Consider the following 126,379-nt stretch of genomic DNA (forward strand, 5'->3'; position numbering starts at 1 on the left):
GGTGCCAAGGAGTCTGTGCCCAGCCCTGCTGGGTCTTTCGGCACCCACCTTATCACCATTCAGGGTCATGCAGCTGCTTCCCAGCCTCTCCCAAGTCAGAAGGGCTGGCCAGACAAAAAAACTTGGCACGTGGAAAGCAAACCATGAGGGCAGAGGATGGAACCACCACTATCCCTTTGCATCATCTCCCTTTTCCACTGTCACTGTAATCTTACAGGAGGAAGATTTGCGTCTCATGGTGTTGTTTTGAACCCTGCCAGAACAAGGAAAGGAAAAAAACCTCCCAACACCCCCAGCTGTCACTTGCCACTGCTGATCTGTCACCCCGTGGCAACCCCTGGCCTCCCCCAGTGCCTGGCTGGGCTGTGGTTGGGGACAAACCCACTTCCTGCCACCTCACGTGCTCTGGGGATCTGGAGTGGGTGGCATCCCAGCACCCGGGGGTGAAGGTGCCAAATCCAGAGCCCCGGGGTGCAAAGCCACTGCACCAGGTGCATCAGGGACACTCAAAATCTAAATGTGGGGAGGTTTTGTCACTTTTTTCAGGTGTTTTTCTTTCCTACTGCAGGCTCTCAAGATGGAGGAGTGGGATGGGACAGGCAAGCTGGAGAGCAAACTCCTTATCAAAGCCAGACCAAAACAGCACCAGGGCATCTCCATCCTTCTCCGGTGCTCCCCAGATCCAAGCAGCAAAGGGATCCCATTGAGTTTGGGATGATGGGGAAGAAGCCAGAGCCAGGGATGCTGAGAGGCACATCCAAGCCTAGGAAAAGAGGTGGGCTGCTGCCTTTGCTCAGCTTTTGTCCCAGCTCTTTACCACTGGCAAGCCATGCTGAGAGAAACAGTTTCAAGCAGAATAAATGAAATTGCAACGCAGCACGATTCATGGGGGTGCTGCCTCGGTCATCTGAGAGTTTCACGGGAAAGTGAAACAAAAAATCAGCGTGTGGCTCAGAAAGTGGAGCAGAAGGAAAAGAAAACGCTCATGGGAAGTCCCTCAGACCTGCCCCGTGAACCTGGGTCACACACAGAGCAGCGAGGGGTGGAGGTGGAAGCTTGAATGCCCTGAGGGATCCATCCCTCAACACCTCTTGGTGATCTCACCGGCTTAAGGAGAGCCTGGCAATGCCTATTCCCCAAGCTGGAACAGAGCCCTGGTTTGGAATCAGGTCCTTCATCACCACCCCAAACCTCATCCTAGAAATACACTGTCCCAAAGTCACCTCCTCAAGCAGACAGGGATTCCCCCAGTTCTATTCCTGCTCCTTTTCCAGAGAGCAGCTCCTGCCCATGGGCTGCCACACCTCCCAGGCCAGGGGTGGGGACCTGTACTTCTGCCAGGAAGCTGCTCCTGCTTCCCAGAAGGAACTTAACAGTTTTTTCTATTTACCCTGAAGGAAAGGTGGTTTGGGCATGGGTTTATCCCAGCCTGGAACATTATCACAACCTGCTTCCAATGAAAAAAATCACAGCAATTGCACAGAGGATCACTTGTCAAGATTTCTGAAGCAGCTGAAGGAAGCAAAGCAGGCTTGGAAGAGAGGAAGGCTTTTATCAGGGATGTGGTATTTTGTCCTGGGGTAGAGGAATCTCTGTTGGAGTTTCTGTGCTGCCAAGTCAGGGAACGGGAGGAGGAATAAACAAGTCCAGGCACAGGAGATAGCCACAACAGACCCCAAAGACAAGTGCCAGTTGTGGCAGCCAAAACACACTTTTCCCTGCGAGCAGCAGAAACACCATTCACCATCAGAACTCATGGTAGCCAGAAACATCTCTGCTATTGTCAGTGAGCTTAAGGGAAGCTCCTCTGAGAGGCTGAGAACACAAGCAAATGATGCAGGTCACTCCATAAATCCTGGTAAAATGCAGAAGGCACAGCCACACCACCACTGCAGCCTTCTGTGTGAGCCACAAGCTCTGCTCACACCAGGATCCGTCTCAGAAACCATGACTCCCTGGATCTCTGTCAGTGGAAGAGCCAAAATAGGGAAAGTTCAGAAGTTTTATTTGTGTGGGATGGATGTGTCACCTAACCTACTGACCTCTTCCCTCGTGCACAGCAGGCTGGAGGTTTCCCCAACAGCCAGGAGGCACATGCTGTACCCAAGGCCTCAAATTTGTTTGGGTTTAGTGAAAAATGAACTCTGCAGGTCAGCAGTGCTCTGCTAGAGCAGCATGGTCCACAGCTCCCATTCCCCTGAGGAACAAGATTGTTTCCAAGGAAAGGCTGGACTGGGGGAGCCCTGCCTGGTCTGGCCAACAAGGGCACAGGATTGACAAATTTATTCATGCCAGGCAGTTAATTTTCAAGCAGAAAAGGCCATCAAAGGTGAAGTTTGACTTCATTCCCATGGGAAACCCCCACCCTTGGCTTTCCATGAGGGCCTGGCCTGCTTTGTTCCCTGACTGGGGGCCACCCAGATGGGCAGGAGGCACTTTGGAATGAGGCTGATACCTGCATCCCTCTCCAGACAACAGCTACCAAAGGGCAAAAGGACTGGAGTGCTCCTTTCAGACAATTTTTCTCCCTATCTGACAAAAAAAAACGTAAGCAGGCACAACAGCTTAGCAAAGATATTGGTTGGGAACACCTCCCAAAGCACTTACAAGAGGCAACTCAGTAGGGGCACGATTAAAAATTTTTTATTATGTTCCCAGAGGGAAAATGCTTTTTGGAAAGTGACTCCTGCTGAGAGGGAAAGTGCAGCCAGCACAGCTATGGACCAGGCTTTGGAGAGCAGGATGGGTCCAAGAGACACTTGCTAGAAGGGGCTGGAATTACCCTGCAACAGAATTTGCAGGGCCTTTTCCTCTCTAGAACCACTGGAGCTCAAACACATTCTGCAGCCTGCCCAGAACAGAGCAGGTGTGAAGCACTGGGGGCTGAGCAGCCTTGGGAATGTTACTCCCAAGATACCACAGGGTTTTCCACACTAAAGCAGCACCTTCTTGGCTCTGGTTTTTGAAAGTCTGCGGTGAGGTACCACATTTCAGTTCGTCACCAGCTGGAAGACAACCGTTGGCTCCTTCTGTTGAAGAGCAGCTAAAGGTATGCATGCCATGGGTACCAGGGCAGGGGAGCCCAGCTTCCTGCTGCCTTTATCTCCAAACCATCAGGAAGGCACAAAACCACCATTTACATGCCAAAACATCAGCTTTGCCTTGGCACATCCCGTTCTTCAATGATCCTTTTAACTCTTTCCACGATGGTCCACACTTCTGCCATGGCACCTCGGCCTGCAGGACAAGAGCAAAACCACATTGTGAAAACCAGGGTGGGGGCTATCTAAAAAAAATGTGTGGGGAGCAAAATTCCTTATCTCACCTCCTTTCTCCAGGTTATATTTCAATTCAAAATTGTGCGTTTTCAGTATCTTTCTGAAATGGTCTTTGCCTACACAAAAGACTTGACAAATCCATAGCATTCCCATGATTCTGCCTGAGAGGAAGGACTTCCATTAGAGAAAGCTGCTGTGGATCCCCACCAGCCTGAATCTCGGGAACGGCTCTTGGAGAAGGCTGAGTGCTGGACATAACAAAATGGAAAGGCTTTTCCTCTGGGCCTGGTTATCTGCCAGATGAACATCTAATCTATGCTGTGCTGCTGCTTCTCTTTGAAACAGTTTTTAACTCAGGTTCAGAATTTTAAAGCCTGAGATTATTAAATTATCTTGTCTAACCTTGTGTGCTGAATTCAGCATTGGGAACTGAGGCCCTTCACTCTTCTAATTTGCTAGGAGCTGAGGAAAGAAGCTTCTCCCACAGGTATTTGTCTCCTTCGGAAGACTGAAAAGGAATCTCTCTTGATATTTTATCTTGCTGGCTAATTGATCTCATAATTCACTGCTCAGCAGAAATTAGTTCTGGGAGGTTCATTTTCTTCCTTTTCAGACCTGTAAATCCCAGGAGGTCTGGAGCATCCTGTAGACAAGCTGCAGGCAGATTTGGACCCTTCTGCTCTCCTAAGATCAGGGAGAAGAGCTGCAACTGGCAAGAGACACTCCCTCTGCATGGTTTGACAGAGCTACACCCTTCCAGAACACTTCCAAGGAAGTGTTCTGCCTTCTTCCTCCACCACCCACTACTCCAACACCTCTGGCAATTCAGTGCTGGATTTTTAGGTTTAGCAAAGCAAACTCTTACAGTACTGCTCATGCCTACAGGTGGAAATCTGCCAGTGTGCCAGGCTCTAGAAATCCAGCCAAGGATGATGAAGATAATGGCAGTATGGACACTACCCAGTCAAGAAACTCAGTTGGGTATTTAACTGTTTTCTGTGTAAACCCACTCTTCACCAAGGGAGAAAAGCTCATCAGGTAAAACTTGGGGGCAATGAGGATCTGGTGCATTTCAGGTGAGACCAAACCACATGGGGTGAGGAAGAGAAACCTCCTAGAACAAAACAAACCACAACATCAACAGACAAAACTGGTGCAAACCTGCAGCACATGTGTGATCTTTGCTACCTGCTGCTTGTGTGGAAACCAGGGAAACCCCTGCGTGGATGGAAGCCACAAAACCAAAATGAGTGTGGAAGAGGCTGTGGGGTGAAAGGCCTGAGAAAAGGGGAAGGGCTGAAAAAAAGTCGTTTGTGGAGACTAGTTTGGGTCTTTAGAGAGATGGAATCCATTAGTGCCCTGTAGAGGAGATGAATCCCTCTGCAAACAGCCCTTCCAGGCCCCCTGGAACCTCCTTTGAGATAAGAAAAACTACTTGCTTAGAATGACTCATGTTAGAAAAATGTAAGCTCTTCTTCTTATCTTTTTAGAATATTATTGGTTAGGTTTGGTTCTTTATAACTGGCTGTCACAAACAAAGAAAGATAATGTAGTTGGCCAAAATGTGTTAACCCTGTTTTCCATTGGTTTACTTGTGATCCCCCCAGACCCTATAAAATTATGTGTGTGATCCCCCATCTTTGGATTTGTAGCCTGACCCCTTCAAGGACGATCATAAAGCCTGTGGAAAAAGTCTGAGCTGCTCTCCCAGTCTTTTTTATACCGGTTGGAAACTACAGGTTTCTGTGAGAAACCATGAAGCTAAGTGCCTGAAAGGCCAGCACTCACAAACCTTGGAACTTTCCCCTGCCCAACATCAACTGGGCAGGGGATACAACAAAAAGTTACAGTGCCCTGCCATAATCTCCCTACAAGCTGCCAGGAAAAGTCCTGGTGTTTGCCAACAGGAAGATCTTTATGGGAATTGACTCACAAGCACAAGTGGAGTCCAGTCAGATGTGGCTGCTCCTGGCATCCCTGCATCCCTCTCCTCCCAGCTCCTTCAGGAGTTTGCTCTCACAGCTGAGTTGGATATGAAGAAATTTGATGTAATCGTGTCTAAAATCCCTAAGTGGAAGGCTAATCATCCAGGATATTTCAACTGATGTCTCAGTTACTTGCCTACACTCACCTAACTGTAAATATTTCTTAGTTTTCAGTTCTGAAAGTACAACTCTCTAGAGGCACTGCACCTACCTAAGGATTCCAAAACTAAGCCAGACCTAGATTCTAACCACAAGGAACATTTTAACATCCTGTCTTTGTCACGGACTGTTTATTGGACTGACAGGGTGTTAAACTCCTGCTGGAGTTGGGGCTGTTTCACAGAAGTAGGTGCATAGTATAGGTAATAGCTGCTGTAGCTGGAACTGGGGGACGTTTTACAGAGACTTGCCCAATAAAATTGTTATTAAAAAAACCAGATCCATTCATCCAAATGGTTTATATCAAAGCCCTTGCCAAAAGTGAAAATACCTCAATTTAAAGCAGCTACTAAAACTCAAATGAGACCATTATTTCTTAGCACGGCAAGCTGAATATATTGAGTCTGAACTTCCTCCACACCCCTTGTTCACTTCACAGGACTCTGGTGTCAAAAGCCCAGATCAAAACTTGTTTGGGAAGCTAAAAAGTAACCCAGGCAACTACAATAATAAATGTTAAATGTGTGTCCAGCTACATCCCCAGCCACATCTGCAAACGGCTTTTCTCACTGTCTGCTCTCAGGGACAAGATTTAATCCCAGTGATGGAGATGAGGAACTGAGGTACACTGAAAACAGCCCCCAGTCCCAGCAGAGGGCAAAGTCAGGACACCCAAATCCCAGGCTGATAACACTCACCACAGAACCTTCCTTCTCTTTGATCTCCTCTCTTCCTAAATGAGCATTTCTGTTCAGTATCAGGCTCAGCTGGAAGCTCTTAAGACTACTTAAAAATTAATGACAGGGGATAACACAGGGCAAAGCTCTAGCTTTTTTGTACAAACTGTGGCAGCTCACCATCTCAGTGGCCACACAGCAGAAGGCAGCACATCCCTCCAGAACGTGGGAGGGAAAGGGGCAGGAGCCTGGAAAAGGACTGACCTTCATCTCCACACACGAGTTTCTTCTCCACACAGGGGATCTCTGTGTAGCCAAATCCCTTCAGCTGCTCCACCTGCCGAGCTGTGATGGGATGCTCCCACATGGCCGTGTTCATGGCTGGGCAGAAGAGCAGGGGTTTGCTCAGGTCCCACGCACGGATCACGCAGGTCTGCAGGAGAAGCCAAGGGAGGCCTTGGATTTCCTCGCTCCTTCCCATCCCTTTGCTGCACCTTTCCAGCCTGGCTGTCTGGACTAACCCATGGACTGAGACTAATTTGTAGCACATTGCAGCCAAGCTCCTCTCAGACAGGCAGGAAAGATGAGGGAGGGTAAATCCCTCCCTGCTCCAGCCAGCAGCACAAGCTGGAACAAGACATGTACAGACTGTGGGGGAGACAAGACAAGCAGAGAGGTGGCCACAGATCTTCTTGGCTACGGAGAAACCCCTGGGGCAACACTTCAGATAACAAAGCTGAGCACTGCAAGTTGGCAATGAGTCTTTCTGATATGATATGCCAGCTGGATCCATAAATCCCTGCAAGGGAAGCAGTGCTGCTTCCAGGATATAACAGAGGAGAACACGAGCACATCTGGGCTGCTGCAGGAGATGCTGGCAGGTTACAAAGCATTTGGCAGCTCCTGTGTGCTACAGGCAATCAAATCTGACTCCTCTGCACTTCCAGATAACCCAGGATCACCTCATCCCCTTTGAAAGATAAATTATGGTTGTTCTTAGTGCAGTGTCCATGGGATTCCCCAGGCCTTGCTGAATTTCAAACAAAGGAGCTTCCAAGGGAGCAGCTCAGATCACAGAGTCCTTGCAGGAACCCTGCCCATCCTTTTTTATACCCCATGACTTGAACCCTTCTCAGCACAAGGAAATCTGATGGAACCTGTTCTGAACTGCCAATCAGCACCTCCAGCACCCTCTTTCCTTTCCTGGAGCTGCCTCTTCCCTTCACAAGACCCTCAGAGATCGGCAGGAGCACGTGAAGCCACGCATCCCTGACATCCTTCCTGAGCTCTCCCCTCTGCTAAACCAGCACACCCACAAAGGACTCAAAAGGACAAGACACTGCTTGTCCCTCCCACAGCTCTTTCTGGCTTCTCTCAGATCCCCAGCAATCTGCTTTGGGTGGATTTTGTTCAATGAACAAAATATATGCACTTCTTAGCCAAAAGGCTTAGGTCACTTAGATCTGCAGCTTCCTGAGATCTTTGGTGTGGTTCATGCCTGGCCACAAAATATTCAGCTCCGGTGAAGGTCCCCAGCACCCAACAAAGAAGCACACTCCCTTTTAATACACTTTCTGATTAGCCTGAAGAGTCTCAAGAGCACTTGGAATACCAAAAAAACAAGCATGAACAAGCAAAATCCTCTGTAGCTGAGGCTGGGAAGTTAAGTGGGCATGAGCATATTTGAAAGTCTGTGGTATGTTAGGTGAGGGAGGTGGTGAAGTAGCAGGAAGTAAACAGTTTTATCTGAGCTCACAGGTGTCTTTCCAGATTGCATTGAAAAAACACAGAGGGACTCAAAAGTGAGCGAGCATGTGTTTGTGTGTACGAGTTAACAGAGAGAGAATGCAGGCAGAAGGAAATACCACCTCCAGAAAAAGCGGGGAAGACACAAAGCAAGCACTGGGAAATGAAATGAGAGACTGACAAAGGCAAGGCAAGGCAAGGCAAGGCATGGCAAGGCAAGGCATGGCAAGGCAAGGCAAGGCAAGGCAAGGCAAGGCAAGGCATGGCATGGCAAGGCAAGGCATGGCAAGGCAAGGCATGGCAAGGCAAGGCATGGCAAGGCATGCTGGGGAAGAGAGAGAGAGAGAGAAGCAGATGAAGGTGGAGCAGAACATGCAAATCTGCTGCAGAAGCCCCAAGATTCCATGGAGGCAAGGTCAGGCAGTGCTGAGGGGTGGCAGCAGTGGCAGGCAGAGCCCTGGTACTCACCAGCAGGTTGTCACAGATGCCACTGGCCACCTTTGCCAGCGTGTTGGCATCCAGAGGTGCCACCACCATGAGGTCAGCCCAGCGCCGGAGCTCAATGTGCAGGACGGGGTCCGAGCGGCCCTTCCAGAGCTGTGAGGGAGACACAAGGTGGGGAGCACCAAACCCTCACACATCTCATCACTCCCACCCCAGGAAACACAATTCCTTATGGAATTACGCTTATGGAATTTAAGGGATGGCAGCAGATCAGCAGATAGGGGGATCCTTTCTCCGCAAGGCAATTCACACATCTGACAACCACAGGTTTCAACTCACAGCAAAGAGCTGCTCCCATCCACAGCAACCCTTAGCTTTGGAATTATTCCTAGAGAGCTCCATCCTTCAGGCAGCCAAGCCAGGCAGGCCCAAACCAGGATACATTTCCTGGGGAGCCCATGTGATTTATAAGCTTCACGTTGAAGTGAAGCTGCCCACTGGCTTCTCACGAAGTACAGACCCCTAACTGAGTAAGTCACTTTTAATTAGGATGCACAACCCTACTCACAGTCACAGCAGCAAAAGGAACCCTCCTAAGTACCGCAGGGAACAGTGTCTTGTTGGCTTTCTCCATGATGGATGATGTTTATCCAGTTTGACACTTCCCTCCTCTCTCAGCTCTTCGAATCTCAGAATGGTTTGGGTTGGGAGGGACCTTAAAGCTCACCTTGTCCCGTGGGCAGGGACACCTTCCACTTGACCAGGTTGCTCCAAGGCCCATTCAACCCCTGAACACTTCCAGGGATGGGGCAGCCACAGCTTCTCTTTGACCCACTCACTCTTGAGTGAATATTTCACTAAAGCCCTGAACTGTTCAAGAGAACCATGGCCTTAAGAGCTGAGTGAAGTGGGAAGGAGTCCCGAGAAGGAGCAAACACCATCAGGTGCTTATCCCCCAGAGGACACCCAACCACAGGCCAGCACGGGCTGCGTTAGGGCCACAAACTGCTCCTTCTCTGAGTCATGGGAAGCCACAACAGAAAGGCAGCATCCGAAAAGCCGGGGCTTCCTGAACACCTTTCCCACCTCCTCCACTCACTTCTATACTTTGTTGTTTTATTGTCAGAGTGAAGCATCTCCCAAAGAGATACTGAGCAGGCTGTCACAGTCAGCCCAGAGGAGGCCATCAAGCAGATCAGAGGGATGGAGCACCTCTCCCATGAGGAAAGGCTGAGAGAAGTGGCAGTGCTCAGGCTGGAGAAGAGAAGGCTTTGGGATGACCTAATTGTGTCCTTCCAGTGCCTGAAGGAGCCAGCAAGATGGAGGGAAGCTATTTACAAGAGCCTGGAGCAGCAGGACAAGGGGGAATGGATTCCAGCTGCCAGAGGGCATGGTTAGATGGGATACTGGAAGAAATTGCTCCCATGAGGGTGGTGAAGGCCTGGCACAGGTTGCCCAGAGAAAGTGTGGCTGCCCCATACCTGGAAATGTCCCAGGCCAGGCTGGATTTGGCTTGGAGCAACCTGGGGCAGTGGAAGGCGTCCCTGCCCATGGCACAGGGTGGAACTGGATGAGCTTTGAGGTCCCTTCCAACCCAAACCATTCTGTGATTATTTCCCACCACAAGGACTCAGTGTCTGCTCTCCAGTGTGCCAGCAGACCTCAAAGCCTGACCTGCACTTCTATCACCCCACTGAGGGTTCCTCAGAAATAACTGCCTGAGGCTGTAGCACCCTGGGATTCAGTAATCCCTGAGACCAGCCAGGAAGTTTCCTGGTCATTGCCATTAGTGTTTTTCTGTCCACTTAAAAGTGATGCTCATGTGTGAGCCGGAATAGGGGTAAGGAGAGATCACCTTGTACTCAGATCAGCACTGCAAAGCAGAGATGAAATACATGGAAAAAAAATCCTGATGCTTGTACAGTGAACCTCATCATACTCAAGGGCTCTGAAAGTGTGTCAGTAAAACTGCAGTCATGAGAAAAAGATGTTTCACATGGAGCAGAGATGTTCACAGCCCTGACAGCTGAGCTAAGGAGAATGAAGCCACTGCCTGCATGACAAGTATGACTCATGACAAGCACCAAACACGCTCACCATGGCTCTGCAGTGGCTGTCTTAACATTTCCTGACACTCCTCTCAGAGCAGCTGGGCCCAGGGTGGAGAGAGACCACTGCTGCCCTCCCTGCCTGCTGCAGGACAAAGGCAGCCTCTTGCTTCCTCCTCATTTACAACACGTTCCTCAAAAGCCACATTCTGAATATATATTATTAGACTAAGGAGTGAGTCTTGGCCCAGGTTTAAAAAAGAACTAAGTGTGGTTTCTTGCAAGAAAACTTAGAGGAATGCTTCTATTTGCAAAAACAACTCACCTGCCACTCCTCTTCATCACCATAGAGAGTCACAGGAATCTCCTGGGCATTGTAGAAATGTTTTGCTCTCTCAGTAGTGACCACCTTCACCTCGAGCTAAGCAGAAAGAAAAAGACCACTGGTTAGAATTGAGGACAATTTCAAAGGTTTTGTGGTTTCTCAGAGAACCTCCCCAGTTCACAGCTGAAAGGCCAGGTCACCACAGGAATCCACAGGAGCCAGAAACTCGTTTCACATCAACCTAAAACATTAAATGGTAGTGAGGAAGATGAACTGGTAGTGAGGAAGATGAACCTCAGGCTGAACCACAGTGAAAAATACTCTTTTTCCATGGGATTGGCCACTGCCTGCTCTTTCCAGCAGTTCCCAGAACCAACTGCATGGTTCTGTTGATTAGACAGTGAGATGGGGAGAAATCAACCCCACCAGCAGCATCTCCCTGCTGGAAAACTGCCTTGAGGTAGAAAACTGATGAGGCACTCAGAATGTGCACACCTTGCTACGATCAACTGCTGGAAACCTCCAAGCTCCAAGAAGTTCTCTGCAACAGCAGCAGTGATGCGACAGAGCACATTAATACAGCTGCCAACACCATTTATTCCACTGGGAACGAGGCAGTGTTGGTTCCTTGCGTCCTGTGAGACTAGAGTAACAGCTGAGAGGAATGGAAAATCCCAGTCTTGGCATATTGTGGCTGCTGGTAATTTTTCCTATTTTCTGATCAGAAAAAGCTGCAGGACACAGTTTTGGTACTGTACGTTTGCTTTTTTTTTGCCTCTTCTAAATGTCTGTTTTTCTCGAAGCACCCGTGGCTGGAAATCACAGGTGTTTGTAATGTTTTTGAGCATGAAGATCACACTCCCAGGCATTAGCTATGTGTATTATTTCCATGCTAACCTTACCCCACAGGAAGCTGCTCGAGCCAAGCAGCGACACCCACAAAGGCGCGATCACCGCCCGGCTGCACGGCGGGCCTTGGGCGAGGTGTTAACCTCAGGCTGCAAGAAAATTTATTTATATGGGGAGTCTAAAGGCCACTGTGCAGTTTGAGGGAGGATGGCTGCTCTCTGAAGTGCTACCATTGAAAAAAAATAAAATAATTTCTTCCAAGCATAAGCCCGGGACTAGGGAAGAGTTCGGGGTGTCGAGCAGCGCATCCAACCGTTCCAGGCCAGAACATTCCAGAGGGATGTTAAAGGAGTCTGAAAATCCAAACCCCCCCCCGCCCCCCGCCCCAAGAAAGCTGTTCTGTGAGTTAAATATTCTCCCTAATGAAGATTTCCTGCTGGAATGGGCGCCTGGTTCCCTCCATCTCAGCAAATCCAAGTCCCTCCAGCTACACTGGGAAGAAGTCAGTGTTCTCCAGATCACTTCAGCCTCCATAGTTTATTCTTTCTATTTACCTGGCACACCCTCTGTTTGCCTGTGGATATCTTCAACAGCAAAGGCAGTCTGGCCACACTCAAACTCCCTCACTGGAGACAGTTTAGATTAGTTAGAGCTCTCGGGCTTAAGTCAAATCTCCAAAACAAACTTTATCACAAAGTTTGCTCTCCTGTGTTCAGGCAACACTGCAGGTCTCTGATAGAGGACTCTCCTGGCACAGCCCCTTCTGTTCAGGGCAAGGATGTGCACATGATCATTTTTTTAATGGCTTTCTCAGTTCTGACAGCAAAATCTGTCCAGACAGCCTGAGCACATGAGAATGGGCAGATCCTCTGTTAAATGGCACCTGCAAGCTGAGGCAGAGGCTGCCTGGCAGGTGCACACTGACGTGACTGGGTGTGATTTAAACCTGAAGTACAGGTGACATCCTGGAGATTCAAGAGCAAAGCATTCTGCCCACCAAAAAGTCTGTCCTTGCCTTTCTTTATCCCAGGATCACAGACTGGTTTGGATTGGAAATGAAAGGTGCTTCAGCTGCACACCCTGCCATGGGCAGGGACACCTTCCATTATCCCAGGGTGCTCCCAGCCCTGTCCAACCTGGCCTGGGACATTTCGAGGACAAGCCGTGGACAAGTCAAGCAAAAGGCAGTGAGCTGTCACATCCACTGGCACCCTCGAGGAGGTGTTAAAGTTTAATGAGCAGCAAAAGCACTCTGCCAAGTTGTTCACCACAGAGCATTTCAGGCAAAACAAACATTTAAACTAACCACTCTGACTGCAAGCCTGTGGCCACATCTCTGGTATCAAAGCCTTTCCTCTGCTCCTGCCCTGCCTGCTTTGTAAAGTTCTGCTCCAGCAGTAAAGAAATTGAGGCAACAGCCTGGTGCAGGATCAACAAACTCTATGGGAAAGTTACACCGATTCAGCAGGCCTTGAAATCACAGCAGAAATGAGTAAATAACTTTGGTTAATAAGCTCTTACAAACTCCTGGATGCCTCACTTTTGCTTTTTCTGCCCTAAAACCAGTGACCACAAAGTCTGCACTGGATGTCACAGACCTCTGGGGCTGCACAGAGTTTGAATACAGCTGTCTGCAGCTGTGAATTAGGAAACAAACACCGAAGAGAGAAGCCAAGTATTTGAGCAGCATTCTTACCACGGGTCATTTGCATTCTGCCTGTCACCTGCACAGAAGGATGTCCCAGGCTCCAGGAGCAAAGGAAAATGGACAATAGCCAAGCTAATCCAAGAGGGAGAGGATTAGAAGATCTCTATCTCTGGTGTGGGCTGGTCACCTCATTCCTTGATGTCATTTTTCTTTGTCTTTCTTAATTCAGGCTGGGACCTTTGACCTCATTAATCACATCAGGTCAAGTCATAAATTAACTGAGGCCTTACATTGCCACACATGCCCCACCTCCAGTACCCTTATCATCTTGGATATCAACATCAACCAGATAAATCAGCAACTCCTCTGCTTCTACTCAACTGTACTCACAAGGTACAGCCTCCCAAGTCATCCCAAAGGATACTCATGCAGCAATCTCATCAATAAATCCGCAGATTTCAGTGCATCCTCTTGCTCCTGCCACTTCTATCTTTCACTGCAACAAAATATTTGCTGTTTCTAAAAACCTAAAAGTTTTCTATGCTTAATTTTATCCTACAGAGGGAAAGAACACATTTCCATCCCTGATCAGTCAGTCACCAGTGGCCTCTGCTGGGCACCTCTGTTACTCCGGACAACAAATGGTAATTAAAAAAAAAAAAAAGATACTACAGAAACAAATCTAGCAGCTCGTGTTTTCCATTTCTGGTTTTACAAGGTCTGTTTTCCCTTTCTGAATCACATTTAGAGAATCCACACCCCACCCATGGAAAACTGCAATACCCTGAAGATTTCAAGTTTCAGAAGCACCACCTCTGTCTGCAACCACATCTGATAACTTGACTTCCAGCTAAAAACCCACCCAAAGCAAAGACCTTTTCAAGTATGAAATGGTAAGGGGGAAAAGAAAAAAACAGGTGGAATCCTCGTCAGAGAAATTTCTGAACTAAAAGGGTCCCCAAGGAGGAACTTGTCATTTCAGCAGAAGCCACGTGATCTCTCCTCAAAACTCCAGGGTAATTCCAAGTTTACAAAGCTCCACCAACAGCTTCACTCACCGCAGGGATTTTCAGCAATTCTGCGACGAGCAGGGGCAGCTTGAGGGCAGCCACACTTCCAGTCACTCCCAGCAGCACATGGAATTTTTCCTGTGCCACAGATGAGCTGTTTCCTGCAGGAATGCCTGGTTCTGGAAGGGAGATGGGCTCCATGCTCCAACCCAACTGTGCAGGCACAGGGAAACAAAGACACTGGACTAACAGAGCCTCCAAGCACAGCTCCAACCCCAACACATTCCTGAGGGCACAGATCTGACTTGGACTCTTCAGAAAGATGAGATGACTCTGGGTCATCCCACAAGGATTCCAGGCACCAGCAGAACTTTAAGGGCAGCTCAATGTTGAATTACGTTTTTCTCTCAGATACTGGGAGACAGACTCCTAAAACTTGAGCAGAGAGGCCACAGAAGCACCCTGGTAAAGTTCATGCCCCCCCCACCCCCCCCGCAAAATTAAGACTCACGCATGCTGAACACTGTCCAGAATTTAGGACAGATAAATCAATCAATTTGGGATAAAATATTATATCAAGTTCTCTGAAGGCAAACCCCATGCCGAGTTGCTTTCCCTTTGCACTCTCTGGTGATTAATAAATGCACAGGTATGTCTTAATAATTAAAAATGTGGGGCCTTACTGCATGCACAACCATCTCATGTTTTACTGTGTTCCTAAATAATTACAGCAGCATTACTAGAAAGTATTCTCTAGCAGCTCTAATTCAGGTCTGCTGCTTCTTCCTGGCCTCCCTATGCTGCTGCCACACTGATAAAAATCAGAAATTGGTGTTTCGGTGGAGAAATTAACATAAGCATCTCAATGATAATCAATTAATGATTAAGTAGCAAAGAGTAAATTCAGTTCTTGAAAAATCACTGCATCCATTTGCAAACTCTGTTCCATTTCAGTGACGTCCTTGTCGTTCAAAGTAAGCTGCTTGGAATTACTTTGGGTGGAAAGAAGATGGACACAGGCTGGCCTGATTTTGGGGAGGCTGGAGGGGAATTTCACAGGACCACAGCCTGGTTCGGTTTGAAAGGGAAATTAAAGTGACTGAGTCACACCCCCTGCCATGGGCAGGGACAGCCCCCACTCAAAGCCCAAGTTCAGCTTTGCTGATTAGCAAAGGTAATTAAGAGGTGAGGAAATGTAGCAGGACATTGAGAGATTTTAATGCTTCCACCACGCTTAACGTATTTATCTATATATGATTACAATAACATTATTATTTAAAAATAATTAAAGTTACTTTCTACTTAGAGCATCCCTAGGATGCTTCCAAAACATCCACAATCCATTCTGCCAGACCATCCACAAATTAAGGCCTGCGCATTAAAACGTAAATTTTTAAGTACGAAACTTTCAAAATGCTTGCAAATTACAAAGCAACGATAGAAAGGATAAAAATTATAAAGTTAGAAAACAAAATTTAAAATGGTAAAATAAGGGTAAATAGGGTAAAATAATGGAAAAAACCCGCGTATTTTAATATGGTACATATTTAAAATAACGGCAAAAATAACACCACAGTGGAAAAAATATAAAATAATGGCAAAGGATTATAATAAAAGCTGTATATATAGCAATACACGTAATAAAACGATTTTAAAAAGTGCTGGGCCGCGCTTTCCTCTTACCCGAACACAGCTGCGGGGAAAGCAACCACTAAAAAAACAAGCACTTTGCAGGCCCTTACGGGTTAATGAAATCGACTTTTAGTGGCAGAGATACCAGAAAAGGCTCCAAAAGGCCGCACAACAGCACCGAGAAGCCCCGGGAGCTGCCGAAGGTGACAAAAAGCGCTCCGGGAACGCTCGAGGAACGGCCTTGAGAACCGTGAGGGGAGCGGGCTCCGGACGGGAGCGGCGCCGCGGAGGCTGCCGGGAGCTGGAGCGCTCACCGCTGATTGGTGCGTGCTGAGCCACCCGCAGCTGATTGGTGCGTGTTTCTCCCGCCCACTTCGCTGATTGGTGAGTTCCGAGCCGCCCGCAGCCCTGATTGGTGCAGGCTGCTCCCGCCCGCAACGCTGATTGGTACGGGCAGCGCGCGCAGTCGGCGGGAAGGAAAGGGTGTCATGGCGGCTCCTCAGGGTTGTGGCGGCTGTGCTCCCACCCAGGAGGGCTTTGTGCCGCTCTGTGCCCCAGTCGTTCCCACGCGAGGGTTCTCGCCAAAGCAGCCTTGAGGTTGCTCAGGAAGTAGTCTTAGCGGGGATTCTGGCTCGTGGCAAGGTTTTAGAATGTAACAAAGGCCAAAGGAACTCGGCATGTGGGGAATGGGGTCAAGGAGAAAGTCTGAGGGCACCTCAAGTGACAGAGTGACATCTGAGCCTAGGAAAGTGTTAGAGACCAGGAGTGAAACCTTTTCTCCAGGATTCCGGGCAGCCACAGGCAGGACATGGGGAAATGGCTTCCCACGCCAGAGGGCAGAGTTAGGTGGGCTATTGGGAAGGAATTGTGTCCTGGCACAGGGTGCCCAGAGAAGCTGTGGCTGCCCCTGGATCCCTGGAAGTGTCCAAAGCCAGGCTGGACAGGGCTGGGAGTGTCCTGGGATAGTGGAAGGTGTCCCTGCTGGATGAGCTGTAAGGTCCCTTCCCACCCAAACCATGCTATGATTATGCAGGCAGCAGGTGGGTGCCCAGCCCTTAGCAGACCCAGCTCAAAAACAGCAGTTCCTTGGCCACCCCTCTGATATTGGCTACAAAGAAGCAGCAAGGAAGGCAAGTGGCAGAGAGCTCTGCTTTGCTGACTGCAGGACAAGGAAGGCAACAGGGACACCCCCGGTGTGTTCCATCCCGAGAGGCCTCCTTCTTGCCCAGCAGCAGGAACACCCCATCTCTCCCACCCCTGTGGGCTTCAGGAGCACCAGGCTTTGATCACACCGACATGATCCCAGCCTGGAACAGGGACAGCTCACAAATACCCGAGGTGAAAACAAGGAGTTGAGTTTCCCACCTGGCTGGAGCCACCGGGGCAACATTTCAGCGTTCGCACACTCAGGAGACACGTCAGAGAGGAGGGTTAGGTGCTGAAGCAATGTCTGTTAGTTACAGCTCGTTACAGTTATTATTGATGCATCTTATTGTCAATGCAAGAGGTGAAGTCACTTAATCCATCATTTCTCAGACACGGATGACAGAGCATGTGGTTTGGCAGAGTAAGTTTTAGGCGAGCTAGAAATGGATTGCACAATATTTAAACCTGATTAAGTACATAATAGGCTTAGCAAAGGATTACTTTTCTCCTGACATTTTATACATAAATATATACACACACACACACAGAGACAGGCATTTTATCAGTAGCTGCATTTTAGTCTGGTCAAGAGATGACTGCCTATTGCAGAATGACTGGTGTGACACCCTTAAAAAGGAAACTAGTCTTGGTGTGCTTTGCTGGAGAAGGTCCTTTTTGGGGTGATTCTCAGGGGTAGGGGGTCACATCCAAGCATCACTAGAGGGGACAGATAGGGGGCTGGGGACTCACACAGTCCTGGCTGGTGGCACACTGAGCTTCTTCTCTGTACCAGGCAGGAGATACTGGAGCCAAGGGACTGGATTGGATTCTGTTTGGGCTGCTTTTCGAGGACTTGGAGAAAAGTTTGGCTTATTTAAAGTGCATTTAGAGTTGAAAAGCATCTCAGAGAAGTAGCTTTCCCTACTCCTGCCCTGCAGCATCCATCCCATTTATGCTCCCACTCGTATTTTTTTCCAGGGCGTGCCAGTCACCTTCCCCAGGAAGTGTTGGTCTGAGCTCAGCTGCCTCCTGCTAGGATGCAGGACCATTATTTAATGTCCAACATCCCCAAATTGGGCAGGGATTTGGGCCTACAGGGATTTCTGCACCAGGAAAACACACGGCCACATCTCACCACGCTCTTTAGGAGCGCAAGTGAGCGGAAATCCTTCCCTCCAGCCTGGAGGTTTCCTTAAGAGACTTAAATTAGTACAAGCCTCGAAAGCTAACGGGGACAAATCTTGGCCTGGCTATTTCCATGAGCAGGGAGACTGCTTGGATGTGCTGGGATACGGGGTGGCAAGATTTGACCCGCAGCCTTGCCCAAGCATAGGTCCTCTGAGGAACGCTCTGTTGCTTTTACAGCTGCTTTTCAAAACAGAAGCCTTTAGAAAAAAACAGACTCAGGATGCAGAATCTGGAATGGGATGGTTGTATCCCACAGGGAAAACCTGTCCTTGCTCCCCAACACACACGCACACACACACTGGTCCTCCAGGTCAAAGTGTAAACTACTCACTTACAACACCACACACTGAGAGAAGTTGTAGATCCTGAGCCAGGGTGTAGATTAGGAATCTCTTGGCTTCCAGCATATCAACAGCAGGATTGAGAGTTTTTTATATTTTTTCCCTTTTTCTTTCTTTCTTTTTTTTTTTTTTTAATGCTAAATCAGCCAGCCACCTGCTAGTTAAAAAGCAAAATAAAAAGGGAGAATTCCCAGGATTGCTTGCCCTTGCTGAGACAGTGGCAAGTGGCTGGACACTACCAACTGAAAGAGAAAACTCACACATGTCAAAAACCCGTGGTTCAGGGCTTATTCCAAGAGGGAAGATGGGTGCTGGTTGCTGTTTTTCCCTTTCTGGGGGCATGGGGGGGCTTTTGGCTGATGAGGTTCTAACGTACACCTATCACCACAGTAATTAAAAAACCATCACCGTACACTATTCCACAGGGAAAAAGAAGACACATGAATGGACACTGACTACCACGCACAACAAGAGCCCTGTAGGTCAACTCACGGCCTCTTCAGAATGAAAAAGAAAGGAGAAAAAAAGATCTCAACACAAGAAAAACAGAACAAAAAAAAAAAAGAAAGAAAAAAATCCCAAAGGATCTCGTTACAAAGACAGGAAAAGAACCACCATTATGGTACACTCTGATTTTCTGAGACAGCTGCAGAAACTCGGCTCAGGCTTCCTCCTCCCTTTTCCCCCCTCAGCTCTTCCTCCTGAGGACAGAGTCCCGCTGCTGCTCACATCTCGTTGGAGTAGGTGTAGTTGGGGGTGGCCGAATACTGCGTCTCGTGCTGCATCATGGCGCCCTGCGCCGCCCCCATGGCCGCGTTCTGGGCCGCCTGCTGCACGTGGGGATTCTTCCAGGCCCCCGTGGTCCACTCCTCCTGCGCTTTGCTGAAGCTCCCGCCGCTTCCCCGGTAAAACTTGTGCACCTGCAGGGAAAATCCAGAGGGGCTGAGCGCCTGAGGCCGGCGAGGGCCACCCAAAGCAATGTGGAAGCCCTGCTTTCCCTGCCATACCATGGTGAGAGCGATGAAGGAGAAGACTGACATGGCCGTGAAGAGCACGGTGGGGATCAGCATCACCACAGCCGAGCCCACGTTGGTCCCAAAGAAGGAAATTGCTGCAATCCAGCCACTGCAAGAAGATGGAAACAACCGGTACAGTCACCAGCTGTCCCAAACTGCCAGCAGCCCTCCCAGCTCCTCAAACCATCTTCCCCAATGAGAGAACCAGTAAGGACTCTAAAACACCATGGTGACCACCCTTGTACCCAGCACAGCACTATTTTCCTTACCAGACCCCCCATCCAGGGATCCCCACTGCCTGGATAATGCTGATCACCAGCTGGGCCATGAAGGTGAAGAAGAAGGCCATGAAGCTGAAGGAACTGTCTGTCCTGCAAGAGAAGGCTCAGTCACTCCTGCACCTCCATCCCTGCTGCACTCCAAGGGAAGGGAGATGCTCCTACGTATCACACCTGGTCGTGGTTTAGCAGGAGGGTGATGAAAAGCAAAATTAAAGGCAAAGGAGAAACTGCAAGAGGCTGGAGGTGCCTGGGAAAGCCACGGGGCACCAGACCCTCCCTATGGCTCAGCCAGCTGGGCTTGAGGACATCTGTGTTGAGACATGGCTCTCAACTCACACCACCCCACATGGGGAATAAATACACTCCTAGTTCTCTAGATTTGGGGGTTGACCTCAGCACTGTGAGTAATCCACACAAATACCTCAGAGTTTCGTGGAAAAATATAAAAGATGCCTCATGGATGAGAGGGGAAGTGGCACCCCAGCTGCATCCTCACCACTGTCCCCACCGCTGCACAGAGGCACAAGGGAAGTGTCCTTACATCATCTGATAGGGGGTCTGGTCTCCAGGAAATCCCAAACACTGGGTTTGAAGGTTAGAAAGTAAAGCTAAAAGGCTGCACAGAAAGGAATTCCCCCAATTAGTCAGGCAATGCCCCAAGCTAAACACTGACCGTTTAGGAAGGAAAACAAGGCAAAAAAGAAGCCAGGCTCAGGTGCAACCACTTACTTGAAAGCTTTGTAAATAGGTCTAAACCAGCAGACATAGGAGCAGGGCGTAAAGAGAATGAGCCAGAGAATTGCCAGTCCAAAATTTACAGCTCCGCCGCCTCCAATGAGCCACGCGAGGCAGCCCACGAGATTCACTGCCAAGGTGATGCTGTTCACTGCAAACACACACACACACAGAGCAGAGTAGCACGGACGCGAGGGTGGCACTGAGACACCAAGGACCCCAGCCCCAGGGATACGGCCTCAGAGTCCTGCTCTAGCTCCACTTCTCTTAAATTAAACCTGGAGCACGTATCCAGGCTGGCTGGGCTAAAGGGAGTCAGGTCTCTGCTGAGTGTAACAGGAGGAAAATCAATGTATCGCTCAGAGTTGTAATTCCCTAAACAGTTCCAGGGCTCTGAAGATTGGCAGGAGTCACATCCTCCCTCTCCTATCAAGCCAGGACACCTTTCCACTAACAGAAGGAAGCCGGAGGAATCGTGGTGAAGTTTTTTGCTTGCTCCAGATACATCTTTGCTGAAGGAGCTTGTGCAGGAGCTCCCCGAGCACCACTGAGAGCCAAAATCCTGAACTCCTGACCCCTCGTCACCGGTTCAGGGGGTGACACATTTCCCTCGCCCACCCCTGCTTGGGATCAGGCCACACAAGGGCTCCGACTGTGAATCCCAGCTCAGCAGACACAGGACAAAGCAGAGAAGGCTCAGCTGCGTTCTGACGCCTCCGAGTTGGGAGAATGATTCATTATTTCGACGAGAACGAAAGCCCTCCCACCGCCGCCTGCCTGAGAGCTGCAGCTGGCAAGGGAAGGAGCTCAGCTGCCCAGGCTGCCCTAAAGGACACTAAGGGACCTTCCAGCCACTCTGTGCTGGGTGTCTGGGGGGCTGGTGGGGAGAAAATGACCCAGAGAGGAGCTCCAGAGGCAAAACCCAAGGGACAGCAACTGGCCAAGGACCAAGCTGTGTTACATGAAGAGGAAGAATATCCTGGTTGGGATGGGGAGGGAATTGAACACCCCCAAGAGAGCTTCCCTGGGGAAGCACAGCTTTTTTCCTCCCATGCCTTAAACAAGCCAACTCTCCTGACTGATGAAGCTACCCCAGGGTCACCTTCCTGATGGGACACAGCCCCAGGGATGCCAGCCTGGTGCTGTGCCAAAAACAGGAACACACAACCTCTGTAGTGTTAGCTCAGCTCTTCCCAACCTGCCCCTAAAGCACAAGACACTCCCCAGGCACTGATGCTTCCAAAGTTCAGGGGAAATGCCTGATAAGGGAACTAAGTTCTTCTATAAAGAAATGAAATGCTGGTGCCAGCTTGCCCTGAGCTGTGTACGTTTCCACCTATGTTGGGGTGTGACCTGTTCCTCTGGCTCTGTTCCCTGCCCAGGGTTGGTGAAGAAGAGAGATCCAGGATAGTTGGAAGAGCTGGAAGCTGGTGACAGCTCTGTTAGCACAGCACGGCACACAGAGGCATGCAAGAGGAACAGGCAAGCTCTGGGAAGCCTCAAGCTCCACATTTTGGGGAGCAGCCACACCAGCCCTCCAGTGTGAGCCATCTCCTCCTTACAGCAGGACATCAACATCACCACCAATGGCCCTGGGACACTGAGCCAGCTGCACAGCTCCATCCTGGAGGCTGGAATCCATTGGATGTTGCAGCCCACCTCTCATTCCTGAGTTTTAACAGGAGACACCAAGGCCTGGAGGGGGAGAAGGGCTTCCCCTGACCCTGCCCTGCCCTTTTAGCTGGCAGCTCCCAGAGGAGCAGCCTTTGGAGAGGCAAACAAATCCCACTGGAGCCATTGCCACGCAGCCACTCACGCATCCAGAGGTAGTAAAGCCGCTTGGCCATGGTCCGGTGCTGCGGCGGGATCTCCGCATCGAAGTCCTGGTAGAAACATGGCTTCAGAGGGATGAATTTGGGCAGGGGAGGGAAGTTGTTCACCTTTTCTGCAATTAAAAGTTTCACTGGTGTCAGGCACTGCCCAGAGCTGAACAAAAACCAAGAGGCTTCCTGAATAACCCCAAGAACACACAAGTTTTATACAGGAGTTAAGGATTTCCCACCACCATCCCACCCAACAGGATCAAATTCAGCTCTCACTGGCAACATGGTTCCTGCAGCCATGGACACCCACCACCCCACTGGTGATTAATGAGGTGACATTATGGCCAGTAAAGCCCACGATGATCCCCAGAGCCCCCCATACCTGCCATGCCGGCACACGCTCAACCTCTCTGCTCCTCAGGAAAAATACTTGGGAAGAATGAGGAAGCTTTAGCAAAGCTGGAGAAGGAGACAAGAGGTTGATTGAAGTGATCAGGGACGTCTGCAAAAGCCTTTACCTTCCCCCCATTCCAAAACAACTCAAGGACAGCAGTTTGCTTCACTTCTGTGACACGCTGGACTATCACACAACCAGGCTGGCAGTGAGATAAATCCTGGCTCCTCTGGCTCAGGCTTATGTACCAGTTAAGGCAGAAGATTACGAGAGGATCCAGTGATGTGGGGCCTCCCACTCCCAACTGACCTACATCCAGGAGAGGGCCAGGTAGGGCAGCAGGGAAAGGAGGTGGCTGTGGGCAGTTTGAAACCCTCAAGTTCATGACCTGCCCCCAGAATCATTCTTAAAAAAAAAAATGAATTACTGTTATTTTTCACTGAATTCCAGCACAGGGGACTACCTGGCTGCCATCTCTGAAAGATCAAGCCAAAAACAAGGCCAAAAAGGGAGCAGGGAAATCAGAGCAGAGAAACCAGCTGGAAAAAAAGCATAAATCAGTGGCGATTGTCACTAATGAGTCACTTGAGTGCCCGGCTTAACAATTACTCATGTCATTTGGCACCTCATTCCAGAGCATGCAGGTGGGAAAGGGGGGAGGTCGGCATCCCAGGACCATTCCATGCTCAGCTCCGTGCGAGAAGTGAAAATTACGGCAAATAAAGCAAAAAAAATTAAGACCTGAGGTTTTAAATAGAAGTTTGAAGATGGCGTATCCCCACCTGCCTGCAGATTTTGCCCTTTCCCAGCCATCCAGGCAGAGCTGGCAGCGGCCAACACATTTCCCAGGACGCGGGGTGCTGGCACATGGTGCCTGGGGCTAGGATTTGGGGGGGGGCTCTTTCTAGGGGATCTTCCCCCAGGACTCGCTATCTCCCGACATCCGCCGGCAGCCCCGGATGCTTCCATCCCGCCGGTGCTATAAATACGAGCTCCTCGGGCGAGGTGACGTCCGCCCGGCCGCCCCTACCCACGTGTGTCGGGAGCGGGGACACGGGGACACACGGCCGGGTGCCCCCCGACCTCACACCTGCGCCACCATGGGGCGAAAGCACCGGGACAGCGATACATTCGGGTGGGGTTTTGTTGCAAAATTAGGAATATGGTGGAAAAAGGAGGGGGGATCATATGGGTGATGGCAGTAAGAAGAAACCCCTGTGGTGCGTGGGGTGGGTTTGGGGAGGGCAGGCAGGGCTCGGCCTCGCCGCGGATCGCTCCCCGTACGTTTCCACGCGTGAAGGGCTGCGTGCCCCACGCATCCCCACCTCAGAGTGGCTTGGATCGGGGAGAAGGACGGCCCGAGCCCCGCTCGGTCCCCGCTGCACCCACGCGTGTGCAGGGTCACCGCGGCTCTCCCCACGCCGCGCATCGCCCCCCCCCGCAAGCGGGGTGCAGAGCGGGAGATCGCTGCAAAGGGCGGACAGACCCGTCGAGGGGAGCATCCAGCGCTGTCACCCCGCGGCGTCTTCCCTCTCCACACTCCCGGGACTCACCACGTGGCGTGACCCGTCCCGTCCCCTCCGGTCCCCGGCGGGTGGCGGCGGCCGCCCGCCCGCCCGGTGCTGCTCCTGCCGCAGCGACCGCGCTCTCGCGAGACTGCGGCGCCGCCGCCGCCCGAGCTACGGGCAGCGCCGGGATCTCGCGAGAGTGCCCGGCGCTGTCCAGGGTCCTGATGCCGCCGGATGGAGGGGAGGTGCCATGCGAAAGGGGCGGGGTCAAGTGAAAGGGGCGGGGCCTTGGATGTGGGGCTCTATGGGGCTGGGGGCTCTATGGGCTGAGAGTGCTCTATGGGGCCGGGGGGTGCTCTATGCAGCTGGAGTCTCCATGGGGCTTGGGGGCTCTATAGGGCTGGAGGTTCTGTGAGGCAGGGCTGCAGTGACCCCCTACCCAGGGCATGGCAAGCATTGTGTGAGTAGAAGACCAGCCTCGGTAGGGCAGAAGCTCTTGGGGACAACCCCTAGCAGGGTACTCAGGCTCCCTGTATCCAGGAGGCATTGGGAAACCAGCAAGTCCCACCAGCAGGGACAAATTTGGGGTACTCCATATCCACACCCTGATGTGCTTCATTCTGGGAGCAGTAATTTATTAATGGCTTGCATGAAGGGCAGAGGTTATGTTGATTGCTTTTGCCAACAATGCCAAAGTTGGGATGTAGAGGGCAGGGGAAGGGGCTGGACTGATTCACTGACGGGACAGGGTTCAAAAGCTCCTAAAAGGGATATAAATTCCAAATTAACCTAAGAGCTCCATAGTCTGTGTCCATTGTTCTCAGTGTCATCACATAGAGTTCCGTGCACGTCATTTGGGCCTTCTGCTGTAGTGCTTGTGAGAATATCAGTGAGGTGTTGTGAAAATTACTTCATTTGACAACTAAATCATCTTCCCTTCCTGGTGTCCAGCCTCGAGGGTCATGGAAGAGCAGCAAGGACAGCATCCCACCACGGGAAGATGAGAACAGCTGGGCAAGGAAGCAGCAAAATCTCTTTACACCAGTGAGCCCTGGTGGCCAAACCCCTTCAGCAGGGGAACTTCATTGCTGTGGCAACAAAAAGAAGGAAACCTGGCAGAAACAGGGAAAATGCCTGCTTCACAGATGGTAAAATAGAGGGAAGCAGGAAAACCAGCATGCCACAGATGACCCCATAGCAGGGGGCCCAGCTGTCCACTCTGACCCCTCTCTGGATCTTGGACCCTGAGCTGTTCCCCACAGAGAGCAGGGACCCCTGCACATCCAGCTCCATGCTCTGCCCAGCAGCAGGGAAGGAAAGGGAGGGGGGAATGGGGTCATGGATTTCCACTCCTGCCAGGCACTGGGGATGCTCAGTGCCTTGGAGAGCTGCTCTGGCTCTGCCTGTGGGCACTGAGCACACTGGGGATTTAGGGGTGATTTCTTGTCCCTTATTTCTCATCTCTCCAGCTTTCTCTCACCTAAATTTCCTCCCCACCTGCATCTCTGCTGTCTCAGCATCTTCCCATCCCACTGAGGCTTTGGGAATGGTCATCTACAGAGCCAATCCTTGCCCTCAGCACTACCACATTCCTGTCTGCCTGCGGGTTTTCCAGTCAGGGATATTCAGGGATCAAATGGATGTGTGCTCCCCTCCTTCACAGGGAATGCCCGGAGAGACAAGGGATAACAGAGGGAAGAGCCTCCCTGCCCATCCCACACTTCCTAAACAGGGCAGGGAGGACAGGCAGCTCCAAAGGCTGGATCAAGCAGCAAATTCCCAGCAAGAAAACAGGTTTAAAGACAAGGAAATAAATCCACAGGTCCAGTTTAGGGACAGTCTGTAGGTTGGAGTCCAGACCAGCTGCAGCTGACCCAGAGATGAGTCCTGACATAGATGAGACTAGGACTGAGACCCCTGGGTTGAGCTTAAAAAGAGTTCCTGGGCCATGGGCAGGGAGTGGGTTGGGGACCCAGATGGGATTTGTGAGGAACATTCAGGTTTATTAATGCCCTCAGGGTCCTTCCAACATCCCTCTGCTCATCGTGCTGGAGCTCTGCATAGGGATTTGTCTTACAAAAGGGATTTTTCTCTTTTCTTTTACTGTTGGGCTATTCAAAATGAGGATTATCTTGAGCTCTGTAATTTTCTGCTTACGGTAGGGATAAGAACTCAGCAGAGAGCTGGTGCCACCCTAGGATGCTCCGAGGGTTCCTCTGGCATCTTGACACAGCGCCTGCACCCTGCTGGGTCCTTGGGGGGCTGCTCCTGGGAAGCAGCAGCTCCAGGACCCTGGCTGGGATGAGGGCAGGGGATCCCTGCAGCTGTGGCATTCTGGGGGTCCCTTTGTACCCCTTTTGCCAGGGTTACAATCAGCCCTGGCATCAGCCCACTGTCGAGTGCAACGTGATGAGAGGCTGAGACCTGAGCTGGGCCGATGTGACGCAGAGATGGACGATGGCACCAACGCTTTCCTTGTATCGGATGCTCCCACTTTCCGTCCCCTTCCCGAGCAGGGCCACCTTGGGTGAAAGAAAATATGGAGAGGGCAGGTGGAGGACAGGGGCTCAGGTTACTGCTCCTCTCCAGCTGCCCTGATCTCTGTTAGGAATATGTTTCTGGGTTTTTTCCCCCACTTTTCCAGGTTTAGCTGGGCTCTGTGCTGTGTCCAGTAGCCTTCTCCATTCTTGCCACCACCAGCTCTCTTCTTGGCTGCTCTCCTAAATAGGTCTTCCAAGGTCACACTCCTGTGGGGTTGGGACCAGGCAAGATTTGGGATTTGGAGCTCCTCTGCCATGGGGTCAGGATGGCACTGGAATGCTCAGAGACAAACTGTAATGGGAAAAGGGAAGAAGAAACCACTCCCTGGATCCCACTGTAACTAGAGTGGTTGCTCAAGAGGGACAGACGGACAACACTCACTGTGTAATTCCTTTACTCTTATTTTTTCATCACTCCTGCCTTTTCCATTTGTTTCTTCTCCACTTCAATGGACTCCCCATCTTCTTTTCCAGCTTTTGTTTCCCTGATCCCCCCGTGGCTGGAGCTGTCTGTGCCTTTGTCCCCCCATCCCTGCTCTTCCTCTTCCACCCTGCTGAGCTCATTTCAGCTATTCCTTGGCTTGGAGTAACCCATCCACTCTGTTGTCCTCCAACAAATAAGCTGACAGGCTAATGAATAGCTTCAGATGGTAATTAGCAACGGAGTTGCTAATAATGAATTTCATTTACATTTTAAGCACTGCAGAGGGAAAATAAGCCCCTGTCATTAATGCCCCCACTGCTCCCAGCAGCACAGCCTTGGCCGTGGGGGGAACGCACCCTCTGGAAGCCTTTCTGTGATTGCACCTCTCCCGCCTCCATTTCGGAGGCTGCGATAAGCAGAGTTCATTAAGCAGCAATTAGAGATGGAGGGGAGAAACTGCTGCTGCTGCTTCCATCATCCAATGGTGGGGAAGCACCACAATGCCATGGAAAATGGGCCACGGGAGGCAGGAGCTGGTTTTGGGCCAGGAAAGAAAGGCTGGATGGTTCAGCCAGCATCAGGGATTCATGTGGCTTGCCCAGAGCCCTGGAGCTGTCAGCCCTCCGTATTCATGTAACCCACCAGGCTACCTGGATAAGGACCCCGAGGGATTTCACAGTCATTAAAATCCTTCCCGATTATTTCCCCACGGGTTCAGCACATTTTGAAGGCAGGAATTTCCCTGAAAGGTTTAATCCATCCCTGCCTGCCCAAGGAAGGAGCCAAATGCCTTCTGCAAGGATTCTATGAAGTGTTGTTGAATGGAAGGATGGAGAAATGTCATTGTTTTGTCTTGCAGCTGTGAGGAATCCATGGTGGGAGCACAGGGAATAGGTTTGCTCGCTACTGCAGAGCACCAGAACGGACTTGGGAATGCTCAAAGCCTAGATCTGGTGCTGGGGGTGAGCCTGGGAGCATTGCCTGCTCTGCCTCAGTTTCCCTCTCTGTGCCCAAGGAGCCTCAGAGAGGGTTATATGGATTGGGAAACAATGCTGTGAATCTCCAGGGGTTTTCCAGCACACTGCTTGTGGATGGAGAATCCCATCCCACTGCCCACAGACCCACCAATCCAGTGGTAGGATCAGGGGGTGTCCCATATCCACACCCCATTTAGGCAGTGGTACCCACAGAAAGCTGCTTTGGGGACCACAGGGATGTGGTGTAGGAGGTGACAGCCACATCCTGCCTTCACCTCCATGGACATGGGATCGATCAATTTATTTATTTATTTATTCATGTATTTTTTTCAAGCCCTGCTAGGAGTGAAACCAATCCAGGGGCCTCCAGAGGCCAATAAGATTTGACTGCAAGTCAATACTCACATATCTTTCCACTGTGCAGTGATCCCCCGGCCAGCGGGGCCACAGGGGACAGGCAGGTGACAGGGGTGGGCAGAGGGCCAGCCTGGGGCAGGGACATCGCCTCTGCTCTGGGAAGGGATTGGGGGCACAAGGGGACATCTCCTGGACTGCAACAGGGATTTGCTAGGATCTGTTGACAGTACATGTGATGGTGAGCCCACAGTGGGCAGCTCCACATAGGGCATGTGGAGATGAATGAGGGACAGGGACTGGGGGAGCAGTGGGGAGAGGGAGGGATGGGGAAGGAAGAGGAGCAGTGGGGGAAATTGCCCGTGAAAACCAGCTCTGCCATTGCATCTGCTCCTCAGAGCTTTGGGAATAGAGAGGTTTTCCTGCTGGCAGAGCCGGGGCTGAGGATACAGGGTGCTGGGGGAGCAGAGCCCTGGCACACTCGATGCACGCTCGCCTGCCGTGCCATCTGCCAGGCTTTGTCCTGGCTGCGGGTTCCAGCAGCTTCTCTCATGGCTAATAAGGGTCGAGCTCAGACTCCACAGTACTTCCCGAAGTACCTGCTGCCTCTTTGTGCCATCCCTGGACACAGTGTGGCTGGGATTCCGCATCCTGCTGGGAATGCTGCAGGGCAGGCAGGGTGACATTTGCAGTTAGCAGTGGGTGTCCTTGAGAGGAGAGAACGCCGAGAGAAGGGACCAGGTTCTCTTTAAGGGGGCAGGACTTTGGGAACATTATGAAGGCAAGAGTGAGCTTCTCCCTCGGTCTTCCACCCTCCCCTCCTTCCCTTCTCTGTTCCGGGACAGACCTGGGTTCCCTGCTCTTCCCTTTGCTTGGCACGGATGAAGGCAGGAGCTGGGTGCTGGGATGGGCGGCTGAGCAGGGGAGGAGGAGGGGAGGAAGGGGAGGGAGAGGGGGAGGATCTGCTAATTACACAGAACAGCTCTGGGGGCTGCTGAAGTCCAGAATGAAGCAAAGAGCAGCAGAAGCGAGTGCTGCAGTGGGAGCGGAGGAGCCCAAGCATCACCGAGAGCTGGAGCCAGCTGTTATCCCTGCTGGGAGCAACTGGGAGCACCCAGGGGATCCTGCAGCCCTGTCTCCCACAGGAGACAGCCTCTGGCACTGCCAGCCCCCGGAGAGCCGAGGGGAAGAGGTTGCAGGACGCAGGGCTGGGCTGGACAGCAGCGAGGTCAGCCCTGCTATGGTCGTGGGCTGGGCTAGGAGCCTGTGTGGATCCACCGGGGAGAGGTGAAGGATGGCTGCCGAAGGAGGGAGAGCCAAGCCCGTTGCCCGGTCCAGGATGGAGAACTTCCGAAAGGTGAGGACCTCGGAGGAGGAGATGCCATTGCCCTTCCCAGACCTGCCCCCGGACGTGGTGGAGATGAAAGTGAAGGAGGGCAGCAAGATCAGGAACCTGATGAACTTTGCCATGGCCCAGATGGAGCTGAAGGGCAGGCGGCAGATCGTGTTCAGCGGCTGCGGCAGGGCGGTCACCAAGACCATCACCTGCGTGGAGATCATGAAGCGCAAGCTGGGAGGGCTCCACCAGGTCACCAAGGTACGCTACAAAACCGTGCTGGAGGTCTGGGAGAACCAGGACCCGCCGCCCGACAGCCCCGCGCAGAACCTGACTGTCCACAAGAACGTCCCCTCCATCTGCATCCTGCTCTCCCGGGACCCCCTGGATCCCAACCAGACGGGATATCAGCCCCCGGAGTACCGGCACGAGGCGGGAGAAGACACCTCGGGATCTTCCACCAAGGGGCTGAAGCGACTGCTGCCGCCTCCCTGTGAGGAGCTGCTGCCCAAGAAGCTGCAGGTACAGGTGTCTGACAGCCCCAGGGGCTCGGGGACCACCGCTGGTCAGCTGGACCACTGACCCCAATGCCTCCCACCCCACCAGCCAGGTATCTAGGCACGAATATCCACTCATTCCAGGATCACTGGTGGGCTGCAGGCTCCCCCCTGACTTGTCCCCACTTGCTGCTCCTTGACCCCTGTGGATGGGGGTCCCCAGATATGCCGTGAGGGTTAAATGGTTAAATCCACCATCTCTCGGTTATGGATTGAAGCAGGTGAGGATGGGGGCGGGGGGGGAGCTGGTGACCTCTAATTCAGCCACCCATGAACACGGTGGCCACCAGCCACATCCTGCAGCGACTCCCACGGAGCCAGAGCAGCTGAGGGGTGCCCGGACCACCACCACCACTCCCCACCGCAACGCCTCATCCATCAGGAGAGATGAGTTTGCCCCAAGCTTGTTGGAATAAAACCTTCACTATCAAACCCGCTGCCGAGGAGCTGTCAGAGTTATTAATGCTGGGCTCAGCATCCTGTGGGGCTGTGATTCATCCCAAAAAAACACCCAAACAAGCATGGGGGGTTGCTCCCTTCCCTGCACCTACAGAACTAAGCACTGCACTGTGCTGCCTGCCTGTGGGACAGCACAAGGAAATAAAACAACCCACCTCAGATACTCTGATCTGGAGTCGGGAGAAACCGTGGGAGCTGGAGGCAATGGAAGTGTTGGGCAGGGGGTTATTGTGACTGGACGCAGTGCCCAGCACAGGACGAGGAGGTTTTGAGGTCGTGCTTTGACCCCAGAGTGCTACAGAGCAAAATCCCTGCTACTTCCAGGGGGTAAAGGGAAATGAATGGAAAATAAAAGTTCTTTAGAAACAGTTGAGATATACCTATGGGAAAATGAGGGGGATCATCTTGGCTGCTGGCCGTGGCACACATCAGCACAGCGAAGGCTGCTACCAGCTCAGGACAAGGAGGTCCCAGCCAAACTCTGTCCCTTGGAAGAAACAGGACTGGGGTCTCTTGTGCCGGCACAGAAGCACCTGGCAAAGCCCCAGTTCCAATGGGGACACGGGAGATTTGGGGGATGTGATGCCAAGCCTTGATCCCCCTGGCTCCCTCCGCCCAGTGGCACCTCAGGATGAATTAATCGGTATTAAGGAGCAAACCCTTCCCAAAATCCACGTGTGAGGGATTCTCTGGCTGCAGCTGCCTTATCTCCCTGCCTCACTCCCGCTCTACAGGGACAGTCAGCGCTCCCTCTTTGTCAAGGGCTTGCTTGGCTGGGAGACGGATGAAAGGAGAGGAGGAGGCAGGGTCTGTTTTGTGAAGCAGTGACCTTATTATCTTCCTCAGCAGGCAGCTGCTCCTTGGGCCAGAGGCTCATGCTTATCTGCCCTGCTGCAGATTGATTCCTTTCACTTGAACATTAACTTCCAACTGTTTTTTTATGTTAATGATACTTTTTTTTCCCTGTGGGTTTGGGGCTGGGAAAGCTTTGGGGCTGGGAAAGCTTTGGGCTCTGTTCCATCCAGCTCTTCCCAGTTCCTTTCTCCAGTGCAGACCCCATTCAGGATCAACCCTCCACCCCACACAGGAGCACCAGGTACAGGCACTTACACTACATACATTAAAAATCACGAATAACATTATTTAATACACCTGCAATTAATAAATCCCTCTGTAAACATCTGATCAGACCCTGACGACTGTGGGAGCCACCCAATTGAACACTAATAGCCCTTTACTTCCACTGCCACCAACTCACATTTCTCTGAGCAAGGAATAAAAAAGAATAAAAATCACTTATTTCTCTTATTTTTGTTGATCTGCAAGATCTTTTAAACTGATTTCATAGGCAGGCAGCTTCCAATCACAGAAGCAGCACCGGGGATTTTTCCCTGCTTGCTTTGCTGGCTGTGGACTGAAGGCTTCCTGTATCACAAAATAATAAAAAATGACTGTAACAAAAATATTTAAACCATGATGATGATACCCGGGACATGGCGAGTGGAATAATCACGATGTTTTTGTGCGGCACTGCTGAGGCACAGCCCCAGGGACGAGTTCTGGCGCGATTTCGTGCCCGGCTCGGTGCGATTGTGGCTGAGGGAAGGAGCCCACGGTGTGGGGATAGGGACACTTACAGAGAACTAGGCAGCTGGCGGGCGCGACAGCTGAGCCGGTCTGAACCCATTCCCCTCACAGGGACCGAGTGGGGCGGCTGTCCATTGACGGGGAGGCCGCGCGGGCTAGGCCAAATGGGGACAGCAGCAGCTCGAACTCCTCCAAAGCGAGTCCAAACCCCTCCAAACCGACCCCAAACCCCTCAAAAACCAGCCCGAACGCTCCCGACAAGCTGCTCGGTGAGCCAAGACAGCCGGCAGCCTCCCCCCTCACCCACAAAATGGCGGCCGGCCCCGCCCCAAGATGGCGGCGGTCCCGCCCCGCCGCGCCCCCGTCCCGTCCCGCCGCGCCCCCGTCCCGTCCCCGTGGTTTCCCGCCCTCCCGCTCCGTCCCCGCCGGACCAGCCTCTGCGGGCCGCCCCCCCCCCCGGCCCTCACCTCCGTCCCTCATCTCCCGGTGCGGTGCGGGAGTCAGCGGCGCGCCCCCGGTGCTGTCTCCTCCTTCACAGCCCGCCGCCATGCTGGCCGCCAGCGCCTCTCTCCTCCGCCGCTGCGCCGTCTCCGGCCTCCACGCCGCCGTCCGCCGGCCCGCCGGCCCAGCAGGTGAGAGCGGCCGTACTCATCCCCATTCTTCCCGCCGCGGTTCGCGCCCGGGCTCCCGGCCCGGCGGGGCGTGAGGCGGCGGCCAGGCCCGGCGTGTCCTTGCGGTGACCCCGCGGCCTAGCGCGGGCCGCTCCGGCCGCCGCCACCGGCAGTCCCCCTCCGGCACCGCCTCAGGGGGCACCGGGAGCCTCCCGGGGGCTGCCGCGGGGAGCGGCGGCGCTTTCCCTGTCCCCCCCGCCAAGGTGACATTGATGGAGGGCGCGGGTCACCTCCGCAGCACCGGGGTGCTGGCCACCCCCGGGGCCGCTCCAGCTCCGCGCCACCCCGTACTCTCCTAATAAACACCCCGATTAGTTTTATTTATTGTATTACCGCCTTATTAACGCCCCAGTTAATAGGAAGAGGAGGAAGACCAGCCCCAGGCAGCGTGGTATGATGGTGGCCAGGTTAGCAGGGCTGGAAGAAGGAGACTGCAGAGAATACACAGCCTGCGCATCGCAATGAATAGCTAATTAACTTCTGCATCGCAATTAATACCTAATTAACAGACACTAACAACAGTAATGCTCGGAGACTTGTGTGTGCCTCTGCTGCGGTACGTGTGAGTTAAACGGCTGCCTTAGGGAGCCTGGCGCTGTTGTCCTTTTAAACAATAAACACAGGATTTCTTAGATGCTGCTCAACACCCTTGGTCTTTTTTTATTTTAAATCCACTAAAAGTCTTTGCTCGCTGTTCCCTTGAGCTGCTGAATGCCGGCTGCTTGTGGGCCTTGTTTCCAGCAGGATCTGTGTTCTTTTATCCAAGGTCTTGTGTTAGGAGCGCCCCACTTAAAGCTCCTGCCACCCCTTTGTAGGGGGGTTCTGTTGCTGCAAAACCTTCCCTGCCTAATCCCTGGGCTCCTCGTTCTCAGATTTCCAGTAAATTAATGTTTTTCTTCTGTGCTCATTACCGGACAAAAGTGACCAGTTCCAGCCCTCATGGAGTAGCTTTAACACGTGTTTGTGTCATGTTAGGTGATTTTAGGCTTCCCAGGCTCTTAATGCCTGTTGAGTTCACTTTAAAGTAGAGGTACTTGCCCTTAGGTTCTTCCTTGAGTTGGGAATCTCTGCCTGGATAGGTTGGCGTGGTTTGGCTGTCGCACACACGTCATGTGCGTGACAGTGACCTTGATGGACCCCGCTGAAACTCGGGGCCGAGGGACGCTCAGAGTCCAATCTTCAGGTACACATATCAGTGTTAATGTGGAAAAGAAACATAGCAGCAATTGAGAAACACGCCCTGGAAATCCAGAGTTTAAATTCTTATGGTTTGTATTTGCCTCCTGGATCCAGGGAATGGTTTTGGTGAGGAAAGACTTTAGATTTTGACTTAAAGATGGAATTTAAGCTCTTCAATTTAGGCTTTTCTCCAACTGAGATTTGCTGTTTCTCAGTAGGATTTTTTTGTTGTTGTTGATGCTTAGGAAAAATAAGGATTCTCCTTCAACCAGCTGAAACGTGAAGGGTTTTCAGCAGTATCCTGGAAGCATTAAGAACCCTGCTCTTGCTCTGAGCTCAGCTGTGCAGGTGATCTGTTGCAGAAAGCAGGGTCAAGAAGGTTTTCTTTGGAGCTGGGGAAAGGAGGGGGAATTTCCCTACAGAAGCCAAAAGAGCATTTTAATTCTGTCTTGGCCTGTTGTTTACTTTTTCCATAGCTAAAATAAAAGATATTTTCATGCTTGCATTGCATAAACCCAGTATTGCAGCTGAAATGTTGGACCAGGTTAAATTTGATTTAAAAAAGAAAATTGCCTGCTAACTGGGCTGTCATTAATGAGAAGTATATCAACAAAAATACAGCCTGGTTCTGGTTTTGTTTTTGTTTTTTTCTTTTAAATAAAACCCTGAAGTTGATAATTGTGAGTGGTTCATGCTGGGTTAAGAAAGAAAAACTCAGGAGCTAAATTTGACTTCTGTGAAGCAGAGCTTTGAGCTCCAAGGTCGTATCTGGTGTGTGACCTCTTTGCAAATATTAGTGGATTGAGATTAGCAGTGGGGAAAGGAAGCACCAGATTTGTGGTCCTTTAGTTTAGTTCCTTTGGAAAACTGTTCCAACCTTTGTGGAGTAAAAAAAGACAAGCTCATCCAAAAGAACAGCAATTCGTGATAGCGCTGAGTGAAGAAACAAATTAATGATCATATCAGATTAATTTGTGCATTAGCATACAGTCTACTTTTGTGATTAGTTACCAGATGTTAATGCAATTGCAGCCTTTACATCCAGGAGTTTTCTCTTGGATAGACACAGAGTGATCTTTTTTTTTCCTCCTCCAGCCCTTCTGTTGGATGGAATATCTCCCATCCCTTTGTTTTTGAGAGCCTCTGTAGGAACTGCATGGAATTTTGTTGGTGAAGGACGTGCATGTCAAAGCTTCTCACTCTCACTGTGGGAAGAGGGAGAATTCCTGTATTTTACAGAAAAAGGAATGCCAGAAAACCTTTTAAGAGCTGTTATCCTCGTGTGTCTTTCCCCTGCTCTGACCAATGCTGTGGAAACACTTATATGGAAAGAAGTAGACACTTTGCCACAGCATAAACCATGATAGTTAATAAGTTACTTCCACCCAGGGCTCATCCAGAACTGATGCAGAGTGACTGTAACAAGGGAGTTCCATATTTTATGGCTTCTGGTCCCTTGGTCAGGACTAAAATAATACCATCTCCCTTTTGCTCCAAGTTTGTTCTTTTTTCTGGGTTCAGCTGTGCTTCCTGCCCGCTGCTACTCTCACGGGTCACAAGAATCAGATGAAGAATTCGATGCTCGCTGGGTGACATATTTCAACAAGCCAGATATCGATGCCTGGGAGCTCAGGAAAGGTATGTTGAAGAACAGGGAAGAATAACCTGGAGTAAATAGAAGTTTTGTGATCAGAAATAACAACTTTAGTTGGCGTTTTGTGGACTCCCCATCCCTGGAAGTGTCCAAGGCCAGTTGGAGTAACCTGGTCTAGTGGAAGGTGTCCCTGCCCATGACAGAATGGTGGACTAGATGATCTTTGAGGTCCCTTCCAACCCAAACCATTCCATGATTTTAACATCTGGGTGGGTGGGAGAGTCATGTTTGCTCTGAAGATGTGTTTGAGCTCTACTGTGCTCATTTTCCTTTGGACTTTGGCTAATGGCTTGGCCGTAACTCCCTGCAGACTTTTTATCTGGCTGTCTCCAGTTCTATTAAACCACGTTTTATTAAATTTCCCCAACTAGGCCTTAAAAATGTGATTGCATAAGCACATAATTGCAGCCAGAGGGATCATTCCAGCAGCACCTGGCTGACGAAGTGCTGGTTTTTTTTTCTGTTGGAGAGGAAGGGAGCAGACAGCAAGGGGTTCCTTTTGAGAGCATGACAAGCTGGTTCCAAGCTGCCCTTGGTGTTTCTTTGTCTCCACAGGCATAAACACACTGGTGGGTTACGACCTGGTCCCGGAGCCCAAAATCATCGACGCGGCTCTGAGGGCCTGCAGACGGTTAAATGACTTTGCCAGCGCTGTCCGTATCCTAGAAGTTGTAAAGGTGAGTGGAAATTGCTCTGTTCCCATTGCTAGAGCCTGGCAGCAGTGGGGGGTTTTCCTCTGACTTTTTTCTGCTGTGAAGGGAAGCCACGCTTTCTTGCTGCCAGAATCAGTGATGAGCACGAAACTTCCTGGCTTCTTGAGGGACTGAGAGAAGTAACTCAGAGAGCTCTCTTGGAAAACACTTAAAAACAGCTCCTTGAAATCTGAATCCAGCCTCACCAGGGAGTTCTGAGAAGCCAGGACTTTTATTTCAGCCCTAGAGGCTGGGAACTCTGCTTTGCCACAAGCGAGGGGTGAGGTGGGAGGCCTTGGAAATGTGTGTGTTGGAGTAACTCCATTCTTTGTTTTTTGGGATTTTTTTTTTTTTTTCAGGACAAGGCAGGACCCCACAAGGAAATCTATCCTTACGTTATCCAGGAGCTTAGACCAACTTTGAGCGAACTTGGAATCTCCACTCCAGAGGAACTGGGCCTGGACAAAGCATAAACCTTGTTGGTGAGGTTTGATTTTGCTTCCCAGACTCCTGGCATGGGACTTCTGTACCCCAAATCCCCTGGCAAAGACAGCATAGGCCACACCTATGTAATCACAGACTAAAATAAAACCCTGAATAAGAATCCTCATGGAAATGAAACCTCTTAATTCCGTTTCCCAGGAGATGACCAGTGGCATATTCTTTTTAAAAATATTCTTAGAATAGAGATACAGTGTGTCATACTGCTGCAAATAGTCCTTGATTCTGGATGTTTTAAGTCCTTTTCCTCCTCCTTGCCCTGGGATACAGTGTCTTGGTGCCAGGAGTGCTGAATCAGCTGTGCTGGGAATGCAGTTACCTGCATTTTTGAGCTGAGGGTGTTTAAACAAGGCTTTGAAGGTGTAAAAGGGATGGAAATAATTTGTTTGGGATCTCATGGAAACTTTGTTGAGATTCTACGCTGCTTCTTTAATGTTTTTTTTTGGGGTTTTTTTTGTGGTTTTGTTTTTATTTTACCCCTGTACTTTTCTATTCCAGGTGCATTACTCAAGCGTTTTACTGATGCTACCTGATTGTACGCAGTCGCCTGGAGAGACAAACTTTAAATCTGACCTGAATTAACTTCTTCCTTTATTGAGTCACAATGGAAGTGGTGTGGAGCTGGGCCTAATAAAGGAAAAACTGGTTTGACTGATGTGGTTCCAGTGCCTCATGTGGTTATTTCCTGTTGCTTTTGTCAGGAAAACGAAGGAACAAACCATAAATGTGCTCTTAGGAGCTTGTGAATTGTTACTTACTTTGAAAAGCCTGTGTCCAGAGCCTTCCCAAGTACCTGGCTCTGGGAGGGGGAAGAGAAGGAGCTGTTTGGAGAACATGGTTCCTGTATTCACAGCTTTGGGAGGAGGAGAAGGCAGCCTGGGAGGAGGCATTTCCCTGGAATGATGTCCAAAGCCTCAGATATGGGTGGGAGGCTACTCTTTTTCCAAGGGTCATATCCTCCCTGGGAAGGGGATCTGTTCTGGGACAGATATTGTCCCTTATTTCCACTCAGGCAACGGTTTGGGAAAGAAAAAAACCCAACAAAAGTGGGTGGGATGAGAAGGTAAATATCTTAATCCTGTTATTTTCCTCCTGGAAGAGGGGAATTTTCTGGGAAAGCAGGGATTTGTTTCTGAGCAGCGGGCACAGGGTAAGAGCTGAGCGGGGCAGGATCCCCAGGACATCCCTTAGTCCCATCCTGTCCCATCCTGTCCCATCCCGTCCTGCTGTTTGGTCCAATTGTCCGGTCCCACCCTGTCCCGCTGGCACTTTCAGTGGTCGTGCCGTGCCGTGCCGTGCCAATGCCACGGTCCGGTCCCACCCCGCATGCGCACGAGAGGGGCGCGCCCTTCCCCCGCCTCCCATTGGCTGAGTCCCGGCAGCCCTGCGCTGCCATTGGCGGGCGGGTCAGGGGGCGGGGCCAGGGAGGCCATGGCGACGGGCGGCGGCGGAGCCGGTCCTGGTCCCGGTCCTGGCCCTGGACCTGGCCCTGGCCCTGGCCCTGGACCTGGACCTGCTGCGAGCGGAGCCGGCGGCCGGCGAGGCCCGGGGGTACGTGCGATGTACGGGGGTGAGGGGTGTGTGGGGCTGTGTGGGGTATGGGGCCGTATGGGATATCTGCATGGGGGGTATGGGGTGTGTGCACGGGGGTTGTGGGGCTGGGGTGTATCCATGGGGCAGTATGGGATGTGTGCAGGGGGCTTATGGGGCTGGGGTATGGGGCGTGTGCATGGGGGTTGAGGGGCTGGGGTGTGCTTATGGGGCAGTATGGGGTGTGTGCCCAGGGGTTATGGGGCTGGGATGTATCCATGGGGCAGTATGGGGTGTGTGCATGGGGGTTGAGGGGCTGGGGTGTGCTTATGGGGCAGTATGGGGTGTGTGCCCAGGGGTTGTGGGGCTGGGCTGTGCTTATGGGGCAGTATGGGGTGTGTGCATGGGGGTTGAGGGGCTGGGGTGTGCTTATGGGACAGTATGGGGTGTGTGCATGGGGGTTGTGGGGCTGGGCTGTGCTTATGGGGCAGTATGGGGTGTGTGCCCAGGGGTTATGGGGCTGGGATGTATCCATGGGGCAGTATGGGGTGTGTGCCTGGGGGTTGAGGGGCTGGGGTGTGCTTATGGGGCAGTATGGGGTGTGTGCATGGGGGTTGAGGGGCTGGGGTGTGCTTATGGGGCAGTATGGGGTGTGTGCCCAGGGGTTATGGGGCTGGGATGTATCCATGGGGCAGTATGGGGCGTGTGCCCGGGGGTTGTGGGGCTGGTTATGGGGCAGTATAGGAGCAATACAGTGTGAGAGTTCATCTTTCCGAGTTGCAGACATGGTGGCACAGTACTGTATACAGTGTATAAGTAAATATAAATAATATATAAATATGCACACACACAGGTGTATCAGCTGGCTAGCAAGGGGTATGGCACATCCAGAGGGATCTGGGGGGCCACTGCCTGCCTGGTTATTCTCGTGATTAAACTCTGTCCTGCTAATTCCAGTTTAAGACACTCAGGCTAATCCTGCCTGTGCTCTCCAATCACCACCCCAAGTCCTCTGCCTTGTTCCTTTAATTCCACGTCCCTCCTGTGCCAACTGTCTCTGATTTTCCCTCTGTTTTCTTCATTATTTCTTGTGTTTGTGGAGGTTTTTTCCTCCCCCTTTCCCTTCTTTAGGAGTGTTGGTTCTCCTTGACAATAATTGGATAAAAGGAGAAACTTGAAAGGCTCAAACCCCAAAGTTAAAATATTCAATCCTTACTTTTGTGTTTGGTTAACCTCTCAGTAAATCTCCTCCACCACCTTTTCCCAAGTATTGCTGCAGTCAGGCTTGCACAAGAATGGAGGGTGACTACCTGTGCTTTTAGTTAGCATCACCATTCCCAAATAATCCTTTTGTCTGCTAACACATCTGCTTATTCCTTTTCCTCTCCCTCCTCCTGGGTTGGGGAGGAGGAGCTGTTCAGACAGATTTCCCTGCTGACCTAGAGCTCCCAGGAACTCCAGATGCTCAGAGGTGACTCTGCTTTACTTCATCCCCATTGAGAGATGCTAAATGCTTCTTCCACCCCTTTTTTAGCTGATTTGGGCTGAAAAGAAGAGGCTGAACAAAGGGACAGATGCAGTGGAGAAAAGGGGTCCCTACATCATGAGCAAACCTCCCTCCATTCAGGCCAAGCTGAGTAAGTGATGCTTGGTGGACTCTGCTGGGATTTCAGGCACCGTTTCCACCTCTCTCCTAGAGCTGGAGTTATCAAAATCCCTTTTATTCCTCGGTGGGATAAAAGTCCGTTAAAAACCCCACAGAGATGCCTTTGGAAAGTACTGTAACACCCTCCTGACCCATTCCCCAAAAGAAGAAACCCTTTGGGAGCACTTAGGAATTTTCCTCTCCATCCCTGTGCTTGGCTTTCAGAGAGGCAGCGGGAGCTGGCAAAGGCAGCGCTGCGAAGGCAGGGGCTGCTGGGGGCACCCACTGCCCCGAAACCAACTCCTAAAAGGTCTGATCCCCTCTTCCTCTTTTCAAAATGTAGTTTTCGCTGGTTTTGGGGAGACTGGGAAACTCAGAGGATTAAAAATAAGTTTGGGACCTTATTCTGCTGGCTCTGTTCGGCCAGGAGCATCCAGTATAATAAAATAGACCACTTTTCTCTTTATTTTGGGAATGATTTGGTGGTATGGGTTTATTTGGATATCCTGGGGTTTAGCTGGTGGTGGCCCTGGACAGTGCCTGGGTGGGAAGGAGAGGGATTCCTGCCCTGGCTCCTCAGCCTGTAAGCTCCATGGATGTGTTTCTACGTAAAACATCTGTGCTGGTCTCACTGCTCTATTTTCTGGCAGGTCTGTGAAGTTCAACAAGGGCTACACTGCACTCAGCCAGACAGCTGATGAAAACCTGGTCTCCCTTGACTCAGACAGGTGAATATCCCAGGATTTGGGATAAATATCCCACAGTTTTGAGGGCAGGGGTGCTCCCAGATGGCTTTTTGGGGGGTGGTTGATTTTCCTTGTCACTTGCAGAACATCCCTGATGGCACTATGCACCTCAGAGCAGCGAAACACTCCTGTTGTGCCAGATTTCAGATATCCCTTGGGATTGCACTGCCATCTTATTTTCCCCCCAAAATTCCCCTCATCTGCATCCTAAAGACCCCGTTTCCTGGCCAGCTTTGTTTCTTTTTCCCCTTAGTGACGGGGAACCAGGATCCAGGTGTTCCTCAGGATACTCCTCCGCTGAGGCAAGTGCAGGGTTTTGACTCTGGCACTGTGGGGTCCCCACGGGCTCCCTCATTGCTCTGACCCCTCGAGGCTCTGGATGGGGGCTGGAAGCATCACCCCACAGAGCGTGGATGTGTGTCCATCCTGCAGAGCCCTGCTTTGTCCCCTGCAGCAGGTGACCCAGGACCTGAGCCGGCAGCTGCTGCAGGATGGGTACCACCTCGACGAGGTCCCCGATGATGAAGACCTGGATCTCATCCCCCCGAAACCTGCTGCCTCCTCTTCTTGCCCCTGTTGTTTTGGAGAAAATCTCTCCTGCGTGATCCAGTAGCTGCACAAGAACAGGTCAAAATCCAGCACTTTTTTTTATCCCCTGGGATGCTGGTGCGTGTCCGGGTCCCACACCAGGATGGTGACACAAGGACTGAACGATGCTGCTCATCGTCAGCAGAGACCAACCGACCCCAAAAGACTTCTCCTAACACTAAGCAATATCGGGGGGAGGTGGCACAGTGACATTTTGGTGGCCTGGATGGGACCTAGCACTTGGCTGGGGTAGGAATGGAGGACAGGCAGAGCCTGGCACCTTCACAGGGGTATAAAGGGAAGGATTTGGGAGTTTCTGGGGTTAGAGCTAATGGCTTATTCCCATTCTCCTCAACGCTGCTTTGATGCAGGTGAGGTACAGCCCAGGGCCCCCATCCCAGCTCCACACACAGGGCTTGGCTTTGGGGGGCTGGAGAACCTCCCTGCTGCAAACCATAAATGCTGCCTTAAACCATGGTCCTGCTCTATGACATAGAGGACAATCAGCTTCTTATACAGAAACCTTATTTAAATATTTCATGTCAAGAGACACAAACTGTTTGGGTGGGAGGTGTGTTTGTTTGGTTTTGTAGTTTACTTGTAAAAGGGAGCACTCAATAAACTGGATCTCATTACACAGAAGGGGTGCTGCTGCTGTGAGAGGGACTCCTGTTTCCTCTCATCGCATTCTACTCCTTTCCTGTGCCTGAGGAGCAATGGGAGGGAGGTGTCACAGCCAGTGTTGGGGGCATGCTGGAGCTGCTCCCAGCCTCTCTGGACCCCTCCCTCCTCCTGCTCCTTCCACCAGGGACAAAATCACCTCTTTATTCACAGCAGCTACTCCATCACCCCCCCCCCCCCCCCCCCCCACGCAGCCCTCTTTTACAGCCAGGGAAAGGTGACATTAGCTGCCATCAGCTAGGCTTGGGAAGAGCCCACCCAGAAGCAGCAGAAAGCCTCAGCCTGCTCTGCACAACATTCAAGGAGTCAATCCACGGAATTGCTCTTTCTATACATCAGGGCTGGTTTGGGGATTTAATAGCTGGAGGGAAAACTTTCAAGCGAGAAGACTTTGCCCACACCAGTTTCTATCTACTCAAAACACGGAGTGTTGTGGAGGAAGTGTCCCAAATGGTGCTCAGAGGAGGCAGCAGGCTCGGAAGAGCAGCATCCCGTCGGGTGAGGAGAGGTGGAGGGAGATGCTCTCGTTGGCCGAGATGAAGAGCACGGAGCCACGCTGCAGGGACATCTCGGAGGCTGCGGCTGTGGAGGTGCCCACGGCTGTCCCTTGGATCACCAGCAAGATGCTGGCAGAGTCCATGGCAGAAATGAGGTACAGCTTGATGGAGGCAGGGATCTGCCAAGGGAAATGGCACTCTGGCTGGAGTCTCCCTCAGCTTTCCTCCTCTCTGGAGAGCTGGAAGGGAGCTGTCCCCATTCCCACCCCTTTGCTGTGCCTGCAGCAGCCCAATCCCAGGGACCTCGGCTTGGCTGAAGACACCCAAGACCTCTTCCAGGTTCTCCCTCTGCCCAGAGCTGCTGGAGAAGGTGAACAAGCTCCAGGCAGAGTGAACTGGGGAGGGATAAAGAGACCAGCACCCCATTATGCCCAAGCATCCCTCCCTCCTTGCCAAAACACTGATTACAAAGGTGAGTGAGCCCCAGCCAGCACTGGGGTGTCCCACCTGGTGTCCCCAGCACGGATCTGTCATCGCTCACCTCTATCCTCATGATGGTGAAGTCTGGCACAGGTGGGTCATAGAGGTAGACGTGGGGATCGAGCTGGCTCTGTGCTGCTGGGAAGATCTTGGAGCTGCTGGGTGCTGGTGTGTAGTTGAGCATCTCACACAAGGTGAGCACATCGATGAACTTGGGAGTGAGCCCGGCACGCACCGTGTTATCCGAGCACGCCATGATCTCCACGCAGTCTGCAGGGACGAGGCAGCGCTGTCAGCCCACCCCAGCCCTTCCTCCTGTCTTCACGGCGGGTCCTTGCAGGATGCTGGGGTAGGGGACAGCCCCCCTGATGCTCACCTCCGTGCAGGTAGGCATGGGGCTCGTTGGCTCCCAGGAACATGGCCTCCCCTGGCTCCAGTCTTACCAGGTTCAGGAAATAAATGGTGAAGCAGCCAATGTCCCCGGGGTACTGGGAGTGCAGGCGCAGCAGCAGGTCCCCGTTGCTCCCCAACGTGTCCTTCCCCTCCGCCGCTGCTCAGGAGGAGACCAGACCCAGCATGGGGACAGGGGCTGGGGGTGCCCCAGCTTTTCCCCTAAACGCAGCCCCCCCCAAAACTGATTTGGGGTATCACAGCCAGGACCCACCTTCCTGGGAAATCCTCTTCACCAGCATGTTCAGCTGGTCCACAAAGAACTTCTTCTCGCTCTTCATGAGGCGGGTGAAGCACACGCGGAGGGCGGCCGAGACCCCGCGGGGGTCGTCGCTCCCACTGCGCTCCAGCTGCTCCGCTGCCACCTCCCCGATCAGTGCCCGAAGCTCAGGGACATCTGTGGAGCCAGCCCCAGTCAGAGCCAGTCCCTCAGGCCAGGGGAGAACAGCTCCAGTCAAAACCAGCACCCCCAGCCCAGGGGAGAACAGCCCTGGGCAGAACCAGCATCCCCAGCCCAGGGGAAAACAAGTCACCATCCCCACACCAAATCCCATCCCTGGGGAGCACTGGCCTCACCCTAAATTCCATCCCAAGAGAGCACAGCCCCCATCTACACCCCAAACCCTAACCTAAGGGAGCACAGCCACATCTCCACCCTGAACTCCATCCCAACAGAGCACCATCCCCACCCCAAAGCCCATCCCAAGGGAGCAGAGCCCTCATCCCCACCCCAGGGTGTGACCATGCACCCTCCATCCTTACTCTGGAGGAAGGAGACAATCTCCTCCACGGGCCGGAAGCCACACATGCCCTCGAAGGGGGTGAGGGCAATGGCCATCTCGGGCTTGTGGTTGGCATCGGGATAGTGCTCAGGGAACTGGGCATGGAGCTTCGCTGCCAGCTCCTGGAGACAGGGGAGAGGAGCTGGGTGACCTCTGCAGGGACGCGGGGCTGGGCTGCCCGTTTGGGGCTCTCCCTACCTTGTTGGGGTGCGCCTGGATGGACAGGGCGGTGTTGACCGACAGCACCTTGAACAGGAAGGGCAGCTGTCCCTGGAAGGTGTCCTTCACCTTGGCCCCGAGGCAGGCAGGGTTGTCAGCGATCCACTGGCCCAGGGTTTTTTGGGGGATGCGGTTATCCCGGATGACGGCATCGCCCCGGGGGTGCGCGCCCATCCACAGCTGCGAGAAACCAACACACAGCAACACCCTGAGCCGGGCAGCCAGCACGGGTACTTGGGCTTTTCCAGAGGCTGCCTGGCCCCAGAGGTGATCGCTGGCAGCTCCCTCGAGGGCTGAGTCACGCCGGGCTTCCCTCCAAGGTCCACGTTCCCCCTCGCCAGGGGACATGGGACAGCTGGGGGTCAGCATCACGTCCTGGGATGGTGAGAGCCACAGCCGCAGGGTGGGATGAATAGACGGGACGGAGACACGGACAGAATGGACACACTCACCTCGGCGTAGGGCTGGTCAGGCTGGATCTGGACCAGGGGGTCACCACTGGCCACCAGCTTGGCCACCTCGCTCTCCAGGCCCACCTTCCCCCAGGAATAGTTCTGGACCACGCAGGAGAGGGGGAACACTGCGGGAGAGAAGTCAAGTGTTAGCGGGGCACAGAAAGAACGCCCTAAAATCCTTCCACAAAACCCCCGGGGTAGGGGGAGAGGGTGTCAGGGAGAGAGGACCAGGGGCTTGGGAGGGGACACAGTCTGGGGGGACGATTTTCAACCATCACACGGCCATTCGGGGGTGCTCGGGCTGGGGACACGAGCCACGGGCCCCCCGCCCCATCGCCCTGGGGTGTCCCGGTGGGGGTGGGTCCCCGCCCCCACGGCCCCGGTGGGTGCCCCGTGCCCCGCTCACCCCGGATCTCCGCCATGGCTCGGCCGGGCAGGGCCTACCCCCCTCCCTTCCCCCCTCCCCGCCGTCCATAAGCGTCGCCGTGACGTCACGCGGTCACGCCCATCCAGCTGTACGCGCCGCCGTGACGTCACGCGGATCCCGGTCACGCGGGTGCCCCGGAAGCGCCAGCAGCGGCGGCGGCGGGAGCGGAGCAGGAGAGGACCGCGCCCATGTCGGGCTTCGACACCAACCCGTTCGCCGACCCGGTGGACATCAACCCCTTCCAGGTGGGCGCTGAGGGCGGGCGGCCCCGTCCTGGTGCGGCCTGGCCCGGCCGGGCCCCCGTGCCCCGCACGCCGGGACGTGGCACTGAGTGAAAGCACCGCCGGCCAATGGCGGAGCCGCTCCTCCGCGCCTCGACCAATCAGAGAGAGGGGGCGGGACGGGGGGGGGGCGTGAGGCGGCCGGGACCCCCTGCCCGAAACCGCGCTCGGACCGGACCGGACCGAACCGAACCGAACCGAACCGAACCGAGGGCTCCCCTCCCTGCATCCCCGCCTGGCCAGGCCCCTTCTCCCTTCTGTGTATCCCGATCCCGGGATGGGGCCGGCGGTCCCGTGCTCCGTCCGCGTCCCCCTGAGACCGCCCCGGGTCCCTCCCGCTCTGTCCCCGGAGCAGGCTGCTCCTCACTCCGAGAGCCCTTTCCCACCGCCCTCGCTGCCCGGCACAGCCTCCCCTCCCTTACCTCACCTCACCAGGAGCTGCTTCCTCTCAGGATGCACAGCATCTGGGGAATGCCTGTTCTGAGGCGTTATTAAAAATAATCCATCGCTGGAGCTCTCCTGGCCGTGTTACGTGGTGGTCTGGTTGTCCGCTGGGTCTCTCTGGGTCTGTTTTTAAGGCGCTTAAAAGTGAGTTCCCAAGGCAAAGCTGTGGATTTCGTTTCTCAAAGTAGGGGATTCCTGTTGAGGTCACTGAGGACTTGGTCTCTGTTCGCTGGGTTTCTCCTCTCTGGGATTAACCTCTGAAAACTGAGGTCATTTATGCGGGGAGTTGGCCTGGAACAGCCTCTGGTGTGAAATTCAGTGTCTGGCCTTTGGCTCCCGTCTGGGAGCTCAGCCTCACCTCCGCTGCTTGGCTGGGATGTGATCCACAGGAAGGAGTGTTTTCCTGACCTTGGATTCCAGGGCTGAGCCAAACAGAAATTGTTTGCTGATGAAGCTGAGTCTTTTGAGGAATCAGAGTGAAAAAAATTGTTTCTCTTCTTCCTTACTTTCATTTTAACATGGTCTTCTGACTCTCAGGAATGGGAAGAGTTGGGAGGATTGTGGTCCTCTGATAATTCTTTACATGGAGTGGAATATATTGCTGTTCATGGACATGGGATTTGTGGCTTCGGCTCTGAGGAAGTAAACATTCCTAGGATCACAGAACGGTTCGGGCTGGAAGCGAAATTAAAGCTCATCCAGTCCCACCCCCTGCCATGGGCAGGGACACCTTCCACTATCACAGGGTGCTCCACGCCCCATCCAACCTGGCCTGGGACAATTTCAGGGATCCAGGGGCAGCCACAGCTGCTCTGGGCACCCTGTGCCAGGTCCTACCCACCCTGACAGGGAAGAGTCTCCTCATATCCAATCTAATCTCCATCAGTTTGAAACCTTTCTCTGTTGTCCTGTCACTTCAGGCCCTTGTAAAAAGTTCATCTCCATCTTTCTTGTCCCGTCCCTTCAGCTGCTTTGTGCACATTCAAGCTCTCCTGGTATCTGACAGAACAGGGTTGTGCTCACTCTTTATTCACTGTACAAACAAAAAAAGGTTGAAGGTGATTTCCAGCCAGTAACTCCCATGTCAGGCTGACTTCTTAAGGAGGATTAACACATATCCCACTGTGGGTTCCCCTGTGACAGCTCTTTGCAGCTCATCTGGTCCTTGTGGGAGGTTCTGTATCCTCCTCTGGGGACTGGAAGTTTTTGTCTTACCTTTTTTTTTTTTTTCCCCAAGAAAAATTTCCCAGTCCCCAGCAGCTGGTTGAGAGGAATTTTTGACTGCTGCTTCCTGGAACCTCGAAGCCTTGTTGGTTGAGTTTGAAATGGAATCCCAGCCCGTGGGACAGCCTGTTCCCTCCCAGGGGCTGGATCCAGGTGTTGGCTCTGTGCTGGGATGACAGTGCCCCACTGACACCACCTTCCAGGAAGGAACAGAAGCCTCCTCACCCTCCCAACCCATGTATCTCTCTTGCCACAGCACCAGGGCTGTCCCTCCTTGCTGGAGTTCAGTGCTTCATCTTCCTCAAATCCTGACGTGACTGGAATCTCTGCCTTTTCAGGAGACTTTGTTTAAAAGCTTTGTGTAAAATAAGCTGCTTTGGTCCTGTTAAAAATATCTCTGGCTGCTCTGTTACTTATTGTAACCAGTTAATGAGAGATTATTAACTTCCTTCCTTTATCTAGTAACCTGCTGGAAGTGGCAGCTGCCTCCAGAACTTTGATTCAAGCTCCAGGCAGAGCTGGAAACTTCCATCCTCTCCAGAGATACCAGTAATAAAATCCTCAAGATTTTTGTCAGTCCATCTTCCAGGCAGTGGCAGCACTCTGAGTCTGCAGGACTGGTTGTATTTGGGGCAATACTGTGATATTTTGACAGGTGTGTTAAGTTCCAGGTGATTCGAGGCTGAGCTCTTTTTCCTTGATCTCATCTAGAGAGGCCTCTCATTTTGCTTCTTTAATCTGTGGGAACAGAAAGAAAAGAAAGAACAGAATTCCTCGCACAAACCTGTTGTGTCCAAACCTTTCAGCAGCACGACAGCAACTGCATATTTGCAGTTTGAAAATAACTTTAATATTTACGGCAGTGCAGTTTGGTTGAGTTGTGGAGTTATTCTGTGCTGGGTGGGGGCATCTGAAACCATGAAAAACAACATCACATGTCCCTGGCACTTGAGGAACTTGATGGTTGGCGGGGCAACAAATGGGATCTTCTCAAAAAAATGGCAAATGGCACCCCACAGGTGGAGCCAGTCATTGATTTGTGAGCACGAGTTTTGTGGCTGCACACACTTATTGTGGCTCCAAGCAGTTCTGAATTCAGTCCCTGATCCTTTCCAAGGGTTGTTTCCAGAGGGTCGGGTGCCCTTTGCTGTGTAGCTGGCAGAAAAGAGCTGTTAACACATGAAGTTTGTGGGCAGCTCCTCACTGAACTCTGCATGCCTGCTGCTCGCTCGTCCCTCACCGCCTGCTCCGGGCTCACCACGGAAGCTGCTGCCCGTGTATCATCCACCCTCGGCTTTCCTTCCTGCCCTACCCAGGCACGTGTCCAAACTCTTCAGCTTTGTTGCAAATTCCCTTCTCTTTGAGTTCTTATTTGAGCCACACTTGCACAATTGCAGGCGAGTTAAGCAGAGCTGCTGGGCCTTGGCCTTACAGCCTAATTGAGTGATTTATTTTTTTTTAAAGCTGTGCAGTAAGATGAGAGCTTGTCTGCCTTGGGAATCAAACTGTGGTGCAGCTGAAGCCGTGGTGCTGCTCTCCCTGCCCGTGGAGAGCCTCCAGCTTTCTTTAGGGTGCAGATGAGCCAAGGGAAGTAAAATGTGTGTTTTATGGTGGTACTGTAGCATTCCTCCTTATTCCCAGCCTGACCACCAAGGCTCTCTAGAGGGTTTTGCAGCTTTCACTTTTCACTTCCCACACCTTGGAGTTTCTTTTCCTTGTGCAATTGTTTTCTGCTGGACTTTAGTCCAGCTGGGGCTCATGTGCTCCGGACTAAAAGGTTTGTGCTGATGTGCAGCAGTGAGGAGGAAGTGTGAACTTGTGCTAACAGCCCTTATCTCTGCACGGCTGAAGCTTCCAGAGGAGTCAGGAGTGAAATAAATTTTATCTGCAGCATGGCAGTCTCGTTGCTTCTTCCCACTTTTTGCTCAGGGAGTTGAACTTCCCCGAGCAGCATCCAAGAATCTGCGATGCCTCAGCCTGGGGTGATTCACAAACGAGTGCGACCTGTTGGTGGGGAGTGCCTGCCATGCAGGAGCTGTGGAGTTACTCATTAACTGCTCCGTGGGGATCCTGCTCAGCAGAAGGCTGCGCTAGAGCCCCGGGAATGGCTCCAGAGGGATTTTCCTCCATGCCTTGGCTCCCTCAGCCCCTGCAAGCTCTGGCTCCGTCAGCCCTGGCGCAGCCTCGGTTCCTTCTTACCCCGTGAAGCACCAAATTAGGCTGGTCAGAACACACGAGGGGGGCAGAAGAAGCCACTTTTTAAGTTTCTAATTTAATTTTCTGACCCATATCCAGCTCTCATGTTGAGAGGCAGGAGGATTTCTGAGTTCAAAAAGGGAATTTTTCTGTTTCTGGAATAGCTGGGGAGAGGAATGCTCCAGAGGGCAGTATCTGGCTGCCCAAGAGGAATCTCTGCATGGAAAGGAGTGGGTAGAAAAGAGGAGATAAAAGCTGCAGGTGAGGGGAGAGAGGTGTTCTGAGGTACAGAGAACCTGTTTTTAAACATCAGAGGATTTGATGGAGATGAGTGGGAGGTGCTGTGAGTGGAAATGAGAGCTGTTATGCCAGCAGCATTAAAACCTCCTAAAATAATTGGTGTCACACCTCCACCTCAATTTTCCTGAGTGTTTCACTTATCCAGAGCAATCATTGGAATTTTAGTTTGCTGGCGCCTCTCAGCCAGGATCAGCTGTGTCTAGGATCTCATCATGCTTGCTTTGTGAGGCCCAGCAACATCCTGACCATGGTTGTGTCCAGATCCCTGGAAATTAGGAATAACTCGCTGTAGGTGAGCAGAAGTGGCCTGCACAAAGTATTCCTGTCCCAAAAGCACATTGTGGTTGTTCAGACATCCCTCTTGGCTGAACAGGAGATTCTTTCTGCTCACAAGTCTTGCCTTGCTGGTGGTTATCTCCTTGGATATTTAAGTTCCATGACAGCCAGGGCCATCTCCCTGTGGCAGAGATTGTGTTTCACCCCCTGAAATTCCCAGCTAACAAGCAGATGGAAAGCAGGCAGCACAGATAAGATGGAACTGATGTTCTTAAAGGCCTTTTCCAAACTGAAATCAGTGATGATACCCCATATCCAATGCTGATTTACCCTTGTGCTCTCTCCGTCCAGGACCCCTCGGTGACGCAGCTCACAAACACCAGCCAAAGTGGCTTGGATGAATTCAACCCGTTCTCTGAGAGCTCACAGCTGGTATGTGCCATGTGTCTTTATGCTCTGTGTACCTGGTGGTGGTTTTAGTGGTGTAGAAGGTCCCTTGACAGGTGCAACTCAAAAAAAGAGGAGTTCACAGCTGATTTCTCCATGGATGTGGCTCATGGCGTGCAGGAGCGGGAAGTTGCTCCTGCACTGGAGCAGTGGTAAGCTCCCAGCTGGAGCTCTCCACTCAGGTGGAACAGCTCCTCTCCAGCTGGCTGCTGACTCCCAGGAAAGCGCCATGAAGTGTGAAGGGGAAGATGGTTTGTGGCAGGACACAGCAGGATTTCTTTGCTCCCTGGGCTGGGAGCTGAGTTGCCCTGGCGTTGCCAATGAGGGGTGGCTAGCAGAGCCTCGTCCTTATTCCCTGGCTGCTACCATGAGCCAGGTGGGAGAAGGAGGGCAGGAAGCTGAGATTAGCAGTTTAAACAATTCACCAAGAGTTGTGCTTCCCCTGCCATGTTTTTCCCCGTGGTCTCTTGCAGACGAATGCGGTGCGGACGACGCCGGCGGCGCAGCCCTCGGGCCACTCGCAGCCGGCCGTGCTGCAGCCATCCGTGGAGCCCACACCACAGGTACAGCCCCTCTCTGCTGCCCTCCCAGCCTCCCCGAGCTCCCAGGGCCTCTGGGAGCACAGGATTCCTTGGGGTGGTGACTGGGAAGCTGCAGGTGATCTTTTCGACTTGCATTTCCAAGGCAGATCTTTATAGGGAATACACGTGTCCAGTTCTCCTTATATCTCTTTCCTTGTTCCTCTGGTGGCAGAGCTTGCTTTGCCTTGTGTCCTGTTGGCTCTGGTTTCCCTCTGGAAGTTCTGGAATGTATCCTGCTAATGCTTTTAGATTAGTTCTGCTGTCTGGTCAGACACACTCAGTGCCAGGAGAATAAATGCAAGTACCCAACTGCCAGGACCACCTCATCCAAAGAACTGAGGCTGCTGGGAGAAAAAATAATTTCTCACAATACAAAACAGGTAGAAGAGATCCTTAAGAGAGTATGGCAGGCATCTGGGAAAGGCATTGTCCTGGTAAGCCCAGGAAGCCCTGCTCACCACTGTGTTGTGAGGTGCTCAGAGCAGGGAGGTGAACTGTGAGGTAGAAGCTGTGGATGAGCTCCTCCTCCCAGCCCTACCTACCACAGGATAACTTGATTTTGTCCTCTAGTGGCAGAATCAAGGTGTCTGAGCTTTTTGTCACCCTGTGCCCTGCTTCCTTCCCAGCCTGGCACCCGGAGGTGCCCCCACAGCCCGGCCCAGGGCAGGGCTGACCTCTCTGATCTGTGTCCCTTCCCCAGGCTGTGGCTGCAGCAGCACAGGCAGGGCTGCTCCAGCAGCAGGCAGAGCTAGAGAGGAAGGCAGCTGAGCTGGAGAAGAAGGAAAGGGAACTGCAGAGCCACGCAGCCAGCATCGACCGTGAGTACTGACACTGCCCAGGGCAGCCTTGGATTGTGTGGTTTGCCAGGATTTTGGGAAAACTCTCTATGGCAGCCCTTCTGGGACAGTGCCTGGCATGCCACAGCTTCCAAGATGGGAAGGCAGCTCAGGGGTGGGATGCTGGAGGCCAGCTCTGGTGGGTCCCTACCCTCAAGCAGCTACATCTCACCACCAAAAGCTCTCAAGCACCAATCTGTACCTGTGCCAGAGCTGGTGAGTGACACTACCACACTGAGGCTTCTCACTGAGAGCAGCAAAGCTCATTTTCTCAGCTTCCAGGCTCTCTTAGCCACAGGAACCCAATATTTTTTCCCCTAATCTTGGTTTAAAGGGGCTGAATCTGGGCTTGCAGGGATGAATGGTGGTGGCTGAAATGACCCTCTGGCCAGTGCAGGGGAATTCTGCATCCCTCAAGGGAAAACTTCTGCACACAGCTGTTCTGCCAGCAGTTTATCCCATTCCTGCTGTGCTGCCTGCTCAGATGTAGGAACTGCCCAACCCCTGGGCTCTGCCAAGGTTTTACTGCGTGAGTTAACCAATAGCTGAACGGCTGCTTGGAAATTCTGGGGTGGGAATTGGTCTTTGAATGAGAGAAGAGCGAGTGAAGAGCTGTTCCTTCCTCCCTTGCACAGCGAGGCAGAACAACTGGCCACCTCTCCCCAAGAAGTGTCCCATCAAGCCGTGCTTCTATCAGGATTTTTCTGCAGACATCCCAGCTGACTACCAGCGGATATGCAAGATGCTCTACTACTTGTGGATGTGTAAGTAACGGCCTGAACTGCAGCCAGAATTCTTTTTGAGGAGGTTCTGTGTGAAAAGGCGAGCTCTGTCACACTGTAAATGGTGTTGGTGTTGTCTGCAAGGGTAAAATCATGTTTCCCTCCTTTCTCATGAAGGTAAATGTGTAGAATCCTGAGTTTATGGTTTGGGAATAGCTCATTCATGACAGAATTTTAATTGTTTAATGGAGGCTTGAACAACTATTTAAGATTTGGCCGTGAGCGGCAGGATCAGACAAGCTTCTTAGGTCAAGCTCTGTTTCCCTTCCAAGGGAGGCAGGGAAATTAGATGGCCCAGAGTCACCTTAATTTCTGCAGCTCTCCATGTGTTCAGTGAGACATTAGGGATGCTTTGGAGTGTCCAGGAGCTTGCTGATGTTGTTTTTCTCTCTCTCCCACCCCAACCAGTGCATTCCATCACCCTGCTCCTAAACCTGCTCGCTTGCCTGGCGTGGTTCACAGTCGATAGCAGCAGAGGAGTGGACTTTGGTCTCTCGATTCTGTGGTTAATTTTATTCACCCCTTGTGCCTTTCTCTGTTGGTACCGACCAATCTACAAGGCTTTCAGGCAAGTACTGTTTTGTTTTGGTTTTTTTTTTCCCCCCTAAGGAGGATGTATCTCTTAGTGGGAGGGGCTTTGGGTTTATCTGTTCCCATCCTGTATTGCCCGCAGGATTTTTCCAGCTCTTTGCTGCATCATTAGGTAAACCCAACCACTGTGTTACTAAACATATTAGATCTGTCTGATAGAACTTAATTATGGTTATCCTTTTTCACCCTGACATCCAAGCCTAGGCAGATAGGGCACTTATAATTCATTTTTTATCCACTTTATTAATTTCTGAGACACTGTTTGGTACACTGATGTCAAGCACACCGCGTTCATTGAGGGAGCTGCCTTCACCCTATCCTGAGCTGGACAGAGCATTGGATTTGCAGTGGACACATTTGGGTGCCCAAATTCCTCCCCACATCACCTCCCTTCAGCAGCTCTTCCTTGGAGAAAGGAGTTCATTGAAGCTGTTCCTCTCCTCTCAGAGCAGGGATCACAGGTTTCACTCCTGTTGCCATCTCTCCCGCAGGTCTGACAGCTCCTTCAGCTTCTTCATCTTCTTTTTCATCTTCTTCTGCCAAATAGCAATCTACATCATCCAGGCTGTTGGAATTCCTGGCTGGGGAGACAGGTAGGCTTGGCTTTACTGCCTGCCGTGTCGCAGATCCCTTTTCTCACCAAGGCTGTGACTGGCAGGACTCTGGGGTCTGGTTCTGACAGCTGCCTGTTCTTCCTGCTGTGGTTTTCCTCTCTCAGCCCACACACAGCCTCAGCAGGTCCCAGCTGGGCTGCCTCCCTCCTCTTCTCTTCCCATCCTAATCCCAGGATGTGAAGGAGTATGAGAAGGGGAGTATGGGAATTACTGGATATGGGGCAGAAATCCTTCCCTGTGAGGGTAGTGAGGCCCTGGCACAGCTGTGGCTGCCCCTGGATCCCCAGGAGTGTCCAAGGTCAGGTTGGACACTGGGGCTTGGAGAGGCCTGGGGCAGTGGAAGGTGTCCCTGCCCATGGCAGGGAGTGGAATGTGATGAGTTTTGAGGCCACTTCCAACCCAAACCATTCTGTGAGAACTTTTCTGCTGCCTTCTCCCTCACTGAGTACAGATCTCAGTTGCTCCTCTGGTGTGAACCAGATCTGCCTTGTTCAAACTGGAGCCTTCCCTGACAGCAGTGTGGGGCTGAGGGATCTCTGACCTGAAATCTGGGCACTGCTCAGCCTGATACTGCTGCTAGCACCCTGACTCCATCCCCAAACTCCCTGAATCTCTCTGGAGCCTGTGGTTGGTGGGCTGAGTCAAGCAGAGAGGCTTTTAGCCTCGCCCTTTCTCGGTGACATTGTCCAGAATGTGAGCCTGGGCTTCTGGAGCGGGTCCAGCAGCCTCGTGTCAGCAGCTGTGCCCTGCAGGGAGAGCACAGCCTTTCCTTTCGCCTTGCTGCCTCGGCTGCAGCTCCCCTTCCAGAATTATGGAGCACAGGGAAAAGGTCAGCAGCCCGTGGTGATGCTCCCCAGGGGAAGCCTCTGGTGGGAGCTGCTGTCTATTTTGTGCAGAAGGGCTCGTGGGCAGAGCTGTCCCCAGCCTCCATGAGTCATGGGGGATGGGGAGGGGGTTTAGTCTGGCTTGGAGAGGCTGCCTGGAGCTTTCTGCTCTGTTTCCTCCTGCCAGACAGCGTGGATATTTTGGGCTGCAGCGCCTTCCGCTTCCCTGTGCTGCACATGGGATGGGACCTGCTCCCTCCCTCCTGCTGGCACACGGCTGAGTTGAGCCGTTGGAAAGGTTCCCTTCTCCAGCACCCAGGAAGGTGTTCTGAGTGAGGTGTCTTGGTATTTTCAGCCACAGCCAAGTGCTGGTAACTCCTTGAATTCTCCCTGCCCCTTCCCTTCAACAACCCCCAGTGTCTGTAATGTAGAATTGTGGAATAACAGGATGATTTGGGTTGCAAGGGACCTTAAGGCTCATCCATGGGCAGGGACACCTTTCACTATCTTGGGTTGTGTTCAGCCTGGCCTGGGACCCTTCCAGGGATGGACCAGCCACCCTGTGCCACGGCTGCACCACCTCCATCCCTTCCTGCCTCTTCCTTCTGCTCCCTACCTTTACATCCCTGTCAGGGTGACACTAAGGTCCAGGCTCCAGTCCTGCCAGCTGATCTCTTCCCGTTTAGCTGTTCCAAACTCTCTTTACCTCACTTGGCTGAATTTTGAGAAGGTGCCCATGGAAGTCACTGTTGGCGCCAAGGGTATTGATTTTGCTGCCTGAGGGGAGGGCACAGGGCTGGAATGTGGGTGGTATGAGCACAGTCCTCCTCTAAAAATGCTAATGGGAAACTCTATCCCCAAAACAAGGTCCTGGATGAGCTCCAGGCTGCCGTTTCCACAGCTGTTTGGTTTTGTACTGCCCTGTAACCTTTCCTGGAAGCATGTGTGGGTGCCTGTGCTCCAGCCGTGCTGGAATGCTGCCCGTGCTCACCTTCCCTTCCCTTCCCTTCCCTTCCCTTCCCTTCCCTTCCCTTCCCTTCCCTTCCCTTCCCTTCCCTTCCCTTCCCTTCCCTTCCCTTCCCTTCCCTTCCCTTCCCTTCCCTTCCCTTCCCTTCCCTTCCCTTCCCTTCCCTTCCCTTCCCTTCCCTTCCCTTCCCTTCCCTTCCCTTCCCTTCCCTTCCCTTCCCTTCCCTTCCCTTCCCTTCCCTTCCCTTCCCTTCCCTTCCCTTCCCTTCCCTTCCCTTCCCTTCCCTTCCCTTCCCTTCCCTTCCCTTCCCTTCCCTTCCCTTCCCTTCCCTTCCCTTCCCTTCCCTTCCCTTCCCCTCCCTTCCCTTCCCTTCCCTCTCCTCTCCCTGGCAGTGGCTGGATCGCGGCGCTGTCGGAGGTGCACATGAACGTGGCTGTGGCAGTGATCATGATGGTGGTCGCAGCCTTCTTCACACTCTGCGCCGTCCTCTCGCTCTTCCTCCTCAAGCAGGTGAGTGCCTCAGGGGCTGGCAGAGCTCAGGATGCTCCCGGGGTGCTGGGTTTGATGTCTCCCTTCATCCAGCTGGGAATGATGATGGGATTGGGGCACTGGTGGGACAAGAGATTTTACTGAAGTATTTTTGCTCATGCTTCCTGCATCGATGCCCAAATATCTTGGGCACTCTTGAAGTGGGAAGTAGCCTCCCTTTGTAGTCACAGAATCATGAAATGATTTGGGAAGGGACCTTAGAGCTCATCTTACCCCTGCCAAGGGCAGGGATGCTTTCCACTATCCCAGGTTGCTCCAAGCCCCAGTGTCCACCCTGGCCTGGAACATTTCCAGGGATCCAAGGGCAGCCACAGCTTCTCTAGGCACTTTGTGCCAGGGCCTCCCCACCTTCACAGGGAAGGATTTCTTTCCGGATATCCCATCTAACCCTGCCCTCTGGCAGCTTAAAACCATGGCCCCTTGTCCTGCCCCGAGATGGCCGTGGTCTGTTCAGCATCCAGGGATTTTCAGTCACTGTTCCCACAGTGTTAGGGGGCTTTTCAAAACCTGGTGGCATCCCAGTGAGTGCTTTCCCACTGGTTCCTAAACCAAACCCTCCTCCCTCCTGCCTGACAACAGCAGGGCTGGATTTCTGCCGGAACAGCAGAAATGGAGCCTGGAGGAAGGCAAGGACAGGCTGGACTGATCCTGTTTTTATTGATACTTCCTTCTTTTCTCCTGCATTTATCTTGAAGGAAATACCTGATGCTGTTGGCACCTTAAGGTCCTGCCCTCCAGTAAATACTGGGTTAAGTCTCAGCCATCACAGTGTGGGGGGTTTTGGGTCTGAAACCAGCAATTTTGCTGAGAGCTCTACATTTTTCAGCAAATGAAGGATTTTTTCCTGAAATCTGCAGCATCCTGTGCTGGGAGCCATGGAGCCACTGGCTCCAGCCTGTGCTCTCCAGCTCTCAAGGGAACTGGTTAGGCAAGGAAAAGGGGAGGAGTGTGCAGCAATCCCACAGCCACACGCTGATTTCCCTCACTCTTTCCCTCCCCTCTCGTTCCCAGGTGCATTCCCTGTATCGGCGCACAGGAGCCAGCTTCCAAAGGGCCCAGGAAGAGTTTTCCCAAGGCATCCTCACCAACAGGAGCTTCCAGAACGCAGCAGCTGGGGTGGCCTCCTCAGCTGCACAGAGTGCTTTCCGGGGAAACTAACCCTTTTCCTGGGAAATCCAGCCCTTCCCAGGAAATCCAGCCCTTCCTGGGCTGCCTCCCTCTCGCTTCTTCTACCCTCGTCTCCCCAGCCTTCTTTTTATTTTTTTTTTCCTAAAAATGCACTTTTTGGGGGTACCATGTGAGCTCTGTGATGCTGACACTCCTGATGAGGAGAGGGTTTTTTCAGCTGAAGCTGAGCTACGGTTTGAATGATTAGTTTTCCCTGTCTTGTTTTAGGGGGTGGGGAGATGGGGGAAGACATTCTCTGAGGCAAATATTCCTCTCTCCAGGACCTTCTGGGTGTTTGTCTCTTTCTCCCCTCGCTCTGTCTGTAGCAGGAAGATGAGGGGAAGCAGGTTTTTGATTTTAGTCTCTCTCTTCTCTTGGCCTTTGCTACGAAGAATTTGATTATCTGCTGTTTTGGGAGGGTTTTGTAACGTGCATGTAGTTGATGTGGTTAATTTTAAGAACAGAAACTGTACTTTTGGTTTATTACGCTCACACGTTGCTGTATTTTGTCCTCGTAACTGCTGGGCTTCCTAAGAGCCAGGATAACATGACACAAAGGAAGATTTGGGAGCAGAGAGGAATGTGTTGGGGGATGTATTTCCCTTGGTCCCCGCAGGGCACATTCCTCACTTCCACGAGGATCCTCCCCAGCCCTGGGCACGCAGAGAGGGAGAAGGGATCAGTGGAGGTTGAGTCTTCTCGTGGCTTGAAACCAGGAGAGGGAGGGGAAAAGGGATTTTGGTTTGGCTCCGAGCTCCACGGGTCACACAGTGCCCGTGACAACCTTCTCCAGCTAACCTTGAATGAGAGTCTTTCTCCAGGGAAGGCTCCACCCTGCCTTCTTCCTCACGAGTTTATTTTTTTTTTTTTTAGCTGGGAAGGAACTGTTTTGATGTGTGTTCAGCTGCATCCCCAGCAGGGATGTCCCTTGGGATGTGGGTGAGGGCTGGATGGGGGCAGACTCGCACCTCTCCTTCCTTCAGCCCCGTGGTTTGGGTGTCATGGTTTGGGTTTGGGTGCCTCCGTGGAGGGGGTTTCATGCAGATTTGGCTTTGTGGTGCCCCTTTGCCAGGGCGGGGGTTGTATTAGCCCCCCATCCTGTGCTAGTCAGGGGCCCGGGGGGGGAGGGACGCTGGGGTACAGAAATCGGTATTTTTACACCCTTTTCCTCCTGTATTATTATTGTGTTTTTTTTTTTCCCCGAGTCTGATCTTTTAATGTTTAAAAAATTATTAATAAAATATTGTTCATGTGGTCCGGATACAGTGCCCGTGCCAGCGGAGGGGGCGTGGCCCCTTTTTAGGGGGCGGGGCTTGGCGGGCTGGGGGCGCGGTCAATGCTGCTGGGGTGGGGGCATGGGGCGTGGCTTGTTTCGCGGGTAAAAGTCTGTGGGCGTGGCCTGGGCCGTGGCGCGCCGGGAAGGCGGAAGCGGCTCCTGGGCCCCGAGTGCCGGGACCGGGGGTCCGGAGGGGCCATGGCCGGGCCCGGCTGGGCCCCGCCGCGCCTCGACGAATTCATCCTCACCGAGCCCCTCGGCTCCGGCACCTACGCCACCGTCTACAAGGCCTACAGGAAGGTAGGGCCGAGCCCGCCCCGGGGGTCGCCTTTTTGCTTCCCAATCTGTCCCCCACCCCACTCCCCACACCCCCTTGCAGGGGTCCCTTCCCTTCCCTTCCCTTCCCTTCCCTTCCCTTCCCTTCCCTTCCCTTCCCTTCCCTTCCCTTCCCTTCCCACCCGGCGGGCTAGGGGAGCAGCCCAGGGTGTCTCTTCGGTTGGGGGGCTCCAGCGTTGTCCCCCACCTCCTCGGCAGAGGGACACGCGTGAGGTGGTGGCCATCAAGTGCGTCAACAAGAGGAGTCTGAACCGGGCATCGGTGGAGAACCTGCTGACAGAGATCGAAATCCTCAAGACCATCCGCCATCCCAACATCGTGGAGCTCAAAGACTTCCAGGTGGGGTGGGGGCTTTTCGGGGAGCCAGAACTACTCTGGCTTGGATCCACCCCTGCTTCGCGAGGGTGTATCCGTGGGGCTTGGTGCCAGCGACTGAGCAAACTGGTCCCGTGTGGGTGGGACTGGCAGAGGTGGTACGGCGGGGTCTTGTTGCCTTACAGTGGGACGGTGACCACATCTACCTGATCATGGAGTTCTGTGCCGGGGGGGACCTGTCCCGCTTCATCCGGACCCGCCGGATGCTCCCCGAGAAGGTGGCACGTGTCTTCCTGCAGCAGCTCGGTGAGGACACCCTGCCTGCCTCCCGCTCTGCCTCTGCTGGGGACCCTTCCCGAGGGTTTTGGGGTGCAGGGCTGTGCTATCACGTGCCCATCCACCCGCCCAGCCTGCGCCCTGAAGTTCCTCCACGACCACAACATCTCCCACCTGGACCTGAAACCGCAGAACATCCTCCTGAGCGCCCCGGAGAACCCCCAGCTGAAGCTGGCAGGTCAGGGCAGCTCCCTGGGAGCGGCTGGGAGGGGGCAAATCCCTTCTCCCCGTGGCTCCACGAGCTCTCTGTGTGCTGCAGATTTCGGCTTTGCTCAGTACATGTCCCCGTGGGATGAGAAGCACGTGCTGCGTGGCTCCCCGCTCTACATGGCCCCCGAGATGGTGTGCCGGCAGCACTACGACGCCCGCGCCGACCTGTGGTCGGTGGGCGTCATCCTTTACGGTGGGCTTGGCATTTATTGTCCCGGGGGGGAGGGCGGCCCTGCTCAGGGCTGGTTTCCCCATCTCCCCCCGCTGCTCCTTTTCCCCCCGCAGAAGCACTTTTTGGAAAGCCGCCCTTCGCTTCCCGCTCCTTCGCCGAGCTGGAGGAGAAGATCCGCAGCGACCGGGCTGTGGAGGTAACGTGGGGTGGGATGGGGCTGGGGAGGTTCTCACACTGGTCACTGGGCTCAGCCCCTTCCCTCCCCAGCTTCCCAGCCGGCCCCAGCTGTCTCTGGAATGCCGGGATCTCCTGGGACAGCTGCTGGAGAGGGACCCTCGGAAGCGCATCTCCTTCGAGTGCTTCTTTGCCCACCCCTTCGTGGACATGGAGCACATCCCCGGCCCCGAGAGCCTGGGCAAGGCGGTGAGCAGCGGAGGCTGGGGGCTGCTCCCTGGAGCCGGGGGATTCCAAGGCCTCAGACCCCCCCTTTTGTCCCCCAGACTGACCTGGTGATGGAGGCGGTGAGGAAGGATCAGGAGGGAGACGCCAAAGCTGCCTTCTCCCTCTACCGCAAAGCCCTAGAGTATTTTGTGCCAGCACTGCACTGTGAGTGTCCCCCAGGGGTTCTGTGGGGCCATGGTGTATTTTTTGGGGGGTGGCAGCCTGGGGGAGACCAGTTTTGAGCCCACCCACCCTTGTGTTTGGTCCTTTTCCCCCTCAGATGAAAGCGATGCACGGCGCAAAGAAGCCATCCGGGCCAAGGTGAGCCAAAATCCCTGTGAGGGTGGGAGCAGCACCCCCATCCTCTGCACCGTGTATTGGGGGTCTTCTCACCCCCAAAATGTGCACAGGTGAGGCAGTACATCTCCCGAGCAGAGGAGCTGAAGGTGTTGGTCACCTCCAGCAACAGGAACCTCCTGGAGAAAGGAAACACGGCCAGAGAGCTCCTTAAAGGTAGTGGTTTTTGAGCGTGCCCCAGTGTTGGAGCTGGCAGGGGGCAGTGGTAGGGCTTTGGGCTGAAGGGTGGAGGTTTTGGGCACCCCCTGTAGCCATGTCCCCTTGCAGAGATGGCCAAGGACAAGCCTCGGCTCTGCGCGGCGCTGCAAGTGGCTTCAGCTGCCGTCGCCAAGGTGAGGGGTGGCCTTGGGGGTCCCCCCACCCCTGGAGGGAAGGGGAAGCTGCAAACCTGCTGGGGAGGGTCTGCTGGACCCCCTCAGCCACAGCCAGCCCCCGGGGCCTCTTGCAGGAGGAGGAAGGCAGGGATGACAGTGACGCCCTGGAGCTGTACCAGCAGAGCTTGGGGGAGCTGCTGCTGCTCCTGGCCGGTGAGTTGGGACTGTGGCCGGGGTTTTAGAGCCAGGATGGGTCCTGCTCCCATCCCTCATCCCATGACACATTTTCCCTGCAGCGGAGCCAGCAGGGCGGTGCCGGGAGCTGCTCCATGTGGAGGTGAGTGCCAGCCCTGGGACACCCGGCTGGGCTGTCGCTGACTCCAGAGGAACTGTGTCCTCTCTCTCCCCCCACCAGATCCAGACCCTGATGGCGCGAGCCGAGTACCTGAAGGATCAGATCAAGGTATGATGCCTGGAGAGGAGGCCTCTGGGGTGTGCTGGGGGAGGATAAAGGCTGGAAAAGCCTACTCTCCCTCGGCAGATGCGGGAGGCACAATCCATGGGCAAAGAGGCGCTGGCAGAGTCCGTCCGGAGCGGTGAGTCGCCCTTTCCCAAGGGGTCTGGGGGAATGAATATTCCTTCAGCTCCACAGCCGTGGGGATATCCCTGATCCCAAGCCCCCACATCCCCCAGCCCGGGAGCCCACCAGGAGGGGCGGCACCGGCACGGGCAGCCCGGTGAGTCCCGGTGTGCCCCGGCACAGCCTGTACCTTGCAGTGACTCCCGGGAGCTGCCCCGCGGGACGCTGCTCGCTGCCCTGCCAGGAGACCCCAGACGAGGCTTCCATCCCCTCCTCCAGGGTGACGCCTGGAGGGTCACCCTGGGGCTCCCGGCCCCGGGGGCTCCGTGGGGCCATCTGCCCCTCTCTCCCGCAGGCGCTGGCTCGTTTCCCTGCCAGCCCTGCCTCGACCGTCTGCTGCTGCAGCCTCCCCTGCCACAGCGGGCGGGTTATTCCACTCTAATTCCCTCCGCTGGCTGCCACGGGAAGGGGATTTTCATCCTGGCAGGACATCCCCCCTGCTTTTTTTCAGCCGGGTGGTTCTTCCACCTCCCGAATTCTGGGGGAGCCCACATGACCCAGGTGCACAAATCCGGCCGGGAGCTGGGGGTGGACAGGGATTCTCCGCTGTGCCTTCCTCGCCCAGCATCTACCTCTGCATCCAGCCTCCAGCACCCACTGCACTGGCCCAGCCCAGCCATACCTCCCTGCCTCTCACTGCTGGAGCACTGGGAATGAGGCTTTTCTTTCCTGAATCTGGAGCCTGGCAGGCACTGGCTGCGTCATCAGTGTCACGACAGTGAGCAGTGCTCAGCAGGGACCGATAGAGTCCGGCACGAGCAGCAATCAGTCACCTTCAGGGAGACCCTCTCAGCATCCTGCCTGCCCTGCTCTGCTCCTCAGGGCCCTGGCACCCCCAACATCCAAATCATGTTCCCAGGAGTCACTGGTGTGGGGTACTGAGGTTGCCTGTCCTGCAAAACAAGGTATTTGTCTCAAAATCTACTGTATCTCAAGGAAATGTAATTTATTGTCTTTAATAAACTTTAATTTTGATTTCTCCACCTCCTCCACACTTGGATTTGTGATTTGAGCCTAAGAGGGGTCCCCAGGCAAGCCCAGGACCCAGAGCCAGCCTGAGGTCTTGGAGCCATCGAGGAGGGCTGGGGATCCTCGTCCCTGTTCCCCCAGGAGCAGAGCTGGGGTGTCCCCTCCTCTGCTCCAGCAGTGCTCTCCCTTCCTGTGCTCCCTGGGGACATGAGGCAGCCAAAGCAAGGTTTGACCTTGTTTTCACTTCCCATCTTTTTATTTTTTTGTGTGTGTGTGTGGAAAACATGGAGCAGAACAACACGAGCTGTTACGTAAAATCCTGTTTTCTCCAATAGATTTTTGTGGCAGGTGAGAAAGGGCCGGGCAGGGCCATGAGGGAGAGCAGAAGGGCTGAAACAAACCACAGGAGGGATTTTTGGGGCGTCCCATGAACATGTTCAGCTGTGACCTCTTCCCAAGACAGCCTCCCCCCAGATCCTGCCCCTGTGCCGGCTGCTCCGTGCTCAAACCAGCGTGGAGCTTCCCGAGCAGACGCGATGAGCCACTTGTACATCTTTTTTTATTCTTCTTATCATTATTATTCAGAGCAGAGATTATATCCCGAGGCTTTAAAGAGCTTTCCAAGCCCGTGTCCTCCCCCGGCCCGTGGCGAGCGCGGGGCCGCCGGGGACGGCTGCGGCAGCCGGCGCGGATAATCGCATCTGCCTTCACGCTCGGCCGCCAGCACATGCCAGCCCCGGCCCTCGGAGCCTGGACCAGGCTCTGGATGCTCCCCTGGGAATGATGGAGCCCGGGGTGTCCCCACTTTGTGTTGGGGTGGGTGTCAGGGTCTACTGCACCGCAGTTTTTGGTGGAGCGCTGCCCAAATGTCACTGAAGCGAGCGGTGCCCGGCCCGGCCGTATCCAGTCCCTTCCTTCTCTTCCTTCTCTTCCTTCTCTTCCTTCTCTTCCTTCCCTTCCTTCCCTTCCTTCCCTTCCTTCCCTTCCTTCCCTTCCTTCTCTTCCTTCCCTTCCTTCTCTTCCTTCTCTTCCAACCGTCAGAGGGTGGCTCTTGGGGCTGGGTTGTCACCCAGAGATGGGTGGGAGTGGCAGCTGGGTTGGGGGAGAATCCATGTTGTTGGACATGACTGGTGTTGTCTTCACGAGTAAAAGCTGTGACTTGGGGATGGGGCTGGGATGAGGGAAATTGGGAGTGGCTGGGATGTAGGAGGGGTTTGGGTTGGAAAACTGGGAATTGTGGTGGGAGATGGAAAATTGGGGATGGGATGGGGAAAATTGGGAAGGGTTGGGATGTGGGAAATCAGGAATGGCTGGGATGTGGGAGGTGTTTGGGATGGGGTTGGAAAACGGAATTGTGATGGGAGATGGAAAATTGGGAATGGGGAAGATCGGGAATAGCTGGGATGGGGAAAAGTGGGAATGGTGGGATGTGGGAAATTGGGAATGGCTGGGATGTAGGAGGTGTTTGGGATGGGGCTGGAAGACTGGGAATTGTGATGGGAGATGGAAAATTGGGAATGGAATGGGGAAAATTGGGAAAGGTGGGGTGTGAGAAATGGGGAATGGTTGGCATGTGGGAAGTTGGGAATGGTTGGCATGTGGGAGAGTTTGGGATGGGGTTGGAAAACTGGGAATGGTTGGGATGTGGGGAATGGTTGGCATGTGGGAGAGTTTGGGATGGGGTTGGAAAACTGGGAATGGTTGGGATGTGGGGAATGGTTGGCATGTGGGAGAGTTTGGGATGGGGTTGGAAAACTGGGAATGGTTGGGATGTGGGGAATGGTTGGCATGTGGGAAGTTGGGAAAGGTTGGCATGTGGGAAGTTGGGAATGGTTGGCATGTGGGGAATGGTTGGCATGTGGGAAATTGGGAATGACTGGGATGCGGGAGGGGTTTGGGATGGGGCTGGAACATTGGTGCCAGTCCGTGGGTTGAGGTGAGGTCAAACGTGATGGGCTGGGGAGAGCTGGGTCAGTGTGTGGAGCCAACCTTGGGCTTTCCCAGGGCTCTTTAATCTGCTTTAATCCCGACTGTTGGAGCAGCAGTGAGTGGATGGATGGGCCATCCCTTCCCAGGGATGTTTAATTGCCTGCAAAAAGGAGGGAGATTCCCTGGGCTTCCATGGCAGCTCATTTGTTTCAGCGCTTTAACAATTGCTCATTTAATGCTTTATCCACTGGGGAAAGCACTCGCTGGTCCCACACTCACCACTGGGAATGAGGAGGATGCTGCAGCCAGCTGGTACAGGAGGGCAGGAGCTTTGTCAATAAAATTTATATTATTTAATCAATTAAATTTATTTTATTTTCTTAACTAAATTCCTTTTTGCCAGCACCTTCCAGTTTGCTTGGACAAACCCACCCCAACCCTGTAGGTGAGGAAATTATATCAGGCCTGTAAAAGAGAGGGAAAAAAAAAAAACATTTTCTGCTTTAATCTACATTTATCCTTCTCTTGAATATTTGTAGTCTGTATGTTGATGCCTGGAGCACTCATATGGCATGGAGGCTGCAGGAATGCTCAGGAAACTCTGGAAACTGGGATGCATCCCTCGGTGGGCAGGGAAAAGGCAGGAGGGAGCTGCCTGTCCTGACTGCCCCCATCCCAGCCTCTCCTCCCTCCATCCCAGCCTCTCATCCCCCATCCCAGCCTCTCATCCCTCCATCCCAATCTCTCTTCCCCCTATCCCAACCTCTCCTCTCTCCATCCCAGCCTCTCATCCCCCCATCCCAACCTCTCATCCCCCCATCCCAGCCTCTCATCCCCCCATCCCAGCCTCTCATCCCTCCATCCCAAACTCTCCTCTCTCCATCCCAGCCTCTCATCCCTCCATCCCAAACTCTCCTCTCTCCATCCCAGACTCTCATCCCTTCCAGCCTCTCATCCCCCATTCCAGTCTCTCATCCCTCCATCCCAGCCTTTTATCCTCCATCCCAGCCTCTCCTCCCTTATCCCAGCCTCTCATCCCTCCATCCCAACCTCTCATCCCCCATTCCAGTCTCTCATCCCTCCATCCCAGCCTTTTATCCTCCATCCCAGCCTCTCCTCCCCTATCCCAGCCTTTTATCCTCCATCCCAGCCTCTCCTCCCCTATCCCAGCCTTTTATCCTCCATCCCAGCCTCTCCTCCTTATCCCAGCCTCTCATCCCTCCATCCCAGCCTCTCATCCCTCCATCCCAGCCTCTCCTCCCTGGCAGCCTCGCAGGGATGCAGCCTCGCAGGAGCATCCTCGGAGCCGCCGATGCTTCTCTTTGCCGGGAACGCTTTGCTGAGGTTTAACACGTCTCGGGAGCCGGGCGGGGGGAGCGGGGGCTGCCTGGCTTTTCACATGCCTGGGGGTCATGGAGCCTCCTAAAATAAACCCGCTGAGCTTCACGCGGCCTTTGCGTGGCTGCACGTGGGCCGGGAGAGCGCGGAGCGAAGCCCAGGGGTCGGGCACGGGGGGCAGGGCGAGGGTGGGGGGGACGAGGAAAAGGTGCGGGAGACGATCCTGGATGGTTTTGGGGCTGCATCCCCGGCCCCGTGGCTCCCCGCTCCGATCGGGATCAGCGCTGATCGTGCCTTAAATCGTGGGATTTAAACACCGAGGGCTCGGCCCGGGCAGTGCCTGCTCCCCGCTATCCTTTTCCTAGTGCGGGATTAGATCAGCTCCGGCTGATCCTCATCAGGTATGATCTCCTCCCAGAGCTAAAGCTGCTCCTGCCAATCTCCCCGCTCGTTTCTCCCCGGTTCCCAGCTCTGCCTGGGGCTGGGTTTGGGATCTGATGGGAGCAGATGTCCCTACAGCTGCTGGAGTCTCCCGGTCCCAGGGGCTGGAGGGTTGTGGGGGATGTGTGTCCACACCTGGGCTGCCTCTGTCTGTCTGTCCTCTCAGGGATGGACATCAGGAATTTCCCAGAACTCCTGGCCCTGGCACGGGATTATCGGGGGGAGTTGAGGGCAGAAAGGAATCTCTTTGTGCAGCAGGCCCAGCTGTGGCTTGATCGAGTAATAATAATAATAATAATAATAATAATAATAATAATAATAATAATATCACTTCCCAGCAGCCTCTCCTGTGTTTTCCTGGATGACCCATCCTCCCCTGCAAAGCCGAACTGCAGCTCCCACGGGATTTGGAGTGATAAATTCCCAGCCCATGCCAAATTTTTCCAGGAAGCCTCACCACAAGAGCCCCCCACCTGCCGGGATGCTGCCAGGGCTGGGAGTCACACCTGCACTAGTACGGGCTCATCCCTGCAGAGTGTCCTTGCTTGGAGCAGTGTGCTGGACATCCTGCAGTGCCCCATAAGACTGAGCCTTCTCAAGGTTTTGTATTAGAATAGCCAAAAAAGTTCTGCGGGAAAAAGGAAATTTTGTTTGCTTTTAAACCCAACTGAGGCCATCGAGCTGCTCGTAGCATCCCTTTGGTCCTAAATGTGAGTACAATCAGGAGAAATTTCTTCGGGATTCTGCTGCGACAGAGTTCTCCTTGGAGCTCCTGTCCATGCCTCGAGAAGGGGCACCCCAAAAAACGGGAAAATAGGAAAATCTGGCCAGGAAAACAGAGCTCGGGGAGAAAAATGAATGCATAGACATCTCCTGGTATTTATTCCACCGGTTATAGCAGTACCATTGGCACGGGGACAGCACGGGAGGTGGGGGACACTCAACCGAGCACAGCACGACTACAGCACGACGAGCGGGAGGACGGGGAGACATTCCCCCATCGCCTTGTTCTGCTCCTGGAAGGAACAGGGACGGGATCCCATCCCGGGAGAGGGACACCACTGCTCCGGGGAAGGGCTGCTGCGGGCTCAGCTCAGCACCAGGGAGGGTTTTTGCTCCTCTCTGGTGTCAATTCAGGCTTCAGCCCCCCCCTTCCCACAGGGATGAGCGGGATCGTGTGGCAGGTCCTTCTCTGCTGGCTCCTTCGGAGGGGCCCTCAAGGGCACGGGGGGTGGTGTCCCTTGCAGGGATGGGATGTCACTTCTCGGGTAATGGGTACGGGACGCAGGGAGGGGGGTGTTCCACACCCTGCCTCGTCCTTGCGAGGCAAATCGGAGCCTCCCTGTCGTTTCTAGGAGGCTGAGCAGAAATGTGGAGGCAGAAGAGCAGCGTGCGGCCACCACTCCAAGGTCAACAACGCTCCAAGGTCGCTCTCCTTCCCTGCAGCCTGCGGGCATGGGCACGGGAGGAGGCCTTGGGGTACGGGGGGGACATGCTGGCTCTTGGCTCTAACCGCAGCCCGGAGAACGGAACGAAAGCCACACATCAGGGACATCTGGGACAGGGACTCGAGGGGTCACACGGCTCAGGAGGACCCGAGTGACACGCGGCAGGGGTGACAACGTCGCTGGGGTCCCCGCTGCAGGCAGCAGCCCCCGCCAGACCCTGCCCTGCGTCCCCTCCCTGCTCAGCCCCATCACATCACGGAGCATTTCTCCGCCGATTGCTTCAGGTCCTCTAGCGTGGCCGAAGCTTTGTCCTTCAAGGAATCAAGGTCCAGGTTCTGGATGTTGCTGAGCTGGCCGATAACCGAGTTCTTCTCCTCCTCCTCCTCGTTGTCCTGCTCAATCATCTTGGCCAGCTCCTTGGGCAGCTCCACGTCACCTCCCACCAGCTGGATCTGGTTGTCATCCGTCTCGTTCTGGAACGGGCCGGGAGAGAGTCAGGAGGGGGGGATGGCACAGCGGGAATGGGGCTTCTGGAGGCACCGCAGGAGGGGTCTTGGGCTGTCTTCCCACTTTGAGGAGCGCGTGGGAAGGTCCCTGGGGGTGAGGCACCACCAGGGATGCGATCCCTGGGATGTCGATCCCGCCTGCGGAGTGCCTGGCACCCACAGCGAGAGCCGGGATGGAAACCCACGCGCGGCACCAGTACAAACTGGTTCCCAGCTGGCGCTGCTGGGGGGGTTAGGCACCTAATTAAGCTCCGCTTATGCTTAACGACTGCTCCCACCGGCAGTCGGGATCAGCTCCGAGCCGGGAGCCACGGGGAGACCCGGGATGAGGCAGCCCGGCTGCCAAGAGGGATCAGTAATGAGCAGAAGAAACTTGTCAAAAGATGAGAAGGGACATCTCAAGCACGAGAAGGCAGCGAAAGGATGGTGGGGCCAGATCCAAACAAATCCCAGTTTCCCCTGGAGAATAATAATAAAAAAAAAATCTCCGTCTCTTCCTTCTCTGCCTTTTCTGGCTTTTGTCAGGGAGTAAAAGAAACTCTCCAGCTGTTTATTTCCTGGATATAAAAGGGGGGTGGGAAGTAACGGGGGTGAATCCAGGCTGGCTGAACAACGCCAAACAATCAGAGCAATCTTCCTTGGTTTAGCTGACCCTTTGGAACTAATATTAGCCCGGCTCCAATTTGGAGTATTCACCGCTGAGCGACTCTTCCTGAATAAAGGGTGAGTTTGGAAGGAGAAGAGCTTGTGACAATTCCAAGAAAGGCTGAATTATCCCTTGATTAAATTGTTTTTAGTGAATCGTTCATCATGCGGAAATTCCAAAACTGGAGTTTAGGTGGGAGACGTTCGCCAGATAATCCGGGGAGGGGAACTGGCTAATCCAGGCAGGAAGGTGTGACCCTGGCTCCAGTCCCGGCTCCAGGGAGCCTGGGGTGAAGCTGTTTTTCCCTCATCCAGCTGGATTTAGGGGGCAAAAGCGAGGAAAAGAGGAAGATCAGGCGAGGCTGGGAGTCCCAGTATCTCGGGCTGGTGGTCTGTGGTGCTCAGGGGTAAGGAAAGGGGCCAAATTTCGGGGAGAAGGATGATTTCGAGGGCAATTTATTTGCGTTTGGGCTTTGAGGCTCAAACTCCAGCCAGCCACGGGGGTCCTTGCCCCTTCCCCTCACTCCAGAGCTCCATCCGGGGCTTGGCTCCCCCTGTGCCCCCCGTTCCCAGCGCAGCCGTACCTTGGGCAGCCTGTACTTGTCTCGGAAGTGGGACCTGACCGTGGCTCTCTCCGCCTTGCGCTGGGCAAACTGGGCATCTCTCTCCATCCTGCGAAGCACACGGGGCACTTACCAACAGTCCGTGCCCCCCCCCCCCCATTACTGGGTATGCGCTTCCCCTCAATCTCAGCGCCCCCCATTTTCTCCGAAAACTCCCGTTTTCCCATAATTTCCTCCCCCCAGCGCAGCCTGGAAGGAGAAAGCAATCCCATCTCCCGGGCGAGGAAGAAGCGGATTAAGGGATTAGGGGGCTCATTAAACCCCCTCACGGTCTCGCTGTCCCCATCGCCGTCTCCCCCATCTCCCACGCGCTGGATGCGGGACTGCAGCGGGATCACCCCCTTCCCGCAGGGACCCCGGGAGTCCAGCCCGTGCCGGAGCCCGGCGAGCTCGCACTCACTTCTCCTCCACCAGCTGCCTCTGATATTCCTCATACTCCTCGCGGGTCATGCCCTGCGCCTCGGCCGGAGATTTCTCGCCCTCGCTCTTCTCCTCGCCGCCCAGACCTCCCGTGAGGTTCTTCAGCTGCCCGCCCACCATACTCTTCACCATGAACGCCATGGCCGGGCCGTCGGGGGGCCGGGGGACAGCGCGGTTCTGCAGCTGCGACAGCCGGGGTCAACCGGGGGGCTCCGGAGGGGATGGGGGTGTGGAAAACGAGGAGCTCCCCGGGGAACTGGGCTAAGGGTGAGCTAGAGTGCCAGGGAGACGAGAAATTGGGAAGCGCTGGGGCGCCGGGAGTAGGGAATCACCGGGATGCTGTGGGTAGGAGCTCCCGGAGAAGCGGGGTGCTTGGTTATGGAGTAGCTGGGGTCAGAGGAGATGAGATCCTGGGAAGCTGGAGCACTGGATGCGCGGGGGAGCCGGGATGAGCGAAGCTGGGCTCCCGGGAAGCGGGGACACCGGGATGAGCGGGGTTAGGAAGGAGGTGGGAATGGGGGAGACGAACGGAGGTCCCGGGGAGGAGTCGCGGTCAGCGGAGTCGAGTTCGGGGAGAGATGGGATACGGGGTTAATGAAAGATGCGGGATCAGCGGAGCCGAGCTCAGACAGTACGGAACTCCTGAATTTCCCGGAGGCGGAATACCGAGTGACGAGAAGCCGGGGACAGCGCAGCCGAGTCCCCGGGGAGCTGCGGTGCGGGGTCACGGAGGAGAGGGGCTCAGCGGGGCTGAATTCCCGGGCATGACGGAGAGCTGAGCACCCGGGGTGCCGCAGCACCGGGCGGCGGAGGAGCCGGGGACGGGGGAGACGGATTCCCGGGGGGCTGGGGCACGGTGTTATAGAGGAGACGGGGTCAGCGGAGATGAATTCCCGGGGTGACGGAATACCGAATTCCCGAGGAGCCGGGACCAGCGGTCAGCGCAGCGGAGTTCCCGTGCCGGTGGAGTACGGAGTTCCCGGGATGCCGGAGTACTGAGAGATGGAGGAGCTCAGCGGAGCGGAGTTCCCGGAGAGCCGGGATGCTGTGGAGGTGAAGTTCCCGGGACAGCGGACTCCGCAGCTTCAGGGAGCGGAGTTACCGGGATGATGCCGGATTACCGAGTAGCCGGGATGTGGAAGTCCGGGACACCGGGAGCTGCTGCGGGGCTGTGCGGGGTCAGCGGGGCCGCGCCGCCCGCCCGCCCATGGCTGAGCGGTCCCGGCCGGGAGCGGAGCGGGCTCTGCAGCACCGGGGCTCGCACGGCTCCGCTGTGTGTGTCCCTGCACGGCGGCGGCGGCGGCACCGCCTCCCCCCGGCCCCGCCGCCCTCCGCCGGGCGGAGCCGCCGCCTCCCCGACCCGCCCCGGGCCACCGCGAGTGCCGCCACCCCCGCGGGAAGAAGAAGGAGGCCGCAGCACCCCCCGAGGACACCGGCGTGGATGGAGCCACGGTGCTCCCCGGACACCCTTCCCTCGGTGCTTCCCGGTGTCTTCATCCCACCGAGGAGCATCCCACCCCAGTGCCCTTTCTCCCATTCTGTTCCCCATCCTTGGGGTCTGGCAGGGGGAAAAGTCGGGCTTGACGCTCGGAACAAGCCGTATGTACCAGCACCAGTCACAACTGTTGTTTGCTCATCCACCCGAGAGCTGGTGCCCAAAAGTTCCCTTCCTTTTATCCTATTAATGACATCCCTGGAAGTATTCGCATCCCTGGAAGTATTCCCAGCTCTGGAAGTGTCCAAGGCCAGGCTGGACAGGGCTTGGAGGAACCTGGGGTAGTGGAAGGTGTCCCTGCCCATGGCAGGGGTTGGAGCTTGGAAGAGCTTTGAAGTCCCTTCTGACTGCAGGCGTTCTGGGATTCTGTGATTCCATGATTTTCCTATATTTATTAAATACTAAAGCCGCTCTCAGCCCCCAGAACACAGGCACAAAAGCGTTCATTGATCACCTAAATCAGGAGGATGGAGCAGGCATTGATTTTGTTGCATCATTCCCTCTCTCTCTCCAGCCCCTCTCCCACTCCTGCTCTTCCCTTTGACTGCAGCCGCATTCCAGGCCTTGGGGAGTGAGCAATTAATGGCATCAGCAACGCACCTCCCTTCCAGATGGCCAGCCTGGCTTTAACAGACATTCCTCCCTCTTTTCTTCGCTCATGAAAAAATGAGCGCGGATCCAAACCCCAATCCCGGCTTGCGGGAAATCATTTCATTTCCGAAATACAAAGACAATCTCTGCAGATTAAAATGATGGAACAGCTGTGAAGGGACAGGACAAAGTGACAGAGGGAGGGGGAATAGGCCCATCTCCTCCCATCCCCCCCCCCCCCCCCCCCCGCCAACCCAGTCCAAGGTAAAATTATGTTTTAAGAGGAAAAGAGATTAAAAAATAATGCGTTTTCCTAGGGTAATAACCTGGCCAGCATTTTGCCAGAGACTGCCGCTCTTAGGGATTGGAACCCACTCTTGGAGGTGGCAACGGGGGATTTGTCCTGGTGAAGGTTCTCCTGGCAGAGCAGAGGCCCCCGATTGATGCCAGCAGCCCCCTTGAGTCCATCCAAACGTGAAAATTGACTCTGGGACGAGGGAGATCCCTCGGAGGCGCCTCCGTTTGGCACAACTCCAGCATCACCCACAATTCCAGCATCATTCGCAGCATCCCCCACCACGCAGGTGCCCCTGAGCCTGCTGCTCACCCCGAGCTGGCAGCTCAGGAGCCTCAACAGCTTTTTGAAGTGATGATTTTTTTGCTTTTCACACTCATCTGCAGACCCTCCCCCCCCCCCCCCCCCCCCCCCTTAGCGCTTTCCCATGGAAAAGCCATAGAAAATTCATTTTTAACCCACAGTGAGCTGCTCACAGCCTGCTGAGAAATGGGCTGGGAGCCCCGGGCGCACCGCTCTGTCCCACTGCCAACAGCGGGGTCACGTTCCGGCTGGCAGTCTGGCTGAAAAGAGGGGCAGGGAGAAGGAACAGCACCCCTGGTTGTGTCTTTGGGTGCTGGCCCGGGCCTCGCGTGGGCTCAGAGCAGATTTCGGGTGCTGCTGGTCCCGGGAGCTTCGCTCACTCCGGATTTCGCTGCGAGCATCCATTAACAATAAGAGACTGGAAGTCAGGACCGATTTTTTCCAGCTGGGTTAGATGGGTCAGCTCCCACCGAGCCTCCCTGTCTGAGGAACTAAGAGCAAACAGCTCCTGACGAGCAGAACCGCTCGGCCAAGGCAACTAGGTGAAAACAAGCCCGGCGTTCCCGGCAGCTCGTGGCAGGGATGCTCGCTCACCGGCTCGGGCTCTGCAGCCTCTTGCAGCCCGGGTTTTCTAGGCATGGAGCAAAAGGCAAAGGAAAGGACCTCCGGAGAGGTTTTGCAGCTCTCCCATGGCCTCGGCTTATCCCGGAGAGGCCGGTGTCCCACCTGGAGGCAGAGCTGGGGGGAAAATCAGAGGGTGCAGCGAGCTGGGAAATGAGGCTTCGAGGTGGTTGATTTCCCCATTCGCTTTTCCTTGGGCAGCTGAAGCGTTCCTCATCCCTGAAATATATTCAAGTGAGGATGAGTCATCCTTCCTGCCAGGACTCTAACCTGCCGTAATGAGATGTAAATCCTTGCATGACCTATTATATTAGCTTATGCTATATCACACATCTCCGCGGATTAGACGGCAGGGAGATGAGACGTCCGCCCGTCGCAGCCTCAGACAAGGCGGTGGAAGTTAAGAGGATCCTCTCTCAGCGTTGACACCTGATTTAAATTGGAGGCAAGCGGCTCCCTGTGCCGTGCTGAGAGGGATCGTTCCAGCTCTTCTTTCCAGGTAACTGCTCCCGAAGGCACAGTTACCACAACCCGGGGTTCAGAGGATGCTCTGGAGACCCCCGAAAGCCCGGGAGTGATCCTGTGCATTGTAGAGGGGACGGGAAAGCTCGGTGACTTCGAGCTGCAGGGCTATGGCAATAAGGCCATGGGGAGGCCTGATCCTTGTCAGCCTGAAATCCAGGGAACATGAACGTTTAAACCTTTGGAGACCCCGAGTAGGTGAGGGAATCCTGGAAAGCCGCGTGTGTGCGCGCCGGAGCCGCGCCGAGAAGGCGTTCCCAAGGCAAGCAGGCAGCCGGGGGAAGTCACCCGGCACTTGGCAGCTGATTGTCACTTCTGCTGATGGGGACAGGCACCGCCACCTCAGGAACCGCCGCGCTCGGCTCTGACCCCGGGAGCGGCGGCAGAGTCACCTTCGCTCTCCCCACCTGCCGAGGGGGGTGCTGCGGTGGGATGGGGACAGGGACACCCCGCCGTGCCCCTCGGGAACGGGACAAGGCACGGTGACATCCATCCGGAGAGTCCCGCTGCTGTCGTGGACCACCGGCTCCCAGGAGTCTGAGGCAAAATGTCCTGAAGGTCTTGGGAAAACGTCCCTTGAGTGAGATCCCTACTGGGAGATGCTTCACTGGGTACAACGTGCTACCGTGTCACCGACAGAGGGAATAAAGAAACTTTAGGATAAGGGTGTGGTAAATTACCAAATGAAATTATTTCCGCCATTCACTGCGACAGAACTCGATAGAGCTGGAGTTTGCCTTGGGTGAGGAAGACGGACTGCAGTGCAGATTGTTACGGAAGTGAAACCGAAGATGCCTTTCCCTGACCTAGGGAGGCATTCCCGTGGAAAGCCTCCCCACTCCTATAGAACCAAGCCTTCGCGTTCCCAAAATCTGCCATCACCTCCACAGGATGAAAAAATCCCAGTGCACCTCTCCTGGCCTTGAGGTGCCCTGGCGGAGCCCCTGGGCTCTTGAGTGGTCCTGGGAAGGGAAGCCAGGAGTGGGGATACTGCTGGGTGTCCCCCCAGTTCCCTCGGAATTCCCTGCTCTCATCTTTGTGTCAATGAGCACGGGGCTGCCCAGACTCACCACTGCTGGGGTTTGGGAGGTTTGGGGTGGGAATGGTCTTGTCATCCAGAGCATCCATCCCTTGGGATGGGAATGGTCCTGTCATCCAGAACATCCATCCCTTGGGATGGGGATTTGGGGTGGAAATAGTTCTGTCATCCAGAACATCCATCCTGTGGGATGGGAATTGGGGTGGGAATAGTTCTGTCATCCAGAACATCCATCCCTTGGGATGGGAATAGTCCTGTCATCCAGAACATCCATCCCTTGGGATGGGAATAGTCCTGTCATCCAGAACATCCATCCCTTGGGATGGGGATTTGGGGTGGGAATGGTCCTGTCATCCAGAACATCCATCCCTTGGGATGGGAATTGGGGTGGGAATAGTTCTGTCATCCAGAACATCCATCCCTTGGGATGGGGATTTGGGGTGGGAATGGTCCTGTCATCCAGAACATCCATCCCTTGGGATGGGAATTGGGGTGGGAATAGTTCTGTCATCCAGAACATCCATCCCTTGGGATGGGGATTTGGGGTGGAAATAGTTCTGTCATCCAGAACATCCATCCCTTGGGATGGGAATTGGGGTGGGAATAGTTCTGTCATCCAGAACATCCATCCCTTGGGATGGGGATTTGGGGTGGAAATAGTTCTGTCATCCAGAACATCCATCCCTTGGGATGGGGATTTGGGGTGGGAATGGTCCTGTCATCCAGAGCATCCATCCCTTGGGGTGGGGGATTTTTGGGATGGGAACGGTCCTGTCACACGGGACACACAGCCCCCATCGAAGGGACAGAGAGGTTTTGGGGAGCTGTGGATGCTTTGGCAGAAGAGGAAGGAAAGCCGCTCACAGCAGCTGCAATTCCCGCCGGGAGGAGGGGTGCTGGGCGAGGTGAGGAAGAAGAGGGAGGTGCTGGGGGCGGCGGGGGGGCTCCCACGGCGGTGTCTGCACCCGAGCCGTGACACAAATGCGGCCGGACAGACATACAGAGCACGTAAACAGGCACATGGGGAGAACATGTGCTGCTCCGTGCCGCTGGAGCACAGCGAGCCCCGAGCAAAGGCACTCGCCAGCCCCAGCACACACGGCCGCACACACGCAGCATTCCCACGGGGGATCTTCCCAGCCTTGCCTTCATTTCCTGGAGTGCTCAGGAGGGAAAAAAAATAAACCCACATTAAAAAAATCGGGGGGGGGGGCGGGGGGGGGGTTAGAGAGAGAAAGAGAGAGAGAGGAGCTGGAGAGGTGAACGCCACGGAACGGTGATGGGAATGGCTTTGTACATCACGCTAAAAATAGTCCTTAGTGAGAAAGTCGATCGTGCAGGGGGAGGAGGAGGTGCCGGCAGAGCACAGATGCCGGCGAGGGAAGCCAGGGGTTGGGAAGCCCGTGGATGGAGAGGAAGGGCCGTAATTAGAGCTGGTAATTAGCCCCAAGCAGCACTGAGAGAATTGAGGGGCTCATTGCGCCTCCTCCTCTTGGGATGGAGGCTTTGCCACCCGGGGAAATGAGAAGCAAGCAGCTGGAATTTGGGGTCCTCTGAAGGGAGATGGGGATTTTTGGGTGTTTAGGGTGAGGAAGGCTCTCTCCAGGTCTGAGGGTAACAGGGAGAAGGCAGGAAGGGTGTGGGAACACGGGGAAGAGCCAAAGCTTGTGGAAGGAGCCCTGATGGGGAAGAGAGTGGATCTGTGGGGAGTAGGGGGAGCCAGGGCTGGTGCTGGGAAGGATGATTTGGCTCAGGAGTCCGTGCAGGGTGTAGGTGATGGCTAAGGATGAAAAAGCAAAGGATGTGTGATTTTGGAGATGGTTCTTTCACCCCCGGTAGGTTCCACGCACCAAACCCCAGCTGTCCCATCCCTGTCCTGATCCAGATGGGATCCCCAGCTCCAGCCCGAGCTGGTGTGGAAAGGGGAGGCAGCAGAGATGCCCAGGCTGAAAGCTGGATTTTCCAGAGCTTTTTTTTTTTTTTAAAAAAAAGCTCCCTGTTCCCTCCTGGCATGCTAGGGAGAGGTCCCTGTGTGCCGTGGGAATAACGCCCTGCCCTGCACTCTGCTGTTTCTGCTCATCTACTCTGGGAATTTGAGGCAGGATGGAGCTGACACAACTGGGCCCAGTGCCTGTCTCATTGCCCAAGGGAGGGGGAGGAGGAGGAAGAGGAGGAAAAAGGGAACATGATGCAAGCCAGCACACGGGTGTCACTCAGCCCGTCCCCTCTGCCCATGCTGCTGCTGATGGAGAGAGCCCCAAAATCCCTTGGGACAAATCACTTAGAGGGATCTAGGATGAGCAGCTCCAGAGGCAGGAGCAACTTTCACCGTGTGGGGAAACTGAGGCACGGTGGTGGCAGGAGGGGTTGGGCAGGGTTAAATTCCCTGATTTGTAGTGAAGAATTCATAGTGAAGATTTGTAGTGATTTCTTCCAGCAGCTCTCTCAGCATCTTTCAAGTATACCCCGGAGGATGCTGAGGCACCAAACACCACTCCTGAGACCAGGCACGGTCTGAAAAATGGGAAGCGTGGTGCCATTTGGAGGAAAATCAAAAAATCTAAATAATCTAAGATCTAAAAAACTTTTGGGTGAGTTTTCCCCACATTTTTTGGCAGCTGGCAGGTGTCCACCCCCAGCAGGGCAAGGGGACAGGAGAGGACACGGTGGGGACAGGAGCAGACCCCTCCCTGCTGTCTCCCATCACGTGAAATGTTCTGAGTATTTCTCACCATTCCCAAAGCCGTTTCTTGCAGGCTTTGCCTGTAAATGACTTTAATCTTCATAAGCCCAAAAAGTAAAGCTGCTTATCCTGCTGGGCCCTGCTGGAGCACTGGGAGGAACAGGGGGGATGTGGACGGGGGGGGGAGGGTCAGTCCAGGAGAGGAAACCCTATGGAGCTGCATCACATCCCTCATCCCCTGTCCCATGCCCTCTGGAGCCCCTGGGGTCCCAGGAAAGGGGGCAGCAGCGCATCTTCCCTCATCCCACACACCCCTGAGATGCGGCCCCGTCCCACCACTCCCTTTTTTTCCCCTTTAATCCCCCTCCAAGAGGAATCTCGGTCTCAATCCCGATATCCAAAGCAGCCGGCAGAGCAGAGCCAGTGCTCAGCGTGTCTTTAACGCTGAATAATTCTCCGAGGATGAGGGAACTATTCTAAACCTGCCAGACACCACCTCCACCCAGCTCCCTCCAGGGGTTCCGCTGGGATAATTCTGGGGTCTCACTGCACAGGTGGCTTCAGCCTCTTGGCTGGGACACGCAGGGAAGGCAGCGAGGTTCAGGAATCAGCCCCAAACTGATCCACTGCCTGTTCATAGCATCACAAAGTAAAGCCTGGACTAAAGCAGAGCTTTGGCATCACTTGGCAGCTTCATCCTGTCACAACCTCACCCGTTCTCACAGCAGGATGCTGCTCCTCTTCATCTATTTGGGGAGGAGATGGGGGAGGTCCATCCCCATTTTTCTCCTGCCAGGGGACTCGCTGGGAACAGAGCGGGGGCCGAGGCGGGGTGTGCCACGTCCGTATGGAATGGGTGTTTTTTTTTTTATTACAGTTTTTTAATCTCACAGTTGGTAGCATTACATGAGAATAAAGCACTGGACAGGACTGGAAAAAAAGGCCTCTGGAGACAGCATGCAAACATTGCAACGAGTTTAAAGCAAAACAACCCAAAATAAAAATAAAAATAAAAGCGTCTGGCGGGGACACAGCGGAGTCCAGCGTCTCCCCGTCAACCATCACTTCTGTCGCTGGGGGTTTCCTTTTCATGTGTCCATTTCATTGGTTTATTTATTATTATTCTCCTTTTAACGACCTTCTTCTCTCTGTCTTTTTTTTTTCTTTTTTTTTCTTCTTTTAATTACATTAAAAAATAAGATTCGTACTTTAGTAAAATGCCCAATGCTCAGCTGGGCCCTGCTTGAAATAATAAAAAAACGACGACAAGAAAAAAAAATCAAAACAAAACCCCAAAACAATAAACACCCCTGAAAACTGAGAAAACAACAAAAAAACACCCACAAAAATAAAAAAAAAGCGTGGGAGACAAAAAAAAAAAACAACAAACAAAACAAAACAAAACAAAAACCAACAAACAAAAAACCCAAACCTAGAAAATAAAAACTGACAGATTTGGAAGTTTGGAAGCAACCGGGGGAATTGGGGGGGTGGGGGAAACACCCCCGGGGCTCCCTCCTGGTGCTGTGGTGGGCCAGGGGGGGCTACCCACACCCTGGTCCCCCCCTAGCGTGGGTCCCCTGTGGCCGTGGGGTGGCAGAGCCCCCTCTCACAGGTAGAGCTCCTTCTCTTTGATATGCACTAGCTGTTCACGGAGCTGGTGGAAAGATGGCCGGTGGCCGGGGTCCAGGGTCCAGCACTTCTTCATCACCTCGTAGACGACGGCCGGACAACCGTCCGGAGCGTCCATCTTATAGCCCTTCTCCACGCGGGGCACCACGTCCTTCAGGGGCTGGGGGAAATTTGAGATGTCAGGGAGGGGCTCCCTTCCAAAACCAGGGGCTCAGCTGCCCCCCGAAAAGCAGCCCCGAGGGGGTGCTCAGCACTTACAATTCTCGGATAAGGCACTCGCCCGAAGGAGTAGATTTCCCAGAGGAGGATCCCAAAGCTCCACACGTCCGACTTGGTGGAGAATTTCTGCAGCAGGGAAGGAGGGGACAGAAGCCCCGTGGGATGAGGGATGGGGGGCAAGGGATCTTCCCCACCTTCAGGGCAGCTGGTTTTGGGGTCAGCCAGTGGAAGTGGCATCCCTGGAGGAGCCTGGAATGCCCCCCCCCCCCCACCCCTTCCTGCAGCTTCCACCTCTGCTCACCCACCTTTTCTCTAAGTGCTTCTGGTGCCGTCCACTTGACGGGCAGCTTGCCTGTGTCCTGTGTGGAGGAGGCTTCCTTGGTGAGCCCAAAATCGCTGACCTTGGCGATGTTGTCCTCCGAGACCAGCACGTTCCTCGCCGCCAGGTCCCGGTGCACGAAGTTGTTGGCTTCCAGGTACTCCATGGCTTCACAGACATCTCTGGGAGGGGTGGGCAGCACACAGGGGTCAGTAGGGTGGCCCCAAAGCGTGGGTGGGGCAGGTCAGGGTGGTGGGCATGGCCTTGCATGGTTCTTACTTACAAGGAGAATTTGAGCAGACAGTCTGCCCCGAGCACCGACCGCCCACGCGACCTCAGGTAGTCTACTAGGCTGCCCTGGACACAGGGATGGAGAGAGAGATGGGATCAGCAGGACCAGGACAAGGGGATGATGTCCCTCTCTTATGGGACAGGAACCAGGGATGATGTCCCTCCCTTGTGGGACAGGATAAGAGGATGATGTCCCTCTCTCATGGGGCAGGATCTGGGGATGGTGTCCCCCACTGTGGGACAAAATAAGGGGATGATATCCCACCTTCATAGGACTGGATAAGGGGATGATATCCCACCTTCATGGGACAGGATAAGGGGATGATATCCCACCTTCATGGGACAGGATAAGGGGATGATACCCCACCTTCATGGGACAGGATAAGGGGATGATGTCTCTGCCTCATGGGGCAGGAACCAGGGATGATGTCCCTCCCTTGTGGGACAGGAACCAGGGATGATGTCTCTCCCTTGTGGGATGGATAAGAGGATGATGTCCCTGTCCCTCTCTTGAAGAACAGGATTTGGGGATGATGCCCCTTTAAGACAGGACAGGACCAGGGGAGAGTTCCCTTAAGGAGGGACAGGACACAAGGATAATGTCCCTCCCTCATAGGGCAGATGTGGGGATGCCAACTTCCCCTGCCAGCCAGCGATGGGACACGGGACGTGCCACCTCCAGCCACCAGTGTGGCCCAATCTGGGATGACCCAGCTGTGCCAGGGCGAAGCCCCAGGAGCATGGGGGGGACAAGGGGACAGGACAGGTGGCCAGGTGGGGGTCTCACCTTGGCCATGTACTCGGTGACGATGTAAAGGCCACTCTTCTCCTCCACAATCACCCCCAGGAGCTGCACCAGGTTGCTGTGTCGGAGCTGCCTGCGCGGCACACGAGGGCTCAGGGCAGGGTCTGGGGACAAGAGGGGCTCCTGCGGGCTATCAGGGACCCTCCAGCCCTGCTCACAAGGACAGAGCTGCCCCCTCCCTCGTGCTGTGCCCCCACTGGTGGTGACACTCACGTCATGACGGACGCCTCTGCCAGGAAGGCCTGCGCTGTGGCGTCGTTTTTAATGCACTTCACGGCGACTTTGTTCCCCCGGTAATCCCCCAGCATCACGTCTGCAGGCCAAGAGAGACGGACACAGGAGGCACTGGGAAGCATCCCAGCCTCCTGCAGCCCCACCAGCACCCTGGGGTGGGGGCTATACAGAGGATCCCCCCCCAACCAGGGCCACCACGGGCTGGGGACAGCGGGCTCACCTCCAAATTCTCCTTTGCCAATGATCTGTAGCAGCTTGAGGTCCTTCATGTTGAGGGCCCAGCCGCCTGCAGGGGGGAGAAGGAGGAGTGAGGGGGTGCCGGGGGAGTCCCCAGCAGGGGAGGGGAGGGGGGCACGGCCACTCACTGCGGGAGAACTCGTCCTGCGCTGCCACCGTGCCCTCCATCAGCTTGGGTTTGATGAGGCGGGTGCAGAGCCCGTCCGCGTCCGTGGTGTAATGCTGGGGGGGGGGCACACGATGACACCGTGGGTGACACCGTGGGTGACAACAGCCCGGCGTTGCCGGGCTCTGAGGTCCCACCAGGTGGCAGCACGAGGCCACGGACGGGTCCTGGTCCCTCCCGCTGGTCCCTCCGTCCCCAGCATCCCGCCTCCCACGCTCCGGACCCGCAGCACACCGCGAGCTCTGATGTCCCCGTGCGTGCCCCTGGAGATGCCAGCCGAGACCTCACCTCCACCAGCTGCATGAGGTTCTCGAAGTAGACTTCCTCGTCGATGCTGAGCTTGCTGGAGGAGTAGATGATGCGGTAGTGCTCCACCTTGCCCTCGCAGCTGACGCACAGCGTGTAGTCCCCGGGGTAGTTGGTGCTCTCCCGCACCAGGAACAGCCCCGTCTCGGGGGGGTACAGCAGCCTCTCCGCCTGCTCCCGCGTGATCTTCCCGTGGAACCACCTGTGGGGCACATGGAGGGAGGGCTGAGGGCTGGCTGCAGCTCCGCAGGGCTGCCTTTGGATGTGGAGCAGTGTTTTGTCCCCCTCCGTGCTCTTCCTCACTGTCCCCACCCACCCCGTGACACTGCTCCTTCCTTCCATCCTGCTCCCCTCCTCCCGGCCCCTCTGCACACTCCCAGCAGGTTCCTCCTCCAGACTGGGAGTCACTGGCAGTTCTGGGATGCAGCAGGAACATCAAACCCATCCCTCCTGTACAGACCCCACTCCGATGTTCCCTTTTTCTCCCAGCAGCCTTTATAGCCCCAACCTTGGGTAAAAAAATCCAATTTAAAACACAACTCAACCATCAATCACCTTCTCAGCCCTGCAGGCAACTCCCAAAATACTCAGGGCTCTTCCCAGCAGCAAATCCCAACCCCAAATCCACGCCGCTGCCCCTTCTGCCCTCCGATCTCGCTGTGCCCTGTGAGGAGGAATGTCCCCTCCGCTGGGACACGGGACACTCCAGCCCAAGCCACCTCGGCAGAGCCCTGGCTGGATACTCACGGCATGAGGCTGAGCTTGATGCCAGCTTTGACCCCTTCCCGCTTCTGGACGTAGTTAGCGGGAATGATGCCCTCCCTGCCCACCTTGTTCTTCGCCTTGTACCAGTTGGGATCCTGTGGGGACAGTGGGGTGTCACAACGAGCCCGTGGTCACCCGAGGAGCCCTCTGGGGGCTCCCCGAGCACCACCTTGCTGGCTGCAGGAAGGTTGGGACGAGCAGGGCATGGAGATTGGTGCTGGGATCACCAGACCCCAATGCTGTGATGGCTGTGATCCCCTTCCCAGAGCCCCCCAGACCCACAGCCCCTCTTTTCCTTCCCCAGAGCGGAGTGAAGCCCAGAACCGCTGCCTCTCCCATCCCTCCTCCACCTCCCGGGAGGCGCCTGCATTTTGGAGAAACCTTAACTAAGGAGGCCATGAATTAATTAACCGAGCTCCTGGCCCAACTCATGACTCATGCCCAGCGGGACTGGCAGGACCAGGGGCTGCCACTGGCACAAGTCACTCGGGAGCCCTGGGGTGTCACTCAGCCCGTCCCCTCTGCCCATGCTGCTGCTGATGGAGAGAGCCCCAAAATCCCACATAGTGGGATCCAGGATGAGCAGCTCCGGGCCCAAATCCAGCTCCAGCAGCTCCAGAGGCAGGAGCAACCCTCACCGTGTGGAGAAACTGAGACTCGGTGGCAGCACGAGGAGTTGGGCAGGATTAAATTCCCTGATTTGTAGTGATTTCTTCCAGCAGCTCTCTCAGCATCTTTCAAGTATACCCCGGAGGATGCTGAGGCACCAAACACCACTCCTGAGACCAGGCACGGTCTCAAAAATGGGAAGCGTGGTGCCATATTTGGAGGAAAATCAAAACTCTAAAAATCTAAAAATCTTTGTTTTAGACAAGGGGACACCTCACCTTGGTGACAGCGACAATGGTGAGGACGTCTCCTTTGCTGAAGGGCAGGTCCTGCTCGGCGGTACCGTGGAAGTTGTACTTGGCGATACATTCTGTACCAGACGGCCACACGGCCTGGCCAGGAGCAGGGAGTGACATTAGGGCCTTGCCTGAGCGTGCCACCCACCCCTGGCACCCTCAGGACCCCACCTCACAGATGATGTCCCCCCAGAGCCACCTCTGGATGGCTCCATCCCCGCCTCTCCTCACCCAGAGCTCACCTGCATCCCTGACATCTTCTCAGGAGGTTGGGGGCACGACTCTCACAGGGGGGACACGTCACTTGGTACCATGAGACCTGCACGGGGTGGGGGGAATGAGGTGTGAGCATCCCTGAAGGACGCTCTCAGGCCAGGTGAGCATCTCTTCTCCTGCCAAGAACAGATCCTGCTTCAAAAATGTCCCCAAAATTGAGGTGGAAGTGGGAATTCTGCGCCTGCTCAGCTCCTGCAGTCAGGGGCGAGACCAGTACAGAGCTGCTCACCTGGATCAGGAGGCATTTGCACGGATACAGCTTCTTAAGAAGAGAGTTTTTGAGTGCAGCATCTGCACCAAGGAAATGTCCAGCACGGCGTGGAAGGGTGGAGATGCCCACAGAAGGGAAGGGAACAGGGATGACTTCCAGGAGGCCCAGCCCACTCCTCTCCCAGGCTACACAGCCAGAGCCCTGCTCTCTGGTGACCCACACGTGGAAACATCCAGCCCTGAGAGCTTCCCAGGCCTGGGATCCAAAAGAAATAAACCAAAGCTACTCCCTGCAGGCTAAAACCCACTGGGACTCTGGAACGTGCAGGTCCTAAAGCCCAGGGGGACGCACTGGCCGGGGGTGCTGTGCTCTGGGATGGGTGTGTGGGAGGGGAACAAACCCAGCTTTATTCCCTCCGCTCCAGCCCCTGGCAAGGGATGAAGTCACCAGCCCCAGAATCAAACCAGGCTTTCTTGGGCTGGGGCACCGGGGTCGTGCAGGGTTGGGGGGGGGACATGGGGGGGGATGCAGGCAGAGCGACCCCCAAGACCCACCCAAATATTTATGAATTCATCACCTCCCTCGGGGTCACCAGCGCCAGCCCTGCCATCAGCAGCTGGGGGTATTTTGGGAAGGAGGAAGTGAAACGGGGGGCAAGGCCAAGGACGGGAGGAGGAAGGAGATAAGGGGCAGAGCTGAGGGGAGGAAGAGTGTGGTGAGAACACGGCCCTGTTTCCACCACGTGCCCGCAGTGTTCCGGAAAAGGCATCACGCTGCCACCGAGCACCTTCCTCACCTTCCCCCAGGGTGGGCACACGGCTCCGTTTCTGGCAGCACAGAGAAATCAAGGCTGGGATGTTCACACCAAGGATAGGGTTTGGGGACCTGAGGGGTTTCCATCACCACAGTCGGGTCGGTTTCTTTCCCAGCCAGCCTGGGAAAAGCTGGAGATGGCACCCAAACCCAAGCTGATGGCACCTTGGGGACACTGTCAGGAGTGCCAGGGTCCAGGAGAGGGCAGAGCCCTCCAGCTGGGAGCACAGCCTCCCAGAACATCCCCAGCTCCAACTCCCTGCTGTCCCAAGCTGATTTTTTTGCTTAAATTTTGGATTTACACCTGGCACGGAACAAAAATTTCAGCCAGGGGTCTGAAACACAGCACCAGGAAACCAGGGAATAACCTCCACTGTTCCAGGCCGTGGAGGGATTTAGCTGAAGCATGTAAGGAGGATGGAGGAGGGACTTTCCCATGGCTGGGGCTTTCAGCCCTGTTCCCTATCCCGTGGGGACTCCGAGCACAGGCTGGCTCTGGGTGTTGCCCAAGGAGAGCTCCGGCCCAAAGCCCTGAGTCAGCGCTTCCCACCGGCCAGGCCTTACTTCTGAACACCCAAAAACCAGCAGGAGGGAGCTGGAAAACCCTGGAGCCAACGCAAGGGATGCCCAAAGGTTCATCCCACGTTTCCCACCCCGTGCAGGAGCTGAATCCTCCCAATCCCAAAGGCCGCTCGTTTGGGCTTTCAGCTCACGGATGTCACCAGCATTTATATTTGATAAATGCAGCGAGGATACAAAATTCATAGCTTGCCTTCATAAAGAGGTTTTTTTTTTTTTTTTCCCTCCCTGCTAAAGAGGAAACTGCCTGAGCAAACCCCACCAAGAATACGCTCCAGCCAGCCCAGGCTTTTTTATCTCCCCGGATCGTGGATATTCATGGCACCGGACTGTGGCATTGTTATAATCACACACACTAAATTCGCCTTTCATTTTTAAAGGAGGGAGGCGGTTACAACACCAGGGGCTGCCCCTCAGCCTGACACAGGCCTTCTCCATCTGAGCCTCGTTTTCTTTTCGATCATTACCTAATTTCTGCCTCAAAGCCGAGACTTTCCGAGGAGGAGGAGGAGGAAACCACACAAGCAGCCCCTCGATGGCCCCATGTGACAGTTCAGTGTCACCCGGGCCAGCCCCGGCCTCGTGCCCGCTTCTGCCTGCCCCGAGCATCCCTTGGGATGCTGGGCTGGGAGAAGGACTGCGGAGATTCTTCAAAGCAGCATCCTGTGCCTTCCGGGAAAACACAGGCATCGCCCCTTCTCTCCTCGAGGAGGATGTGCGGCAGCACATGAAAGAAATTAATAATAATTTTAAAAATTAGCCAGGGGAGCTGCCCGGCTGATGGAGACGAGTGCTGGGTTAGGCTGTTCCCCGGGTTCGCTCCTTCTGCAAGATCCTCATTCCCAAATTGGGGCTCAGGGCGTGCTCAGGCGAACGCATCCTCTGCCAAAACTCACCTCCCTGTTTCCCCCAGCACAGCATTCTCTGTGCAGGAGCCCCGGGGATGGATCTCATCCCCACCAGGTCCATCCCCACGGCCCTGCTCCCAGCATTTCCCTGTGGGAAGGCTGGCCTGGCCCAGGAGCTGGGCAGGGCAGGTACAGACAACACCTCTGACAATCCAAAGGGCACCGGGAAATGAGCCGGGGACACTGCTCCTCTCATCAATCAAAATAAAATCGAGCTGTGCCAGACCCACGGGCAGGTTGGGAGAGGAATTTGGGACCCCTCAGAGTGAATCCCACCTGAGGAGCAGCATCAGCATGGGATGGGGTGGGATGGGGTGGGGGGCGGGCAGGGTGGAAGATGCTGCATTTCAGTTTCAAACGCAGCCAGGGGAGGGGGCAGCACCTGCCCAGCACCAGGATGACTCTGTCTAAATGAAGTTGGGTTGTTGGTGGCAGAGAAGCCTCATTCCCAGTGGGAACAGGTGCGTGGGCGCCATCCACTCCCTTCCGTGCATCCATCTCCCAGTGAAGTCCTTTAAACTTCAAAAAACAACAACGAAAAAGAAAACATCCCAAACTAACCCCAAACCAAGCAACATCCTCCCTGTCCCCGAAAGATCTTATCTGCTGTTATTACAACGAACACCCACGATTACTCTAATCGAAAAAAAACTGTTCCTCCTTCCTCTCACCCGCCAGCTCACAGCGTTTCGGAGCTGCTCCCCAAACCAGCCCCGGTTTGGGGCTGCAAAAAAGGGGGGAAGTGGGGGGCGGGGGGGAGGGCTGCTTCTTTCTCAGGGACTTTAAAGTTCTTTTAGAAGAAAAAGAGAAGATGCTGCTGGTGGCAACCGGGGGACATGTGGAGGCGTGGAGAGAAACTGCTCCCATGGCAGAGAGGTCTTCCTGGTCCTCCTTTATCCTACAAAAACCTCACCAGGGTGATTTTCCACCACACATCACGCCAGTATCCCCTGCCCAGGTGCTGTCACCTGGGGACAGGATGGGGGGGAGGGGGGGGGGCATGGAAGGGGTTTTTTTGGCAAACTCAAAACCGAGAAGCTGTGGGGAGGCAGCAGTGAAAGGGCAAAGAGTCACCCCAAAACTCCCTGGCTTTGCAGGGGTCATCCCACGGCTTCTTCATCACTCCCACGCCGCTGATGCTGCATGAGGGAGGATGGGGATGCTCCAAAAACCTCCCGCATCCCTCCGGGGACCTCTCCGGACACTCCCTGCCTCGCCAGGATGGGGCCGTGGCTCCACAGGGAACAAACCCCTGTCCCAGGAGGAAAGCTGCCATCCTCCTCCTCAGCCCTCACACCTCCGATTTGCCTTTTTTTTTTTTTTTTTTTTTTTCCCCTTAGGGACTTTTCCCCCGCGTTTTGATTTTTCGGGGGACTTCTTTTTTTTTTTTCTCCGTTTTTTTTTCTTTTTTATTTTCCGCCCGACGGGCACAGCCCCTTTCGCTCTCGCTACACCAACGAGCAACAGCCGCGGCTATAAATAACCCGCCGCCGCCTTATTGCCCGAAAAAAAAAAAAAAAAAATTAAAAATTAGGAAAAAAAAAAAAAGCCCCAAATTTTAAAACACTCAAACCAACAACGCGCCGCCGATCCCTCCGAACAGCCGGGCGCCCGCGATCCCCACGGATCCCCGGTTCCCGCGGGGCTTTGTACGGGATGGGGATGCAGCGGCGGGACCCCCGGCGGGGTTCGGGACCCCCGGCCCGGTGAGAGGATGCTGCTGCTGGGATGGGGGGGGGTCCCTGCGGGATGGGGACGGGGGTGAGGGCTCCCCGGTGACCGCGGAGAGGGGAGCGGCCGCGCCGGGGTCACCGGGGGTCAGACGGGGCCGGACCTCACCGCGCCCCCCCCCCCCCCCCCCTTCCCTCCCTGCCCGCCCCATTGTCCGCTCGCTCGCCCCGCCGTCACTCACCTCCCTCCGGGCAGGGGCTCAGCCCGCCGCCGGCTGCTCCATGCGGCGCCGCCGGGGCCTCCGGGCTCGGCTGGGCCGGCGGGGGGAACGGAGGGGGCGGAAGGGGCGGGGGAAACCGGAGCCGCCGCCGCCGCCGCCGGCGGAGCGCGGCGGGGCCCAGCGCGGCGCGGGGAGGGGGCGCGGGGGGGGGCGGGGGTCCCGGGGCGGCGGGGCCGGAGGGACGGAGCGAGGGAGGGAAGGAGGGAAGGAAGGAGGGACGGAGGGAGCGGCGCCCGGAACCGGAGCGCCCCGAGAGCAGCGCGCATGCGCCGCCAGCGCCGCGCCGGCTGCGGGGCGGGGGCACCGGGAGGAGCGCGGCGCCACCTGGCGGCCACCGCCGGCAGCGCCGCAAAGAGGAACGGAGGGGACGGTGGGGATAACGGGGAGGGATAACGGGGATAAAGGGAATGGAGGGGATAACTGGGATAACGGGGATAATGGGGATAACGGGGAGGGATAACGGGGATAACGGGAATGGAGGGGATAACTGGGATAACGGGAATGGAGGGGATAACTGGGATAACGGGGATAACGGGGAGGGATAACGGGGATAACGGGAATGGAGGGGATAACTGGGATAACGGGGATAACGGGGAGGGATAACGGGGATAACGGGAATGGAGGGGATAACTGGGATAATGGGGATAACGGGGAGGGATAACGGGGATAACGGGAATGGAGGGGATAACAGGGAGGGATAACGGGGATAACGGGAACAGAGGGGATAACGGGGATAACGGAGATAACGGGAACTGCGAGGATAACGGGGATAATGAGAATGGCAAGGGAAGCAGGGATGGCGGGGACAGGAAGGACGCTGGGGATAAGGGGAACGGTAGGGATAGTGGGGATAATGGGAACAGGGGGGACAGTGGGAATGGGACACTAACCGGGAAAGGGACACACGCCGGGAACGGGACACACACCGGGAACGGGACACACACCAGGAATGGGACACACACCAGGAATGGGACACTCACTGGGAATGGGACACTCACCGGGAATGGGACACACACCGGGAATGGGACACTCACCGGGAATGGGACACTCACCGGGAGCAGGACACTCACTGGGAATGGGACACTCACCGGGAACGGGACACACACCAGAAATGGGACTCACACCGGGAATGGGACACTCCCCAGGAATGGGACACTCACCGGGAGCGGGACACTCACCGGGAATGGGACACACACCGGGAATGGGACACACACCGGGACCGACCCACGGTTCCTTCCCAGTGTGTGCTCATGTGGGTGCAAAATAGTTCTGAAATGATGCTAAAATGCCAATAAAATAATAAAAGTTATTACAAAGCCTACAGTAAATAGAGATTAAATGGCCAAATGGCACCGAAAAATCTAATATAATGTAATAGAATATATTATAATATAATATAGAATAACATGGCATAATATAATATAACTTTAAGGCCCCTTCCAACCTAGCCCATTCTCTGATTCTGTGGCCCTAGAAGAGATTATTATCTGTATTTATTATTATTATTATTATTATTATTATTAATAATAATAATAATAGTAATGCCATAAAATTGTTCAAATTACTAATAATAAATAGCACGACATCACATAAGCATATCAGAGAGCATGACATTGTATAATGTCATGTAACAACATGATATGACATCATAATACAAAATAAATTTAATTAATAGGTGATCTTTGGGGTACCAACCCATCCCCTGATTCCATAGGGACAAAGGGGCCACAGGGGACAGGGCAAGTCCGGGTGCAGAACCCAGAGCAGGATGCAAAGCCCGGCTCATTTTTAGGAAGCACATCCTTGCTCCAAAGATCCAGGGATACGTTCCTGGAGTCACACACCTCTTTTGCAACCCCGAGCTCCCTTGCCGGGTTCTGGAATGTTCCTTTGGCCTCAGGGAGGTGTGGAAGGGGCTTATCCTCAGCCAGGCTCCTTCTGGAGGAACTGAGAGCAGCACACATGGTGGTCACCAAGCCAACCCCGGTGCTCCCACCTTGTGCCTGCCCTGCTCATTTTTGGGGCGACTGCTAACCAAAATTCCACAAATATCCTCAGCACGGCACCGCTGGAGCCAGGAGCAGGGCAGGAGGCTGGTGGGGGGAGAAATCAGGCACGGATGCAGCTTGGTAGGGAATCGTGCCCAGCCCCAGATGTTCCAGGTCCTAGGTCTGACCTAGGAACAGGGAAAATACTCTGCCATGGGAGTTTCTTCTTCTCCACGAAGCCCCAAGCCCGTCAGCATCCACAGGGGTGGCTGGAAGGAGGATGCGGGGATTTGCTCCGTCAGGGGAGACACAAGGGAGGGGTATCCTGCTGCGATTTCCAGGCTGGAATTTTTCTTTGGAAGGAAAGGCCTTGCTTTGAGTGTGGGTGATCCCCAGGCTGGAAGGGAAGGATGGATTCACGGCCAGCGCGGCAGGGATGGACATCTCCCCGCCTTGCACCAGGAGAGGGGGCACTTCAGCCGGCTGGAGTCGGCAGGGAAAGAGAAAATAGGGAAAAAGGGGGGAAAAATGCAGCAGAGGAGGAGCTGAGGGGAAAACCCCGGCGGAGTGAAGGATGTCGCTTCTCGGCATCCCCGGCTGGAGCTGGGATGAGCCTCCGAGGGATTCCGGCAGCGCGGGCGGGATGAGAAATGTGGGCAGGGAAATTCCTGCCTGGGATGTACGAGACAGAGCAGGATTCGCAGGCGGTGGCTGAGAACAACAGAGGAAAGCCAGCGTGAACAGCTCCCAGCTCATTGCAGCCTGGAGAATTCACCTTCCAGCTGGAAAAAGCCCCAAGGGAGCCGGGTTTGGCCGGTTCTGACCCCGCAGGGTTCTGGGGGATGCGGGATGTTCTGCAGGGGCGTCCACCTCCCATAGATTCCCCCTTCTCCAAGTGCTCTTCCAGGCGAAAAAATGTCCCGCCCGCGGTGAAACCGGCGCTCCTCGGCGCCAGCGGAGCCGGCGGAGCTGTGCCCCAGGTGCCAGTGGTGCCACCGGTGCCACCGGAGGGCGGTCACGTCCCGGATACCGGCGGGAGGGGACAACAGCGCCTCAGTGGATTAGGATCCTACTCCCTCCATCCCCGTTCTGCTTCTCGGGGGCTTTTCCCCTCCAGGCCAACCCCAAATCCCTCTTGGTTGTGGGGAACAGCCTCATCTCAGGGTTCTCCCGGGCAGTTCCCAGGATGGTTTTAATTGAAGGGCAGGAGGCTGGGGACGCTGGCTCTCAGGAGGTGGCTTTTCACCCCCTGCCCTCTGCCTGTGCCCCCCACTTTGACAGCACCACCCTGCTGGGGTTCAGGGAGATGATTTTAAGGGTGCGGGAGCGGGGCAGACCGCTGGGGTCTCTTATTACGGTGGGGACACGTGAGCCTGTCCCTCTGTGTGACCCCATCTCCCAGTGCTACGCCGCCACCAGGGCCAGCCTCGGGGACATCCAGGGGACAGCCAGCCCTGAATGCTGAATCCCAGCTCTCCAGCCCTCATCCTGCAGCCAAGGCAGAGTCTGAGGAGCGCCCACCACCCCAGAGGCTTTGGGCTCACACTGCTGGCCCCTGGTTCTCCCATCTCTCAGCCCGTGGAAAATCCTGCCAGGGTGGGTGTACAGCCAGGTTTGAGGGAATTCCTGGAGCTTTTCCTGAGCGGTGTTCTGCGTGCAGGGAGGAGCTATCGCCCCATCACTGCAGTTCCCTTCTCAGCCTGGGGACAAACTCCATCCTTGCCCTCTTTTCTGCCCTCTGATTCACAGGTACCTTGTACCTCCCATGGCACGGGGCGATCGATCAGCCCAAACACGGCCTCCTTCCCACCAGGAACAGGGAGGGGAGGGTGGCAGGAGGAAAAAGGGTTCATGCTGATGTGGGAGCGCTGGAGCAGAACTACGTACCAGGTTTAATGTGTCCACCTCCTTTGGATCCAGCTCTGGATGGATTGGAGAACCAGCATCTTCCTCAGCCACCCCAGGCCACTCCAGAAGTTGCTCATGAAGTGTGAGCAGAGATTTTTTTTCTCCCCAAAAGACAGAAACTAGTGTGGAGTTCAGAGCCCAACTCTGTCCCCGTGGAGATGCTAATAGAAAGACGGTGTTGGGTTTTCTTCTGTCACTAGTGCTGGGGACAAGCAGCAAAAGTGAGACACAGAAGCATGGGGTGATGACTCCTGATAACAGATCCCAAACATCCAAAGGACAGGAATTAGAAATGCAGGGTTCACTTTTAATAGGGAGGGCCATTGGGTGTTAGAGCAGCTCCTCTCTTCCATCCAGAAGAATCACAAATGGCTGTTCTGGCCCATTTTGGGGTTAGGGACTGACTTTCCCAGCGAGGAGATGCCACCAGCCTGAGTGCTGGCAGCAGGCAGGTGTCTCAGCCAGAGGCAGAAGCCTGTGTTTGCCTGGAGCTTTTCCTGCAGTAATGAGGGTGCTGGGAGCATTTGGAAGGGGAGCTGGAGCCCAGCTGGAGCCCTGCTGCCATGACTGGGCTCATGACTCATTTTAAAACCAACCATAAAAACAATTTTCCCTGGAGTGATCAAAGCTTGGCTGGCTTATCACCTCCCCGATTCCAGTAACGAAACCCTGGTGCTCACAGGCTGCCCAGGGAGTAATTGGAGGACTTAATTAAGGAAGGTCATTAGGGGCAGACAAAGATAGGGAAGCTGGAGCCTCTTGCCTGCTGTGAGTTACTGAGGCTCTAATGGCAGTGATGATGAAAATCGGGCTGGATACCAGGAAAAAGCTCCTCACCCAGAGGGTGGTGGGGCACTGACCAGGGAACGGGCACAGCCCCAAGGCTGCCAGAGCTCCAGGAGGGTTTGGACAATGCTCTGAGGCACAGGGTGGGATTGCTGGGGGGTTTGTGCAAGGCTAGGGGCTTGATGATCCTTGGGGTGTCTTCCAACTCAGGAGATTCCATTCCATGATTTTATGGACCCCAGCAGGAAAACTGGAGCCTCACCTGGGGTCTGGCCTGCTGGATGGGATGTCCAAGGAGTGGTGAGCATGCAGGGGGTTCAGACCAAGTTCTCTCCTGCCTTTGCAGAATGCCTGGGAAGGTATTCCATGGCTCTGCAGGATGGTTCCATCAGCATGGAGAGAGGAAGAGGTGCTAAATGTAGTCAGGGAGTTGTAAATGTGGGATTTGCACCAATGAATTAGTGGCTTGTCTGCAGTTTTTTCTGTCTTCACTCAGAGTCAGGATTAAAAATACAAAAGAGAAATTTTCTCGTGTTTGGGCTTGGTGTTTTATTAAATCTTATCTAAAGTATGGAGAGTTCTGCAACACTTCTAGCTGCCAGCTAAAAGTGAGCAAAATGGAGGTGAATCCAGGTAGATAAAAGGTCCTTAAAAGCTCAACAGTCCAACAGAGAATTAACACCTCTATTATTTATACTTTTAACCCAATAACCAAATTCCCATGACCCTCAGTGCAGCACTGACTGTCCAAACAGAAACCACTGCCTGAAGCCATGAAGAAGGAGGAAGATGAGCACCAAAAGGGAGACAGCACCCAAATTCCTCCATCTTGTCCCATACCTATTACTGCATTATAAAAACCTCAAATTCCAAACCCTTCACCATGGGAAATCACACCCTTCTATTTAACTACACACCTGTGACTTGAACTCCATCACCCAAATTTGGAAACCTTCTCCAAGGGCTCAGGTCAAAAGCAGTGTTCTCCAGGGGGTCAGTGCCAGAAAGCACAGAAAGCTCAAAAATCCCAGGTTTCTGGGATCCAACAAGGAGTTATAAAGTGGCTGCTTTGCCTCCAGCTCCATGAAGAGAAGGGAAGAATGACTTCCTCTCCCCTGCAGCCTCTTCCCTTCCCCTCCTCCATCCATCCTGACACAGGGGTGACTTCTTCAGCCCTCCATGAGTGGATCTTGGGGAGCCCTTCCACCAGCAAGAGGCTGTTCCACACCACCAATGTTAATGTTAAGTTGCTTATCTGCCCCGGGGCTATAAAACTCTCATCTACAAAGGGAGGGGAAAAAAATTCCTGCTGTTCTTTCTGTCTGCTCCTGCTTATTGCATCCTTATCAGCACACCCAGGCAGCCTTTGGGCACGGCAGTGATGCAATGGTTGCAGCAAACGAGGTGGGTGGTCCCACACAGCATCTCGTGTCCCCACGGGGCCAAGTCCACTCCACGGGGACAGTGTGGCACCAATGAGTCCCCAGTAAGCTCGCTGCTCTTCTGAGTCACATGAACGCACCTCCAGCAGTGTGTCCCACCTTCCCCTGCAGTAGGGGAATGCTGGCTCTGGGATGTCCCTTATGGGAAGTGGGTTTGGGGCTCTGATGCATTGACCTGTGTCCTTGTTGTAGTTGGTGAAGCTGTTATTTGGCTGGTGAACCTCATGGGTTGTCCTAAAGCATCCTTCCCCCTTTTTTTTCCCCAAGGCTTCTGATAGCCTGCAGCAGGTTTGCAACCTTCCCCTCCGGTGTTTTTCCGAAGACATTGGGATTACAACATTAAGCGGGGAAGACAAAGCTGCTGTGACACCAACAGCTGCTTGTGCTGGCTCAAAGAATTTGGTTGGTTTTGAGGCTGTGTCACCTCGGTGTTCCACCACAAGCTGGTGACCAGGCAGGGCCTGGACACACAGAATCATTCCTTCGCCCCCAGGCTGATTTGGTGGGTCTGGACAAGCCAGAATTTCCCAAAATCGTGGGGAATCAGCTTCCCCATTCTCTTCCCCACCACACTTCCATCTCTGCCTCTTCTGGGAAGCTTTTGTGCAACGCCTGAAGAGCGATTGGCATTTGGACATGGCAGGAGCTCTGAGTGGAGCCCCACTGCTCAGGGTCTGGGGCTGTGGGGGCAGAATCCTGGGAATGGGTGCAGGAGCAGAGCACCGGGGGTTGTGCTCGTCCCCGTGTCATCGCTGCCAGGTGATGGGGGTGGCTGGGGTGGCTTTGTGTGCAAGCTGGGGACAAGGAGGCATCTGGCTGTGTTGGGATGGGTTGACTGGCAGCCAATGTAAACTCTGGGGTTTGAGCTGGAGCAATTCCTGCGTCTCATTCTCTTCCTGCCGTGAAAACACCTTTGTTCCAGCCTGGAACAGCAGCAGCTCAGCTTTCTCAGCAGCCAGGGCTGAAGGTGTCCTTCCTTGTGGCCCTCCTTGTGTCCTTCCTTGTGTCCTTTATTATCTTTCCTTATGTCCTTCCTTGTGCCCTTCCTTGTGTCCATCATTATGTCCTTCCTTGTGTCCCTATGTCCTTCCTTGTCCCTCCTTGTGTCCTTCCTTGTGTGTGTCCTTCAGAGCCACTGCTGACCATGGTGAAGGAGGTGGATGAAGGCTCAAGTTGCACCAGGGGAGGTTTGGATATTGGGAAAATTTCACCATAAAGGTGGTCAGTGATGGAGTCACCATCCCTGGGGGGTGTTAAACCATGTGGCACATGGGGACAAGGGTTAGTGGTGGACTTGATGATATTGAAGCTTCGTCCAACCTGAACAATTCTATAATTCTGTAATTCTGAAGCACCTATGGGGGCTGTGGGGTTATGGCATGGGTTGACTGCCCTGCATCTATGAGAGATTCCAAAAGAAGACGGTCCAAGGCTGGATGTGGCAGAATAGCCAACATTTAATGGAACATCCAACACCAGGAAACAAAATAGGCAACAATTACTACAAAAGGAAGCAGATAAAATGAGAATCCCGATGGTTTCAGTTCATTCCATCACCCCACAAAGCTGTTCCAGACCCAGCTCTGCTTCAAGGACACCCTGGAGATGTCTGCTCCCACCGCTCAGCTCCTGCCCTTCATGGGGAAGCGCGGCCTGGCCTGGAAGTGCTCACACCTCCTGTGCTTCAGGGACAGTCCGTACAGCGGGGTCATGTCCACCGTGCTGCCCTCACAGATGCTGAACTCCAGCTGCTGGAGCAGCGTGGCCAGGAAGAGGAACACCTGCCCCCTGGCAATGTTCTCCCCAATGCACCTCCTCTTGCCCAGGCCAAACATCAGCACCTTCTCCCCGTCCTCTTTTTTCACCTTGGTCCCGTCAGCACTGAGGAAACGCTCGGGGTTGAAAGTTTCTGGGTCCTTCCAAAGCTTCCTGGAAGGGAGAGCATTGGGTGTTGAGATGGTTTCCTCTGGTCATGGGTGTCAGGGGAGAATTGGAAAGTGGGAGCTGTCAGGAAGAACATCCCTGGTGGTTTGTCACTGCAGGAGGGGATCTGTTTGTCACCACGTGAGGGGACCTGTTTGTCACCGCAGGAGTGTCACAACAAGGTACTTACTCGTCATGGTTCACTTGCCACTGGTTGATGAACACACAGCGATCCTTTGGGATGTAGTAGCCATTCAACACCGTGTCCTTGGTTGTGCTGGTAAGAGAAAAGATGGAGAGCTGGGCAAGCCCAAAGGTTCTTCTGCATCCTCACGGACTGTCCTGAAGGGTGCGACCCAAAGGGGTGCTTTCGTGGGCGCAGCTGTGTCCTCCACAAGTGCCACGGTGCCTCAAGGCCACCTCGTCACCTCTGCCAGCCCAGTACCTGTGTGGGATGGCCAAGGGCACGAAGGAGGAATGCCTGAACATCTCCAGGATAAAGGATTCCGTGTAGGGCAGCGTGCCCTGGTCCGACAGCCTTGGCCGCCTCTCCTGCCCGATGGTCTGGTCTGGGGGAGGTGGATCGGGAAGAGGGTCAGGATCAGGGCTGACCAGAGGGATTTTGGCCCTCCAGGAATGTGGTTCATGGGCTCACCGAGCTCTTCCTGGATCCTCTTCTGGGTGTTGGGGTAGGTCACAAGGTACATGAGGCTCCAGGACAGGGCTGTGGTTATGGTGTCGAAGCCTGGGCAAAGAGGATGGGTGAGCTCAGCACAACACCCACCCTGGCCTGTGGCTGACCATCACATGGGGCAGTCTGGGGTGGCTGAGGAGGTGAGGGATGACCTGGACACACAGCAGAGCTCGGGGCTTTATTCTCCCACAATAAACTTTGCTAAAATATCCTGTTCTCTCAACCTGTCCCACTCCTGGCTTGTGTCAGGTTTGTACAACTTCTCCAGAATTAGGGAGATTTCCACAGAAAGATGAATCAGCCCACAGACATCTCCCTCAGCCAGGAAAAACCACCCTAGCTTGTGAGGCTCGTCTGAACTATAACCCATGCCCTTCACTTTTCCAGACTGGTTTCTAGAGGCATCCCTGGAAGGTCCAGTGAGCAGGAGAGCGAGTGCTTCGGCCCAAACTGGCTGCCTGGTGTTGGACAAGGAAGGGTCAGACAGGAGGAGCTGGAGAAAATCTGAGAGCATCCCTCAGCCACAGCTGAGGAAAAGTGGGAGACAATACCTGCTCCAAAGAGGTCGTTCACAAGGTTGACGATCTTCTCCTTGGGGATCTGTGTGGCCGTGGTCGTTCCCAGTTTTTTGTCCAGGCACTGCTCAATGAGGGAGTCCGTGATGTCCCGGATGTTGTTCTGAGAGAAAGAGGGGCCAAAGTCATGGAGCAGGACTGGCAGAGGGGAGGGTGCTCCTGAGCAGCCCCACAAGCTCTGGGGAGCATCAGCCCTTGACAGATGGAAAAAATAAGGAGAGGGCTCTCCAAGGAACCCGAGCACAGAGCACAGGTTCAACCACCAGACTGGCCACATGGCTCAGGGAATGGAGGAGATGCTGAGAGGCTCATGAAACTGAGTCCAGGGAGATTCAGGTGGGACATCAGGAAAAGGTTCTTCCCTCAGAGGGTGGTGGGGCTCTGAGCAGGCCCCCCAGGTAATGGGCACAGCCCCAAGGCTGCCAGAGCTCCAAGAGAGTTTGGACAATGCTCTCAGGGATGCTTAGGGTGGGATTGTTGGGGCAGGGAGCAGGACTGGATGATCCGTGTGTGAGCCAGCTCAGGATATTCCATGACTCTGTGATAATCTATGATTCTGTGAGAAGGAGGAGCGGGCAGACACAATGGCTGTTGCTGCTTGGCTGCCAGGACCAAAACACCCCACTGACAGAGAGGGGAGGAGGGCAGGCGAGGCTCCTGCACGCTCTTACCGCGTCGTAGGTCTCGTAATGTTCCTTGACCCTCTTCTGCAAGAAGCCGAGCAAGCACCTGTTGAAATCTAGAAACAACTTCATGCTGTGGCTGGGGAGGTAGCGGAGCAGGGGGATGAAGTCGGCAGGGTTGCCAGCAGCAGCCACGTCAGTGAACTCCTCAGCTGAATTCACCAGGCTGAGCAGCTCCTGGTCCTCGTGCTCGTAGCGCTTGCCGAAGCACATGGCACAGATGACATTGGCCACCGACACCACCAGGTAACGGTAGGGCTCAAACCTCTTCTCCTCCTCCATCAGCTGCAGGAATTTACTGACCAGGTACTCGGCCTCCTGGGAGACGTGTTCCTCCAGCAGGCAGCTGGAGGACGAGGTGGGGCTGGGGGCGACCGAGAAGCTCTTCAGGGCACTCTGGGCCAGCTTCCTGCGAGCCTTCCACACCTCCCCGGAGTCGGGGCTGAACGTCAGGCTCTGCCCGTCCGTGACAAAGCGAAAGCTGTGGAGGTCGGGGCGGCCCATGAAGTCCTCTCCTTGCTTGACCAGGGCTTGCCTGATGGTGTCCAGCCCGCTGAGCACCAGCACGGGCCGGGTGCCGATGCGCACCTCCATCACGTCCCCGTAGCGCCGGCTCAGCCGCGTCAGCGCCAGGTGCGTGTCCTTGCGCAGCTCCAGCACATTCCCCAGCACGGGATACCCCCGCGGGCCCGGCGGCCTCCGCAGCCCCGAGGGCACGGGCTGCTGCTGCTGCTGCTGCTGCTGCTGCAGCCACTGGAGCAGCAGGAACACCAGGCAGAACGCCGCGGCCACCAGCAGCACCTCGGTGGCCGACACCGCACCGGGGCTTCCCACCAGCCGCATCGCAGCCTTCAGCATCACGGAGCGGCACTAAAGGAGCCAAGGGAAGGGAAGGGAAGGGAAGAGCCGGCATCAGCGAGGGGCTGAGCGCTGAGGCTGTTCCTGAGCCTGGGACAGGGAGCGACAGCCCTTAACCAGCTCAGGGCACGCAGCTGCCCCCGCAGCACTGGGGGTTTCCAGCGGCACAAGCTGGAGACCTGTGAAAGCTCCAAAATCACCCGCACATCCCTTAAGGCGCTCCTCAACCCATCAGAGACTTTGTGACACCCCTTTCACCGCAGCACACCCTTAGGCTGGCGTGCAGACCCCTCAGGAATAAACCAAAGACGCCTTAGGACCTGGGGCTGGTCTCTAGGCTGAAACACTTGGAGCGGCGACAGCGCAGGACAGGACAGGAGCAGAGCTGGGCTTCGCTTGTGATCCGCAGTTGCCGCACTTTAGGAAAGCCCTCGCACTAAAAAGCAGATTTTTTGCTAGCCGGGTGTGGAAGGAATAGAGCCCCCAGCTTTTTCTCTGCGTATCAGCGAAGCAAAAGTGCTGTCTTAACCACAGGACCTTTCTTTTCTCCTCAAAGCCTTTTCCTGCGCTCTCGGCAAGATCCTGATTCGAAAGCTCCAAACACACTCGCACATCCCTTAAGGGTATCCAGAACTGCCGAGCCCTCAGTGACATCCCTTTCCCCACAGAAAACCCAGTCCCACACTGGTACAGCCACGGCTCCTGCCCAGGGAAGACAGTCTTGTAAAACAAGGCATAGAAAACTGCAGCTCAGCAAACACCAGGGAAGCAGGAGAGGAACAGTAGCTCCTTCGTGAATGTGGATCCAGGACTACCTGACCCTTCAGGAGTTCGAGCCGGGAGGATGGACCTCCTGACCTCAATACTGAGGGACTTGGTGGGTGGGGATGCCACAGGGCTGCTCTGTGAGAGCACACAGCTCACTGGGTGAGCAGAGCCACCCAAAACTGTCCTTCCTGGTCCTATATCCATGTCCAACCTCCCCCTAAACACACAGGCTCTCTCCTACCTGCAGCTCCTTGGGCTGGTTTTACCGCCCAGGGGTCCCAGCAGAGATTGGCACCGGGAGCAGGGGAGAATCCTCCTCTGTCTCCTCACCCTTCTTCTGTCACCTCGTTCTCCTCTGCCTGCTGCTTCTTCTTCTCCTGCCACCTGGAAGCGCAGGCTCTCGAAGCTCTTCCCTCACTGCACCACTGTGTATTTATGTTGCAAAAGCCCTTGGGAATAGCTACCCATTAACAAACGGGCCAAAACCTGGCTGGAGCCCACCCAAAAACCAGGGAAGAGCCTTGCTCACCTCCAACAGGCTCTGGGGCATGAATGGGGATTTCTCCTCCTGGCCAGGGTCCTGGAGCCTGCTGTGGGGAGGCAGAAGAGGGTCCCTAGGACAGGGAGGAAGAAGCGGGTCCCCAAGCCCTGCCTTGGGGAGGATGTAGGACACTCATTCAGTATCACTTGCCTGTGGAATGTGGGTGCCAGCAATTCCCCAAAAAAATTTTCTGGGCTGGCCAGGCTGTTCCCAGCAGCCAGAGAGGACTGTCACCTCCTTGGCCACTCTGGAGGTGCTGGGAGAGAGGGGACACGTTTGAGGCAAGGCATCCACAGCCCTCCCCATTCATCCCTGGGGAATCATCCGCCAGGTCCCTTGTGCCGGGACAGGTGGCGGCGGGATCATCCGGGCCAGGGGCAGCGCCAGGCTCAGGTTAACGATTGGCCAGGTTTGCGTGAGAAGGCGGCTGGCTCGCTTCCCCCGGCTCCTCCGGGGCAAACAGGCAGCGAGGAGGAGGAGGAGGAGGAGGAGGAGGAGTGGCGGGGCTGAAGGGAGGAGGTGAGCCCGGCAGATAGCAGAGGTGAAGGGGCAGCACGGGGCAAGGCTGGGGCAGCTCATCCCCGCAAAACGCTGGGTGACACCCGGCGGGGAAACGCTCCAGCCGGCGGGGCTGCTTCTCCAGGAGCGGCAAAATTCAGGGCAGTTTGGGTGGGATGAGCAGGAACGAGCCAGAGTTTCGGGATTTGGCCCCTAAAATTCCTTCAGCCTTTGAAAATTCCAGGGGGAATTTGGCCCAGGTAAAAGCTTAGCTAATATTTAATAAAGGCTTTCAACATCTGGTCTAATCGGGCTCGTTAATAGCAATGACGCCGTTCATTAATGTTTGGCAAGAACAGTTACAAAACGCCGGCTGCTAATATTCCTGCTGATAATTCCCAGGAATGCCGCAGCCCTCCCGGCACCGGCAAGACCCTTGGGAGCGCTTTTGGGGAGGCAGGGCTGGATCCTGCCGGCGCCTCCTATCCCTATAGATGTGCCCAGACCCATTATATGGGGTCGGGTTGGGGCTGAGGGGGCTGAGTGACCCCCCCCGCCCGCCCACCCCGCAGCAGCGTCTCAGACCTTGTGCTGATGCCGAACCCGCCCACTCCTCACGCATCACATCCCAAAGCTCTGGAGAGAGTCCCGGAGAGGTTCCCCAGGACCCTCTTCCACCCCTTCCCGGCCCTCCCCGGTGTGCCAAACCCTGCGAGGGCACGGTGCCTCCCGATGAGAACAGCGTTAAGAGCAGCTGCCCTGCGTGCCTCACACCCCCAAAACGACCTCAGAACACCTTCACCCCCGGCCTCCTGCCCCTGCTGAGTCTCACTGTCCCCATCCCGCGGGATCGGCCGTGCCAGGCTGTGCGTGCGGGGACAGGCGGGACGCGGGAGGGTGACGGTGCCCGCAGGCACGTGGGGCACGGCGTGTGTGGCATGAGCAGATGCCCGCACGCGAGGGACACGGAGCTGTGCGGGACACGGAGCTGTGCGGGACACCGAGGGTGTTTCCATCCCACGAGCGCGACCACCGCGCACGGATGCGGCTCCGGGCGTGCGCAGCCTGTCCGTGCGGGGACACGGGGTGGGACGTGGCGACACCGGGACAGACACACGGAGCGTTGTGCGAGGTGTTGTGCCAAGTGCCTCGGTGCCACAGGGTCATCCCCGGCCGGGCTTTATGGTCGCCCTGACGAGTGTCCCCAGCCGTGGGGCGCATTTGTGACATTTGGGGTCGGCAGCCCTGCGGAGCGGGGCACGGCTCGGTGTCGCCCGGCGCTAAGAGGGGACATTTCAGGTGGCACCAGTGGGACCTCCCCTCTTTGCGCTCCTCTCTCTCCCTCGCCTCGCGGCTGGAGAGGGCTGGGATGACCGCGTCCTATCGAGGGGACACGAAGGACAGCGGCACCGCTGTCGCCTCGCAGGCGACGCAGCAACCCGCGGCAGAGGTCACCCCTGTTGGCACCGGCGATTGTCCCCGGTGCTGGGGATCCCGCACAAGCTCCCCGAGACGTGGGGGGAGCTGATCCCGAGCTGCTCCGGCGCCGCCTTGACCCCGGGCCAGGCTCCTGGACGTGAGGCCACCGCCCTGGTCCTTTAAAAATCATTTCCCCCCCCACCCACCCGTAGCGTGACTGCGAGTGACCGGGGCGTCCCTCCCGGGTCTGGCCGGAGCCCCTTCGCACGCGATGTCCCTAATGCCACCTCTGGGACCCCCCCAGAAGGGCGGGACCCCCCGGCCTATCTCCCACCTCGCGGCAGCTGGGGTGGGAACAAGGATGAGGGCGGAGGGGACAGATTCTGGGAGCGGGCTGGTCCCCCTTGTCCTTCCTGCAGGGCAGGACCCCGCCTGTCACCCCTCGGGGACCGGGGCTGGGGGCTGCAAGCTCTGCCCGAGCCCCCCCTTCGGACACCGAACATCGCACCCGACGTGCCCTCCTCCCTCCGGCTGCACCCTCTGCCCCATCCCAGCCCCACCTCGCCCCTCGGGTCGCCCTGTCCCCAGGGGACAGAGGTGACAGAGGGCACGGCGGCTTCTCACGCGAACCTGGACAATCTTTAACCGGGCCGGGGCAGCCCGGGCCGTGACCCCCGCGGCTGCCCCGCCGCCCACGTGCCTAGGGGGACCCTACGGAGCTGTGGAGCGGTCCCGCTAGGTGCGGGGGACACGCACAGAGGCGGTGGCCACCGCTGCGGCACACCGGCGGCGGGATGGGAGCGGCCCCCGTTGGCGGCTCGCCGTCCCTTAAGCCCCGCGGGGGCGGTCCGCGCTCATCCCTGCGTTTTCGCGGAGCCCCTCGGGGGCTGAATGCCCCAGTCCCCCCCGTGCCGGCCCGCACCGCGCTTCTCGGGGCGGTTTTCCCACGCTCCCGCTGTCCCCTCGGCTCCGGACACCGTGGATGTCCCGGGACGGCGGGCAACGGGACCGGGGGGGCACGGGCGTGGGTTTATGGAATCCTCTGGCTCTGGGGGGCAGCAGGGCAGCCGGGGCGTCCCCCAGAGGGTTCCTGGGGAGCAGCGGGGCGCGGGACGGGCGCCTTTAAGATCCTGCCGGTAGCGTGACTGGAGTGACCGGGGCGGTGCGGGTTTGCCCAAACATCCCGCCCTCTTCGCACGCGATGCCCGTCCCGGGCTGGAACCCACGGGCGGCACCTACACACCCCCCCCCACACCCCCGCACCCCACGATCTTTCGGGACCCCCCCTCCCCAACCTTTCCCCCGCCCGCCTCTCTGCCTCCCCTCCGGGGATGCGGGGAGGAGGGGGGGGGGTCCCGCACCCCCACGCGTGGGGGGATCCCCGAGGATGGGGGGGGGATGGGGGGGGGGGGGGGGTCCGGGGAGTTCTTGGGGAGTTGGGGGTCACGTGACGGGAGTCAGCCGGGCCAATCAGAGCGCGAGGCGATGCATATAAAGCAGGAGCGGCGGGGAGCGGGCACCTGCCGCAGGATCGGGCCCCTCCCGCCGCTCCGCGCCGCTCCCGCCGAGGTGAGTACCGGAGAGCCCGGACAGCCATGGATGGGGGCCGGGAGGCACTTCCAGCACCCCCAGGTGATGGACAGCCCCGCCGTGAGCTGTCCCTCCCTTTCCGACCCCAGCAGCATCCTCCCTCCCATCTGTTGGAAGGTGGTTTTTGGGGGTCCGGGTTGTAACGCGCCCCTCACGGGTCTTGCTGCTACCGAGGATTGGGAAAGGGGTCCCGGCTGGGCTGCACTCGCTGCGGTGCGAGGTCCCCGCAGCTCCCAGAAATCCTCCCTCCACGGGTGTCCTGGGGGGAGTTGTGGCACCCTGCCAAACCCGAGGGAAGGGGGGATTTGGCAGCAAACCCCCCTGCTCGGGGTTTTAGGAGGGATTTCGTCCTATGAGGATCTGGGAGTTGGTCCTTAGGAGTCCCTGCGAGCTTGAGGGACTCTCTGATTCCATGGTTTCTGACAGAGCTGGGAGCGGGGTGCAGCCATCCCGCTGCAGCCAGAGTTATTTGTTATAGCCGTCGATCTTTGGGGAGATTCCTGGCACTGCTTCACTTGCTGGTGAGTGGTGGCTCGGTGACTCAAATCAGGATCAGCTCTCTTCTTGCCAAGCGCTCTGGAAAAGGCTTTGAGGAGAAAAGAAAGGTCCTGTGGTTAAGACAGCACTTTTGCTTCGCTGACACGCAGAGAAAAAGCTGGGGGCTCTATTCCTTCCACACCCGGCTAGCAAAAAATCTGCTTTTTAGTGCGAGGGCTTTCCTAAAGTGCGGCAACTGCGGATCACAAGCGAAGCCCAGCTCTGCTCCTGTCCTGTCCTGCGCTGTCGCCGCTCCAAGTGTTTCAGCCTAGAGACCAGCCCCAGGTCCTAAGGCGTCTTTGGTTTATTCCTGAGGGGTCTGCACGCCAGCCTAAGGGTGTGCTGCGGGGAAAGGGGTGTCACAAAGTCTCTGAGGGGTTGAGGAGCGCCTTAAGGGATGTGCGGGTGATTTTGGAGCTTTCACAGGTCTCCAGCTTGTGCCGCTGGAAACCCCCAGTGCTGCGGGGGCAGCTGCGTGCCCTGAGCTGGTTAAGGGCTGTCGCTCCCTGTCCCAGGCTCAGGAACAGCCTCAGCGCTCAGCCCCTCGCTGATGCCGGCTCTTCCCTTCCCTTCCCTTCCCTTGGCTCCTTTAGTGCCGCTCCGTGATGCTGAAGGCTGCGATGCGGCTGGTGGGAAGCCCCGGTGCGGTGTCGGCCACCGAGGTGCTGCTGGTGGCCGCGGCGTTCTGCCTGGTGTTCCTGCTGCTCCAGTGGCTGCAGCAGCAGCAGCAGCAGCAGCAGCAGCCCGTGCCCTCGGGGCTGCGGAGGCCGCCGGGCCCGCGGGGGTATCCCGTGCTGGGGAATGTGCTGGAGCTGCGCAAGGACACGCACCTGGCGCTGACGCGGCTGAGCCGGCGCTACGGGGACGTGATGGAGGTGCGCATCGGCACCCGGCCCGTGCTGGTGCTCAGCGGGCTGGACACCATCAGGCAAGCCCTGGTCAAGCAAGGAGAGGACTTCATGGGCCGCCCCGACCTCCACAGCTTCCACTACATCTCCAACGGGCAGAGCCTGGCGTTCAGCCCCGACTCCGGGGAGGTGTGGAAGGCTCGCAGGAAGCTGGCCCAGAGTGCCCTGAAGAGCTTCTCGGTCGCCCCCAGCCCCACCTCGTCCTCCAGCTGCCTGCTGGAGGAACACGTCTCCCAGGAGGCCGAGTACCTGGTCAGTAAATTCCTGCAGCTGATGGAGGAAGAGAAGAGGTTTGACCTTAACCAGTACCTGGTGGTGTCGGTGGCCAATGTCATCTGTGCCATGTGCTTCGGCAAGCGCTACGAGCACGAGGACCAGGAGCTGCTCAGCCTGGTGAACCTGAGCAATGAATTTGGGGAGGTGGCCGGGGGTGGCCACCCCGCCGACTTCATCCCCCTGCTCCGCTACCTCCCCAGCCGCACCATGGAGCTCTTCAAGGACGTCAACAGGCGCTTCAATGCCTTCGTGCAGAAAATTGTGCAGGAGCACTACAGCAGCTTTGATAAGGTAAGGGCTTGGATGCTCTTGGATGTGGGTGGATATGCTTGTAAGTGTCCCCCTGCCTCGCCCAGAAAAGCCCCTTGGAGACATCTGAGCTTCAATTATTCCCCTCCCACCCGAGCTAGCGCTTTTGGGGGCAGGTTTCCCCATCCCTGTGTGTCCGCGGTGTCCCTGAGCCGCCAGCTTTTCCCCAGGAGCACATCCGGGACATCACAGACTCGCTGATCGGGCACTGCCAGGAGAAGAGCGCTGGGGAGGACACCCACGTCCAGCTCTCCAATGAGAAGATCATCCACATCGTTAACGACCTCTTTGGGGCAGGTGGGAATGCTTCTGAGGGCACAATTCGAGCTTTTTTTGGGAGGAATCCCAAAGGTGGTGGCTGGGTGGGGACGTGGAGCTGCTGGGTGGTGGCATGTGCCACGTTCGGGTGTGTGGAGCTGCCGCTGGGCCCTCTCCTGAGCGACGACCGGAGCTTTTTGGTGGCACTCGATGGGGGAACAAACTCTTCCAGAGCAGTGGAATCTGAAACACTCACTCACCTGTCCTCTCGTGGTAGCTAAATGTCTTTTCCACGCCCATCCAGGCTTTGACACCGTGGCAACTGCCCTGTCCTGGAGCCTCATGTACGTTGCCTTGTACCCCGATGTCCAGAGGAAGATCCAGGAAGAGCTCGGTGAGTCCATGAACCATGTTCTTGGAGGGTCAAAATCCCTCTGGTCAGCCCTGATCCTGACCCTCTTCCTGATCCACCTCCCCCAGACCAGACCATCGGGCGGGAGAGGCGGCCAAGGCTGTCGGACCGGGGCACGCTGCCCTACACGGAATCCTTTATCCTGGAGATGTTCAGGCATTCCTCCTTTGTGCCCTTCACCATCCCACACAGGTACTGGGCTGGAGCTGCTGTCACATTATTTGGGGTTTTGTTTTCGAGTGGTTTTCTGGGAGGTGCCGTTTTGTCGGGAAATTGATCCCTGTGAGGGGGAACTATTCCAGCTTCTTGCCCTTCTGGGGTTGAATCCTTTGTTTTGAGGGTGGTTTTACCCCACAAACTTACTGGCACAACCCCCCTGGTTTTATATTTCTTCCTGCCCTTGGGGGAGCCACATCACGACTGGTCTGGAATGAACTGCAAAGTGAAACTGGGATTTTTCTGTTGGAGGAAATTGTAGCCAGGACCTTTAAATCTCCGGAATACAATCTGGGGTGTTTCCTAGCCAGTCCTAAGGGCACAAATGGGGCTTTGAAGATGAAAACCCTGCAGGACTTGCTGGGCTTTGACTTATCAGGAGCTGTGGGTCTCCTCTAACTTCCCTTTACACCTTCAGCACGACAAAAGCAACGGTGCTGAACGGCTACTACATCCCCAAGGACACCTGTGTGTTCATCAACCAGTGGCAAGTGAACCACGATGAGTGAGTATTCCAAACCCCCCTCGCTCATCTGTGGCTTCTCTTGGCATTCAGATCACGCTGATCCTTGTGCCAAAAAATGCCTGGATCATGTATGAAAAGGCAGATTGGACCAAAAATGGTGTGGGTTTGAGGCTGGCTCTGCTGGGCATGGAGCTGGTCCAGCTTGACTTGGCCCCCAGTTCAACTGCTCCCCAGCAGCAGGGATTACTTAATTTATGTGGAAGCTCAGGCTGCTGGGTAATCAGGAATGGGTCAATCCTGCTGCCAAGCAGATCCCGTGATATGAGCTGACAGCTCTGGATGTGCTCAATGGGAATTGCTGGGCTCCCTTTTAAAGGGAGGAAAATGTGGTGATGTGATTCTGTTAAACTCAATGGGCTCCTGTTGTGATTGCTGATATTCAGCTCTGGGAATGATGAGAAAACCAGAGCCCCATCCTGCTCCTCCACTGCTTCCCAGCAGACGCATTCCAGCAGGGAGTAAGAATTCCCAGGTGGGGTGTTTTGGATTAAAGCTTGAGGTGTTTGTAAAAAAACAAAAACAAAACCAAAAAAACCTTCCGACCTCCCTCCTGCTCCTGCATGGGCATGGAATGGGAATGCTGTCTTAGGGCAGAGAGGATTCCAGGTATCCAAGCAGAAATTCCCAGGTGTTAAATCCCACCTGGTACCTCCCAGCAGGTTCGGAAGTTCTGTTGAGAGGATTCAAAAAGGAAAAAACCCCTGGGAAAATCCGCACTTGTCCTGTTTGAAGGGCTGCTGGCTGAGCCCAGTGCTGAAGCTGCAGGTTCTCCAGCTGCTGGAATTAAATGGATGGAATTAAACCCATCTCCGGTGTCTGCCTGGGCAAACACAGCCTGAGCCTGGGTCAGAGGTTTCAGGGGGCTGAGCTGATGGAGTCTGACACATAGTTGGTGTTTTAGATTGGGAGAGAGCTTGCCAAGGGTGCTTTTGGGTGGTGGAGTGACAGCAAAGCTCGCCTCTGCAAGGAGAGGTTTTGGTCACTGACCCCATTGCAGGGGGCCAAAACTGGGCTGGAGTCCTCTGCTCTGAAGCCAGGATCTGGGGACACCTCTGAGCCCCTCGCAGGATCTAAAGGGGTTCCAGGAGAGACAGAGAAGGACTGGGGGACAAGGGATGGAAGGACAGGACACAGGGAATGGCTTTCTGCTGCCAAAGGGCAGGGATGGATGGGATAGTGGGAAGAAATCCTCCCTGGGAGGGTGGGGAGGCTCCGGCACAGGGTGCCCAGAGCAGCTGTGGATCCCTAGAAGTGTCCAGGACCAGGCTGGACAGAGCTTGGAGCCACCTGGGATGGTGGAAGGTGTCCCTGCCCATGGCAGGGGGGTGACACTGGACGAGCTGTTATGTCCCCAAAAAATCCAGGGAGCCGATTGCGTGACCCTGTGACCAAACTGCTCCCTCTGTGTCACAGGAGCCTTTGGAAGGAGCCCTCAGCCTTCAGGCCCGAGCGGTTCCTGACACCCACGGGGACAGAAGTGAGCAGGACAGAGAGCGAGAAGGTTCTGTCCTTCGGGCTGGGCAAGCGGCGCTGCCTCGGCGAGGCCATCGGCCGCTGGGAGATCTTCCTCTTCCTCACCACGCTGCTGCAGCAGCTGCACTTCAGCCTGAGGCCCGGGGAGGACGTGGACATCACCCCCCAGTACGGGCTGACCATGAAGTACAAGAAGTGCGAGGCCTTCCAGATCCAGCAGCGTTTTCCTGTGAAAAGCTCTCCGTGAGGAAGCAGCCCCGGGAGTCGGACACTCGGCTTTGTTTTTGTTGTGCCGCTTCGCTGGAGGCTGGTTCCTCTTCTGGGAATGGCAGCTGGGAGGGATTTGTGGGTTCTTCCCAGCCCCTGGAGCCAGCTCCACCACCCCTTCCCACAGGGATGCTCCTCAGGGGTCTCTTGGAGAGATCCAGCTTGTGATGGAGAGGTGGGATGTGGTGGGGTGTCCTGTCTCCACCCAAATTTAAAGAAATCCTCCTCTCGGATGATCCTGCCCAGCCTTATCCCACGAGCTGAAATCCTCTTTTTCAGCTCTTTGTGCCACTGGGAATGGGTGTTTCCTGCTGCTTCAGAAAGGCTCTGGAGGCTGCAGCAGCACCCACCTCGAGGGGACCCATCCTGGGTGCACGCACACACCCTAATTCCTTGAATGTAAACCCGTGGAGTGAATTCCTGAGTGTTCCTAATGATTAAAGGGGAAAAAAAGAAAAAAAAAAAAAAAGGAAATCCAGCAGCAGTACTGCTCACAAACTGAGATTTTTAAATCAATCCCTACCACAAAGCCTCCTGGAAAATCTCAAAGGACTGGGAAAAAGGGACAAGGAACAGTAGGACCCTCCTGGCTTTCAGACTAACTCTGTATTTGCTGCCTTTTTTAATATCAGGGCTTTCTTTTTCTTTATCAAGCAATAGGTTTCTATATCCAGGTTAGGAAGCGAGGGTTTCAGGATTGCAGGAGGAACGTTGTGCTGCATTCAGCTTTAGCCAGTGGGAAGGTGAAGCCTCATGGCAAATGGAGCAGCAATTCCTGCCAGTTTGTGCCCCTTTTAAATGCAGCCGTGTGCTGGGATGGAAACCAGATTGTATTTCTAACCCAATAAATACTTATATGAACGTTTCTCAAGTCTCTTCCTGATTTTATTCCACTGGGACATGATTTTTTTTTTGGGGGGAACACACTATGCCTCTACCATCCTTAAAAATCTGAGCTGGCGTGCTGGATCGGGGTTTTTCCTGTGGGAAATGGGTGGGCTGTGACTCCAGTGGCATTGGGGGAAGTTTTTCATCCCAAAGGGAGCTGATTCTGGTCCTTCTCCTGCGTAGTCTCAGCTGGGACAGGATGAAAAGTGATGCCAAGCTTTGGATCAGTTCAGGGCTTCACTAAAAATCGGGAGTAGCTTTCTATCCCTGAAAAAAAATGGAATCAATAGGTCAAACCCAGCCTCCCATGGGGGGGGATGCTTCATCCCCATCTCAGAGCACCATTAAATGTGAAGTTTTGCATAATTTCCAGTGAAACCAAACAAACAAACAAGAAAAAAAAGGCAATAACGACTGAATTCCCATGGAAATAACAAGGGACTCCGTGGGAAGTTGGGGTCTGTTCATCCCTAAGTGGTGTCCCTGCAGGGATCAGCCCTCCGGGGCTCCCAGCCCCAGCAGAGCTCTGAGTTATTGTGAATTTTGGTGTCGTGGTGTGGAAAGCTGCCGTGGAGCAGAGCAGCCTTGAGCGGGGGTGGAAGGGATGGAAGGGAATCAAGAGGGTGGAGCTGATGGAGGGGATGGAGATGATGGAGGGGATGGAGATGATGGAAGGGATGAAGGGATGGAGATGATGGAGGGGATGGAGGGATGGAGGGGATGGAGGGATGGAGGGATGGAGGAGATGGAGGGGATGGAGGGGATGGAGGGGATGGAGGGATGGAGGAGATGGAGGGATGGAGGGATGGAGGGGATGGAGGGGATGGAGGGGATGGAGGGGATGGAGGGATGGAGGGGATGGAGGGATGGAGGGGATGGAGGGGATGGAGGGATGGAGGGATGGAGGGGATGGAGGGGATGGAGGGGATGGAGGGATGGAGGGGATGGAGGGGATGGAGGGATGGAGGGGATGGAGGGGATGGAGGGATGGAGTGGATGGAGGGATGGAGGGATGGAGGGGATGGAGGGATGGAGGGGATGGAGGGGATGGAGGGGATGGAGGGATGGAGGGGATGGAGGGGATGGAGGGATGGAGGGGATGGAGGGATGGAGGGGATGGAGGGGATGGAGGGGATGGAGGGGATGGAGGGGATGGAGGGATGGAGGGGATGGAGGGATGGAGGGGATGGAGGGGATGGAGGGGATGGAGGGATGGAGGGGATGGAGGGGATGGAGGGATGGAGGGGATGGAGGGATGGAGGGGATGGAGGGGATGGAGGGATGGAGGGATGGAGGGGATGGAGGGATGGAGGGGATGAGATGACAGATATGATGGAAGGAGTGCTGCGGTGGAGGAATGGAGGGACAGAGGTGACAGGTGTATGACACAGGTATGTGACACAGGTGTGTGACACAGGTATGACGCAGGTATGACACAGGTGTGACACAGGTGTATGACACAGGTGTGACACAGGTATGACATAGGTGTGACACAGGTGCGTGACACAAGTGTGTGACAGGTATGACACAGGTATGACACAGGTGTGTGACACAGGTGTGTGACAGGTATGACACAGGTATGACACAAGTGTGACACAGGTATGACACAGGTGTGTGACACAGGTGTGTGACACAGGTGTGACACAGGTGTGTGACAGGTATGACACAGGTATGACACAAGTGTGACACAGGTATGACACAGGTGTGTGACACAGGTGTGTGACACAGGTGTGACACAGGTATGACACAAGTATGACACAGGTATGACACAGGTGTGACACAGGTGTGACACAGGTATGACATAGGTATGACACAGGTGTGTGACACAGGTGTGTGACACAGGTGTGACACAGGTGTGTGACAGGTATGACACAGGTATGACACAAGTATGACACAGGTATGACACAGGTGTGACACAGGTGTGACACAGGTGTGTGACAGGTATGACACAGGTATGACACAAGTGTGACACAGGTATGACACAGGTGTGTGACACAGGTGTGTGACACAGGTGTGACACAGGTATGACACAAGTATGACACAGGTATGACACAGGTGTGACACAGGTGTGACACAGGTATGACATAGGTATGACACAGGTGTGTGACACAGGTGTGTGACACAGGTGTGACACAGGTGTGTGACAGGTATGACACAGGTATGACACAAGTATGACACAGGTATGACACAGGTGTGACACAGGTGTGACACAGGTATGACATAGGTATGACACAGGTGTGTGACACAGGTATGACACAGGTGTGACACAGGTGTGTGACACAGGTGTGTGACAGGTATGACACAGGTATGACACAGGTATGACACAGGTGTGACACAGGTATGACGCAGCTGCCAGAGGCTGCGGACGCGAGCACTGCGCATGCGCTCTGCGCGGCTCCCGCTCCGTCTCTATGGCCCCGCCGGCGGCCGGAGCGCCGCGCGCGAAGGGCGGGTCCGGAAGTGACGTCACACCGAGCGTCGCCGAGGAGCCTCGGTGAGGCGGGAGCTGTGGCAGCGGTGGGTGAGGGTGTCGGGGGGAAGGGTGGGCACGGCCCGGGCGTTCGGAGGGAGCGGGCCGGGCTGGCATGGTGCCTTCTCGGGGAGCTGGGCCTCTCCCGGGCTGCCCTGAGGCGGGGTCGCGGTGCCAGGCCCGGCCCGGCCTGAACGGGACGTGGTGGGGAGGTGGGGCCGGGGCTGGCACGGAAGGGGGGAGGTCTGTGGGGGCTGTGTTTAACTCTGGGGTCCCCGTGCTTACCTGTGGGGACTGTGTTTAACTCTGGGGTCCCCGTGCTTACCTGTGGGGGCTGTGTTTAACTCTGGGGTCCCCGTGCTTACCTGTGGGGGCTGTGTTTAACTCTGGGGTCCCCGTGCTTACCTGTGGGGGCTGTGTTTAACTCTGGGGTCTCCGTGCTTACCTGTGGGGACTGTGTTTAACTCTGGGGTCTCCGTGCTTACCTGTGAGGAGCTGTATTTACTTATGGGGGGCTGTGTTTACTTATGGGGCTCCTTGTGTTTATCTATGGGGGGCTGTGTTTGCTTATGAGGGGTCGGTCTTGTGGACTGGGGGGGGCCTGTGTTTATTTTTGGAGGGTTCCCTTTGTTTATCCATGGGAGCTTTCCCTGTGTTTATCCATGGGATTCCCTATGTTTATTTTTTGAGGGAGTGTTCCTGTGTTTATTTTTTGGGGGAGGGTCCCTGTGTTTATTTTTGGGGTTTCCCTGTGTTTATTTTTGGAGTTTCCCTGTGTTTATCCATGGGGTTCTCTGGTTTTACCTTGGGGGGGTTCCTCTTTTTACCTTGTGGGGCCCCTGTGTTTACCTATGGGGTGGGTTGAATTTACCTGTGGTAGGTCCATGTGTTTACAGTATTTACAGTAGTTATGATCCCTGTGTTTACCTATGGGGTCCCTTGTGTTTTCCTTTAATGACACAGCCCCTACAAGTCCCACCCCGGGATAGTTTAATTTATGTTTGCACTCAAACACAGATTTATTATTTGTGTTGTTTTTTGGTGTTTTTTCCTAAAAGGAGGCTCTTGTTTTCAGAGAGGATCCGTGTAAGGTGATGATGTGTGCTGAGCTCTTTCCCATATTTCCTAAGGGAGATTGAAAAGAAAGCAGGAAATGAAGTTTTGGTTTTCCTGTGGATGCCCAGGGATGTGTTATCTGTGTTTTGAGGGTGCTTTTTATCAGCCATCTCCTTGGAATGCAGACATTGTCATCATTAATATAAATATAAACACACAGCCACAGGAAGGAGAGGAGGCTGCTCCTGAGACATTTATGGCTTCGTGACCAAATTCAGAGTTTTCTTTCCTTTCAGGCATCCCCTGTGAAAGTTGAGGGAAATAAATTTTCTTTTCCTCATCCAGGTTATTTTTTCTTTTCCTCGCATCTTCCCCAAGAGGCTCAGCTTGCAGAGAATCCAGCTGCCTCTGCCAGAAATGTGATTTATACATGGATGTTGATCTCCCTGGGCTGTCTCCCGTGTTTCTTTGTGCTGCTCACAGTAAATATCAAACATTTTCCCTCTTTGATTGCAGCATGAAAGGCAAATCTATACATTTAGGAGCTTGTCGTGTCTGCCGTCCTCTGTGAGCCTGTCACTGGGAAATCTCAGATCAAAGGAGCTCTTTAGCTGCTTCCAGGAGTGTTGGAAACATCTCTCTGAACAAACTGGAGTTTTTCATCCCTGCTTCTGACAAACTCAAGTGCTGGGAAGGAGAGCAACTATTTATTAATTCATTTATCTAATTGTGGCAGCGATGCTAACGCTGCCTCTGCAGTGGATTCCAGTTTGTGAGGATTTTTCCCACTTTTCTGTGTTTGTCTGTTCCTGTAAAGATTTTCATTTTCTAAAATGCAGAGATCAAGCCTGAATATTCACAGGAACTGTTCTGCCTCAGTATCCATTAAGGAGGGAAATGAAGATAAATTCCCAGTTTGAAATCACAAGGAGCGTTGCTTTTTTCCCAGCCTGGAAATGAAACTCAAGATAATTTTAGTAAGGAGGGCATAAAAGAGCAGATCTTTATTTGAAAGCCTTCAAGGGCTTTTGTGGACATCTTTCTTAATAAAATTGTTGTAAATGGGTTAGTAGTATTATATAATTAGTGGTATTTATTTTATATATTTTTATCTAAAATAGATTTTTATCTAAAATAGATTTTTATCTAAAATAGATTTTTATCTAAAATAGATTTTTATCTAAAATAGATTTTTATCTAAAATAAGATTTTTATCTAAAATAGATTTGATTTTTATATATTTACGTTATATGCGATTTTTATTTTATATTTTAATTTTTTTTTTTTTTTAGAATTAGGATTAAAAATATGAAGGAGACATTTTTCGTGTTTGGGCTTGGTTGTATATTGAATTTTATTTAAGGTACAGAGAGTTTTGTAATACTTTTAGTTATTAGTTAAAAGTGAGTAAAATGGAGGTAAATTTACTTAGTTGCAAAGTTTTTTTAAAGCTAAACAGTCTAATAAAGAATTAAGACTTATATTATTTGTATTTTCATATTATTTATAAAATAAATATTTCTTTTGGAAGCCTTAAATTCAGGAAGTGGAACAAAAAAATCTGCCATAGAGTGGGGAAGGCAAAGCCCCATGCAGGGATTGCCACTCTGGCTGGAGTGGTTGTGTGAAAAGAGAGGTTTACTTTTTTTGGGGTAGATTTTAAAAGGTTTAATAAAAGACAATAAGAGAAAAATAAAGCAAAAGGTTGGGGTGATTGGGTCATCTAAAAGCACTCTTGCTGTTTTGGAGACACTCCTTAAATTCAGATTCATATTCGTAGACCTGTCACAATTTTCAAACTTTTTTTACAGAAGTTTATTTCTCATATCCCAAGTTTTACATGGTCACTCCTTGAGTTTGTATTTTTAGAGTGTGTGTATTTTTTTTTTTTACTGTGGTTTTGATTTATTTTCAGTCTTAACTTGGGCTGTGATTTTCAGTTTTTACAGAAAAACCAAACCTGGTAGGTGGTATATTGTAGTAGGTGACTTTTTGGGGTGTTGTCCCACCAAACAGGCAGTTCACTGACTACAAAGTCATCTACAAAGAGTAACTTTATGTTACTCATAAAGAAAACTGCATCTTAAAAACCATTTTAACACTTTATTGTTTGGGAAAAGTCAGTACCAAAATATATATTTGTAACACTTGGGATGTAATATCCTCCCCACAGAGGAGAGAGGGGGTGACTGGGTGCCTAATTTATTTTCTTTATCACTCTTAGCTTGGCCTGTGATTTTCAATTTTTACAGAAAACCCAAACCTGATAACTAGTATATTGTAGTAGGTGACTTTTTGGGGTATTATCCCACCAAGCAGGCAGTTCACTGACTACAAATATACTTTATTAGCTTATGTTTTAATTGGGTGTTAATCAACTATATCACTGTTGCACTACAGAGACTGAGTTAATGTTACCCTCAAATAAAACTGCATCTTAAAAACCATTTTAACACCTTAATATTTGTGAAAAGCCAATACCATAATATATATTGATTACACTTGGGCTGTCAATTCCCACTGAAGAGAGAGGAGCTGCCTGGGAGGGAGGCAATGCTGATACTGCTCCAGATTGTCAATCCTTGTACATCTTTTCCCAGCCAGGTCTGTGCTCATCCCAGCAGCTCCACAAGGATGGCCACGGACTGGCTGGGCAGCATCGTGTCCATTAACTGTGGGGAGAGCTTGGGAGTTTACCAGGGCAGAGTTTCTGCTGTGGATCAGGTCAGCCAGACCATCTCCCTCACACGGCCCTTCCACAACGGTGTCAAATGCCTCGTGCCAGAAGTCACCTTCAGGTTAGTGCCCCTCTTCCCCCTGTGCCTTGGATGGGTTTTTTTTCCCCCCCCTCAGACTGTATTATATTGTATCTTTGCCTTGCATTTGCTTTTTTTGTTTTTTTTTTTCCCCCCCTTTGTCTTGCTGCTGCTGAGTGCCTCTGGTGTTTTGTGTTAGTTTGTGTGCACGAGATTAATTCCTGGCTCAAATCCTGGAGTTGGAGCAGGGTAGCTCAGGCTCTGAGATTATTCGAGGGTCAGACTATGTATATACACAAATATATATTTTATTTTAAATAATTTTTGATTATTTTTATCCATATTCTGTTGTACCAGAGGGAACTCTGATGTGCTTTTTCACAGCTTTGCCCTCAGCAGTTCTTAATTCCTGGCTCAAATCCTGGAGTTGGAGCAGGGTAGCTCAGGCTCTGAGATTATTCGAGGGTCAGACTATGTATATACACAAATAGATATTTTATTTTAAATAATTTTTTATTATTTTTATCCATATTCTGTTGTACCAGAGGGAACTCTGATGTGCTTTTTCACAGCTTTGCCCTCAGCAGTTCTTAATTCCTGGCTCAAATCCTGGAGTTGGAGCAGGGTAGCTCAGGCTCTGAGATTATTTGAGGGTCAGACCATGTATATATACAAATAGATATTTTATTTTAAATAATTTTTGATTATTTTTATCCATATTCTGTTGTACCAGAGGGAACTCTGATGTGCTTTTTCACAGCTTTGCCCTCAGCAGTTCTTAATTCCTGGCTCAAATCCTGGAGTTGGAGCAGGGTAGCTCAGGCTCTGAGATTATTTGAGGGTCAGACCATGTATATATACAAATAGATATTTTATTTTAAATAATTTTTTATTATTTTTATCCATATTCTGCTGTAGCAGAGGGGGCTCTGATGTGCTTTTTCACAGCTTTGCCCTCAGCAGTTCTTAATTCCTGGCTCAAATCCTGGAGTTGGAGCAGGGTAGCTCAGGCTCTGAGATTATTCGAGGGTCAGACCGTGTATGTATACAAATAGATATTTATATTTAAGTCATTTTTGATCATTCTTAATTGTATTCTGCTGTAGCAGAGGAAAGGGCTGATGTGCTGTTTTAAAGCTTTGCTCTCAGCAGTTCTTTCCCCACCAGGTTGTGGTAACACTGTGCTTGAAAAGTATAAATAGGAATCACTCCTCACTGCAGGTTTTCCTGTTGCCTGCAATGTTGTAGTGAAGGCCTTGAGTCCCTCATTTTTCAATAACATTGGCTCCACAAAGTCATTGCCCTTAATTTATTTTTTTTTTCCCCTCTTGGATTTTGAAGAGAGGCAGTGGGAGAAGACAACAGCCACATCCTGCCAGGGGATGTGTGGAAGTGTCCCTGCTCTCATATCCCACTTGGACAAATGCTGAGTTAAAACTAGAAGAGCTGAATTCCTGCTGTATTTCTTGCAGGCAGTGCAAATGGAGGTCTTTATAATCACTGCTTTGTTTGCTTTTGGCTTGTGCCCAGTGCTAGATTAGTTTTCTTGATCCTTTTTTCCTTTGGAAATGGGAGGTATTGTCCTTGTCTGAGCATGAACTGTGCTAATCTGAGGGTAGCTTTCTGCAGAAATGGATTAAAAGTAATAGTAGCCTCAGGGCTGAGAGCAATTAATTAGGTAGAAACTGTTAAATTAATGCAGATTTCTGCAAAGGTCTGGGTCAGTCGCTTCCATTTTTTGCTTGGCTGATTCCTGTTTCTACAGCTACAGAACCTTTCAAGCTACAGAACCTTTCAAACAAATTCCAGTTGCAGTGCAGGAATACTGAAGAGGTGGTTATTTTGAAAATTTGCCATTTCAGTGGAGCATTTTGATGTCTATGAAAATGCCCTTTATGTTTGAGTATTAAAATCCTTTTATTCCCTTGTTTGTATTGATGATGGCTTCAGAACCATCCCATTGGACAATGATGTTTTTCCTCAGAAGTTTGGGTTTTATTGGTTTTTTTTTGTTTGTTTGTTTTTTATCCTGCCAGGGTGTGTGGTAAATTCCTGATTTTTCTCCTGCTGTTTTTAGGGCAGGTGACATCACTGAGCTGAAGATCCTGGAGATCCCTGGGCCGGGGGACAGCAGACAATGTGGGGACTTACAGCAGATGGACACAGCCATCCCAGGAGTGAGCTGCCAGGTGGGGCCCAGCCAGAATGGCACTGGCAAGGTGCTGAAGAAGCCCATGTCCAGCAGTGCCCCTCAGAACATCCCCAGGAGGACAGACATGAAGAACCAGGACCTTGTCATCTCCCCACAGCAGCAGTGCTCCAAGAGCTACATGGATCGACACATGGAAACGCTGAGCCAGTCCAAAGGCTTCCGTCGGAGGCACAATTCCTGTGAGTGTGGGGCTGTCCTGCAGCGTTCCTGCTCCAGCTTCTCCCCTTTTATCACCAAACTTTGCTGGAAACCAAGCCATGAAAGTAGTCAGGTGGGGTTTCATCTCTTTTTCAGGATGGAACGAGAGGACACAGCCTTAAATTTAGGTTGGATATTAGGAAAACGGGGTTTTTTTTATTATTATTATTATTATTTTTACTGAAAGAGTGAGAAATTACTGGATTTGTCTGCCCGGGGAGGAGGTGGAGTCACCATGCCTGGATGTGTTTAAAAAGAGTTTGGATGTGGCACTCAGTGCCCTGGTCTAGTTGAGGGTGGTGTTAGATTAATGATCTTAAAGGTCTCTTCCATCTTAGTGATTCTGTCTATGTGGAAAATGTCTAATGCCAGCTCCAGAGATTTCCTCATTTTGCTCTCTTTGCTGTTTGAAGATTGCCCAGCTTCCAGCCTTTTCCTCTAAAAGGAGCTGCAAACAAGCTGCAATATTATCCTCAGGTGAGAGGAGAGCACAGTGGGTTGTAGCAGCTCAGTGTTGTGTTTGCAAGGATCCTCAAGGAAAAGTGAAAGAAACGTGCAGTGAGACTTCCCCCTCTGCTTTGTCTTTCGTGATTTTAAGACTTCCTGAGGCAGCAGTGAGAGTTCAGGATTAATGGCTTTTTTTTTTTCCTGCTCAGTTTAACCTCTTGCTTTTTAACTCTCCCCAAACTTTTCTATTTAAGGCTTCTATACCCATAACCTATTACAGCATCCCCCCATACATAATGATGATCAGGTTTTGGCTGTGTTGTTAAAAATACAAATTAATGAGGGTGATGTAAGATACAGTCAGAGCATCCCAAAGTCACACATCCATTATTCTTACTTCTCTTGATAAAATCTTCAAAATTGGGCCAAAACTGGCTTTGTTCACTTTTTTTTTCCCTCAAAGCCCCCTGGGCTGTTTTCCTTTCCAGACCTCATAATCCAGTTCCTGAAATGTGAGTGTACATCCAGCATATTTCCGTGACTTAATTGTTGACTTCATTTTTCCCCATTTCAGTTAGAAAAGAAACAAACCAGAGTGGGCCTGGCCAATTAAACAGGTGTAAGGCTGTGGTTTTTTTTGGGGGAGAAGTTCCTAGACCTCTGGAAATCTTTCTCCCCCACCAGCATCTGGGATATTTTTACCCCTTCCACGATGGCTGGTAGGTTTGGGGTGAGCAGAGAGTGCTTCAGCCCACAAGCAACTCATGTTTACATGAGCACAGCAGGTCACTTTGACAGACTTTGAGGCAGGGTGAGTGAGGTCCTTGGTGCATTGGGTTCATTTTGGAATAAAGTTAGAGAAGGGATGTCTTACCCTGTAAAATGTGTGTGTTTGGAGAGTAGGGAGAGTGATGTGTGAGTTCTGGAGGAGGGGGGATGGAGTTGAGCCTGGCTTGGTGCAGGAGTCCAGGGAAGAATGGGCTGAGATGTCTCCCAGAACTTGGGTCCTACATCTGAAAGCTGACCTCTTGTTGGCCTCTAGCGTGCCAAGTCAGGGCCAGAATTCCCCTTTGGAATGCCACTGGTGTGACAGGAATCAATAAACAACAAACACCAAGGCAGGTTTCCCAACAATGGCTCTGCTGCCATGCTGGCACTGGGCTCCTCGTGCCAGGGCTGGCAGCAAAACCTCCCACAGGGATCTCTCAGGAAGGCAGCCAGCTCGCTGGAGACTTTGTTTGCTTGTGTGCTGTACATGAAAGGGTTGTTATTCCTTAGGAACAGCAAACAACAACAAAAAAAAACCCGGGAAGGGTTGTTTATCTTCTGAGGGAGGTGCTTTTCTGTGTGGCACAGGGCTGGCAGCTTGCAGTGGAGCTGCTCTCCTCATGCAGGGCAGAGGCACTGGAAGCTGGGATCCAAAAGATCTGCCTTTCTGCAGCCTGACTTGGCTTCTCTCCCCTTGCTCCTTTTTTTGGCTCATTCTTCTCCCTGAGCAGAAGAAGCTGCCATTTCTTCCTGTCTAGAAGGTGATGCTTGAAGAGGAACAGCTCCTAACTTTGCTCCCAGCTCGTTGGAGGCCTGTGCCATGTTCTGTGTGACTTCTGGCTGTGGGGCAGTCAGGGCAGAGCACTGCAGAGCTGGCACCCTCAGGATGGATTAGGGAGCTGCCCATCAGGTTTTGGTGAGCTGAGCCCCCCTGGCTCTCATTCTTTGTGGCTGCAGGGATCTTTGCAGCCATTGTTCTCCAGCTTTATTCCATCAGCATTCCATGCTCCCATCAGCTGCTCCTGTCCCACTGGACTTACACTCTGAGTTTTGGGGCAGCTGAGGGGAGTGTGGAGCTGTTTGCAGAGGAGTCTGGCAAGGAGTGTGACAGGAGCAGCCTGAGCTGGCCAAATCCTGAACACGAGGAAGAGGCCTTTGTGCAGTGCAGGCTCCAGCTCGTCCATCTGAGCCCTGAGAGTCCCTTGGCGTCTGCTTGAGCTGCACTTCCTGAGTGTTGGGAGAACTCGGGCTTGTTGTGTTTGCATTCCTCATCTTCCTCCTTGAGAGCAGCAGCTGTGGCTGTGATTCCCTCAGCAGTGGCAGTTTAGTTCCAAAACCAAATCCTGTCCAACTTTGTGTCACCTGTGGTTTGAGAGCCCCTTATCTGGAACAGAGTGGAAGTTGTTACCAAAAAGCTTTCGGAACACATGAGTGAGTGGTTGCAGTGTGCCTACTGACATTCTCCCTCCTGAGAAGCCCTACCCTTTCCCCTCTCCTAAATCCTGTTTTGTCACCACAGTGCTGGAGTTCTGCTGTCTGTCCTTCCAAGACAAAAGGTGCATTCTCATTTGAGAAGGGTGTTTCTTTTTTGTTTTTTGTTTTTTTTTTTCTTAATGGGGAATGGTTATTCTTCAAAACCTGGCAGATATGGGATCTTGCTGTGGGGACTGGGAAAGCTTTCAGGTTAATCATTAACCAGTCCTCCAGAAAAACCATACTCCACACTGTCTGAAATGAATCCTTGCTGATCTCTGTGCATCCCTGAATGGGAATAAATCAGGTGCACATGCTCTGCAAGTCACAGTTCAGCATGACTAGATGTGCAGAACCTGGACTTGTAAGGGGACAGGTGACTTGAAGAGTTATTATGGAATTTGTGCCAATTGCAAATCTTTTGGGATGTTTGAAAGTCTCCTCGGATGGCTGAAATTCTTTGTTTCTGTGTTATTGAGCGGATTCTCTCACACTCATTTGTGTAAATCCTTCACAAAGGGGATCATCTTAAACAACAGGAAATGGTTTAGTAGAGCAAGCAGCCTTGCTTGGTGACTTACTCCATCTGTTGGACACTGTGGGTGAATCCTGTAACTGCAGGAATTGGCCTGAAATATTTTCTAGTAATTGCAAATGTAACACTGGCAATGACAAACAGAATAATATTGTCTGGGCCTGGAGAACAAAGGAAGAAATTAGCCAGTAAAGGATATGTTAACCTCATAATTGTGTATTTGCATCAGTTCTTAATCTCCAGCCCTAAGCAGGAGGCTTTCATCAGTCTCACTGCAGAGAATTTGGGCTTTCCCAATGGCTTGTGATTGGAAAGAAGTGTATTCCAAAATACAAGGTAATGGATGAGGAGGAGAGTGAAACAGGAATGAGGCGACGGACCGTGTCTCGCATCAGAAATTACATCGAGGTGTAGGAAAAAGAGACCCTTTATATTCAGGGTTTGAAGTTGCCCCTTAGAGGTCATTAATACAGAAGAAAACCCCCACAGTAGTCTCTGAAATTTAGGGGAGTTCCAAAGAAGGCCTTGGGTCACACACCTGAACATGGGCTCAGGATAGGAGCAAAACTCCAAGGTCACAGCTGGCAACCTCACTGCTGATGTGACACTGGGATTAAATAAAACCTGGAGAAACACCTCTTCTGCTTCTGTGGGCAAGCTTGTTTTTCTAACCTGGCTGGTGGGAAGTCCCTGAAAGTTTCTTTGCTGATACTCTTGTTCTGTTTTCTGCTGGCTGAGCTGGCCTTGAGTAATGCCAGGGTGAGCTCCATGGTGAGTGTTGGATCCCGGAAACCTGGGATTTTTGAGCTTTCTGTGCTTTCTGGCACTGACCCCCAGGAGAACACTGCTTTTGACCTGAGCCCTTGGAGAAGGCTTCCAAATTTGGGTGATGGAGTTCAAGTCACAGGTGTGTAGTTAAATAGAAGTGTGTGATTTCCCATGGTGAAGGGTTTGGAATTTGAGGTTTTTGTAATGCAGTAATAGGTATGGGACAAGATGGAGGAATTTGGCTGCTGTCTCCCTTTTGGTGCTCATCTTCCTCCTTCTTCATGGCTTCAGGCAGTGGTTTCTGTTTGGACAGTCAGTGCTGCACTGAGGGTCATGGGAATTTGGTTATTGGGTTAAAAGTATAAATAATAGAGGTGTTAATTCTCTGTTGGACTGTTGAGCTTTAAAAGACCTTGCAGCAGCTGGATCTCTCTCCATTTTGCTCACTTCTAGCTGGTGGCTGGAAGTGTTGCTGAACTTCCTGTATTTTAGATAAGATTTAATAAATAACCAAGCCTGAACACGAGAAAATTTGTCTCTGTTTTTTAATCCTAGCTCTGAGTGAAAACAGAAGAAAATTCAGACAAACCACTAATTTAAGTGGTACAAAACACCACCGCGTTACAGCGAGTACCCCTTGAGTGTAAGGGAAGTGTAAGCAGGAGCTCCCCTGTCCCACAAAAAGCACCTTTTTCCCTTTTAGGAACACACTCTCAACTTGCCTCTTTTTTTTTTTTTTTTTTTTTTTTTTTTTTTTTTTTTTTTTTTTTTTTTTTTGTGGGTGGGGTTTAGGGTCATCCAGCAGCCGCCACCCCAACCAGGTGACCCCGAAGAAGAGCGGCCTGAAGAACGGGCAGATGAAGAGCAAGGACGACGAGTGCTTCGGGGACGACATCGATGAAATCCCAGACACTGATTTTGATTTCGAGGGCAACCTGGCCCTTTTTGACAAAGCAGCTGTGTTTGAAGAGATCGAGATTTACGAGAGGAGGAGCGGCACCCGCTCCCGAGGCACCCCCAGCGAGAAACCCGCCCGCTACCGGCACGACGAGAACATCCTGGAGTCAGAGCCCATCGTCTACAGGAGGATTGTGGTGCCCCAGAACCCTCACAAGGAGTTCTGCACGGGTATGCCCCCCTCCTCCTTCCTGATAAGGAGCTAAACTGCTGCTTTTTGATGGATTGTTGCTCCGAGGGGTTCAGCTTGGTCCCGGCAAGGGCGAGGTTGGATTTGTGTGTTCCCACCTAGCCTTTCTTTGCAGTGTTTCTGAGATAAATGCTCAGATATTTTACTGATGTTTATCTCTGAGATAAATACTCAGAGAGGGCAGCAAGGTAAGTGTTGCTCCTGCAGGGTATGAAGCTGATGGCTGGTAACTGAGTAAGAGGTGATTGAATCCTTGCTTTGATTTCAGTAGCCACATGGACTCTGGAAGGGGACAGAAGGTTGGGCTCAGGATTTGTGCTTTCGTGGTTTCAGGAGATTTCCTGGGCTTCTGGCACTCCTTGGGTCGTGGCTCTCCATTTCTGCCTGGGTTTAAATGTAGTTCATGTAAAGAAGAACTTATGGCACATTTAGCTCCAAATTCCAGCTGGCTCTGGTCTCCTCAGGATGTCCTGCCTTGGATTTTAAGCACTTGTAAAATATGGGAGTGAAGGAAATTTGGCATTCCAGGAAAGTTTTTTTTTTTTCCCACATCAGAATAAAATCAGATGTCAGTTCTTCTTGCAGGGACTCAAACCAAGTGATATTCTGGTGGCCTGAGCAGAAGTGTGAGCAGCTCCTTGGGCTGTCATTTGTCCTCTGCCTGAAAATTCCATCTGGGGTGTGAAATGCTTCAGGGAGGAAGCTGGTGGATTCCTAACGATTTGCTGCCTTTCAGTTCTGAAAAATCCTTTTTTTGTTGTTGTTTTTTGGGTTTTATTGCATGGTTCTGGTGTATAACAAAGTCCTAGTTCTCCATTTCTGTCATTCCTCTTCCTATTGTCCCATCCTGCTGCTTGGGAGAGGAGAACACAGTGGGTTGTAGCAGCTCAGTGTTGTGTTTGCAAGGATCCTTGAGGAAAGGTGAGACTTTTCCCCCACTGCTTTGTCTTTCACAATTTTGAGATTTCCTGAGGCAGCGGTAAGAGTTCAGGATTACTGGCTTTCTTTTTTTCCTGCTCAATTTAGCCTCTTGCTTTATAAATCTCCCCAAGCTTTCAGCATCTCTCTGTGGAAGAAGCCACACTTCTGATTACCTGTGTGTTGTGCAAATAAGCACCTCTTCATTTTTTCTGTGGTTTCCTGTCTATCTTGTGGGGTATTTTTTTTTAAATTTCCCACTTGTCAAATCTATCTTCCAGCTGGCTTGTTTGAGAGGAGACAGGGCCTCTGTGGATGTCTAGTCTGAAACAAAAGCTAAGCCACTGTTGGCAGCCAATCTGGGCAGGATGGCTGATAGGGGATTCCAGCAGCAGAATTCCTGGGAAGAAAACTACCATGCACTGAGCAGCAGTGAGTAAATTCAGGGATGGAAACTCAGTCCTGTTTGCTGTACTCCCAATCCCTTTGTTTAGCAGCTGGAAGGAGGATGCTGAGCTGTAGGCAGCCTGCCTCTCAGTGGCTCAAAGAGCAGCTGGTGTGATTAAATGAGTGGCAAAAGCTCCAAAAGCCTTGGTTTTGGATGTGTCTGTGGCAGGATTCTCCCTGCAGAGTTTTTTTCTGGTTTCCTAAGGGAAGCTCTCCTTGCAAAAAGCACTTCCTAGTTATGACAAAGCACTTCTTTCTCCTGGTTTTTTTTTTTTTTTTTTTTTTTTTTTTTTTTTTTTCTGGGGCCAGTCTGAGAGATGATTGTGTTAATAGAGTCCTGGCTGAGACAGTGATTCTCTGTCTGCTGCAACAGCACAAAACTGATGCTGGAGATTGGCAGGGAGTTCACATCCAGCTCTTGGCACTGTGGGATCCCTGTCTCTGCATCTCTGCCTGCTTTTTTTTTTTATGCCATGGAGCTAGAGAATAACCAGAAAAACCAAACTGCTGATGTCAGTTTTGAGGCAGCCTTTTGAGTTCCCCAAAAGACTCACCTGCAGGACTTTCCAGCCTGGGATTGTATTGCTGACTGAAATAATTTGGTGTGTGTAGGATAAACACTTCAGTCCACTGGGATGCTTTTCTGAGAGCTGTTTTTTTTGTGGAGCCAGGCTCTCAACTAAAACACTTCTGAAACAACCCTGTGTTTTAGAAGTAAGCAGTGAATGAAGAAGGTGGGAATCTGTTCCAACCAAAAGTGAAAACCTGGAGCTTATAGAACTTACTAGGTGATTGTGGCTGGGCTAAGTCAATCCC

At 53.9% G+C, this 126,379-nt stretch overlaps 13 protein-coding genes across 23 annotated transcripts in view; 7 read left to right on the top strand and 6 right to left on the bottom strand.

Annotated features, from left to right (window-relative positions):
* Positions 1 to 2,629: 2,629 nt before the first annotated feature.
* PPCDC (phosphopantothenoylcysteine decarboxylase) lies at positions 2,630 to 15,897 on the bottom strand. The gene is made up of 6 exons (XM_062501377.1): positions 15,853 to 15,897; positions 14,218 to 14,382; positions 10,663 to 10,758; positions 8,314 to 8,442; positions 6,364 to 6,532; positions 2,630 to 3,237 (listed from the first exon to the last, which is right to left on the bottom strand). The coding sequence occupies exons 2-6, from the start codon at positions 14,368 to 14,370 to the stop codon at positions 3,152 to 3,154; spliced, it is 633 nt and encodes a 210-aa protein (XP_062357361.1). The 5' UTR covers positions 14,371 to 14,382; positions 15,853 to 15,897; the 3' UTR covers positions 2,630 to 3,151.
* Positions 15,898 to 18,381: 2,484 nt separating this feature from the next.
* SCAMP5 (secretory carrier membrane protein 5) lies at positions 18,382 to 22,720 on the bottom strand. The gene is made up of 6 exons (XM_062501690.1): positions 22,714 to 22,720; positions 22,325 to 22,471; positions 20,503 to 20,659; positions 19,762 to 19,863; positions 19,484 to 19,601; positions 18,382 to 19,396 (listed from the first exon to the last, which is right to left on the bottom strand). The coding sequence occupies exons 1-6, from the start codon at positions 22,718 to 22,720 to the stop codon at positions 19,202 to 19,204; spliced, it is 726 nt and encodes a 241-aa protein (XP_062357674.1). The 3' UTR covers positions 18,382 to 19,201.
* Positions 22,721 to 29,822: 7,102 nt separating this feature from the next.
* Positions 29,823 to 30,446, top strand: RPP25 (ribonuclease P and MRP subunit p25). The gene has a single exon (XM_062501588.1). The coding sequence runs from the start codon at positions 29,823 to 29,825 to the stop codon at positions 30,444 to 30,446; it is 624 nt and encodes a 207-aa protein (XP_062357572.1).
* A 2,487-nt stretch (positions 30,447 to 32,933) lies between these two features.
* Positions 32,934 to 37,819, top strand: LOC134049129 (cytochrome c oxidase subunit 5A, mitochondrial). The gene is made up of 5 exons (XM_062501339.1): positions 32,934 to 33,099; positions 35,839 to 35,955; positions 36,527 to 36,648; positions 37,023 to 37,145; positions 37,663 to 37,819. Exons 1-4 carry the CDS (start codon positions 33,015 to 33,017, stop codon positions 37,134 to 37,136), a joined length of 438 nt encoding a protein of 145 aa, XP_062357323.1. The 5' UTR covers positions 32,934 to 33,014; the 3' UTR covers positions 37,137 to 37,145; positions 37,663 to 37,819.
* Positions 37,820 to 40,134: 2,315 nt separating this feature from the next.
* FAM219B (family with sequence similarity 219 member B) lies at positions 40,135 to 42,303 on the top strand. The gene is made up of 5 exons (XM_062501442.1): positions 40,135 to 40,331; positions 40,565 to 40,649; positions 40,990 to 41,067; positions 41,339 to 41,387; positions 41,540 to 42,303. The coding sequence occupies exons 1-5, from the start codon at positions 40,298 to 40,300 to the stop codon at positions 41,696 to 41,698; spliced, it is 405 nt and encodes a 134-aa protein (XP_062357426.1). The 5' UTR covers positions 40,135 to 40,297; the 3' UTR covers positions 41,699 to 42,303.
* A 250-nt stretch (positions 42,304 to 42,553) lies between these two features.
* MPI (mannose phosphate isomerase) lies at positions 42,554 to 45,686 on the bottom strand. Of its 2 annotated transcripts, XM_062501313.1 has the most exons (8): positions 45,644 to 45,686; positions 45,235 to 45,362; positions 44,762 to 44,962; positions 44,544 to 44,685; positions 43,996 to 44,178; positions 43,708 to 43,881; positions 43,393 to 43,601; positions 42,554 to 43,030 (listed from the first exon to the last, which is right to left on the bottom strand). In XM_062501313.1, exons 1-8 carry the CDS (start codon positions 45,657 to 45,659, stop codon positions 42,812 to 42,814), a joined length of 1,272 nt encoding a protein of 423 aa, XP_062357297.1. In that variant the 5' UTR covers positions 45,660 to 45,686; the 3' UTR covers positions 42,554 to 42,811. The 2 variants fall into 2 exon arrangements, with proteins under 2 accessions (XP_062357297.1, XP_062357298.1); XM_062501314.1 differs by lacking the exons at positions 43,996 to 44,178; positions 45,644 to 45,686 and having other exon boundaries at positions 45,235 to 45,359.
* A 119-nt stretch (positions 45,687 to 45,805) lies between these two features.
* Positions 45,806 to 58,839, top strand: SCAMP2 (secretory carrier membrane protein 2). Its single transcript, XM_062501315.1, has 9 exons — positions 45,806 to 45,909; positions 50,737 to 50,817; positions 51,306 to 51,395; positions 52,114 to 52,231; positions 52,885 to 53,013; positions 53,440 to 53,599; positions 54,114 to 54,215; positions 56,420 to 56,537; positions 57,588 to 58,839. The coding sequence occupies exons 1-9, from the start codon at positions 45,853 to 45,855 to the stop codon at positions 57,732 to 57,734; spliced, it is 1,002 nt and encodes a 333-aa protein (XP_062357299.1). The 5' UTR covers positions 45,806 to 45,852; the 3' UTR covers positions 57,735 to 58,839.
* A 97-nt stretch (positions 58,840 to 58,936) lies between these two features.
* On the top strand, positions 58,937 to 63,123 carry ULK3 (unc-51 like kinase 3). The gene is made up of 16 exons (XM_062501255.1): positions 58,937 to 59,319; positions 59,554 to 59,694; positions 59,856 to 59,976; positions 60,080 to 60,184; positions 60,266 to 60,409; positions 60,502 to 60,584; positions 60,656 to 60,811; positions 60,889 to 60,994; positions 61,110 to 61,150; positions 61,240 to 61,342; positions 61,454 to 61,518; positions 61,635 to 61,713; positions 61,797 to 61,837; positions 61,916 to 61,963; positions 62,042 to 62,096; positions 62,725 to 63,123. Exons 1-16 carry the CDS (start codon positions 59,080 to 59,082, stop codon positions 62,811 to 62,813), a joined length of 1,617 nt encoding a protein of 538 aa, XP_062357239.1. The 5' UTR covers positions 58,937 to 59,079; the 3' UTR covers positions 62,814 to 63,123.
* Positions 63,124 to 68,513: 5,390 nt separating this feature from the next.
* On the bottom strand, positions 68,514 to 70,600 carry CPLX3 (complexin 3). Its single transcript, XM_062501569.1, has 3 exons — positions 70,440 to 70,600; positions 70,001 to 70,088; positions 68,514 to 68,738 (listed from the first exon to the last, which is right to left on the bottom strand). Exons 1-3 carry the CDS (start codon positions 70,598 to 70,600, stop codon positions 68,514 to 68,516), a joined length of 474 nt encoding a protein of 157 aa, XP_062357553.1.
* Positions 70,601 to 78,868: 8,268 nt separating this feature from the next.
* CSK (C-terminal Src kinase) lies at positions 78,869 to 88,752 on the bottom strand. Of its 6 annotated transcripts, XM_062501174.1 has the most exons (14): positions 88,587 to 88,752; positions 84,130 to 84,206; positions 83,870 to 83,983; positions 82,965 to 83,077; positions 82,200 to 82,419; positions 81,874 to 81,967; positions 81,729 to 81,794; positions 81,488 to 81,587; positions 81,257 to 81,347; positions 80,462 to 80,535; positions 80,261 to 80,360; positions 80,165 to 80,218; positions 79,899 to 79,985; positions 78,869 to 79,800 (listed from the first exon to the last, which is right to left on the bottom strand). In XM_062501174.1, the coding sequence occupies exons 2-14, from the start codon at positions 84,142 to 84,144 to the stop codon at positions 79,618 to 79,620; spliced, it is 1,311 nt and encodes a 436-aa protein (XP_062357158.1). In that variant the 5' UTR covers positions 84,145 to 84,206; positions 88,587 to 88,752; the 3' UTR covers positions 78,869 to 79,617. The 6 variants fall into 6 exon arrangements, with proteins under 6 accessions (XP_062357158.1, XP_062357157.1, XP_062357156.1 ...); XM_062501173.1 differs by having other exon boundaries at positions 80,165 to 80,360; positions 81,877 to 81,967; XM_062501172.1 differs by having other exon boundaries at positions 80,165 to 80,360.
* A 7,619-nt stretch (positions 88,753 to 96,371) lies between these two features.
* LOC134049146 (cytochrome P450 1A5-like) lies at positions 96,372 to 99,482 on the bottom strand. Its single transcript, XM_062501366.1, has 6 exons — positions 98,613 to 99,482; positions 97,918 to 98,044; positions 97,328 to 97,417; positions 97,118 to 97,241; positions 96,863 to 96,949; positions 96,372 to 96,678 (listed from the first exon to the last, which is right to left on the bottom strand). The coding sequence occupies exons 1-6, from the start codon at positions 99,480 to 99,482 to the stop codon at positions 96,372 to 96,374; spliced, it is 1,605 nt and encodes a 534-aa protein (XP_062357350.1).
* Positions 99,483 to 105,440: 5,958 nt separating this feature from the next.
* LOC134049131 (cytochrome P450 1A4-like) lies at positions 105,441 to 109,475 on the top strand. Its single transcript, XM_062501342.1, has 6 exons — positions 105,441 to 106,310; positions 106,499 to 106,625; positions 106,891 to 106,980; positions 107,067 to 107,190; positions 107,633 to 107,719; positions 109,154 to 109,475. The coding sequence occupies exons 1-6, from the start codon at positions 105,441 to 105,443 to the stop codon at positions 109,458 to 109,460; spliced, it is 1,605 nt and encodes a 534-aa protein (XP_062357326.1). The 3' UTR covers positions 109,461 to 109,475.
* Positions 109,476 to 113,955: 4,480 nt separating this feature from the next.
* Positions 113,956 to 126,379, top strand: part of EDC3 (enhancer of mRNA decapping 3) — a 20,871-nt gene continuing 8,447 nt past the window's right edge. For 2 of the 5 annotated variants that reach the window (XM_062501581.1, XM_062501584.1), the window contains exons 1-3: positions 113,956 to 116,692; positions 118,728 to 119,041; positions 123,844 to 124,179. In XM_062501581.1, coding sequence (XP_062357565.1) covers positions 116,448 to 116,692; positions 118,728 to 119,041; positions 123,844 to 124,179 — 895 coding nt within the window. In that variant the 5' untranslated portion in view covers positions 113,956 to 116,447. The remainder of the gene's footprint in view (positions 116,693 to 118,727; positions 119,042 to 123,843; positions 124,180 to 126,379) is intronic. The other 3 variants (XM_062501585.1, XM_062501583.1, XM_062501582.1) reach the window with 3 other exon arrangements.

The sequence above is a fragment of the Cinclus cinclus genome, chromosome 13 (genome assembly GCF_963662255.1).
Source record: "Cinclus cinclus chromosome 13, bCinCin1.1, whole genome shotgun sequence".
Lineage (NCBI taxonomy): Eukaryota > Metazoa > Chordata > Aves > Passeriformes > Cinclidae > Cinclus > Cinclus cinclus.

Excerpts from the sequence above, each read along its gene's own strand:
- RPP25 (XM_062501588.1), top strand. The coding sequence starts at position 29,823 with ATGGCTGCCGAAGGAGGGAGAGCCAAGCCCGTTGCCCGGTCCAGGATG.
- LOC134049129 (XM_062501339.1), top strand. The coding sequence starts at position 33,015 with ATGCTGGCCGCCAGCGCCTCTCTCCTCCGCCGCTGCGCCGTCTCCGGC. Across the intron at positions 33,100-35,838 it reads CCGGCCCGCCGGCCCAGCAG|CTGTGCTTCCTGCCCGCTGC; the intron begins GTGAGAGCGGCC and ends TTCTGGGTTCAG. Across the intron at positions 36,649-37,022 it reads GTATCCTAGAAGTTGTAAAG|GACAAGGCAGGACCCCACAA; the intron begins GTGAGTGGAAAT and ends TTTTTTTTTCAG.
- ULK3 (XM_062501255.1), top strand. The coding sequence starts at position 59,080 with ATGCTGCTGGGGTGGGGGCATGGGGCGTGGCTTGTTTCGCGGGTAAAA. Across the intron at positions 60,585-60,655 it reads GCAGCGACCGGGCTGTGGAG|CTTCCCAGCCGGCCCCAGCT; the intron begins GTAACGTGGGGT and ends TTCCCTCCCCAG. Across the intron at positions 61,838-61,915 it reads GGGAGCTGCTCCATGTGGAG|ATCCAGACCCTGATGGCGCG; the intron begins GTGAGTGCCAGC and ends TCCCCCCACCAG.
- SCAMP5 (XM_062501690.1), bottom strand. Across the intron at positions 19,602-19,761 it reads ATCCCTGGATGGGGGGTCTG|TGGCTGGATTGCAGCAATTT; the intron begins GTAAGGAAAATA and ends ATCTTCTTGCAG. Across the intron at positions 19,397-19,483 it reads CCTTCATCGCTCTCACCATG|GTGCACAAGTTTTACCGGGG; the intron begins GTATGGCAGGGA and ends TTTTCCCTGCAG.
- MPI (XM_062501313.1), bottom strand. Across the intron at positions 44,179-44,543 it reads GATTGTCTCCTTCCTCCAGA|ATGTCCCTGAGCTTCGGGCA; the intron begins GTAAGGATGGAG and ends CTGGCTCCACAG. Across the intron at positions 43,602-43,707 it reads CCATGCCTACCTGCACGGAG|ACTGCGTGGAGATCATGGCG; the intron begins GTGAGCATCAGG and ends TCGTCCCTGCAG.
- PPCDC (XM_062501377.1), bottom strand. The coding sequence starts at position 14,370 with ATGGAGCCCATCTCCCTTCCAGAACCAGGCATTCCTGCAGGAAACAGC. Across the intron at positions 10,759-14,217 it reads AATTGCTGAAAATCCCTGCG|CTCGAGGTGAAGGTGGTCAC; the intron begins GTGAGTGAAGCT and ends CTTTCTGCTTAG. Across the intron at positions 6,533-8,313 it reads GCATCTGTGACAACCTGCTG|ACCTGCGTGATCCGTGCGTG; the intron begins GTGAGTACCAGG and ends CTTCTCCTGCAG.
- CSK (XM_062501169.1), bottom strand. Across the intron at positions 83,078-83,869 it reads CCATTGTCGCTGTCACCAAG|GATCCCAACTGGTACAAGGC; the intron begins GTGAGGTGTCCC and ends CTGTCCCCACAG. Across the intron at positions 81,968-82,199 it reads ACCTCATGCAGCTGGTGGAG|CATTACACCACGGACGCGGA; the intron begins GTGAGGTCTCGG and ends CCCCCCCCCCAG.
- SCAMP2 (XM_062501315.1), top strand. The coding sequence starts at position 45,853 with ATGTCGGGCTTCGACACCAACCCGTTCGCCGACCCGGTGGACATCAAC. Across the intron at positions 52,232-52,884 it reads CCACGCAGCCAGCATCGACC|CGAGGCAGAACAACTGGCCA; the intron begins GTGAGTACTGAC and ends TCCCTTGCACAG. Across the intron at positions 56,538-57,587 it reads CGCTCTTCCTCCTCAAGCAG|GTGCATTCCCTGTATCGGCG; the intron begins GTGAGTGCCTCA and ends TCTCGTTCCCAG.
- LOC134049131 (XM_062501342.1), top strand. The coding sequence starts at position 105,441 with ATGCTGAAGGCTGCGATGCGGCTGGTGGGAAGCCCCGGTGCGGTGTCG. Across the intron at positions 106,311-106,498 it reads ACTACAGCAGCTTTGATAAG|GAGCACATCCGGGACATCAC; the intron begins GTAAGGGCTTGG and ends GCTTTTCCCCAG. Across the intron at positions 106,981-107,066 it reads GAAGATCCAGGAAGAGCTCG|ACCAGACCATCGGGCGGGAG; the intron begins GTGAGTCCATGA and ends CACCTCCCCCAG.
- LOC134049146 (XM_062501366.1), bottom strand. The coding sequence starts at position 99,482 with ATGCTGAAGGCTGCGATGCGGCTGGTGGGAAGCCCCGGTGCGGTGTCG. Across the intron at positions 97,418-97,917 it reads GAACGACCTCTTTGGAGCAG|GCTTCGACACCATAACCACA; the intron begins GTATTGTCTCCC and ends CTCTTTGCCCAG. Across the intron at positions 96,679-96,862 it reads TGGCAAGTGAACCATGACGA|GAAGCTTTGGAAGGACCCAG; the intron begins GTAAGTACCTTG and ends TCTCCCTTCCAG.
- FAM219B (XM_062501442.1), top strand. The coding sequence starts at position 40,298 with ATGAGCAAACCTCCCTCCATTCAGGCCAAGCTGA. Across the intron at positions 40,332-40,564 it reads CTCCATTCAGGCCAAGCTGA|AGAGGCAGCGGGAGCTGGCA; the intron begins GTAAGTGATGCT and ends CTTGGCTTTCAG. Across the intron at positions 41,388-41,539 it reads CAGGATACTCCTCCGCTGAG|CAGGTGACCCAGGACCTGAG; the intron begins GCAAGTGCAGGG and ends TGTCCCCTGCAG.
- CPLX3 (XM_062501569.1), bottom strand. The coding sequence starts at position 70,600 with ATGGCGTTCATGGTGAAGAGTATGGTGGGCGGGCAGCTGAAGAACCTC. Across the intron at positions 70,089-70,439 it reads AGGCAGCTGGTGGAGGAGAA|GATGGAGAGAGATGCCCAGT; the intron begins GTGAGTGCGAGC and ends TGTGCTTCGCAG. Across the intron at positions 68,739-70,000 it reads ACAAGTACAGGCTGCCCAAG|AACGAGACGGATGACAACCA; the intron begins GTACGGCTGCGC and ends GGCCCGTTCCAG.